Source organism: Bos indicus, chromosome 10, assembly GCF_029378745.1.
Source record: "Bos indicus isolate NIAB-ARS_2022 breed Sahiwal x Tharparkar chromosome 10, NIAB-ARS_B.indTharparkar_mat_pri_1.0, whole genome shotgun sequence".
Lineage (NCBI taxonomy): Eukaryota > Metazoa > Chordata > Mammalia > Artiodactyla > Bovidae > Bos > Bos indicus.
This window is the reverse complement of record NC_091769.1, coordinates 4,417,893-4,562,071: the sequence shown is the minus strand read 5'-3', so window position 1 is coordinate 4,562,071 and position 144,179 is coordinate 4,417,893. Positions and strand designations below refer to the sequence as shown.

The 144,179-nt window shown below is 41.0% G+C and overlaps 2 protein-coding genes and 2 pseudogenes across 6 annotated transcripts; 2 read left to right on the top strand and 2 right to left on the bottom strand.

The window, feature by feature from the left end:
* Window positions 1-31,038: 31,038 nt before the first annotated feature.
* Window positions 31,039-75,298, top strand: TICAM2 (TIR domain containing adaptor molecule 2). Of its 3 annotated transcripts, XM_070796833.1 has the most exons (4): window positions 31,039-31,589; window positions 36,410-36,655; window positions 39,942-40,073; window positions 72,755-75,298. In XM_070796833.1, exons 1-4 carry the CDS (start codon window positions 31,395-31,397, stop codon window positions 73,388-73,390), a joined length of 1,209 nt encoding a protein of 402 aa, XP_070652934.1. In that variant the 5' UTR covers window positions 31,039-31,394; the 3' UTR covers window positions 73,391-75,298. The 3 variants fall into 3 exon arrangements, with proteins under 3 accessions (XP_070652934.1, XP_070652933.1, XP_070652932.1); XM_070796832.1 differs by lacking the exons at window positions 31,039-31,589; window positions 36,410-36,655; window positions 39,942-40,073 and adding an exon at window positions 57,808-57,936 and having other exon boundaries at window positions 72,637-75,298; XM_070796831.1 differs by lacking the exons at window positions 31,039-31,589; window positions 36,410-36,655; window positions 39,942-40,073 and adding an exon at window positions 57,818-57,959 and having other exon boundaries at window positions 72,637-75,298.
* A 12,055-nt stretch (window positions 75,299-87,353) lies between these two features.
* On the bottom strand, window positions 87,354-90,280 carry LOC109564617 (exocyst complex component 6B pseudogene; annotated as a pseudogene).
* A 293-nt stretch (window positions 90,281-90,573) lies between these two features.
* On the bottom strand, window positions 90,574-92,430 carry LOC109564618 (sorting nexin-12-like; annotated as a pseudogene).
* Window positions 92,431-114,195: 21,765 nt separating this feature from the next.
* On the top strand, window positions 114,196-143,828 carry FEM1C (fem-1 homolog C). 3 transcript variants are annotated; one of them, XM_070796830.1, is made up of 4 exons: window positions 114,196-114,528; window positions 114,952-115,151; window positions 115,376-116,108; window positions 140,817-143,828. In XM_070796830.1, the coding sequence occupies exons 3-4, from the start codon at window positions 115,565-115,567 to the stop codon at window positions 142,124-142,126; spliced, it is 1,854 nt and encodes a 617-aa protein (XP_070652931.1). In that variant the 5' UTR covers window positions 114,196-114,528; window positions 114,952-115,151; window positions 115,376-115,564; the 3' UTR covers window positions 142,127-143,828. The 3 variants fall into 3 exon arrangements, with proteins under 3 accessions (XP_070652931.1, XP_070652930.1, XP_070652929.1); XM_070796829.1 differs by having other exon boundaries at window positions 114,952-115,196; XM_070796828.1 differs by lacking the exon at window positions 114,952-115,151.
* The last annotated feature ends 351 nt before the right edge of the window (window positions 143,829-144,179 follow it).

Sequence of the window (144,179 nt, the reverse complement as noted above, 5' to 3'; positions counted from 1 at the left end):
TCTCCTCTTTCACTTACATCGAGAAGCTCTTTAGTTCCTCTTCACTTTCTGCCATAAGGGTGGTGTCATCTGCATATCTGAGGTTATTGATGTTTCTCCCAACAATCTTGATTCCAGCTTGTGCTTCTTCCACCCCAGCGTTTCTCATGATGTACTCTGCATATAAGTTAAATAAGCAGGGTGATAAGATACAGCCTTGACATACTCCTTTTCCTATTTGGAACCAGTCTGTTGTTCCATGTCCAGTTCTAACTGTTGCTTCCTGACCTGCATACAGGTTTCTCAAGAGGCAGGTCAGGTGGTCTGGTATTCCCATCTCTTTCAGAATTGTCCACAGTTTATTGTGATCCACACAGTCAAAGGCTTTGGCATAGTCAATAAAGCAGAAATAGATGTTTTTCTGGAACTCTCTTGCTTTTTCATGATCCAGCGGATGTTGGCAATTTGATCTCTGGTTCCTCTGTCTTTTCTCAAATCAGCTTGAACATCCAGAAGTTCACGGTTCACGTATTGCTGAAGCCTGGCTTGGAGAATTTTGAGCATTACTTTACTAGCGTGTGAGATGAGTGCAATTGTGCGGTAGTTTGAGCATTCTTTGGGATTGCCTTTCTTTGGGATTGGAATGAAAACTGACCTTTTCCAGTCCTGTGGCCACTGCTGAGTTTTCCACATTTGCTGGCATATTGAGTGCAGCACTTTCACAGCATCATCTTTCAGGATTTGAAAGAGCTCAACTGGAATTCCATCACCTGCACTAGCTTTGTTTGTAGTGATGCTTTCTAAGGCCCACTTGACTTCACATTCCAGGATGTCTGGCTCTAGGTCAGTGATCACACCATCGTGATTATCTGGGCCATGAAGCTCTTTTTTGTACAGTTCTTCTGTGTATTCTTGCCATCTCTTCTTAATATCTTCTGCTTCTGTTAGGTCCATACCATTTCTGTCCTTTATTGAGCCCATCTTTGCATGAAGTGTTCCCTTGGTATCTCTAATTTTCTTGAAGAGATATCTAGTCTTTCCCATTCTGTTGTTTTCCTTTATTTCTTTGCATTGATTGCTGAGGAAGGCTTTCTTATCTCTCCTTGCTATTCTTTGGAACTCTGCATTCAGAGGGGAATATCTTTACTTTTCTCCTTTGCTTTTCGCTTCTCTTTTTTCACAGCTATTTGTAAGGCCTCCTCAGACAGCCATTCTGCTTTTTTGCATTTCTTTTCCTTGGGGATGGTCCTGATCCCTGTCTCCTGTACAATGTCACGAACCTCTGTCCGTAGTTCATCAGGCACTCTGTCTATCAGATCTAGTCCCAGTATAATCATAAGGTATTTGATTTAGGTCATACCTGAATGGTCTAGTGGTTTTCCCTACTTTCTTCAATTTAAGTCTGAATTTGGCAATAAGGAGTTCATGATCTGAGCCACAGTCAGCTCCTGGTCTTGTTTTTGCTGACTATAGAGCTTCTCCATCTTTGGCTGCAAATAATATAATCAATCTGATTTTGGTGTTGACCCTCTGGTGATGTCCATGTGTAGAGTCTTCTCTTGTGTTGTTGGAAGAGGGTGTTTGCTATGACCAGTGCATTCTCTTGGCAAAATTCTATTAGCCTTTGCCCTGCTTCACTCCATACTCCAAGGCCCAATTTGCCTATTACTCCAGGTGTTTCTTGACTTCCTACTTTTGCATTCCAGTCCCCTATAATGAAAAGGACATCTTTTTTTGGGTGTTAGTTCTAAAAGGTCTTGTAGGTCTTCATAGACCATTCAACTTCAGCTTCTTCAGTGTTATTGGTTGGAGCATAGGCTTGGATTACTGTGATATTGAATGGTTTGCCTTGGAAGCAAACACAGATCATTCTGTCATTTTTGAGACTGCATCCAAGTTCTGCATTTCAGACTCTTTTGTTGACCATGATGGCTACTCCATTTCTTCTAAGGGATTCCTGCCTGCAGTAAGTAGATATAATGGTCATCTGAGTTAAATTCACCCATTCCAGTCCATTTTAGTTCGCTGATTCCTAGAATGTAGACGTTCACTCTTGCCATCTCCTATATGACCACTTCCAATTTGCCTTGATTCATGGACCTGACATTCCAGGTTCCTATGCAATATTGCTCTTTACAGCATCAGACCTTGCTTCTATCACCAGTCACATCTACAACTGGGTATTGTTTTTGCTTTGGCTCCATCCCTTCATTCTTTCTGGAGTTATTTCTCCACTGATCTCCAGTAGCATATTGGGCACCTACTGACCTGGGGAGCTCCTCTTTCAGTATCCTATCATTTTGCCTTTTCATTCTGTTCATGAGGTTCTCAAGGCAAGACTACTGAAGTGGTTTGCCATTCCCTTCTCCAGTGGACCACATTCTGTCAGACCTCTCCACCATGACCCATCCGTCTTGGGTGGCCCCACACGGCATGGCTTAGTTTCACTGAGTTACACAAGGCTGTGGTCTGTGTGATCAGATTGGCTAGTTTACAATCACTTTAAATGTCCAAACTTTTGTCTGCATCAGTTAACAGTTGTTCTCAATGTCTGCCCCCCACCCAAGACAAGAAGCGTCAGCATGCTCTGATAACTTATTAGAAATACAAAGTCCGACCAGATAAAGTTCTGCAATCTTTTTTTTTTTTTAATATATGAAGATTTTATTTTGGAAAGTTATCCTTTAGCCTATTAGCTTAAGGCAATATTTTTGGAAAAAATAAAGTTTAATAAATTAAGCCAATTAAGAGATGTCCAGGCCTACCATACAGCAATGGGCATTTATTGTTTAACCAATTGAAAAATAATTAAATTTTTCAGTAATCATTTTAGCGTTAACCATATTTTCAGATTTTCATTGTCTTCTTTTATTTTTTTTTCCTTTATGGTTTATTACAGGATATTGAATGCAGATCCCCGTGTTATACAGTCAGACCTTGTTATTTACCCATCCTACATAACCTGGTTTGCATCTTCTCACCCCGAGCTCCCCATCTGTCCCTCCCCCGCCCGTCCTCCACTTGGCACCTCCAAGTCTGCTCTTCGTGTCTGTGAGCCCGCGTCTGCGTCCTGGGTGAGTTCACTTGTGTCATGTTTGGGGTGCTGTGTGTGTCTTACCAAGCCCACCGTTGATCCGGTTGCACACTTAACTTTGCACAGCACCGCTCCCGTGCACAGGGCAACTCCTCACCAGCTCAGCTGTCGCCTTACCAAGAAACTGCTGAATTGGTTCCCACACCTGTGTTACGCCAGTTGTATTCGTCACTCTATTTCCATATTTTAATTTATTATATTTACCAATGAATTATGTGGGCAAAAAGAGAGAGAGTTATTTCAATGAAAGTGAAATGGAATCTTTCTTTCGGAAAGATTCAATGAACACAATTCACTAAAAAATACTCTTGAAAGCGGGAGAAAAGAAGTAAATACCTAATGTTTTGTACTTAGTATGTTTCATTTCAGTAAGCTTGTTCGTTGCCTGACATTATTCCTGGAGGAAAAAGTGTTCAGTGCCAGGCATCTTTGTGAGCATATTAAAAACAAATGCTGGCAATTCTATGATAATGACACTGTTGTTTAAATCTAAACTTTAAGCAATTGCATATAGAGATAGTTTACCGATTAGTAACAAAGGCTCTGAAATAGAAAGACATGAAATCCCAGTAGTGGACAGGAATAGCCAGACTGTCATAAAAAAAATAATAATTTAAATGAAAGAAGAGGACAATTTGGACAACATATTAGAGAAGAGACATTCAGACCAAAGTAGAATAGAGACTATTTTTTGGTTGTTCTTAGCCAAAGGCATTTTAAAGCAATTCTTTATTGAAAAAGAAATTGGAAATTAATATTAGGAATAGTGTGTTGCTGCTGCTAAGTAACTTCAGTCGTGTCCAACTCTGTGCGACCCCATAGACAGCAGCCCACCAGACTCCCCCGTCCCTGGGATTCTCCAGGCAAGAACACTGGAGTGGGTTGCCATTTCCTTCTCCAATGCATGAAAGTGAAAAGTGAAAGTGAGGTCTCTCAGTCGTGTCTGACTCTTCGCAACTCCATGGACTGCAGCCTTCCAGGCTCCTCCATCCATGGGATTTTCCAGGCAAAAGTACTGGAGTAGGGTGCCACTGCCTTCTCCGAACCATTTGTTTTTTACATGTAATTGTGGTTAAACTAGTTCTTACCTCATAATGTAGATTCAGTCATTTCTCACAAATCCTGTTGGTACTTCAGTGAAACCTGGACTTGAATAACCCTCTAGCCCCCCACCTCACTCCTCTCTGGAGCACCATGGAATATAGACAGTCACAGGCCTCCTGCCTGAAATGATCAGAACTCGGTGCTCAGGATGGATAATATCTGATCAGCAGTCCCTCTTAACTGAATACTTTATTTATTCCAATTTTATCGTGATATAGTTGACATACAGCACTGTATACTGAATAATATTTTAACAGGCTTATTTCTGTGTAGGAGTGTAACACACTCTAGAAACCATCTAAATGTAGCAAAGGTTTCCTTCTGCACCCCTTTCCATGTGTTCCCTCCTAACCTCATTAAGAAAAGAAAGCAGGGGCTTTCCTGGTGCTGTAGTAGTTAAGAATCTGCCTGCCAATGCAGGGGTACAGGATTGATCCCTGGGCCAGGAAGATCCAACGTGCCTCTAAGCAACCAAGGCCATGTGCCACAATTATTGCGCCTGCTCTCTGAGCCCGCACACCACAATCCTGCAGCCTGCCTGCCATAGAGCCGCCACCACGATGAGAAGGCTGCGAAGAAGGGCACCTGCTTGCCACACCTAGAGAAAGCCCTTAATGCAGCAACGAAGACCCAGCACAGCTAAAAATAAACGTCTTTAAAAAAACAAAGAAAGAAAGAAAACAGATGAGAAGATATGCCTCCTAGAGCCTAAAGGAAGAGGGAACCATTTAGAGGGTAATGACACTGAGATTACTCTGGGCATTCCTGTCTATGTGCTCGAGAAGGGCTTTGTGACTGAGCCACAGAGGCTTCTGGAAAACATGACTAAGACACAGCTAAGTGGATCCGTGGCCTAGGGCTGCATGTGGGGACCTCTTCCTCTTACCCCTACAACCAAGGTCTCTGCTTGGGGAAAAGAGAAGTAAGGGTGGGATTCAGGTGAAATGAGTGGTAATAGCTAGGCTGAGGCAGAGTCTGATGGAAGGGCGATGGGGAGAGAGGGAAGGAAAAGAAGATAACTGATAAAAGGTCAGAGAGAGAGTATTCATTCAGCTGGATGAGAGGTGTGTGTGTGTGTGTGTGTGTGTGTGTGTGTAAGTCAGTAAGAGTCACATGTGCACTTGCTCCAAGGACAGACTTTAGAGTAATTTGTTTCAATGTAATCAGACCACGTCCCTTTTGCTTACTTTTGTTTACCTTCCTGTTTACTTTTTGCAAAAACATTTTTAAAAGATTTAAAGGATTAAGAGTTCAGAATCTGGTGTTGGACAGGCAAGGTTTCAATAAAATGGCTTTGCCACTAATTAGCTGTGTAAGCTTAGTTCAGTTCAGAAAGTTTGGTGGCTCAGACATGTCGGACTCTTTGCGACCCCATGAATCACAGCACACCAGGCCTCCCTGTCTATCACCAACTCATGTCCATTGAGTCGGTGATGCCATCCAGCCATCTCATCCTCTGTCATCCCCTTCTCCTCCTGCCCCCATTCCCTCCCAGCATCAGGGTCTTTTCCAGTGAGTCAACTCTTTGCATGAGGTGACCAAAGTATTGGAGTTTCAGCTTCAACATTAGTCCTTCCAATGAACACCCAGGACTGATCTCCCTTAGGAGGGACTGGTTGGATCTCCTTCCAGTCCAAGGGACTCTCAAGAGTCTTGTCCAACATCACAGTTCAAAAGCATCAATTCTTCAGTGCTCAGCTTTCTTCACAGTCCAACTCTCACATCCATACGTGACCACTGGAAAAACTATAGCTTTGACTAGACAGACCTTTGTTGGCAAAGTAATGTCTCTGCTTTTGAATATGCTATCTAGGTTGGTCATAACTTTCCTTCCAAGGAGTAAGCATCTTTTAATTTCATGGCTACAATCACCATCTGCAGTGATCTTGGAGCCCAAAAAATAAAGTCTGACATTGTTTCCACTGTTTCCCCGTAAGCTTAGTTAAACCTTTCTAAACCTCTCGTCATTTAAAGTCAGTCATGGTAACTCCCATGTAATAGGACTGTCCTAAGAAACAAGATACCACGTGTAAATTAATTAATAGGAGAAGGCAATGGCACCCCACTCCAGTACTCTTGCCTGGAAAATCCCATGGATGGAGGAGCCCGATGGGCTACAGTCCATAGGGTCGCTAAGAGTCGGATACAACTGAGCGACTTTCACTTTCACTTTTCACTTTCATGCATTGGAGAAGGAAATGGCAACCCACTCCAGTGTTCTTGCCTGGAGAATCCCAGGGACTGTGGAGCCTGGTGGGCTGCCATCTATGGGGTCGCACAGAATCGGACACAATTGAAGTGACTTAGCAGCATGCACAGTAAGTGCTCTAAATGGTAGCTCCACTGACTGATTTTATGTATGATATATTAAGAGCTGATTTGTGTCAGCTCCTTTTTAAAAAGGTTACTGTCTTGACTGCAATTAAAGCTGCCATTCGTTATGGTTTTCACGAGGTTTCATACTTTTCCCTCTGTTCTGTTTCCCTGTGATTCTTACCCATCTGCAGAGTGGACACGGATGCTAGGAACACATTCTGTATGACTCAATCTCATAAAACCTGTAGTTCAAATTGAAATGAGTTACATTTCTTGTTTTAAGAACAACTTGGTTATATTATGTAAATATAAATTTTTGAGTAGATGTGCAGTACACATAGGAGCATGCATATATAAATTGTAAATATAATTACTTTGAAATTAATTTATCGAAGATATACAAGAAAATAATCTTCATTATTCTGTTATCTCCTTTCTCTTTTCACTTCTTCCTCTAAAAAAATAGCGCTACCCAGTTAAATTCCCCACATTCCAGTGATATTTGGTCGTTTCTTAAAAAATCATCTTCTTTCTTATATCTAAAATCTTTCCATGCCAATAAATTCAAAAAAAAAAAAAATAGAGTGGTCACGAAGAAGGAGCCCCAGAGTCTTTTGCACTTTGAAGCATTCATTCTTTAGGCTACAGTTTTGAGGGTAGGAGGACGGCAGTGAGGTGTGGCACAGGAGTTTAGTCTGTCATTTCATGGCAGCCCCTCATCCATTGCCTTTGGTTTGCATCTCATACCCACACTTCATTTGCCATCCCACCTTCTCCAAAGATTCACAGTTCTCTGTTGCCGCTCCTTGTCACATTTTTGTCACAGGTCCTCACACTGTAACCACAATTATCCTGAAGTTTTGATTTCCACCCCCTGAGCTAGTCTACCTACCGTAGTGTTTATTCTTGCATTTAGTCCTTGGAGGCATCGTTTCTTTTATAAGTAAGTATAAAGTGGGCTTTATACTTATTCATAAAAGTATAAATTATACTTATTCATAAAAGTATATCTATAAAAACCATTATTATGTGTGGGCTTAGGGAAAACATAATACTATATAATAGCACGTACAGACAATATAAATCAGAGTGACATAAAAATAACATATTATCTTTTATTCTTGTGTAGTATGAAAACTCATATGAGATTATTATCTAGACCCTAACCTTTTCTCTTTCATCTTCACTTTTGTCTCACTATCTTATTCTTTTTTTTTCCCCTTGTCCTGTCTCTGAAGTGAATCTTCAAACCAAGTATATACATATGTATGCTGCTGCTGCTACTGCTAAGTCACTTCAGTCGTGTCCAACTCTGTGACCCCATAGACGGCAGCCCACCAGGCTCCCCTGTCCCTGGGATTCTCCAGGCAAGAACACTGGAGTGGGTTGCCATTTCCTTCTCCAATGCATGAAAGTGAAAAGTCAAAGTGAAGTTGCTCAGTTGTGTCCGACTCTTAGCGACCTCATGGACTGCAGCCTACAAGACTCCTCTGTCCATGGGATTTTCCAGGCAAAAGTACTGGAGTGGGGTGCAATTGCCTTCTCCATACATATATATACCACAGCCTAACTCAGAAACTGCATCCCTACGTGTTTTAAAAGACATTTAAAAACTTATTATGGGGAACCCTCCTACACTGTTGATGGGAATATAAATTGGTATGACCACTATGGAGAATAGTATGGATGATCCTTAAACTAAAAACAGAGCTACCATATGACCCTGCAATCCCACTCCTAGACATGTATTTAGAGAAAGAAATGCATGATCCAAAAGGATACAGGCACCCCAATGTTCATTGCATACTGTTTACAATAGCCAAGGTGTGGATGCAGCCTAAATGTCCACAGAGAGTGGGTAAAGAAGATGTGGTGTATATATATAATATATATTATATATATACACACACAATGGGATATTGTATGTGTGTGTATATATATACTATATATATTATATATAACATTTTATTCCTTCACAAAGGTCAGTGTACAGTTGTCTAATCATATTTATATTCTGAAGGTGGTTATCTGGCATACATTTTGTAATTCCTGGGTGCCTTTTCTTAATGGGAATCATACTGTATATGACACAAGTCATAGAAATTTAATAAACTATCAGTGGTGGTGGTGGTGGTGGTTGTTTAGTCACTAAGTAGTGTCCAACTCTTGCAACCCTTGGACTGTATATTGTGTGTATATATATATAGTATTTATGTATATATACAATATATTATATATGTATATACAATAGGATAGTACTCAGCCATTAAAAAGAATAAAATAATGCCTTTTGCAGCAACATAGAGGGACCCTGACAGAGATTATCATACTGAGTGAAGTAAGTGAGACAGAGAATGAGAAATATTGTATGACATCCCTTATATGTGGAATCTAAAAAGAAATGATACAAATGAACTCACTTACAAAACAGAGAGACTCACAGACTCAGAAAACGAACTTATGGTTACTGGGGGGAAGGGATAGTTAGGGACTTTGAGAAGATCATGTACACACTGTTATATTTAAAATGGATAACCAACAAGTACCTATTGTATACACGTGGAACTCTGCTCACTGCTCTGCACCAGCCTGGATGGGAGCAGCACATGCTGAAGAATGGATCCAGGTATATGCATGGCTGAGTCCCATCGCTGTTCACCTAAACTACCACAACACTGTTCATCAGCTATAACCCAATACTAAAAGTTTAAAAAGCCTGGAGAAAATTAAAACTAAAAAAAAACTTATTATGGTTTAACATTAGGAAAGCTCAGTGATTTCACCAACCCTCAAGATTAACTACTTCATCACATGTAACCAGTGAGTGAGGAACCAAGAATGGGTTAATTTTCAGCACAAATAAAATCACAAGTCTTAAAACTTTACCCTATTCACCATCTGATTTAAGTAAATACCTAAAATATGAAATATAAGCACTCAGTATTCTATCTAATGTGTGTCAAGTTACTGGTAGATATTTTTCCTTCTTCTTGCCTAACCGTTGTATGGTAGGAAATTTATATATTGGGCAGATAGCCAATGCCTGCCATCTGGGCAAGGCCAACAAACGTTTTCTTTTATTTCTTCATAAAGGTCAGTGTACAGTTGTCTAATCATGTTTATATTCTGAAGGTGGTTATCTGGCATACATTATGCAATTCCTGGGTGCCTTTTCTTAATGGGGATCATACTGTATATGACACAAGTCATAGAAATTTAATAAACTATCATTGGTGGTGGTGGTGGTTGTTTAGTCGCTAAGTAGTGTCCAACTCTTGTGACCCTTGGACTGTAACCTGCCAGGCTCCTCTGTCCATGGGATTTTCCAGGCAAAAATACTGGAGTGGATTGCCATTTCCTTCTCCAGGGGATCTTCCTGACCCAGGAATTGAACCTGGGTCTCCTGCATTGCAGGCAGATTCTTTACTGACTGAGCTATGAGGGAAGCCCCAAAGCTAAAAGTAACAAAATGAGCCACCAATTATCAGAGTTTTTTTTTTTTTGACTTATGTGTGTCATATTTTAAAGTGGATTGAAGATGGGTAATTATTAGATGAAATTCTCAGCACATGTTGTCACACTATCCGATGAGCTATATTCTCTGAAGGGATGGCCTAACATCATTTTGTCAGGACTTTACAGACAAGTCTAAGAACTTACATATAATCAGCATAAATATCATAATGCCCAGTAACATAGCATTTTGTTCAACTTTTTAAAAATCACAAGCCCCCCACCAACCCATGTGATTATTACAGTATACTTGCATGCATATTCCCTAAAAAATCAAACTGAGGCAGTAACAAAAGTTCAGATTCCAGGTTGGGAGGCCAACACCACAAGGTATCCAGTGGTGAGACAGGTAATCTCCGATCTGTGTTCACCTGGAGCAAATCTCTGGGGTATTAGGCAAGAGAATTGTTCTAACAGCACTCTCAAACCTTAAAAGTAAAAAGTGAAGTCATGTCTGAGTCTTTGCAAGCTCATGGACTGCAGCCTGCCAGGCTCCTCCATCCATGGGATTTTCCAGGCAAGAATATTTGAGTGGGTTGCCATGCCCTGCTCCAGGGAATCTTCCTGACCCAGGGATCGAACCCAGGTCTCCCACATCTCAGGCAGACTCTTCACCATCTAAGCCAAAAGTTTTCCTCAAAGCACAGTATGAAACCCCAGATGGATGGAGCCTGCGGTCACTGAAAACCAAGCCTAGAGGTAAGTTCTAGGGCGGCCTTATTTTATTATTAGTTAAATGCACGACCTCACTATGTTTAAGTAAAATGACTAGGACAAGAATCAGGAAAAACTAGGACCCAGACAATTAGAAGAATGATTATTAGGACACATAGAGGACTTGCAGAATCCATGCCCGTCCTGCCCTCAAATCTTCCAAGATACTCGCCTCGCCTTGCCTTTGCTAGGAAAGCTTACCTCCCTTGCAGAAGAAAGCTGACAGTCATGTCCTGAGTCTCCATATGGTTTGGCTGATGACCAGAATTCAAACTCAGGTAGAGTGAAACATAGAACCAGAGCACAGAGAATGAGGATTACAGGATAAGGAATTGCAGGAATTTACTAATTCACGTCAACCTTTTTTATCATGTTAATGAAAATGGATGTTGAAGGTGCTCGGTTGAAGAGGGAGTATTTTCAGATAGCTTATATTTTGATGCACGTGTTGCCATTCTCTGATCTGGCTCAGGAAACCACATGTGATTCTAAAAGTGTGTTGACTGGTTTAGCAAATAGAAGCCTACAGCGAATGACTGACTGTGTTAAATGATACCAAAAGGGGGCAAGTTCCTTTGCATGAGGAGGAGGGATGAATTCAAAGTCTTCAGAGGACATCCATGCTGGATTCAATGTTATAAGCATTCCTTCCATCCACCCTCTCACCACCACTGCAGCCCTGAAGACTCACCATCTTGCCATGAGCGTTAGATCGGTGAGGAAAGCATCACCATGAAAATGTGCTTTGAAAAGTGACAGTGTTAGTCATTCAGTCATGTCCGAATCTTTGCAACCCTGTGGACTATAGCCCAGCAGGTTCCTCTGTCCATGGCATTCTCCCCCCAAGAATACTGATTGGTTGGTTGTTAGTCACTCAGTCATGTCCAACTCTTTGTGATCCCATGAACTGTAGCCCACAGGGCTCCTCTGGCCACAGGATTCTGCAGGTAAGAACACTGGAGTGGGTTGCCATTCCCTTCTCCAGGGGATCTTCCTGACCCAAGGATTGAACCCAGGTCTCCCGCATTACAGGCAGATTCATTTTTTTAATACTTAAAAAAATTATTTATTTTAATTGGAGACTAATTACTTTACACTATTGTGGTGGTTTTTGCCATGGGTATACATGTGTATACATGAGTCAGCCATAGGTGTACATGTGTTCCCCATCCTGAACCCCCCTCCCACCTCCCTCCCTATCCTATCCCTCAGGGTCATCCCAGTGCACCAGCCCTGAGCATCCTGTCTCGTGCATCGAAGTGGTCTGTTTCATGTATGGTAATACACATGTTTCAATGCTCTCAAATCATCCCACTCTCACCTTCCCCCACAGAGTCCAAAAGTCTGTTCTTTACATCTGTGTCTCTTTTGCTGTCTCACATATAGGGTCATCATTACCATCTTTCTAAATTCTATATTTATGTGTTATACTGTATTGCTGTTTTTCTTTCTGGTTTACTTTGCTCTGTATAATAGGCTCCAGTTTCATCCACCTCATTAGAACTAATTCAAATGCATTCTTTTTAATGGCTGAGTAATACTCCATTGTGTACATGTACCACAGCTTTCTTATCCATTCGTCTGCTGATGGACATCTAGGTTGCTTCCGTGTCCTGGCTATTGTAAACAGTGCTGCGATGAACACTGGGCTACATGTGTCTCTTTTAATTCTGGTTTCCTCGGTGTGTATGCCCAGCAGCAGGCAGATTCTTTACCAGCTGAGCCTCAGTGGGTTGCTATTCCCTTCACCAGGGGATCTTCTCAACCCAGGGATTGAATCCAGGTCTCCCACATGGCAGGCAGATTCTTTACTGTCTGAGCCACCAGTGGAGCCCTAAAATGTGCTTTACTGTCTGTCTGTATAAGCTTGGAAGTCTGGTAGTAAAAGCTTAAAAAAAAAAAAGTGGGCTCTCTGAGCTCAGAGAGGTCAGCAAAGTGAAAGTTGCTCAGTCGTGTCTGACTCTCTGTGATCCCATGGACTATATAGTCCTTGGAATCCTCCAGGCCAGAATACTGGAGTGGTAGCCATTACCTTCTCCCTGTTGGGATCTTCCCAACAGAAGGATCCCTAAAAGATAGCATGTCATATAGAATATGGTTCTGCTCATTGTAACAGGCAGCAGAGTGGGTTTGTTAATTAGACCTGGAATAGAGTGTACTATGCAGAGATTTCTGGTTGTGGTTCATTCATGGGGTCCACAGGAGTAAAACGGGTAAGCAATCTACCAAGGTTTACACAGTCATGGACCACAAGTTTGGTGAAGGCTGGGAGAAACCTGACCTGAACTTCCACTCCACAGTCATGGTCTTCTACTTTCAGACCTAAGTCAGTACCCAGCCCTAGAATGTTTTGAATAAGAAGTTGACTATTTGGCTTCCCTCACAACCCCCTTTTAAGGCAATTTTAATGTTTCATAATTATACCTCAGTTAATGGCTGGAAAGTATGTAGTAAGACAGATTAAATTTTTTATCTTCAATTAAAAAAAATTTTTTTTTGGTCACGGGAGTAGACAGTGAATTTGAGTCTAACTTCATCTTAGCTATGGTGCTCACAAAACAAAGGGTATTAACTAGTTCTTTGTTTTTATTCAGAAAGAGTATCCCTTATATAGTTTGTGACTTTTGTGAGCAAAACTTTTAAGTATGTGTGAATATCCCTCTAGTAATTGCAATATGTTTGAATTAGGGATTCCCCATGTCTTCTTTCGGAGAAGGCAATGACACCCCACTCCAGTACTCTTGCCTGGAAAACCCCATGGCCAGAGGAGCCTGGTAGGCTGCAGTCCATGGGGTCGCGAAGAGTCGGACACGACTGAGCTACTTGACTTTGACTTTTCGCTTTCATGCATTGGAGAAGGAAATGGCAACCCACTCCAGTGTTCTTGCCTGGAGAATCCCAGGGACGGGGGAGTCTGGTGGGCTGCCATCTATGGGGTCATACAGAGTCGGACACGACTGAAGCGACTTAGCAGCAGCAGCAGCAGGGGGTCCAGTGGTTAAGAATCCTCTTTGCAATGCAGGAGACACCAATTTGATCCCTGGTCTGGGAGATTCCACGTGTCGTGGAGCAAGTAAGCTTGTGCTCCGCCAGGGCTGAGCCCACATGCAGACTGAAGGTCTCACACTAGAACTGTGCTCTGCCACCAGAGAAGCTCCCACGGTGAGAAGCCTGCTCACCACAGCCAGAGACTAGCCCCCGTCCTCCACAGCTAGAGAAAGACCGCCTGCAGCAACAAAGACCCAACACGGTCAAGTAAATAAACTAAAAAAAAGAGAGAGAGAGAAGTTGAATATCCTCGAGAAAAGCCCTCTCCACGATCATATGTCTTGCCTTCCTTTTAGGGACTTTGGTCATTTACCTTGGAAATCACGTACTTGGAGAAATAATTCAAATTTTGAGGATGAATGGATACTAACTAGCTGACACTAATTCCTGGGGACTCTAACCAGCGCAGTGATTCCTCAGTCAGAGAAGGGCTTTACAAGGGGCAAGTACTAGGTGGGGTTCCGATCCTCGTCTGCTTTACCCTAAGCCCAGCTGGGCCCAAGGCACATTCTGTAGTTATTTTTTCAGCTCCGAACTATAAGGCTGGTATGGCAACAACTGATAGCATTTCCAGGTCGGCTCCTGATCCACAGAGTAAGGAAAATCATGGCAAGATGCTGCATTTGGGAATTATTATAGTATCTTCTCGACAGAGGAGCCTGGCAGGCTGTAGTCCATGGGGTCAAAAAAGTCGGACACGACTTAGCAACTAAACCATCACCATCATTCCTTCTCACTATCAAAATATTAAATCAATTAATACTGAGGAAAACAGAGAATCAAAGATGATCCCCAGATTTCTAGATGAAAGGATGTGACAGTAGAATGAGACTATTGCTCAGAAACAGACTAGTATTCTTCTTTCTGTTTAATGTGTCTAAAATAGCAATATAACCCTGAAGAATTTGTTGTTTATAGTGTCATAGAGGATGGCCTTTTCAAAGGACATTCTAACTAGACTCTTCTTAAATATATGTCTCATTCACCAAGACCACCACTGAATTTTCCAAGTGTCAGTGTTAAGCTAAAAGACATTGTTTTATTATTAGTTCTTCTTACCCAATTATATAATATGATATGTAAGATGCTGTGTGTTGTAAGTCTTGCCAGTTAAGCTCAATGCAGATGAATTAAATCCTCTCCAATCGCTTCCTGCCCTGACCACCCATCTGGAACTCTTCCTCTGCATTTGTCAATGTTATCTTGTTTCCAACTGAGCCATCCCTGTAAATGAAAACGATGATCATTATCTGATTAAGGGTAATCTAGTCAATATAGTTGTTGGAAAATGTTACATATATAATCCTAATATTTTCAAATGGCTAAAATGAGATTGCTACATTAGAAAAGAAAGGGCTGGGTTCTGGTTAGTCCTTACATAGAAACAATGGTCGTTTGTATTTTCTATCTGTCCATCCATCTCTTCAACCAGTATTTATTTACCACCTATTATGTGCCAGATCACGAAGCAAAGAGAAGACAGTTCTCTGCCTTGCGATGTGATATTTGTAAGGAGGAAATTATAATAATAATAAGGTTTCTTGACTTCTTTGTATTTCAAACACCTACCACCAGAAAACACCAGAAAACCAGAAACACCAGAAAAGGCGCTCATTTATAGATTGCCACCTTTCAGTTTTCCCAGAAATGAGTGTTTTCTACTTTCTACTGCCAGGCTGCTCCAGTTTCTTTTGCATCACCAGAACGTCTCTGAATTGCCTTCAGTTAGGGAACTCTTTCCTCACACTCAAAGTCCATCAAGTCACTCAACCAAATCTCTCCTTTTTCTCCCACAGCATCTGCATTCTACTGCTCTTCTTGTCCAGCGTCTTCTCATCTCCTCCTGTCCTGCCTCACACTCTCTTCCATCCTGCACCATCCCAACAGGTGCCGGTCAGTCATCACCAGACACACTTTTATTTCTGGTCACCACCGTCTTTTATCTCAGTTACTATAATAGTCTTTCAATTGGTCTCCTTGTTGCAATATTTTCACCACCCTAACACAGTCTTTCTATGGCTGCCAGAACGCTCTTTTGACAATACAACTTTAATTAGCTTCTTTCAAGCTTAAGATTCTTCTGCACTGCCTGGGGAAAAGTCCAAATCTATTAACATGACTTTTCAAAAGTTTTGTAATACATTAACTAACTACTTTTCCCTCATCTTTCTTTCTTTTGTTGTTTTGTTCCCTTGAGCAAAGTTTTTGCTTAAGTATTTCAGTTGTGCTACTGTAAATCACAGATGAAAAAGAAAGGAAAGCTCGTGCTTGGGTATAAATATTAGAAGGGGAGCGGCGCCCCCTAGCGGTGAATATGGTGTTGATGTGGCCTGGAGGGTAAGAGGGGAATCTGAACACCTGAGTTTACTCGGAAGGCCACAGGCTCATTTACAAGCGGAGCTTCCTCCTGTATTGCTTCCGGCATCTTGGAGAATGCAGGTGTGTTGGTCCCAAGGAATGTGGTGTATTTGTTACTGTCTTCAACTTCAATTTTTTAATATACAAAGGTATTTTCAAATGCATATTTAAAATATTGCCCCATAACATGCTCATAACCTGAAATCCTAACTCTACAGTGTTGAGAGGTTACTTGGTGGAGGGAAAAACATGATCTGACTACAGCTTTCCGGTGAGCTACAATTCAGTGGAGTAGATTCCTGGCTTCCAAAGATTCCGTGTTTTCTATTCAGTGACTGGTGAGAGAGTAATGGCTTTGAATCTGTTCTTTTCTTGAGACATAAGTGTGATTTAAGTGATTGGCCAACATGATTGGCTTCCTTGTGGTTTTGTTCTTTAATCACTATCAAGTAGGCAGTCGTTCTCAGCAAGATTCTAAAGAAGCTACATCAGTTTTAAAGTTTCAAATGTATTGCCTCATGTGAAAAACGTACATGCCTTAATAGTGCTCACAGATGTGGGTATTCACAAGAGTCTGAATATGTACCCTTTCTGCTTATCTCTATGTCTGTCTCTTCAGGTGGATTAAGGAACTGTGAAGAATAATGAATTGCTGTGCCCATTTGACTTTCTCTTAAATATCAGAGATACCAGCTAAGTCTTTGAAAGTGAAAGTGTTAGTCACTTACTTGTGTCCAGCTCTTTGTGACCCCATGGACTGTAGCCCACCAAGATTCTCTGTCCATGGAATTTTCCAGGCAAGAATACTGGAGTGGGTTGCCATGCCCTCCTCCAGGGGATCTTTACGATCCAGGAACTGAACCCTAGGCAGGTCTCCTGCGTTGTGGGCAGATTCTTTACCTTCTGAGCCACCAGGGGAGCCCCAGCCAAGTCTTTACTAGCAAGCAATCTGTAGGGGTTGGGCAAAAATATAAGAGTCCCTCACTTTCTGAATTCTTGCCTGCTGAAGATTGCAAACAATTTTACTCCAAATTCACTCTAAATCAACACTCACTGTAGTAAATCTGCGTGCATTTGCCAGACATAATACAGTATGTATGTTATGTACACTTCTGGACGAGAGGACACAGAGGACGCTGCAGCCCTAGCTCAGATCATTTTCAGAGAAGTTGAATCCTTGATCTCCTTGCTGACATGGTTTGTACGTTGTTGATGTCATTCATTTTATTAAGGGCTATAACTCGAATGTTTGTGTCCCCTCCCCCTCCCAAAATTCTTATTTTAACATCCTAACCATGGAAAAGTGATGATTCTCGAAGGTGGGAAGTGATTAGGTCATGAGGGTGGAGCCCTCATGAATGGGATTAGTGCTCTACCCCTTTGGAGATCTACCACAGGAATCTGCACAGAGCTCCACAGCTCCTTCCCTCTTGTGAGGACATGGTGAGGAGACACGGGCTGTGAGCCAGGAAGAGCGCTCCTCTAGGTGGCCAGGCAGGCACCTTGATCTTGGACTTCCCAGCCTCCGGGACTGTAACGAATTTCTGATATTTACAAGCTGCCTGGTCTGTGGTATTATATTATAGAAGTCCCAGTGCACTGACGTTAAATAAAATTATCTATCAACCTTACCAATTAGTTGCTAACTATCAGCATTTTGCAGACATGATTAAATTAAAGCAAAAAGAAATCACAGACACTGCCAAATATATATATTGCTAAGTATTGATATATGGCTGTAGTTACATAGGGACAATGCTGAAGAACTTAAAGGAAACTTTTGCTCACTGTAAGGTTCAGAAGAAGAGGAAAAGGAGTACACAATGCTAGAGGTTTAATAGACATTTTAGGTCATGCACAGGAAACGATTGGTGATATAAATAACTGTGATGATAGCATGAGCAGAAGTCTTACATTCAGGATGCATTTCCTTGCATAGCAATCTTGTCATTGGGAGCCACGTAACTGCAATATTCAGTTCAGTTCAGTCGCTCACTCATGTCCGACTCTTTGGGACTCCATGGAGTATAGCACACCAGGCCTCCCTGTCCATCACCAGCTCTGGACCTCACACAAACTTATGTCCATCGCATCAGTGATGCCATCCAGCCAGCTCATCCCCTGTCGTCCCTTTCTCCTCCTGCCCCCAATCCCTCCCAGCATCAGAGTCATTTCCAATGAGTCAACTCTTCGCATGAGGTGGCCAAAGTACTGGAGTTTCAGCTTTAGCATCATTCCTTCCAAAGAAATCCCAGGGCTGATCTCCTTCAGAATGGACTGGTTGGATCTCCTTGCAGTCCAAGGGCCTCTCAAGAGTCTTCTCCAACACCACAGTTCAAAGCATCAATTCTTCGGTGCTCAGCCTTCTTCACAGTCCAACTCTCACATCCATACATGACCACAGGAAAAACCATGGCCTTGACTAGACGAACCTTTGTTGGCAAAGTAATGTCTCTGCTTTTGAATATGCTCTCTAGGTGGGTCATAACTTTCCTTCCAAGGAGTAAGCATCTTTTAATTTCATGGCTGCAGTCACCATCTGCAGTGATTTTGGAGCCCCCAAAAATAAAGTCTGACACTGTTTCCCCATCTATTTCCCATGAAGTGATGGGACCGGATGCCATGATCTTCGTTTTCTGAATGTTGAGCTTTAAGCCAAATTTTTCACTCTCCTCTTTCACTTTCATCAAGAGGCTTTTTAGTTACTCTTCACTTTCTGCCATAAGGGTGGTGTCATCTGCATATCTGAGGTTATTGATATTTCTCCCAGGAATCTTGATTCCAGCTTGTGTTTCTTCCAGTCCAGCGTTTCTCATGATGTACTCTGCATATAAGTTAAATAAACAGGGTGACAATATACAGCCTTGACAAACTCCTTTTCCTATTTGGAACCAGTCTGTTGTTCCATGTCCAGTTCTAACTGTTGCATACTGACCTGCATACAAGAGACCAGCAAACAGAAGCTAAAACAGAGGGAACCGCCTTGGAAGTGACAGGTGCAATAGATTAAAACCCTGTCATTAGTACCGACTACATAGGAAGCGGCCTATAGATCTTGAGAAATATAAGCCACACCAAGTAACTATCCAAAGATGAACTGACCCCACACTGCCCACAACAACACCAGAGAAAGTCCGAGATATATTTTTACTATCATTCTTTAATTTTATTTTAAGGTCCTCTATTACTCCTTTAATTTTCATTTTTATAACCTACTATTACTTTGCAAAAAAAAAAATAGAGAGAGACCCTATTTTTTAAAGCAAACTTCATATATATATATAATTTTTGTGACTTTTTTTTCTCTCTCTCTTTTTCTTTAATATTGTATTTTTGAAAATCCAACCTCTAGTCTAGATTTTTAATCTTTGCTTTTTGGTATTTGTTACCAATTTTGTACCTTTAAGAACCCAGTCTTCAGTACCCATTTTTACTTGGGAGTGAGATTACTGGCTTGACTGCTCTCTCCCCCTTTGGACTCTCCTTTTTCTCCACCAGGTCGCCTCTATCTCCTCCCTCCCCCTTCTCTTCTCTACCCAACTCTGTGAATCTCTGTGTGTCCCAGACAGTGGAGAACACTTAGGGAACTGATTACAAGCTGGATCTGTCTCTCTCCTTTTGATTCCCCACCTTTTATCCTCCTGGCCACCTCTGTCTCCTTCCTCCCTCTTCTCTTCTCTGTATAACTCTGTGAACATCTCTGAGCAGTCCAGACTGTGGAGCGCACATATGGAAGTGATTACTGACTAGCTTGCTCTCTCCTCTTTTGATTCCACCTCATCTCATCCTGGTCACTTCTAACTCCCTCCTCCCTCTTCTCTTCTCCATGTAACTCTGTGAACCTCTCTGGGTATCCCTCACTGTGGAGAAACTTTTCATCTTTAACCTAGATGTTTCATCAACAGTGCTGTATAGATGGAGAAGTCTTGAGGCTACAGTAAAAATAAGACTAAAAACCAGAAGCAGGAGGCTTAAGTCCAAATCCTGAGAACACCAGAGAACTCCTGACTCCAGGCAACATTAATTGACAAGAGCTCATCAAACACCTCCATACCTACACTGAAACCAAGCACCACCCAAGAGTCAACAAGTTCCAGAGCAAGACATACCACACAAATTATCTACAAAACAGGAACATAGCCCTGAGCTTCAATATACAGGCTGCCCAAAGTCACTCCAAATCCATTGACATCTCATAACACATTACTGGACACTTCATTGCACTCCAGAGAGAAGAAGTCCAGCCCCACCCACCAGAACACCAACACAAGCTTCCCTAACCAGGTAACATTGATAAGCCACCCATACAACCCCACCCACAGCGAGGAAACTCCACAATAAAGAGAACTCCACAAACTGCCAGAATACAGAAAGGCCACCCCAAACACAGCAATATAAACAAGAAGAGACAGAGGAGAACCCAGCAGGTAAAGGAACAGGATAAATACCCACCAAACCAAACAAAAGAGGAAGAGATAGGGAATCTACCTGATAAAGAATTCTGAATAATGATAGTGAAAATGATCCAAATCTTGAAAACAAAATGGAATCACAGATAAATAGCCTGGAGACAAGGATTGAGAAGATGAAAGAAAGGTTTAACAAGGACCTAGATGAAATAAAAAAGTCAATATATAATGAATAATGCAATAAATGATATCAAAAACACTCTGGAGAGAACAAATAGTAGAATAATGGAGGCAGAAAATAGGATTAGTGAGGTAGAAGACAGAATGGTAGAAATAAATGAATCAGAGGGGAAAAAAGAAAAATGAATTAAAAGAAATGAGGACAATCTCAGAGACCTCTGGGACAATGTTAAATGCCCCAACATTCGAATCATAGGAGTCCCAGAAGAAGAAGACAAAAAGAAAGACCATGAGAAAATACTTGAGGAGATAATAGTTGAAAACTTCCCTAAACTGGGGAAGGAAATAATCACCCAAGTTCAAGAAACCCAGAGAGTCTCAAACAGGATAAACCCAAGGCAAAACACCCCAAGAAACATATTAATAAAATTAACAAAGATAAAACACAAAGAATAAATATTAAAAGCAGCAAGGGAAAAACAACAAATAACACACAAGGGGATTCCCATAAGGATAACAGCTGATTTTTCAATAGAAACTCTTCAGGCCAGGAGGGAATGGCAGGACATACTCAAATACCCAGCAAGGATCTCATTCAAATATGAAGGAGAAATCAAAAGCATTACAGACAAGCAAAAGCTGAGAGAATTCAGCATCACCAAACCAGCTCTCCAACAAATGCTAAAGGATCTTCTCTAGACAGGAAACACAAAAAGGGTGTATAAACTCGAACCCAAAACAATAAAGTAAATGGCAACGGGATCATACTTATCAATAATTACCTTAAACGTAAATGGGTTGAACGCCCCAACCAAAAGACAAAGACTGGCTGAATGGATACAAAAACAAGACCCCTACATACGTTGTCTACAAGAGACCCACCTCAAAACAGGGGACACATACAGACTGAAAAGTGAAGGGCTGGAAAAAGATATTCCATGCAAATAGAGACCAAAAGAAAGCAGGAGTAGCAGTACTCATATCAGATAAAATAGACTTTAAAACAAAGGTTATGAAAAGAGACAAAGAAGGACACTACATAATGATCAAAGATCAATCCAGGAAGAAGATATAACAATTACAAAAATATATGCACCCAACATAGGAGCACTGCAATATGTAAGACAAATGCTAACAAGTATGAAAGGGGAAATTAACAATAACACAATAATAGTGGGAGACTTTAATACCCCACTCACACCTATGGATAGATCAACTAAACAGAGAATTAACAAGGAAACACAAACTTTAAATAATACAATAGACCAGTTAGACCTAATTGATATCTATAGGACATTTCACCCCAAAACAATGAATTTCACCTTTTTCTCAAGTGCACACAGAACCTTCTCCAGGATAGATCACATCCTGGGCCATAAATCTAGCCTTGGTAAATTCAAAAAAATTGAAATCATTGCAAGCATCTTTTCTGACCACAATGCAGTAAGATTAGATCTCAATTACAGGAGAAAAACTATTAAAAATTCCAATATATGGAGGCTGAACAACGCACTGCTGAATAACCAACAAATCACAGAAGAAATAAAAGAAGAAATCAAAATATGCATAGAAACGAATGAAAATGAAAACACAACAACCCAAAACCTGTGGGACACTGTAAAAGCAGTGCTAAGGGGAAAGTTCATAACAATACAGGCAATACCTCAAGAAACAAGAAAAAAGTCAAATAAATAACCTAACTCTACACCTAAAGCATGGAGTAGGCAATGCCACCCCACTCCGGTACTCTTGCCTGGAAAATCCCATGGACGGAGGAGCCTAGTGGGCTGCAGTTCATGGGGTGGCTAAGAGTTGGACACGACTGAGCGACTTCCCTTTCACTTTTCACTTTCATGCATTGGAGAAGGAAATGGCAGCCCACTCCATTGTTCTTGCCTGGAGAATCCCAGGGACGGGAGAGCCTGGTAGGCTGTTGTCTATGGGGTCGCACAGAATCAGACATGACTGAAGTGACTTAGCAGCAGCACACCTAAAGCAACTAGAAGAGGAAGAAATGAAGAACCCCAGGGTTAGTAGAAGGAAAGAACTCTTAAAAATTAGGGCAGAAATAAATGCAAAAGAAACAAAAGAGACCATAGCAAAAATCAACAAAGCCAAAAGCTGATTCTTTGAGAGGATAAATAAAATTGACAAACCATTAGCCAGACTCATCAAGAAACAAAGGGAGAAAAATCAAATCAATAAAATTAGAAATGAAAATGGAGAGATCACAACAGACAACACAGAAATACAAAGGATCATAAGAGACTACTATCGGCAATTATATGCCAATAAAATGGACAACGTGGAAGAAATGGACAACTTCTTATAAAGTACTACTTTCCAAAACTGAACCAGGAAGAAATAGAAAATCTTAACAGACCCATCACAAGCACGGAAATTGAAACTGTAATCAGAAATCTTCCAGCAAACAAAAGCCCAGGTCCAGACGGCTTCACAGCTGAATTATACCAAAAATTTAGAGAAGAGCTAACACCTATCCTGCTCAAACTCTTCCGGAAAATTGCAGAGGAAGGCAAACTTCCAAACTCATTCTATGAGGCCACCATCACCCTAATACCAAAACCTGACAAAGATGCCACAAAATAAGAAAACTACAGGCCAATATCACTGATGAACATAGATGCAAAAATCCTTAACAAAATTCTAGCAATCAGAATCCAACAACACATTAAAAAGATCATACACCATGACCAAGTGGGCTTTATCCCAGGGATGCAAGGATTCTTCAATATCTGCAAATCAATCAATGAAATATACCACATTAACAATTGAAAAATAAAAGCCATATGATTACCTCAATAGATGCAGAGAAAGCCTTTGACAAAATTCAACATCCATTTATGATAAAAACTCTCTAGAAAGCAGGAATAGAAGGAACATACCTCAACATAATAAAAGCTATATATGACAAACCCACAGCAAACATTATCCTCAATGGTGAAAAATTGAAAGCATTTCCCCTAAAGTCAGGAACAAGACAAGGGTGCCCACTTTCACCACTACTATTCAACATAGTTTTGGAAGTTTTGGGCACAGCAATCAGAGCAGAAAAAGAAATAAAAGGAATCCAAATTGGAAAAGAAGTAAAACTCTCACTGTTTGCAGATGACATGACTCTCTACATAGAAAACCCTAAAGACTCCACCAGAAAATTACTAGGGTTGAATATATATGAATATAGTAAATATATATGAATATATATATGAATATAGTAAAGTTGCAGGATATAAAATCAACACACAGAAATCCCTTGCATTCCTATACACTAATAATGAGAAAATAGAAAGAGAAATTAAAGAAACAATTCCATTCACCATTGCAATGAAAAGAATAAAATACTTAGGAATATATCTACCTAAAGAAACAAAAGATCTATGTATAGAAAACTATAAAACACTGGTGAAAGAAATCAGAGGACACTAATAGATGAAGAACTATACCATGTTCATGGATTGGAAGAATCAATATAGTAAAATGAGTCTACTACCCAAAGCAATCTATAGATTCAGTTTTTTCACAGAGCTAGAACAAATAATTTCACAGTTTGTATGGAAATACAAAAAACCTCGAATAGCCAAAGCAATCTTGAGAAAGAAGAATGGAACTGGAGGAATCAACCTGCCTGACTTCAGGCTCTTCTACAAAGCCACAGTCATCAAGACAGTATGGTACTGGCACAAAGACAGAAATTTAGATCAATGGAACAAAATAGAAAGCCCAGAGATAAATCCACGCACCTATGGACACCTTATCTTTGACAAAGGAGGCAAGAATATACAATGGAGAAAAGACAATCTCTTTAACTAGTGGTGCTGGGAAAACTGGTCAACCACTTGTAAAAGAATGAAACTAGAACACTTTCTAACACCATACACAAAAATAAACTCAAAATGGATTAAAGATCTAAACGTAAGACCAGAAATTATAAAACTCCTAGAGTAGAACATAGGCAAAACACTCTCTGACATACATCACAGCAGGATCCTCTATGACCCACCTCCCAGAATATTGGAAATAAAAGAAAAAATAAACAAATGGGACCTAATTAAACTTAAAAGCTTCTGCACAACAAAGGAAACTTTAAGCAAGGTGAAAAGATAGCCTTCAGAATGGGGGAAAATAATAGCAAATGAAGCAACTGACAAAGAATTAATCTCAAAACTATACAAGCAACTCCTGCAGCTCAATTCCAGAAAAATAAACAACCCAATCAAAAATTGGGCCAAAGAACTAAATAGACATTTCTCCAAAGAAGACATACACGTGGCTAACAAACACATGAAAAGATGCTTAACATCACTCATTATCAGAGAAATGCAAATCAAACCCACAATGAGGTACCATTTCACGCCAGTCAGAATGGCTGCGATCCAAAAGTCTACAAGCAATAAATGCTGGAAAGGGTGTGGAGAAAAGGGAACCCTCTTACACTGTTGGTGGGAATGCAAACTAGTTCAGCCACAATGGAGAACAGTGTGGAGATTCCTTAAAAAACTGGAAATAGAACTGCCTTATGACCCAGCAATCCCACTGCTGGGCATACACACCGAGGAAACCAGAATTGAAAGAGACACGTGTACCCCAATGTTCATCGCAGCACTGTTTATGATAGCCAGGACATGGAAGTAACCTAGATGTCCATCAGCAGATGAATGGATAAGAAAGCTGTGGTACATGTACACAATGGAGTACTGCTGCTGCTAAGTCGCTTCAGTCGTGTCCGACTCTGTGCAACCCCATAGACGGCTGCCCACCAGGCTCCCCGTACCTGGGATTCTCCAGGCAAGAACACTGGAGTGGGTTGCCATTTCCTTCTCCAATGCATGAAAGTGAAATGTGAAAGTGAAGTCGCTCAGTCGTGTCCGACTTTTAGCAGCCTATGGACTGCAGCCTACCAGGCTCCTCTGTCAATGGGATTTTCCAGGCAAGAGTACTGGAGTGGGGTGCCATCGCCTTCTCCCCAATGGAGCATTACTCAGCCATTAAAAAGAATACATTTGAATCAGTTCTAATGAGATGAAAGTGAAAGTGGAGAGTGAAAATGTTGGCTTAAAGCTCAACATTCAGAAAACGAAGATCATGGCATCTGGTCCCATCACTTCATGGGAAATAGATGGGGAAACAGTGGAAACAGTGTCAGACTTTATTTTTTGGGGCTTCAAAATCACTGCAGATGGTGACTGCAGCCATGAAATTAAAAGACGTTTACTCCTTGGAAGGAAAGTTATGACCAATCTAGACAGCATATTGAAAAGCAGAGACATTACTTTGCCAACAAAGGTCCATCTAGTCAGGGCTATGGTTTTTCCTGTGGTCATGTATGGATGTGAGAGTTGGACTGTGAAGAAAGCTGAGTGCTGAAGAATTGATGCTTTTGAACTGTGGTGTTGGAGAAGACTCTTGAGAGTCCCTTGGACTGCAAGGAGATCCAACCAGTCCATTCTGAAGGAGATCAGCCCTGGGATTTCTTTGGAAGGAATGATGCTAAAGCTGAAACTGCAGTACTTTGGCCACCTCATGCAAAGAGTTGACTCATTGGAAAAGACTCTGATGCTGGGAGGGATTGGGGGCAAGAGGAGAAGGGGACGACAGAGGATGAGATGGCTGGATGGCATCACTGACTCAATGGACGTGAGTCTGAGTGAACTCTGAGAGTTGGAGATGGACAGGGAGGCCTGGGGTGCTTGAATTCATGGGGTCTCAAAGAGTCAGACATGGCTGAGCGACTGAACTGAACTGAATGAGGTGGATGAAACTGGAGCCTATTATACAGAGTGAAGTAAGCCGGAAAGAAAAACACCTATACAGTGTATTAATGCATATAAATGGAGTTTAGAAAGATGGTAACGATAACCCTGTATGTGAGACAGCAAAAGAGACACAGATATATAGAACAGTCTTATGGACTCTGTGGGAGAGGGTGAGGGTGGGATGATTTGGGAGAATGGCATTGAAACATGTATAATATCATATGTGAAATGAAATGCCAGTCCATGTTCAGTGCATGATACAGGATGCTCAGGGCTGGTGCACTGGGATGACCCAGAGGGATGGTAAGAGGAGGGAGGTGGGAGGGGGGTTTCAGGATGGGGAACACATGTACACCCATGGAAGATTCATGTTGATGTATGGAAAAACCAATACAATATTGTAAAGTAATTAGCCTCCAATTAAAATAAATAAATTTATATTAAAAAAGAAAATAAACTAGAAATTGTCCCTTTACCAAAATAATAATAATAATAAAACAATATATGCACAATGGACTATTACTCAGCCATAATAAAGAAGGACTTTGTGCCACTTGCAGCAACATGGGTATTAGAAAGTGTAATGTAAATGAAATAGGTCAGAGAAAGACAAATACTATATGATCTTGATCTTGGGTGGCTCAGCCTGCAGAGGCTTGAAGTGGAGCTTCAGTTTCTGGTCAGAGATTGAGGTTGGGTCACAGTGATGAGAGCATCAAGTCCTAGACACTGGACCAGAGGTCAATGACATGGCTCTAGCTCTTTGGCTTTGCAAGAAAAGAAATCCCACACAGATGGAAAGTAGTGAAACAAGTAAAGTATTTATTAGGAAGAAAAAAGAAAAGTAGGTGGACACATGAATGGATTCAGAGTCTCAGAGTCATGTCCTCATGGTAGTTTGAATTACTTTTAAGGGGCATTTCTTCTGTTTCCTTTGGCCAGTCATTTTGATTCGTCTGGTTCAGAGTCTACATTTGGTATATTTCAGGATCCTTCCATGTGTGCACATACATCTCTCAGCCAAGGTGCATTCTACCGAAGGGGCCTTCGGGTAATTAGCATCACTCCCCTTTGGACCTCCAAGGAGCCTTCTGAGCATGCGCCTAGTTGGGGCGTTCTCCTGATTTGCAGAATGAGAAATACGTGGTCTCTTGTCTTCTATCTGGGCAGGGCCCAGCCTCCTTTCTCGATTGTCCTGCAATTCTCATCTTGGAGGATCTACCCTAGGAAGGGCTGTCTACCTCCTGCCTCAATTTCACTTGTATGTGGAATCTAAAAACAAAATAAATGAACAAACAAAACAGAGTGGTTGCCAGAAGGGAGTGGATGAAATAGGTAAAGGGGATTAAGAGATACAAACTTCCAGTTATAAATGAGTCGTGGGAATATAATGTACAACATAGGGAATACGGTCAGTGATACTGCAACAATTTTGTGTGGTGACAAATGGCCCCTGGAGCATGGTGCTCATCTGCGATGTATTTGACTGTCAGAGCGTGATGGTGCGCACCTGACACTGACATAATTTGTATGTCAGATGTGCTTCAACAGGCTTCCCCCGTGGCTCACGGTAGAGTCCGCCTGCAAGGCAGGAGCTGCAGGAGGCGCAGCTCCGATCCCTGGGTTGGGAAGATCCCTGGAGGAAAGCACAGCAAACCACTCCAGTATTCTTGCCTGGAGAACCTCATGGAGAGAGGAACCTGGTAGGCTACAGTCCATGGCGTCGCAAAGAGTCAGACACAACTGAAGCGACTTAGCACGCACACAAACTTCAATTAAAAATAAATAAATAACAATAATATGTGTCGTATTGATTTCCTGAGGCTGCCGTATCAAATCGGCACTAATGCGACGATTTAAAACAGAGAAAAGTATACTCTGACAAGTGCGGAGGCCAGAAGCCTGAAATTGAAGTGTTGCTGGCTTCCAGGTGATAAAGAATCTGCCTGCCAATGCAGGAGACGAAGGATACTTAGGTTCCATCCCTGGGGCTGGAAGATCCCCTGGAGTAGGAAATGGCAACCCATTCCAGTATTCTTGCCTAGAGAATAATACCGTGGACAGAGGGGTCTGGCAGGCTACAGTCCATGGCGTCGCAAAGAGCTGGATACGACTGAGCACTTGCACAGGGACGGTTCCTTCTGGAGGCTCTGAGGGAGAATTTGTTCCACGCCTGTCTCCTAGCTGCTGGTGGCTGTGGACAATCCTTGGCAGTCCTTGGCTAGTAGATGCATCACTGCAGCCTCTTTGTCTTCGTACGGCATTCTCCCTGTGTGTCTGAGCCCTCCCTCTTCTTTCTCTTGTAAGGACACCAGTCATTGGGTTTAGGGTCCACCCTACACCCAGGATGACTGCATCTTGAGATTCTTAATTACATCTCAGAAACCTTATTTCCTAGGGAGCTTGAATTCACAGGGCCTGGGAGTTAGGATTTGGACATGTTTTGGGGGATACAGTTTCACCTACTACATATGTTAACACAGGTAACACATTTTAAAATGAAAAATAGAAATATTGTCCAAACAAAAATGTAGTGATAAGGGTCATATTGCTTTACATTTGTGTGAATCTCTTTAATATCTAGATTCATACAAGAAGCTGGGTACTCATCTGCTTTTACATTCAATATGTTATATGTTGTTTTGGTTGAAATGTATGATGAAAATCCAACCTCTCTTAGATAATCTCAGACCCTCTGAAGGGGTTTCAAAGGCTCCCAAACATCTTTGGAGCACACTTGGAGAACCACTGCTCTGAAGTATATAAAGTATTTGCAAAGTGGAACTTCTAGGTCATCTATGTATCTTCCACTTTATTAGACGATGCCACATTGTTTTCCAAAGTGGTTGTGTCAACTTACATATCCACCAGGGATGTACAAGGGATCTTGTTGTTCTACTTACTCACCAACATCTGGTATTGTTGTATTTCTAAAAATTGGTCTATCTGCCTTTCTGGTGGTGTGTGCTGTATTCATTATGGTCTTAATCTTTATTCATTTTTTCTCTGTATTGCCACTTGATGCATAAAGAAATGGAGGTTTAGAAGAGCAATGTTACTTGCCAAAAGTCAAGAATAAGAAAATAGAATCCAAGTTTTCTACTTTGAAACTCAGTCTTCTTTCCACTCACAGATACAAATACTACTTCTTTTTCTGACCTAGTGTTACCAAAAGCAAAGTCCAGCTGCTTGGCACTAGAAAGGTGAAATTCAAGAGCAAGATTGGTTGGAAAGGAAAGTTTGCTTTGTTTTGGAGGCTGGCAACCAGCAGGGAGAGGCAGACTTGTGTCCAAAGGCCAAAGCCTTACTGACAATCAGTGGGCAAGACCTTTTAAACGGGGGTCTCAAGGGCGTGCTGCGATTCACGGGGTGGCAAAGAGTCGGAGACCACTGAGCAACTGAACTGAACTGAACAAGGGTGTATAGGTGGAGGGAGGGGGCTATACATGCAGAAACAGCACAGTCAACTTTGACAGTCTTTTTGAAATCAGTCACGCAGTGGTCTGCTCAGAGTCAGTAAGTCTTCATCTCCAGAGTCAATTTGTTCCTATTCCTTTGCTGCCAGTACTCAGAATTGTGGTAACTTATGTCATGGGTACAGTCTGGTCATCAGGTAGTTAATTTCTTCTACCTGGTGGGGGTTTCATTTTCTACAAGACAGCTCAAGGGCTATGGCTCAGAATCTTATCTATAGCCCTTGAGAAAGAACTAAAGGTCCTTGACATCGTTTAATAACTAAACTTTGTTATTTTGTCTTGTTTGTTTTCCTTTGTTTCTGCATTTTTTTCACTTCTCTGATTAGATTTATTTTTGACCAAAGTATTTCTACAGACTAAGGGCAGGCTGAGGACACTGGGAGTTGAGGGAAGGCCCCATAGGGTCCTGCCCCCTTTCACTGTTTCTCAGAAAAGTACAGTCTCCCCCAAATCTCATTTCCTAGGGGCTCTTTTTCCCCTGCAGAGGCTTTGGGCACCCAAGGCCATTAAAGATCCTACATCTCTCCATCCCCCTCTCCATAAGCCCCTCTTCCCTGCCTGGTTCCTACCCATGTGCTTATTATATGTTGCTTATTATATGACAAGACTCTTATACAGCATTTTTTAAATGGTAACCATCTGGGTTAAGTACTATTATTATCCTCATTTTACAGTTTCAAAGACTAAAAGAGAGCTTAAGCAGATAGTTTAAGGTCAAGCAGCTAATGAGTAGGGATTAGAACTCCTGCAGTCTTGTGGTCAGAGAATTCGCGCTCCCAGCAAAGCTGCTTCCCCTCAAATTTGTTATTATTTCCAGGAAAACTCTCCGGAAATAGCGGAGCGCTCTTCTTCCGGGGATAAGCCCGTGACGGCCCGGAGACCCCTTCCTCGCTCCCGCCCGGCTCCCCGGGCGCTCAGCGGCTGCAGAAGCACTCCCCCGCAGGTAACGCCTACCGCCGGCCACGCCCTCTCTCTGGGCCCGCCCCGCCACGCACGCCACGCCGGCCCCGCCTCTCAGCCCGGAGTTGGCCGGGGCAGAGCTGACGCCTCGCGAGCTTCCACGTACGCACTCCAACGCCTCTCCCCGCGGCCGAGGCGAGCACATCCGGGTCGCGGGAGCGGGCGCCCCAGGCCCCGCCTCATCTCCCCCAATCCCTAGTCCCCGCTTCCGGCCGTCTCAGGCCTTTTCCGCCTGTTCTTTGCCGGCCCCGTTTCCGCTCCTCGGATCGTTCTGGCCTCTGGGCCCGGGTACCTCAGTACTTTCCGCCGTACCCAGGGACTCACTCCTCATTTTGACTCTCTCCGGGGCTCGGAGCCACCGGCGGTGCGTCTTGGTGGCGCCGCCCGGGCCGAGGCCTGCCGCGCCGCGGCGAGTTCGTGCAGACCTGACCCCGCGTCTCCCCAGCTCCGTTGAGGCCGCCGCCTCGGCATGCCCCGGCTGGGGTCCGCGCCGCGCTGGGCGGCCGCCGCGGGCCGTTGGGGCTGCAGGCTGCTCGTGCTGCTGCTGTTCCTGGTGCCGGGCCCCGGCGGCGCCTCCGAGATCACCTTCGAGCTGCCCGACAATGCCAAGCAGTGTTTCTACGAGGACATCACGCAGGGCACCAAGTGCACCCTCGAGTTCCAGGTACTACGGGCTCAGGCAATTGCCGGTTCCAGCTCGCGGTTCCAGGGTCGAGGCCGTTTTCTCATTCTTTGTCTGATTTCAGGAATCACATCTAGGTAGCCGATGCAGGCCATTTGGCTTTCCTTTCTGAAACCTTGTGCATTAGATAGTTAAAAACAGATATTAAGATACATGAATTCTAGAAATGCTTCCTGTGTGTGTGACTTTTCCATCCATTCTCTAATGTCCTTCATTTTGAACTTTCTTCCTTTTAAGAGTTAAAAAAAAAAAAAAATTACCCCTGTTCTATAGTGCCCTACGTCACTTCGCCACTCTCTAAACCACACCTCCACTTTCATCATATTTCAAGTGCTGCCAGTATCTGCCTCCATTGCTTTTCAGTTTTTCCATGGATGTTAGGACTATTGGTTAATGTCCCTGTCGTTGGAAGAGCTCTATTCCAGACCAGGTGACCATCTGCCAGAGGTTTTGTAGAAGGAATTGCTGTGATCAGTGAAAGGCACTTTTTCATCTTGGGATTATATAAAAGTGCTTATTTAACAGATGTAATTTCTTAAGTTGGTTAGAACATTCTTTACTCTGTTTCTTTTTTTTTGATGGTAGACTTAACATGTTTGAACAGCTATTGAGTACTAAGTGCTGCTGCTGATAACAGAAGTGAAGAAAACAGATAAGATCGCTGCCATCATTCTTGATTCTCTACCCATCCTACTTTCTTTTCTTAATTAGTACGAGTTCATTCTATAAAATTGTGCTTTAAGAGCAGAGAATTAGGTGATAAACGTTCTGGTCTTTGGGATCTCTTGGCTTCTTTAGGAAGCGATTTGATACCGAACTGTAAAGGATAAGTTATAAATGCTTTGGTGAGGAGAAAGAGAGAATGGACTTTGCAGGGTCATTATGGAAACAATGACTGGGAATTTGAAGAACTGTGGTAATTACGACTAGAAATTTGAAGAAATACTACAGTTGGGAATAAGGAGCCAGAAGAAGGGAGGTCAGCAGGGGCCAGACTATGTAGTGCCCAGCTGGTTGAGTTAAGGATTTTAGTTTTTCCTGAGAGTATGAGAAGCTATCATAGGGTTGTAAGCAGTGCAATGATAAGTTCTAAGTTTTCTGGGTAGCTATAGGGATATTAACCTGAGCAGGTAGAGAAAGTATTGTGGAGAGCTGCCAAGTAGATGTATTAGTGAAAGACTGATTAGGAGGCTGTTGTAGCGATTCAGGCTGAGGCTAGTGTGGTAGCAGCAGGGAGAAGGAAAGTGAAAGGTTAAAGGATGGGAGATACTCTATGTAAAATCCACAGAAGTTGGTGATAATTTGGCTACAGTAAGTGAGGGAGGCCAAGGATGACTCTTTAGCTTGCTTAACTTCATGAGGACAGAAAAGGTGATGGCAAGAATTGTAATATAAAGTGTCAGCGAAAAGCTTATTTCTTTAAACTTAAATATTTCTTGACTTCTGTATGCAGATGCTGTACTTGGTGGTGAGAGTACTGTTACAGGCTAAAATATCAGCATCTGTTGTGTGGCAGACAGTATACCAAGCATTTCCGGTGTATTATTTAATTCCCTGGACAACCCGATATGAGATGGGTATAGTTTTTATTACTCATTTACTAGTGATACCCAAGGTCACAAACTGTAGCAGTAGCAGAATTAGTATGCAGTTCTAAGTTCTTAACCATTGTACTGCCTCTGAAAGATAAATGAGGCTGACCTTGCCCTCAGGGACCTGACACAGTCACACAGTCACGTAATGTTAAGTGCAGTAATGAAAGTACACCCCCAGTGTTGCGCTGGCTGAAGATGGAGAATCATCAGGGGAAACTTAGCGGAGGGTCTGCTGTGTGAGCTGAGTCTGGCGGGGGAAATAATAGTTGCTCTACAAGTGGCGGAGGGGAAAAGGACTTCGTCAGCAGATATGTTACGTTTGTGACACTTAATTCCAGCAAGCCTGAAAATTAGCCTGCGTCGGCACTGAAATATACTGAGTAGCAGTGTTGCTTTGTAATTGTGGATCTGAGGACTTTAGGGGCGATTTATACCAGTTTGTCTGCATTGTTCCTTGATAACAGTGAGACTGATGATTTGTACATGCTCAGTGTGAGTCCCCTGAGAGTCTGCTACTGAGAATAGTCACATGGCAGAAATATGCCTATGTGAACAGCAAAATGTAAAAAACCCAGTCAAGACTCCTGTTTTGGGCTCACTAGTTCCACGGTGTTTCCTGTACACCTGGGTGGTTCCTGATCCAAGAGGGTTTCCTCTGGCCTCATTCCTCACAGAGTGAGGACGGGAAGCCCGGACCTGACCTCTTGTGTGTCCTCTTGTGTCCTCTTGCCGTGAGACAGCTTTTGGCTATGATGTTTGATACTGTAATCTCTTCCTCTAATCAATTGTAGATTTGTAAGCATAATCATTTTGGGTCCTGTGATTCTTTAGCAAACAGACCCTGTGTTACCTGTCACTGTTAGTGCAGAGACTTGTTCAGAGAATTCTGGCATTCTGGTGTTTTTGGAACACAGTGAGAAAGGGTCTCAAAGGTGCTGAGACTTCCTTGAGGAAGTGCTAGGGAGTAGTGTGCTGTTGATGACAGGTTTGGGTTTTTCTGTAGGCCCCAGGAGTTATCAAAAGGCTTTAGGACATGCAGGGAGGGAGGTGTTACCATCATCTAGTGGAGATGCTGCTAAATGTGCTTCAGGGCACAGGGCAGTGCAGCCCCTGCAGCAAAGACTGCTCACCCCAGATAATCCAACCAAGGTTAAACCCTGGATTAGACAGGAGAGACTGGGTTCTGGGAAGACCTTTTAGGAAACTGTGGCAGTAATCCTGTCTGGACTGTGGATCGGGAACAGGAGAGATGGAGTGAATTTGAGACAAGCAATAATATCAAGATTCTGTGACTAACTGGGCAGGTAGGGACACATCATTCAAAATGATCTCCAGTTTCTTTCTTACGTGATCAGACAGATTGTTAGCCCCTGGTGGCTCAGTGGTAAAGAATCCGCCTGCCAGTGCAGGAGATGCAAGCGACGTGGGTTCAATCCCTGGGTCGGGAAGATCCCCTGGAGAAGGAAATGGCAACCCACTCCAGTGTTCTTACCTGGGAAATCTGCGGACAGAGGAGCCTGGCGGGCTACAGTCCGTGGGGTCGCAAAGAGTTGGAGATGACTTAGCTACTGAACAACAACAACAACAACCTTTATCTGAAGTAAGATTATTTGTTTTAAAGTTTGGTAGAAGAAAAGTGGCAGGATGATCAGTTTGGGTTCTGTTTTTTGTTTGGATGTATGTTTTGATTATTTAAAGTCCTATGGTGTTAAGTATGAGTAATTGGGTCTGTAAAATGCAGTCAGTATCTCACCTAGAAGAAAGGTTGTTCACTTTTGGTGAAAAGGGGAATACCCAATTGATAAGACATCATTTTTGTGTCAGATGTTATATCTATATGTTAATATTTGCCTGTTTTACAATTTCCTAAATGCCCAGTTATATTTCATTTAATTATCGAAATGATCTTATAACATAGTTCAGTTATTCATCTCTCTTTAGTGACAAAGGTCACGTAAGTAACCAGTGTTCTTTGAAGTCCAAAGTTTGATCTCTCTGTTCTACAAATCTAGAATGTCAATATTATGCTAGACCAGAAGGCAAGCTTGAAAATACCGGTACAATAATGGTGGTTGGAAATCCTCTACCCAGTGTCTCCTCATTGCGTCCTCCTCAGGTGGATCAGGCACGCTGTGATTCTTCTCCTGTCTCCTCTCCCTCTTCTCAGTTTTTGCTCCTCTTTACTCCTTTGCTTTTTTTCTCTCTTATACTTGTCCAGGTACCTCAGGAAAAACCTCTTCCTGTCTTCACTTGTGTAATTCAGATGGCTCAGATTGTGACGGCTCAGATATGCTTATGCTGAATAAGCATAACCCCTTGAAAATAGTTCCAGAGTCCTCTTCAGAAGCATTTCACCTGCCTCTGCTTTCCTTTCATGGGCTTTCCTGTTAAATACAGACTTTGCAGATGAACAAAAGGTTTATCTGCCTTTGCCTTGTTCTGTTTTGGTTTTCCTTTAATTACATGTGTTTAAGCAATGTAGTTTAATCTTTTATGCTTCTCTTGGAAACAAGTTGATAATAATGATATACTCTTAGAACAACCCACAAGTCAGTTCTCTTCAAAACGTAATTCAAAACAAAGTATGCATCAAATTCCATATAACTGACCTGTAAAAGAACTTAAGAAACACAGCCTGTTTGTAATTTGGCAGTAAAATGAATTTCAGTTCTATAAGTATAATAGCATGGGGTGTTGGGCTAAAGACTGGCTACTTTTCTGCTTCACTGAACGGTCTGTGAGTGCTTGGATCATGCTGGTGGGAGACTAGGAGAGGAGATTTGGGGAAGGAAAGTACTGCATGGCAGTTAGCTCAGGGTCAAGGGTATACATTTGGCATCAGCCTCTTATGAGCTGAATAATCTTGAGTAGATTACTTATGTTAACTCAGGTTCTTAGTTTGTAAACTGAGGGGGAAATGCCCCCTTGGAGGGTTGTGGGAGAATTAAGTGATGTAGGAGCCGTCTTCTGGTGTGTTGGTTCGCTCCCTCTCTCCTGTCGTGAGGAAGTGTGTTCAGTCTCTGTAAAGCTTTAGCCGAACTGAAATCTGCCTCCCAGGACCCATTCACTGGTAGAAATCAAGAAACATAAAATTGCCTGTGATTGTTTTAAAAACCTTACAGCCATTTTAACGGAAACCTGACTGATTTTTCAGCCTTGTTCCTTGCAGTGATCTCTTCATTTTTTGCTTGTTTTCCTCTCTTGTAGGTTATTACTGGTGGTCACTATGATGTAGATTGTCGACTAGAAGATCCTGATGGTAATGTGCTGTACAAGGAGATGAAGAAACAGTATGATAGTTACACCTTCACAGCCTCCAAAAACGGGACATACAAGTTTTGCTTTAGCAATGAATTTTCTACTTTCACACATAAAACTGTATATTTTGATTTTCAAGTTGGAGAAGACCCACCTTTGTTTCCTAGTGAGAACCGAGTCAGCGCTCTTACCCAGGTAATAAAAGTCGTATGTTTAAAGGGGGGAAAGGGCATAATTTAACAAGCATTAACTCATTGGTGAAACACCAAATCTTGTGACTTTAACACAATCTTTAAGACCTATCTTAACTCTTACAGTATATTAGGCATTTCACAGAGAACTTCAGACTTTTTTAGTGAAGACCAGTGTTAAAGTATTTTATGAAAAGAAAATAGACATTAAAATAGGAGGATCACTTTGGTAGAAACATCATTGACAAAGGAAGTTTAAAGGTCTAAACAGTGCTCCAGCATTCTGAAGCAGTTTCTGTAATTCATGGAGGAATGTTGCTACTGTAACTTAGCAGGGGAGGTTAAGTTACGTGATGCCATAATTAATTAATATATACATATGTATATATTTGCATATACACACTTTTATACAAGTATTTAGTGTTATGCAGACTGCTGCTACAATAACTTTTGCTGTAACTGAAGGTTAAATAGTAAAGATTACTAGTAAGTCATCTAACAAAAACCAAAAATAGTTAAGGTAGCTAAATTGGGTTTTATTTTGAAGAAGAGCTTAATGAGAGAAAGATAGCAAGAGAAATTTAGAGTCAGTGAACAAATACTGCTCAGGTGATGAGAAGGGTTATTTTATTTCTAGTTCAAATACAATATGAGCTACAGATCAGATCAGATCAGTCACTCAGTCGTGTCTGACTCTTTGCAACCCCATGAATCGCAGCACGCCAGGCCTCCCTGTCCATCACCAACTCCCGGAGTTCACTGAGACTCATGTCCATCGAGTCAGTGATGCCATCCAGCCATCTCATCCTCTGTCATCCCCTTCTCCTCTTGCCCCCAATCCTTCCCAGCATCAGAGTCTTTTCCAATGAGTCAACTCTTCGCATGAGGTGGCCAAAGTACTGGAGTTTCAGCTTTAGCATCATTCCTTCCAAAGAAATCCCAGGGCTGATCTCCTTCAGAATGGACTGGTTGGATCTCCTTGCAATCCAAGAGCCTCTCAAGAGTCTTCTCCAACACCACAGTTCAAAAGCATCAATTAGATAACACTAAATCATTCTCCAGAATGGTTTTATTAATTTACACTGTTTTTAGCCTTTTAAGAGGATAGAGGAACACCAGGGGAATAATCAACAAAATCCAGCAAGTGGGAAATGCTGATGGACAGAGGACCCAGTTGAATTTTCAACAAGTAGATGCTGCTGCTGCTAAGTCGCTTCAGTCGTGTCCAACTCTGTGTGACCCCATAGACGGAAGCCCACCAGGCTTCCCTGTCCCTGGGATTGTCCAGGCAAGAACACTGGAGTGGGTTGCCATTTCCTTCTTCAATGCATGAAAGTGAAAAGGGAAAGTGAAGTCGCTAAGTTGTGTTCGACTCTTCGCAACCCCATGGACTGCAGCCTTCAGGCTCCTCCATCCATGAGATTTTGCAGGCAAGAGTACTGGAGTGGGGTGCCTTTTCCGACAAGTAGATGGGAAGGGGGTAAAAAAACAGGAAGAGAACCTAAAGATTAAAGATGACTTGAAAGACATATCAGCTAAATGATTATATTGACCTTGTTTGCTTTCTGATTTGGAAATGACTTTGCTGAGGTGTTTGGGGAAATCTGAATACAGTCTGCCTGCCTTTTTCCTCTGGGCTATGCCATGTGACTTTCGGGATCTTAGTTTCCTCCCAGGGATCAAACCCCGGGCAAGGCACTGAAAGCGCCGAGTCCTAACACTAGGTGGCAAGGGCTTTCCACTGGCTTTATATCTGATCACTTTTAAGGAGTTATTGTTACTCTGTGTTACAGGGCTACTGGGATTAAGTTTTTTAAATTGTTACCTTTCAGAAATAAATATGAAATGTATAAGTATAGCTGAAATGGTAAAATATGTGAGATATACTTTAAAATAATTGGAATGGGATTGACATGGGGTTCATCATACTAGTCACTATACTTTTGGAGACATGAGAACATTTCCACTTTGAAGGTAAAATGAAAAAAAAAAAAAAAACACTACCTTAAAAATTGTATGAATCCACGTAAGTAGTTCTTTAATTTCTGTGATTTTCTCTAGTTCAGTAATTCTTAACCTGTGCCCCTTTGTCATGCTTCAAGAATCCCTTGAACGCTCTGAACTTGTGTCAAATCCTTGTTTTTATACATACTTTTCAGAGGAAGAATTCTTAGCCTGTTCATCATTTTGAGATACATGGAAAGCAAAGAAATGCTAGAAGCACCTGTCTACCTCTTACTAAAACTTATAAACCATTCATTTTAGTACATGGTGATCTTCCATTCCTAGGAACCAGAAAACAAGAAGCAAAAATGTTTGAGTATTCTAATCGGTAAATTCAATTTGTAGACCTAATTTCTCATACTTTTTAAAGAAACTTTCTCTGAAATATTTTTGTAACTATTCCTTTTCTACTTAATTTTGGTAGAACTTTAAGTGCTTAAATTATTTTCTAATGTCTATTATTAAAATCACAACAAACTCATTTTTTTTAAACTCCTAATATGTGGTTTGTGATATAAAATAAGTATAATATAATAAAACCTGTATCTTGCTACCAGGATTAAATTTTCAGCAGTAGAAAAATATTAAACTGGTTGTTTGTATACAACAACCAGAAAAATTAGACTCTTAACCCTTCTCAAGCAAATAGTGTAATGTAGAAAAAGGTAAGATGTCATCAGATGAAGGCCCACTGACTCACAGTGAAAATAAGAATTACGTCCCATTGAGAACGTATATATTGTTTTTGTTGACTGAAATGAGGGAGAAACTTACTTAGCAAAGTGGTCAATGTGGGGGAAAAAATTCCCACTTTGAAGTTTCAGCTGTTTCTAAGATACTTGAAATAACTTTGACAGTCTACTTTTATGCCATATTTTGCTCATTTTTGCTATATTTGGACTTTGACTCATATGCATATTATTGGTCAGATTTACTGACCTGTCATTCTCTTCCTCTTGGAGAACCTGGCCTTAAATTCTGTCGCCACCAGCCTTCACTGCTTAGTGTTTCTTCTACTGTTCGCTTCATGTTCCACCTGCCACCTTACAGATGCTGCAGCTGCGACGCTCCAGTTTGGGGCAAGCAGCTGCCAGTCATCCTAGTGGGAGCGAGTGAAAGGGTTGCTCTGCCAGGACCACTGACATGAATGAGTGAGTGAACGAGGGCCAGTTCAGTGGAATGTTAGTCACATGAGGACTTGCGATCACAGTGAAAGAAACGATGGATATGCTAGATGGATTGTACAGCAAGTATGAAACCTACTAACTGAAACTCTTTCTCTTTAGATGGAATCTGCCTGTGTTTCAATTCATGAAGCTCTGAAATCTGTCATTGACTATCAGACTCACTTCCGATTGAGAGAAGCTCAAGGCCGAAGCAGAGCTGAGGATCTAAATACAAGAGTGGCCTACTGGTCAGTAGGAGAAGCCCTCATTCTCCTGGTGGTTAGCATAGGGCAGGTATTTCTTTTGAAAAGCTTCTTCTCCGATAAAAGAACCACAACAACTCGTGTTGGATCGTAATTTGAGAATTGATGCACCATTGCCGCTGTAATATTGCTGTCCTCCAATTAATTTTAGGTACCGAAGAACTTAATATGGCAACATTTTTAGAACCTTACTCATACACTTGTTGGGGGTGGGTGTACAATGCATATCCCAAGCTGTGGAAAGGACACCTTTTTTTATTTGTAAAGGTAGAAAAACTTTGGGACTTATTTTGGGCTATTCATAAATATTCAACACAATGATTTACACTTTTCTGGGTTGTTTCTATCTACTCACACGCTAACCTTTGGTAATTTTGATTCCTCTTATCCTTTTAAAAGTACTTTTCTTGTAAGCAGTGGATATTTTAAACGAAGCCTTCAATTTAATGTTAATGTGGAGGAAGAAAATTACCTTTTAGTTGTTTATAGTAAATAAAGTTTTGTTTTTAAGAAAACCAAATGTGATTAACTGTAGCCCAAGCCCTATTCCTGCATTGTTTAATTTTATGAGGAAAAAAAATCTACCATAGAAATATTAGTTAATATTGATATAATTTTAAATTGACACATCATGGTTTAATTTATTTCTCAGTAGCTTGGAAAATGTCATTTTTGTTGTTTGGGTTTATTCTATGATCTACCACCAGATATGTTATTTTTTTTTTTTCATAAAGACAGGAACTAGTGTGTTTCAGTAACAGAGTTTACAGACACCTTAAAAATCAGACTGTTGTTAACAGGTAGAATAATCACAGAGTAATTTAAGACACTACAATGGGGAGCAAATGACATGAGAAAACTTTCAGTGAGTTATCAGCACACATTACATTTTCAGTGCTTTTACAAAGAAAAAAGGTGATCTGTTTCATTAAACATTGAATTGGCTAATTCTTGCTCTAATGTGGCTTTAATGTCGGGAGTCACTCCTAGCTTTAATTGACAGTTGTTAATATAAAAGTGAAAGTGTAACGGTGCCATATGTTTTATTCCAGTGGGTGTGATGCACTGAGAAGTGAGTTTCTTTGGGTTTTTTCTTTCTTTTTCTTCTTTGTTTTTTGGGGGTTTTTTTGTTTGTTTTTTGTCTTGCACATACAATTTGTACAATCCCTGATATAGCAGCCCTAAGATGATTTAAAAATTTAGAATGCTGTGTGTGTTTCTTATTTGATAATCTTCATTGATTGTACTGCATTTAATGAGTATTAAATAGTGCATTTTCTGTACACTATAGGATTTAGTCTGTGTTTGTATTTTATAATTTGCATAAATTGAGCTGACTGAAATAAGATTTTGTTCCAGGTATTCTAGGATACAATACAAGATGATGCAAAATTGTGTTTAAAGCTCTTACGCTGTTTAAAAAAAAAAATTACGACTGCTTTTTGCCATGTTTCTCTCCCCCACCTAAAAGTAATGAGTACTGAACATGACTGGCATATTTTTAGGGCTTTGGTATGTGGTACTACAGAATACTGATTGGACAGCAATTTTAGTCACTTAACCTCCACCAACTAAAAGTTAGCTCCTAATTCTAAGTTGTCTTAAAATGCACATACACTTGTGCATGTAAAAGCAAGATGAATTCAGGTTGTCCTGCTTGCTAATTTAAAATGCTAGAGTGTAGCAAAGGATGAACATACTTTAGACCCTTTAATTCTAAAATGTTTGAAGACCAAATAGCTACTCCTTCAACAATATTTATCAATGGATTAAGAACTGAAGTTTAAGATTGAACGGATTTCTCTTTTTTGGGATCCTGTCCTGCAGCTTTTTAAGTGTCCCTCTGTATTTAGATTTGCAGGTTTTAAACAGTACTGTTAAAGTGATAAACCTGAGAGTATGCTGAGTGTCCTTTTCAGGTTGCCTGCCTGCTCTTGTGTTCAGGTAATTACACCATAATTAAGCAGAGTTGGGTATCATCAAACTGCCAAATTTGGCATAGATAATAGTTATTTAATCTGTACCTATCTAAACTTCATGATATTTAAAGACTATTACCACAGATAACTTGTGATAAAACTATTGAGGTATATTAAAAAGTTTTAAATCACCACTGTTACCTGTTGCAGAAAATAGTACTGACTTAGTCTAGTCTGTAACTGGTTAAAGTTCGGTGGCTTGTCAATATTCAACTAGGTATGTATATAAAAATTAGAAAATACATATCTACCTGGATATGAATATTAAGTAGAACTTTTCCTTCTATATAATTTGTAGCTCATCTTTCATCTTTAATCCTTTCATAACTTGTTGCTGCAGTTTGAATTTCTCAGATGTTTATATTTGGACACACGGCTCAGAATACTTATTTAAACATCATTAGCTGTATATATTTTTAAAGCAGAATAAATACTGGAAAGGGACTTGATATGCAAGTTTATACTAAAATTCCAACTGTGTGAAGATAACATTTAAAGATATTACTTTGCTAATAATCTAAACATTCTTTTTATTAAAGAAGCAGATGGTCTGGGGTTCACAGCTTTCATCCTGGCTTGATGATAATCAACTTTGAAAACACAGTGGACTGGAAAGCAATTAAAATTGCTTTAAGTTCTTTTAAAGATTTCCTTTAAATCTCTACTATCCAGTTTTGCTTCAGTTTGTAAATGTGTAACATTTATGGTTAAATAGGACAAAGCAGACCCTATTGACTATTGTTTTCAAAAATTAAACAAATTGATATATAAATTATTTAGAGGGCATTTTCATTTACTTTTGGAAAGAAAAATTTGTCTAAATGACACATGCTGGTTCTGCAGGATTGTACCAATCAATTCTTGTAGAATAAAAAAAAAATCTTTCAACAAACTGACTTCACTTATTTCTGTCAAGATTTAAGTCTTTTTAAAGCTCCTTACCAACTTAGGCCTTGGGGTGCAGTTTTGTAGCAAGAGAGTGATAATTTATTTCATATTTTATTGGAACATCTTAGGGACTAAGTTAAAGAAGAGGAATACAACCTCTAATCACCTCACTTTTTAACCTTTTTGGTTTTCTTACTGAAAGTTGGGGGGAAAGGAAGTTTAGCCTTCAATTCCCTAAAAAGCTTCTTAGTTTTTAGGTAAGGTAACATTTGGTTGTATAATATTATTTTCTCAATGTTGTTCCCCCTTTATAATGTCATGGGGGACACTCTGGCTCCTAGGCACAAGTCTACAAAAGTAGCAGGTAAGTAACAGCAATACAGGTTAACCATCAGTATTTTACTTGTGTTGACCCATTGCATCTTTGCAATAATCCTCTGAAGTAAGGATATTATTCCCATTTTACAGATGAGGAAATGGAGGTTAAGAAACCTGCCTGTATATCAGTAATTAGCAAAATACATGAGCCATGGCACTGTGGTTCCAGACCCCTCTTTCTCAACCACAATGTGGTAGTACCTACAATTACCATTAAAGAGTGGATCTCTGAAGGCTTAGCAGTATACCTCAGAAGTGGTTCAGTGCTTTGGTTTTGGAGTTATAGCCAAGATCAGATCATGATTGGGTGATCTCATGCAAATGATCTTGTTAACTCCATATATTTCTGTTTCTTCATTTGTTATTAAGGTTATTTCTACTACAATGAGAACATAATGAGATTTATTATAAAGCACTTAGGCTCCACGCCTGTCATATACAAGTGTTTAATAAATAATAGCTGTGTTTTTGTCATTGGTCCAATTTAATCTCTTGATCCTTCTTTAGTTCTTAAAGTTCTTACTGTAACCAAGCTCATACGGCTCTTAAATAATATGTAACAAATACAGAAGTCCATCATGTACATAATAATCTGCTAAGAGTTTCAAAAATGAGTAAGATAATCTGACCTCCAGGAACATAACAGTTGGGGGAGATGAGATAGCTATATAAGGAACTAATGTTAACTAAGTCATGAAGCAGAAAGAACTTGGTTTCTAAGATACCTACAGGGTGCTAAAGGAGCAAGAAAATACACAGATCAAAAGACTTACTCCTCATGGCATTTTGCTTTGTCCTCTTCCAGAGTCGGGAGGGAACATGGTTTAGCTGGGCCAGCAGTTGAGTGAACCAATCTCTACATCAGGGATGTCTATTTATTGGTACAGATCAAAAAATATGTTGTTACTAGTAAAGGTGATCTCCTGAATAACCTCCATCTTGGTTGTTTCCAAATTCTGGAGGAAAATAAAGGGATGTTATCCTTAAACCACAATATGTGCTATTTTTCAGTCTACATTTCTCCATTTTATCCACAAGCTAGCATTATTAGGATGTTTGGTGAAATCTGGAAATAACACAGGGTCTGGCATGATCTGTTTTTAGTGCTGTAATTACTAGTGACTATTACTACCTTGTGGCTCAGCTGGTAAAGAATCCGCCTGCAATGTGGGAGACCTGGGTTCGATCCCTGGGTTGGGAAGATCCCCTGGAGAAGGGAAAGGCTACCCACTCCAGTATTCTGGCCAAGAAAATGCCATGGTCTGTAAAGTCCATGAGGTCGCAAAGAGTTGGACATGACTGAGCGACTTTCACTCACTCACTCATTCACTACTACCTTAAAAAGAGAAGGGAACACAGGAATTTCAGAAATTGTGGTTCACAGAGTAAAACTGACCAGTAATCTGCCATCCACTTTGATGCACTTCATTTGAGAAATTGTGGTTCAGAGAGTAAAATTGACCAGTAATCCACCATCCACTTTGATGTATTTCATTTGAGAAATGTATTTCAGTTTTTGTACAGATTAATGTATATATTTTTAAAGAATTGGTGTTGTCTGTAACAAAGTTTTAAAACTTTTAAAAATTGTAAACAGGGTATTAAACATGTACAGCTTAAAGAGAAATAAAATTATAAAGCACATTCTCAATAACCCATGCTCAGATTAAGAAATGTAGTATTGCCAACACCATAAAAGGTTCTGTGTACCCTTTCCTGACTATTTCTTCATTAGCGATAACCAGTGTTTCACTTGTAATGAAAATATTTTTTTTTCTTTTTACTAGTTAAGTATGCTTGTTCTTCTCAAACTTTTAAAAAAATTTCCAAGTAATCACAAACAGTTTTTTATTAGTAAATACAAAATCATGTGTTTGAATATTTTGTTAATATTAAATTGCTGTCAGCCTGCCTGAATGCTTGCTTTCTGTGCATGCTTACTCATGTGCTTCTCTCCTCAGCCAGTAACAGTTCAGTGTGGTCACTGGACCATACTTTGAATAGTACTTATGTCTACATTCCTGAAAAATGTCTAAAAAATCAGGCAAAAGTAAACATTAATAAATAAAGTTTAATGGAATATTAAATTCTATTTAATAAATTAGATGTTACATATATTCCTTTGTGACTTTGTTTAGCAAAGTCATCCGTGTTAATGCATATAGCTGTAGTTTCATTACTGTGTAGTAGTCCATCATATAAATATACTAAAGTTACGGTCTTTTCTTCTGTGATGGCATTTGAATTGTTCTTAGATTTTTGCTGTTCTAAAGCCACTATGAACATTTTTGTATATTATGTCCTGTTTGCACATACATATCATCCCTTGAGAATACCAGGGCTTCCCTCATAGCTCAGCTGGTAAAGAATCCACCTGCAATGCAGGAGACCCCAGTTCGATCCTTGGGTTGGGAAGATCCCCTGGAGAAGGGAAAGGCTACCCACTCCACTCTTCTGGCCTGGAGAATTCCATGGACTACACAGTCCATGGGGTCACAAAGAGTTGGACAGGACTAAGGGACTTTCTTGAGGATACATCTACGAGTGGAATGTTTGCTTAAATCTAACTTTTTAAAGCAATAGTATCAATTAGTGCTTTTACCAGTAACAGTGGAAAGTTCCACGTTTGTGCTGTTAGACTTTTAAAACTTTACAAAGTCTCCTGGGTTTGTAATGCTGTTAAAGCAACACTTAAGAATTTGAGAGGAGCTTCCCTGGCGGTCCAGTGGCTGAGACTCCATGCTCCAAACGCAGGGGGCCTGGCCTGGGTTCAGTCCCTGGTCAGGAAACTAGATCCCACATGCTGCAACTAGGACCCGGTGCAGCCAAAGAAAGAAAGAATTTGAGAAGTGACTCGAGGAATAAGACCCACCCAGAAGTCTGTTATCCATTTTCATGTTTTTCAGTTATTTTTCTAGATATATGTATATATTTTTAAAGAAACTGCTGTCAAACCTCATTGTTGCTTCATACTTCTATGAGGTTATTTTTTTCCTCACAGGTTTGTCTGCCACATGGATTTCCTCTTCGTGAAGTCCTTGTTCAGATATTTTGCCCATTTAAAAAAACTGAATGTCTTGATTAACGGGATTCCTTTATATATTCAGGAGATTAATCTTTTGGTTATAACTACTTCAAAAAACTTATCACAGTTTGTATTTATCTTTCTGCTTCTAATGAAATACACCAGTCTTTTCCCATCTTGTTGGTGTTTTAATGTGTTGTTAAATACCTCTCTATCCTGAGGTCATGAGTGTCTTCTGTACTATGTTCTAACGTATGATCGTTTTGTCTTCTGCTTGGATTGAATTTTGTGTTTGGGATAAGGTAGGTGTACAGGTTCGTTCCCACACCCCTTAAAAACTCATCTCTCTGTTGATTTGCCATGCTGAATCTTTGATCTGTTAAGTGCCCATATTTATCTGAGTCTATTTCTGGGCTCTGTTTTATTCCATTAACATTTGGTCATACACCAGTAACATCCTATCTTAATTACTAAAGCTTTAACAGTTCTTGATATTGGTAAAACAAATGTTTCTACCTTGTTCTTTAAGATATTGGCTGTAATCTGTTCTTTACACTTTGAAACAAAGTTCAGAGTTGCACAAATTTCAAAATAAAATTTTCAAAACAAAATCTGTTAGAATTTTGATTAAAAATTGTATTTAGTGTATGAACAGTTTCCTCTTTTTAACAGTGCATTTTCCATTGAATGAACCTCTTTGGATTATTATGGTCCTTAGAGCTTTTGATAAAGATTTGTAATCTTATTCATAGATGAGTTCCGTATACTTTTGTTAAGTTAATCTTGTTTTTTTATTTTTTCATGCTATTATAATCCTTAAATTGCTTATTTTTCATTTGTTGCTGATACGTGGAAACACAACTTTCAGATTGATTCTTCTATTCAGCACTTTGCTAAATTCTTTTCTCAATTCTCGTAATTTGTATATTTTGGACTTTTCTGTATATAGTTGTATCATCTGCAAGTGACGACAGATTTGTCTTCCTGTTTCTCACACCTTTCTTTTTGTTTTACTTGTCTAATTACATTTGCAGAGACCTCCACTACCATGTTGAATAGAAGCCGTTTCAGACATTCTTGTTTTGTTTCTGTTCTCTAGGCATGCTTTCAAGGTATCCATAGACAGTTTATGATATTTTTACTAAGTTGGGAGATTTCCCTTCTATTCTTAGTTTGCAAAGAATTTTTTATGATCTAAAGGCTGTTGAATTTTATCAAAAACTTTTTCTCTGAATTTATTGAGGAAGCTGATTGTTTGCCACCTTTATTCTCTTTATGTGGTCAGAGAATTGCTTTCCTATTATTAAACCAACCTTCTTCTGAAGTAAAACAAGTCTAGTTCGTGATGTGATACTAGTTTTTGACAACTGTATTTGGTTTGTTTATCAAGATTACATATCCATATACAGTAAGTTAGAGAGTGGATTTCTTTTCCTAGTTTCTGGAGGAGCTTCTATAAGATTTACATTACTCTTCCTTAAATGTTTTACTACAAATCTAAGGTGAAGTTTGCTTGGTTGGAGTCTGGTGTGGTTTTTGTGGGATGCTGACTTCATTTTTTTTTTTTAATTAGTAAGACTTTCTATTAATATGTAATACTGATAAATGGAATATTCCTGAAAGTCTGTCCATTTCATCTACATTTTCAGATTTATTAGCACAATATTATTCCTTCCTTTTTAAATTTTATGCCAGATCTGTACTAATGTCCTGCTTTTCATTCCTAATACTGCTATATGTAATATACAAATTTATACCACTGTGTAAGATATTTGTATCTTCTTTCTTTTTTACTTGACCAGTCTTACCAGAGGCTTATTGCTTTTATTTTATTTTTTATTAATCCAAAGAGCTGGTATTTTTTTTCCCTTTTTATTGGAATAGAATTGACATGCAGCACTGTATAAATTTAAGGTGTATAGCAGAATGATTTGACTTACATACATTGTGAAATGATTACCACAGTAATTTCAGTGAACATCATCTCGTGTAGATATATAATAACAATTTTTTTTTAATTTTTAAAAAATTTTTGTGATGAGAATTCTTATGAGTTCTTAACAATTCTGTTAGCAACTTTCATGTATAATATACAGCAATGTTAATTATGTTGATCATGTACTTTACAGTCTTAGTGCTTATTTATCTTAACTGGTAGTTTATGCCTTTTGCCCACCTTCATTCAGTCCCCCCTTGCCCCCGAGAACGACGTCTCTGCCTCTGGTGACCACAGATCTGACCTCTTTCTATGAGATGGTTTGGTTGCTCTCCTACAGCACTATGCCCAATCCTGGTGCACAGCATAGTGATCCAGTATTTCTGTACATTGCAAAACGGTCATTATGATGAGTCTAGCTGCCCACTCTCACCATACGAACATGTTCTGTTATTATTGACTGTATTCCCCACACTGTATACTTCATCCCAGAGACTCATTTATTTTGTATGGAAATTTGTGCCCCATAATTTCTCTCACCTGTTTCATTCATCCCTCCGCCCCTCTTCCCTCTGACAACCACCTGTTTATTACCTGTATCTATGCCTATTTGTTTCGTTTGTTCACTTGTTTTTTGGATTCCACATATAAGTGAAATACTGTATTTGCCTTTCTCTGTTTGACTCACTTCTTTATCCCATCTACCAGTTGCGCATGTGGCAAGATTGCATTCTTATGGCTGAGTAATATTCCATTGTATATATACAAGAGGCACTATTTCCATTGTTTTCCTTGGTATATATTTAATGTCTGTTTCATTGATTTCAGCTTTTTATGATTTTCTTGTTTGCTAGTTTGAGTTCAGGAAATATTAATAGTAAAGCCTCTCTTGCCATGGGGTGGCTACCAATCTAGAGAAATGAGTTGAGAAGCAGAGTTGTATTTTCATCAACAAGAGTTGGAAAGACAAAGGTTGGGTTTGGTATCCACCAAAAGAGGTGAGACATCTGTTGCTCTAGACTAGAGCCCAAGGGCGCTACCCTGGAGTGAGGGTACAAACTTCCTGAATTTGACAAGGTAAGTTCTGTCTTACGTCTTAAGGTATTTATTGTGTTTCCTCATGTTTCATCTTAAGTGGAAACACTGGTCCAAATGACCTGTTTTTTTATTTCCCACTTGTAGAAGTTCGAGGTTACAACTAAGTCATGAGTAAGATACACAGTCTCTGTGCTTTCATTCCCTATTGTACATCAGCCTTGGGTGACTCAAGGGGTTCCAGATGATAACATCCTTTGGCCAGTGACCCATTTATTCATTAAACAAATACTTATTTAGTGCCAAATATGCTCTGTCTATCCTTTTTTCTAGTAATAGGGATTCAATGATAAATAAGAACCTAGTGTTTTGTTTTAAGAAACAAAGTTTTTACATGAGAGTTTTTATAAGTCAGTTTTTATATGAGATTTTTTCTTTAACCTGAGGTAAACCCCTTAAAATTATTTGCAAGTTTTAACATATCTTTAGTCTTCTGAAGAGAGTTTATAGTGTTTATCACATTCTTGGGAGTTTATGATTCACAAAGTTTTATTAAAGAATCAGTGCTCTATAAGAGTAATTCTAGCTTTTTTATATTAGTGCAAAGGTTTAAATTCCAAGCCTAATTTGTAATTTATTCTGCATGGTGGGAATTGCAGAGCTAGATGTTGACTGATTTTAATAAAGCTTTCTGTTACTTAATAGACGTTTGACTCCCTACTGTGTGCTCCGCAGTGAGGATACTGAAGTAAATACTATAGTTTGTACCTACAAGGCACATGGACAAAGACTCCAAGCAGAAAACTATAAATCTTACCTAAAAACAATAGTTCTCAAATATTGGTGGTATAAGAATCACCTGGTCAACTTGTAAAAAACATCTTTCTCAGATTCTTTCCCATGACCATAAGACTTTGATTCAGTACACCTGGACTGAATCTTGGACACCTCCCCAGAAGGCTGATGCAAGTGTTTTTAAAACACATTTTGAGAAGTAGTAAACAAAGTGAAAGTGCTGCACTCAACATGTCAGCAAATTTGGAAAACTCAGCAGTGGCCACAGCACTGGAAAAGGTCAGTTTTCATCCCAATCCCAAAGAAAGGCAATGCCAAAGAATGCTCAAACTACCACACAATTGCACTCATCTCACATGCTAGTAAAGTAATGCTCAAAATTCTCCAAGCCAGGCTTTAAGAGTACATGAACCATGAACTTCCAGATGTTCAAACTGCATTTAGAAGAGGCAGAAGAACCAGAAATCAAATTCCCAACATCTGCTGGATCATCGAAAAAGCAAGAGAGTTCAAGAAAAACATCTACTTTATTGACTACACCAAAGCCTTTGACTGTGTGGATCACAGCAAACTGTAAAATTGTTTAAGAGGTGGGAATACCAGACCACCTGACCTGCCTCTTGAGAAATCTGTGTGCAGGTCACGAAGCAACAGTTAGAACTGGACATGGAACAACAGACTGGTTCCAGATAGGGAAAGGAGTACGTCAAGGCTGCATATTGTCACCCTGCTTATTTAACTTCTATGCAGAGTACATCATGAGAAACGCTGGGCTGGAAGAAGCACAAGCTGGAATCAAGAATGCCGGGAGAAATATCAGTAACCTCAAATATGCAGATGACACCACCCTTATGGCAGAAAGTGAAGAAGAACTAAAGAGCTTCTTGATGAAAGTGAAGGTGGAGAGTGAAAAAGTTGGCTTAAAGCTCAACATTCAGAAAGCGAAGATCATGGCATCTGGTCCCATCACTTCATGGCAAGTAGATGGGGAAACAGTAGAAACAGTGACAGACTTTATTTTCTCGGGCTCCAAAATCACTGCAGATGGTGACTGCAGCCATGAAATTAAAAGACGCTTGCTTCTTGGAAGAAAAGTTATGACAAACCTAGACAGCATGTTAAAAAGCAGAGACATTACTTTGCCAACAAAGGTCCATCTAGTCAAGGCTATGGTTTTTCCAGTGGTCATGTATGGATGTGAGAGTTGGACTATAAAGAAAGCTGAGCCCTGAAGAATTGATGCTTTTGAAGTGTGGTGTTGGAGAAGACTCTTGAGAGTCCCTTGGACTGCAAGGAGATCCAACCAGTCCATCCTAAAGGAAATCAGTCCTGAAAATTCACTGGAAGGACTGATGCTGAAACTCTAGTACTTTGGCCACCTGATGCGAAGAGCTGACTCATTGGAAAAGACCCTGATGCTGGGAAAGATTGAAGGCCAGAGAAGGGGACGACAGAGGATGAGACGGTTGGATGGCATCACCGACTCAGTGGACATGAGTTTGAGTCAACTCCAGGAGTTGGTGATGGACAGGGAGGCCTGGCGTGCTGCAGTCCATGGGGTGGCAAAAAGTCAGACACGACCAAGCGACTGAACTGAACAGTAAACACTTGAGTAATACTATGTGCCTGCTGCACTATGTTCTACATTCAATATAATTTATGTGTTCCTCTCAACACTGCTCTTTCCCAGTTCACAGATTAAGCAACTGACACACAGAATGATTAAACTGACTTGCCAAAGGTCAGACAGTTGGTGCTAGAACCAGGGTTCAAATGCAGATATCTGCAGGGGCAGGCATGTTTCTCCCTGTGTACATGTAACCTCCCAGTCTTGCAAGGTAAGTGATAAGCTGACCTTGACCCTCAGTGGGCTCTCTCATCTCCAGAATCTCCCTGTAGATTTTTGGCTAGTCCACTGGTCTGCTGTGCACCTCACATGGGCCATGACTTCAGGCTAACAGCTGTGAGCTTTCCCCATTTATGTCCTCCCAAGTTTGCAGTTTTTATGACAGCACACCAGGTGTGGACTTGACTGAGAGCAGAATTTGGGCTCCTGGCCTTGTTGGCCTCACCGTGGTGGCGCTGTTGCCCCAACCAAGCTGAGGCGCGTACAAGGGTCAGGAGATGAGAACAGTTAGTTCCTGCCAAGAATGCCACAGATTCCAACCCAGAATTCAGCAGGATTTTTCAAAGTGAATAAATGATTATCAACTTGTTTGAATTTGGTCAATTTCCAGAACCCCCAAGTGATAGTTTTTAATTGTTTGGTCCAGTTTACATTTGTTTTGAGGGGAGAGAATTTGATGGTATCTTCAGAATCACTGGAAGTCCTTCCTATCCATTTTGTCAGGTCTGGGATTTGATTTTACCCACATACAATGCCTGTTACTGTTTGATGGTTTCTGGCAGAAGACACAAAACTCCTGGATCAGAAAAAAGGTTTTATTGCTCGTGACACAGCAAGCAACACTACTTTCAGCGTATTTGCAGTGATTCCTCTTGCTCAGAAGTCCCCTGGGAGTGGCATGAGGCCCAAGTCGATGCTACACATGCAGTGGGTCTGGGTCACATCTGAGCTTAAGGAATTCACCACTCTTAACAGCAAGCAGTAAGCTTGCTTGTTCTCTGTGGAGGGTGACTGTGCCTCATATCTCATGGTTGCCCACTGTAAATGGTAGCCAGGATCTCGCACATACTCATTAAGACAGAGGAACATAAGAGATGCATGGACAACTGCCTCTCCCAGTTTATCTCACCTAGTTGATAGGGACAAAGCTGTTAATACCTTTCACATTTTAAATGTCTTAGGACCTCTGGTGATATTTCCTTTTTATTTCTAATACTGTTATCTGTATCTTGTTTTTTTCCTACTTAGTTTTACCCGTGGTTTATTCATTTTATTAATCTTTTTCAAAGAACTACATTTTGCTCTTCTTGGTCCTCTGTTACTTTTTCCTGTTTTTTAATTTCTGGCCTTATTTTGTTTTTTCTGTCTTTTTATTTGGATTTCATTCCCTGGGGTTTTTTTCTCTCTGATTTTTTTTTTTAACCACACTTTTATTGATTTACTTTTCAATAAGTTTAAATCCTTGAAGAGTACAGCATCACATGGATTCTGTGTCCAGTGGCCTTTGTAAGAAGGTTGCTTTGGAATTTGGCAGGAGCCATGCCACTGTTTGCATGAGCGTGTTATCTTTTCCCAGATTACTCTAGTTTTATTAGGTTTTCCTCCAGGCATCACTGTGTGTGTTCTTTGCTTTGTACACATAAGCACATCTCTTGCCTAGATAGAATTCAGTTCATTTTGAGCATATACACCTTCAATTTTCAAGAGAGTTGTGTGTTCCCTCTGGCTCCGTAGACCCTGCTAATAGCCAGCAAAGATGGCCTTGAACCACAGCCTGCCAGACGTATTTGTCGTTTTAAAAGTCCTGTTCCCAGCAGGCCCCCACGGGGCCTAAGGTGGCTGGAAGAGAACGGCTTGCTCCCCGATTGCCTGATGATGTGGTTCAGATAAGTGACTCCCTGCTTTGTTTTCTGACGTGTGTTTAGGAATAGAAATTCCTCTCCTGTTTTAGCTGTATCCAGCAAGTTTTGATATTTAGCATTTTTAGTAATATTCAAATCAAAATACTTGATGAGTCATGTTGTGATCTCATGATCCATGGTATATTTTGAAGTCTGCCTTTTAATTTCCAAGCATACAGGAGCTTTTCTTGTTTTTCTTTTTGCTTTTGTTTTCCAGATTAGTGGTTAGTGTATATATTCACTTTTTTTCAATCTTTTGATTTGATTTGATTTTGCTTTGTGGAGACTTTCTCAGTGGCCAAAAATATGATCTGATTTTGTTAATATTCTGTATGTATCTGAAAAGAATATTCTGAAATTGCATCGTGCCATAATCTATCTATGTCAATGAGGTTAAGTTCATTAATCATGTACAAATCATTTATGCCCTTACTGACTGAGGTGAGTCTGCTGGACATACGTAAGATATCCCGGGAAATGGTAGAGTAAGTGAAAGAGGACAGTGGATCAACATCCTGAAAACATCAGCAAGGAATGCCAAGGGTTTCAGGGGTGTGAAGCCACAGGAAAAACACCCTAAATGTCAGAGAAGCCATCTCTTTACTGACTTAATTAGCACTTTACTCTGCTTTCTTCCATTCATTCATTCATGCTTTTCAGTGAGTAGATCTGAAATTGTAAACAGCGCCCCTTGTCTGTCTCCTGCTCTAGACTGCAAAAGCTCTGTGAGGACTGGGCAATGTCTGTCTTGTTCACATTGTATCCGTAGTGCCTAGCACATCAGTTCAGTTCAGTCGCTCAGTCGTGTCCTACTCTTTGCAACCCCATGAATCGCAGCACGCCAGGCCTCCCTGTCCATCACTAGCTCCTGGAGTTCATTCAGACTCACGTCCATTGAGTCAGTGATGGCATCCAGCCATCTCATCCTCTGTCGTCCCCTTCTCCTCCTGCCCCCAATCCCTCCCAGCATCAGAGTCTTTTCCAATGAGTCAGTCTTCGCATGAGGTGGCCAAAGTACTGGAGTTTGAGCTTTAGAATCATTCCTTCCAAAGAACACCCAGGGCTGATCTCCTTCAGAATGGACTGCTTGGATCTCCTTGCAGTCCAAGGGACTCTCAAGAGTCTTCTCCAACACCACAGTTCAAAAGTATCAATTCTTTGGCGCTCAGCTTTCTTCACAGCCCCTCTCACATCCATACATGACCACTGGAAAAACAGCCTTGACTAGACAGACCTTTGTTCGCAGAGTAATGTCTCTGCTTTTCAATATGCTATCTAGGTTGGCCTAGCACATAGAAGACACTAAATAATTCATACTTGTGGCATAAGTGATAGGTGTGTTTTCTTGAAACCTGTACTGGATAATTTGAGAAGAAAACTTAAACTTGTAACCAATTTGAAATTTTAGTACAGCATGTGAATATTTATGAAGAACAATGCAGAATTTGGAGCAACTTAAAACCTAAAATGAGACAATTCAATTTGTCCTTGACATGAGTCACTTTAGGTTCATTTATGCATAGTTAATTTATGCGTGTAATGTGGGTGGTGAATGGGGAAGTAAATGTTTATCACCTTTGTCATTAATGGTATTTCAATGAAAAGGTTTGGAAAGCAGTGATTTAAAGGGCTGCCAGAGGAAGAGGAACAGGCAGGAAAAACCTGAAAGAGAATTTTAACAAGTTGGATGAGCATGAAGGCTCCTGGGTTGTTAACATCAAGGACATTGAGTATCTGGAGGAGACAATGGTCAAGTTTGTCAGTTGACAAAGGGAGATTGCCAGAGAAAAGGCAACAAAAGTACCAGGGTTAGGAACAGGGAGGCCACTATTTGAAACAGAGGATGGAGGAAAACCCAGCTGTCAGTGGATAATGAATTGTGTTGACATAGGCTTAATAGTGCATTTCACCAAGTAAACAGTCTGCTGGTGCCACCTTCGATGGCCCATTCTGATTGATGTTAGGTAGTGGGGAGAAGGAGAGAAAATAACCTAGCTCTACCTGTATGTAGTAAGCCTCTGAGATCCAGGTGCTCCTCTGTCCATGGGATTCTCCAAGCAAGAATACTGGGGTGGGTTCCCTCCTCCAGGGGATGGAACCTGGGTCTCGTGAATTGCAGGGGGGTTCTTTACCAGCTGAGCCACCAGGGAAGCCCTGGAGATCCAGGTATGGGCCTTCAATTCCAGTTTACTCTTCATTGTCTTCTCTGAGGTTTTGTAATGGAGTTCTCCTCCTTCATCAGTGAGTAGGGATTGCCTGAAATGGGCCTGCATACTGGGTGGGGGAAGTGGGGTGGTGGTCGTGTATGTGATTTCTGACTTGGGGTCTTTGGGTATGATTACGATTGGAAGCCTGAGAGAGAGAGGGTAGGATTATGTATCTGGCTTTTCATCGTCTTAGATTCAGTTCAGTAGCTCAATCGTGTCCGACTCTTTGCGACCCCATGAATTGCAGCACGCCAGGCCTCTCTGTCCATCACAAACTCCCAGAGTTCACTCAGACTCACGTCCATCGAGTCAGTGATGCCATCCAGCCATCTCATCCTCTGTCGTCCCCTTCTCCTCCTGCCCCCAATCCCTCCCAGTATCAGTCTTTTCCAGTGAGTTAGCTCTTCACATGAGGTGGCCAAAGTACTGGAGTTTCAGCTTTAGCATCATTCCTTCCAAAGAAATCCCAGGGCTGATATCCTTCAGAATGGACTGGTTGGATCTCCTTGCAATCCAAGGGACTCTCAAGAGTCTTCTCCAACACCACAGTTCAAAAGCATCAATTCTTCAGCGCTCAGCCTTCTTCACAGTCCAACTCTCACATCCATACATGACCACTGGAAAAACCATAGCCTTGACTAGATGGACCTTTTTGGCAAAGTAATGTCTCTGCTTTTGAATATGCTCTCTAGGTTGGTCATAACTTTCCTTCCAAGGAGTAAGCGTCTTTTAATTTCATGGCTGCAGTCACCATCTGCAGTGATTTTGGAGCCCCCCAAAATAAAGTCTGACACTGTTTCCACTGTTTCCCCATCTATTTCCCATGAAGTGATGGGACCGGATGCCATGATCTTCGTTTTCTGAGTATTGAGCTTTAAGCCAACGTTTTCACTCTCTTTCACTTTCATCAAGAGGCTTTTTAGTTCCTCTTCACTTTCTGCCATAAGGGTGGTGTCATCTGCATATCTGAGGTTATTGATATTTCTCCCGGCAATCTTGATTCCAGCTTGTGCTTCTTCCAGCCCAGCGTTTCTCATGATGTACTCTGCATATAAGTTAAATAAGCAGGGTGACAATATACCACTTTGACGTACTCCTTTTCCTATTTGGAACCAGTCTGTTCCATGTCCAGTTCTAACTGTTGCTTCCTGACCCGTATACAGATTTCTCAAGAGGCAAGTCAGGTGGTCTGGTATTCCCATCTCTTTCAGAATTGTCCAGTTTACTGTGATCCACACTGTCAAAGTCTTAGATTACTTGGTTGTTTTTTTGTTCTTCCTAAACATTCAGTGGCGTTTCGGCTGCGATACAGAATCTGAGAAAGGAATCTTTCTCAAGGTGGCTTTCGGCCTGGCATGTGTGCGTTTGGGGGAAGGGGGGTGGTTACTGATGCGCCACCGTCCCTAACCAGGGATGTGGCTGATTGCTGCAGCAGTCAGTGAGAGAACCCCAAAGAGATAGGGAAAGTCAAGGGACCAACTTGGAGGAACTGGAGAGTCGCTGTACCTCGAGAAGGGTCTTACAGAGTTTGGGTGAGACTGGCTGTTTCCTTCCTTTATAGCATCTAGAGGCTTCTGTTGGGAGCCCCGGGGCTTGCTGCAGGCTCAGTGTTCGGGCGCGCTGGGTAGGCGCAGAGGCCGCGGCTGCAGCTCCCACCCCAGAGCCCAGGTCTGCAGGGAAGACAGTGGAGTCCTTCTTCCGTCCTAACGTCCGAGTCGGCTCTCGTGGGCCTTTAAAAAACAATAACAACAAGGCAGCAGCGCGGGCTGAACTCCCCTGCGCGAGCTCCTCTCCTTCGCTGTCCCGGCCGGCTCCTTCCCACCGCCAGCCGAAGACTTCCAGCCTGATGCACCTCAGCCTCCCCGCGGGCGGGGTGGACCCGCAGACGGCTAAGTGGCGGCGCGCCCCCGAGGGGCGGGACGCGCCGGCCCCCAGACTTCCGCGCGCTGCGCTCGTGCCGCGGGCGTGGGGCGGATCCGCGCCGCCCGCCGGCCCTCTCGACCCCCGCCCACCGGAAGTCGCGGAGCGCTAGGCGGGCGAGGAAGACGTCGCCGCGGGGCTCGGAGCAGCGCGCCTACCCGGCAAGTAGCCGGCGTCCGCTCGGGTGGGCCGGGTTCCGGGAGGTCTGGGGCCGGGCGGGCGGCCACCTCGGGGAGCCGGGGGTCGGGGAGCCGGCCGTCCTTTCGGCTGAGTCGCCTTCCTCTGAGGGGAGGGTCCCTCTCGCAACTCTACCTTTCTTGAAGCTTCATTTTGACTATAAAACCTATTTTTTTTTTTTTTTTTTTTAAATCTCAGAACCCTAAGCAAAGAGCCCAGCGTCTCAGAAGGCTTTAAAAGTGCTCCTGGTGGGAGCCTCCGCCAGGCACGCTTGAGTCTGTGCTCAAAGTTTTGGTTTTGGTTTGCTTATCTGGGACCTTGTCCAAAAGCTAATTTGGATGAAAAGACTTAGGGCTGGCAGCGGCGAGCTCGTTTTCAGTATTGTTTGTTAGGACCTATCCAGTTTTTCATGGCAGTGAAATTTAAAAATCCTTTAAAATGTGGCCCATTTTAACATCGTAAGTAATGTGTTGGTTACAGATGGAGTTAAGCAACTCACTGAAATAAAAAAGTAGATGAGCAGATACAGACTTACCTCCTCCTCCTGAAGCAAAGTGACTATTCCTCAAATGTCCAGCTGTGTGTTGGATGTTTTGCACTTCATCTATAGAGTCATTTGCTCCCTGTGATATTTTTAAAATTTATTCATTTAACAAATGCCTCCTGATAAATCAGTTATCTGTGCGAGTTTTCACCTCCTATGAATCAGTTATCTGCTCCCTCCTCCTCGATATTTTTTCCTGCATGTGGCGCTCAGCTCACCGCCACTTTCTGAATGTCCTTCCGCCTCCCTGGCCACTCTTGCTATGTTTCCAGGCTTCTCTTCTTCTCAGCTACCACACGTTAGACTGCTACGGTGTTTGGTTCTGGGCCAGATTCCCTTTTGAACCATGCTTTCTCCCAAGGCAATTTCTTTCCCAAGGCGTATTTCATGACTGTAAATACCATCTATAAGACTTACAGATTTTTCTTTGTAGCTTCACTTCTCTCCTGAGCTCTAGATTCACATCTAGCATCTAGCTTAACATCTCCACTTGGAAGTCTGATGGGCATTTAAATTTAGTGTGTTCCAGAAGAATTACTGACAGGCACCCACTCAGTCCTCTCTTCCGTTCTCCTCTCATTTACCTTCCTAATCACAGGAAATGTTACTGCCATCCAGTGAGGCTGCAAGTCTAGGGATTGTCATTTGACTCCTTTTTTCAGCTCAGACCCCACATCCAAGCATCCAGCAAACTGTTGACTCTGCCTTGAAAAGAGAGCTCAAATCCGATCGTACGTTACGCCCTCTCGAACGCAAACCACAGTCCTGCTGTACTCGGAAGACTGTGACGACTGATCACGCCTTCCGGCCTCTAGCCTTGCTCTTGTCTTCAGCGTTTCTCCAAACAGCAGCTAGTTTTAGAAATATCTAGTCAGAGCTTTCCCCTCTCTTCAGAACCTTCTGGTGGCTTCTCATCAGAATCATAAAAACAAAACTCTGACTGTGGCTACAGACCCTGTGTCATCACACCCCTGACTGCTTTCATGGGGATCTCTCCAGCTTCCCTACCCTGCTCACTTGGCTGGAGTGGCTCTGATTTTGCTTCCATTCTCCTTGCCTGCAGGGGTCTCTGCTAGCCTGTCGCAGGCTGTACACCTTTACTTTACCCATTCCCCTGTTCCGGCTTTCTCAAGGATTACTGCCTTAGTCCTGGTAACATCTTCTCGACCCTGACTGTCTGGGTCAGTGGCTGTTAGATACTGAACAGTACTCTCTAATATCCCATGAAGCTGATGGCACTTTTAAATCATTGGTTGCTAAAGCTCGCTAATATTAAAAGAGCACAAGCATTTTTCTCCCAAGTCTCATTTTGATAAAATGTACAGTTTGCGTTTTTGTAAAATGTTTCTGTTTTGGAGAAGATTTGCACTTTAAGGCCAGTTCTCCTTTTGAAATATAGAAAATGAAAGGAAAATCCTCCATTTACTGGAAAGAATATGCAAGTTTTTTTCTTTTCCAATTTCTTCTCTTCAGTGGGAAGCAGTAATCTCTGACTTGGAGCCTTGTTGAATGGTTCCAGAAGCAGGTCATCATAACAGGAAGAAGATAAATGAAGGTGCTTGTTCAGAGGTTATTATATGCATTTTTAAGTTGTGTAGTGACTAAGCCAGTACCACAGAATATCAAGCTTGCATAACAAAATTCAGTTCTCTTTTTAAAATATGTGGGAATGGAAATAAAAAGCAATATTTTCATCTTCTCAAAAAGCTGTTGGGGAATAAAAGATCATTTAATTTATAATATTTATTTTCTATTTTAATCCCAAGCAGCTAGTTCTGTGATATTATCAGTAGTGTATATCCTACCTTCCTCTCTTTTAAAAGAATAGAAAAAACTTTCTCATGTCAGAATTGGGATTTCAGATGTTTGAATAAATATTTACGGTAGAAGATTAAATAAAAATTCAAAGTAAAGGGATTTGGAACATGGAATGAGTAGGAGGGATAAAGGGAAGCCTTGAGGGAAGTTGGGATCAGAACTCCTGCCCTAGGCTTCTCTGTTGATCAGACAGCACTCATTAGCATGGAGCATCTTAGCAGCTGAGAAAAGAGGCAGGCTCTGCAGGGGAAGATCAGCTTGTGCTTTTTTGTTTTTCTACCTGACAGAAGCAGTTTTTTTTTAATTGTTTCATTTATTTATTTTTGGCTGTGTGGGATCTTCGTGGCTGCCTGGGCTTTCTCTAGTTGCGGTGAGCCGGGGCTGCTCTCTGGTTGTGGCCTCTGGGCTTCTCCTGGTGTTTCTCTTGCTGCAGAACACAGGCTCTAGAGCACGAAGGCTTCAGTAGTTTCAGCTCCTGGGCTCTAGAGCACAGGCTTAATAGTTGTGGCATACGGGCTTAGTTTTTCCAAGGAGTGCGGCATCCTGGTCTTCCCCTGACCAGGGATTGAACCCATGCCTCCTGCATTGGCAGGTGGATTCTTTATACCACTGAGTCACCAGGAAACCCTTGATAGAAGCAGTTTTTTAAAGTAATTTAACATTTACTTGCTCAAGGATCTGTTTTAGGTACTGTGGAAATGAATGCTCTGTCCTCTGCTGTGTGTGTTGTTCAGTGGAATATTGGAGGACCACTATTCGGTTTAGAGTTAGAAAACCCCAACTATTAGAAATTTGTATATAGGTTTAAAAAAAAAGGGGGAGGTCAAGCAGAGTTAAACCTGGATGTGGGTTAAACCCATCCAAAATGTGCACGTGTGGCACCTAAGGAGTATACTCTCTGGGGCACCAGGTTAACATGACCTCTGTTTAGAAATACAAAACCTAGAGAACAACGTATTTCCTAAAAAAAAAAAAAAATTTTTTTCCCAGATTACATCCATACATCTACCATACACAGATAAACAATGTTACCTTTTTGATGTACTTCTTTCCGACCTGTATTCTCTGTAGTTTGTTTTTACAAAGCTAAGATCATAGTACAGGATCATTAAAATTTCTTGTATGTTATTAAAGTTTTCTCATGTCGTTAAAATAATTCATAACATTTGTAAACATTGTAATGATTTCACAGAGTTCGTCATGTGAATAGTATGGCATAGTTTATGTTGCCATTCCCTACTATTTGAAATTTTTGATTATTTACCTCCAGTAGAATGTTGGCTAGCCTACAATACTGTATTCAAGTTCTCTAATAAGAAATATATTGTCATATAACTCATACTTCAAAATTTCAATAAAATAGTTCCCTAGATCCTGTGATAGGAGAAAGCTGAGCAAGTTTGAGAAATAAAACAATAAAACCCACGTGTAGGGAACTGGGGGAGCAGAGGAGAAAGAAGCATGAGATGAGCTTGGGGTTGAAGGAGTCAGATCATGAAGGGCATCCTTTGCCATATTAAGAAATTCTGATTCTAAGAGCAGTGGGAAGCCATTGGAGGGTTGTTCGGTTCAGTTGCTCAGTCGTGTCAGACTCTTTGGGACCCCATAGACTAGCACGCCAGGCTTCCCTGTCCATCACCAACTCCTGGAGCTTGATCAAACTCATGTCCATCGAGTCGGTGATGCCATCCAACCATCTCATCCTCTTTTATCCCCTTCTCCTCCTGTCTTTCCCAGTTTCAGGGTCTTTTTCCAATGAGTCAGTTCTTTGCATCAGGTGGCCAAAGTATTGGAGTTTCAGCTTCAGCATCAGTTCTTCCAGTGAACACCCAGGACTGATATCCTTTAGGATGGACTGGTTGGACCTCCTTGCAGTCCAAGGGACTCTCAAGAGTCTTCTCCAACACCACAGTTCAAAAGCATCATTTCTTCAGCACTCAGTTTTCTTTATAGTCCAACTCTCACATCCATACATGACTACTGGAAAAACCATAGCTTAAAATTGTGTGGCTGCTGAGTGGAGAATGAATTAGACTGACCAAGAGTGGCCATAGAAGACCAGTTAGGAAGGAGCAGTGTAGTGGACTAGGGGAAAGATATTGATGTAGAATGAAAATACAATAAAGGAGGAAGTGGAACATTTTGAGATGTCTTTTGCAGGTTGACTTGGTGACAGCTTAGAAGTGAAAATGTAGGAGTGGAAGGGACAATATCAGTGATTCCTGAGGTGTCTGGCTGAGGTGACTGGGCAGATCGATGGTGCCATTTTCCATGGTGGAGAAGTCTGGGGAAATAAGGTGGAAGTTACCTTCCAGACCAGCAAGGAAGGCAAGTTAAAAGTACAGTGCAGTGCGTATTATAAGAGATATGAGCAGGGTATTATTGGCAGGTGGAGGAGACATGCTTTACTCAATCTGGAGATAAAATTTGTTGTACAGTCGCTCAGTCATGTCCAACTCTTTGCGACCCCATAGACTGCAGCATGTCTGTATTCTGATTGGGTCAATAATTTGTATAATAAGGATGTTAAAGAGTTGTGTTTGGGTGTCCCTCAACCTGAAAAACTGTTAATCTTATATGTGGAATTTTATGATTCATTCGTTCATTCAAAAGATATTGTTGAATGCTGACTGTTACAAGGCTCTGGAGATACAGGGACAAGAAAGATTTGGTGTTACCCCAGTAGAGTTTACAGGCTAATGGGAAAGATGAGAACCTAAGCAGATACTCACACCATAGTAATTAACTGTCATGAGTGCTGTGCAGGGAAGACGCAGGGTGCCAGACCCCTGAAGATGCCTAACCTTTCTAATGCCAGAGCTGGAACCTAAAGTGGAAAATATAGGCCCTGGTTTACTTTGACTCTAGTAAGTATCAATGGGTAATAGTTGATACAATTAATCCTTTCATTTAGACTGGGCCTTCTCCATCATTATGGATTCTATGGAACTCCCCCAAAGAATAAATCAATGACAACTCACCTTTCATGCAAAGATGGGCACCATAAAGGACAGAAATGGTATGGACCTAAGAAGTAGAAGATATTAAGAAGAGCTGGCAAGAATACACAGAAGAACTGTACAAAAAGGATCTTCATGATCCAGATAATGAAGATGGTGTGATCACCAACCTAGAGCCAAACATCCTGGCATGCAAAGTCAAGTGGAGGAAGCATCACTGTGAACAAAGTTAGTGGAGGTGATGGAATTCCAGTTGAGATATTTCAAATCCTCAAAGGTGATGCTGTGAAAGTGCTGCACTCAATATGCCAGCAAATTTGGAAAACTCAGCAGTGGCCACAGGACTGGAAAAGGTCAGTTTTCATTCCAATCCCAAAGAAAGTCAGTGCCAAAGAATGCTCTAACTACTACACAATTGCACTCATCTCACATTCTCGTAAAGTAATGCTCAAAATTCTCCAAGCCAGGCTTCAAGAGTATGTGAACCGTAAACTTCCAGATGTTCAAACTGGATTTAAAAAAGGCAGAGGAACCAGAAATCAAATTGCCAACATCTGCTGAATCATCGAAAAAGCAAGAGAATTCCAGAAAAACATCTACCTCTGCTTTATTGACTATGCCAAAGCCTTTGATTGTGTGGACCACAACAAACTCTGGGAAATTCTTAAAGAGATGGGAATACCAGACCACCTGACCTGCCTCTTAAGAAATCTGTATACAGGTCAGGAAGCAACAGTTAGAACTGGACATGGAACAACAGACTGGTTCCAGATAGGGAAAGGAGTACGTCAAGGCTGTATATTTTCACCCTGCTTGTTTAACTTGTATACAGAGTACATCATGAGAAACGCTAGGCTGGAAGAAGCACAAGCTGGAATCAAGACTTCTGGGAGAAATATCAATAACCTCAAATATGCAGATACACCGCCCTTATGGCAGAAAGTGAAGAACTAAAGAGCCTCTTGATGAAAGTAAAAGAGGAGAGTGAAAAAGTTGGCTTAAAACTCAATATTCAGAAAACTACGATCATGGCATCTGGTCCCATCACTGTGGCATAATAGATGGAGAAACAGTGAAAACAGTGACAGACTTTATTTTCTTGGGCCCCAGAATCACTGCAGATGGTGACTGAAGCCATGAAATTAAAAGACACACACTCCTGGGAAGAAAAATTATGACCAACCTAGACAGCATGTTAAAAAGCAGAGACATTACTTTGCCCACAAAGGTCCATCTAGTCAAAGCTATGGTTTTTCCAGTAGTCATGTATGGGTGTGAGAGTTGGAATATAAGGAAAGCTGAGCACCGAAGAATTGGTGCTTTTGAATTGTGGTGTTGGAGAAGACTCTTGAGAGTCCCTTGGACTGCAAGGAGATCCAACCAGTCCATCCTAAAGGAAATCAGTCCTGAATATTTATTGGAAGGACTGATGCTGAAGCTGAAACTCCAATACTTTGGCCACCTGATGTGAAGAGCTGACTCATTGGAAAAGACCCTGATGCTAGGAAAGATTGAAGGCAGGAGGAGAAGGGCATGACAGAAGATGAGATGGTTGGATGGCATCAGCAACTCAATGGACATGAGTTTGAGTAAGCTTTGGGAGTTGGTGATGGATGGGGAAGTCTAGCGTGCTGCAGTTCATGGGGTCACAAAGAGTCGGACACGACTGATAACTGAACTAAACTGACCTTCAGTAAATGTTATAAATGTAAGATCAGGTGGATTCAAATTCTACCCATTCTATTCCTGAACATATTGATCACCATAGTGGGGATTTTAAAATATTTTCAGGGTGTGGGTCTGACGTAAAAGTCTGCATGTTCCTCATCTTAACCAGCACAGGTCTGTTCTGTCATGTCCTGGCAATAAATATCCTGGGCCATCTGGGCCATCCGGCTCCCACTAGAATTGCTCACCTCTGCCTCTTTAGCGTGAAATTTGCCATAGACAATACAGGAATGAATGGTGTGGCTGTCTTCCAGTGAAACATACAAAAACAGATGGCAGTGCTGTGTTTTGCTGCTGACTTGCTGTAGTTCCCTGGCCTGGATTTGGATGCTGTATCAATTACAGTTTAGTTGCAGAAAACAGAATCTACTCAAGCTAGTTTAAGCAGAAAGGTATATAGTGGCGGATATTACAAAATGTACACTATCATTGGGCGAGGCGAAGAGCTAGGCTCCAGGTTGAGTTTCTGGAAACACCTCGGAACATCACCTGCAGAACTGGTCTAGTGGAGCAGGGACTTTTGCCAAAACCGTGAACCCTCCTGCAGCTCAGCATGCTGCCAGCTCCTGAATCACAGCAGCTCTGCAAAACATTGCTTCATGCTCTGCCTCCCTTCATATTTAACTCAGACATGTTGGCAGAACATAAGTTACACCCAGTACCCTAGCTTTAAGGAAGTCTGGGAAATACAGCTTTTAGTACTTGTAGTACGGGAAGGTTCACTAAAAGGAAGTTGGCATAAATTTGGTTGAGCCTGTCTGCTGTACCTGCTACAGAATGCCCGTTTGGCTACTTAACATCCATACCTTGCCTTCTTTCCATTCTTAAACCTCCAGACCAGGACCGCAGGAGCAGGGCGCTCTCTTCCGATACAATGCAGCCATGCCTCCTAAAAACCAACTGTGCTCACTTTCTCCCAAGATGCCAAATCCCAGAGTCCCACAGGCCACCACACCATCTGCAGTGTTCATCACAGACATTACCCTGAGACCTAACGCCCTGAAGAATTTGGTGGCTGTCCTCCTCCTCACAGGGCAAAGGGGAGTAGGAGAGAGACAGGGCTGCCCAGTGACCAAGAGGAAAACAGCTCAGCCCTGAGAAGTCCCCACACACTTCTTCATCCTCTTTCTCTCTACCAGCCAGTTCCCTCTATTTCCAGGCATTCCGAGTTTCCCTCCTCTTAATGACATCGTCTTCATTTGTAGCTGTTGACTTCTCCTGTCCTTCTTAGCTAAGCTTTCCTCTCTCCTGCACATTTTTGCCTTCGCTGTCACTTGGTTGAGGGCTCTGCTTTCTCACCTAGGTTATTGCAGCAGCCTCTCATCTGATTACTCTTCCTGTCCACAGCCTCACGGCCCTCAGGCTTCATCTCCTTACTCCAACTATCTTAACCTGTCTAAAACAAGTCAGATCATCTCACTCCCCTACTTAACACCTGCCAGCAGCTCTCTGTCTGCCCACAGGATCAAGTTCAAAGTCCTGAGCCGAATATTCTAGGTTCCTTACTCTCTCCAATCCTGCTGTCTGTCTGCCCTGATGTCTAACACTATCCTGTCCCCCTCCCATCCCTGCATATGGACTTGAGGCTTCTAAACACCAGGTGCAAAGCCATCCTAACACGCTGTGCCCTCTGGTGCCTCAAGTGTCTTTGCAAATGCTGCTCCCACTGCCTGAAACCGTCCCTTCTCGGCCTTCCTGATGCGAGTGCTCCCTGCTGCAGTGTCCATCCTGAGTGCTCCGGAACACCTGTTACCTGACGGGAGCACCGGTGCAGTGAGTCCTGTCTCCGTATCCTGGCTCCACTTCCCTAAAACACAGCAGGGCTTGGTGCAGAGTAGGTTTTCAGCTGCTGCTGCTGCTAAGTCGCTTCAGTCGTGTCTGACTCTGTGCGACGCCATAGATGGAAGCTCCCCCGTCCCTGGGATTCTCCAGGCAAGAACACTGGAATGGGTTGCCATTTCCTTCTCAGCAACATTTACATTTATTAATAATGATAAAGCCTGTTAATTAAGCAAAGAAACTAATTTTGTACGTATTTGCCACAAGATGGTGCTATTCAGATAGGAAAAACAACTGAAAGTTTCTCCAGGGCTGAAGGAGCCAAGTATACTAGATGCCTAAATGTTCATTAAATGTATTAAATTTCAGAGGCAGTGATTTAAACACATAAGCATTTTCAGTGGTAAACACAAGGACAGGTTGAAAATTGTGGATGAATATGTATTTTATTATCAAATTATTACTGGTCATTGTTTCACTTCCTGTTGTTTGGGAGTCTCTCTTCCAAAGTTGTCAAAATGTTTTTAAAATAGCAAACAGTAACTCTTAATTCTGAGGGCAACAAACTTTTATGGAGGGTTACAGTTGGGTTTTTCAGCAAAACAGGACCAGTAGGTTTCATAGGGGGAGAGGCAGGAAGGGTGGGAGGTTCACTGTAAGAAACTGGCTCTTGTGACTGGCAGGGCTGGACACTCAGATCGGAGTTGACTTTGCAGTTTTGCATATGAAGGCTGGGAGTTCAGGTGGAATTTCTCTGTTGCCTTCCCAAGGCAGAATTCCTTGGGGAAACCTCAGTATTGCTCTTAAGGCCTTCATTTTTTGGCTAAGTCTCACCCACACTGTGGAGAGTAATCTGCTTTACTCAGAGTCTACTGCGTTATTCATTTACATTTTAAATTTAAGATACAGTTGATTTACAACCTTATATTAGATTCAGCCAGACAGCACAGTGACTCAATGTTTTTACAGTTAAAGTTTACTGCTTTAAATGTCAGTCTCATCTAAAAATACCTGTAGGATGACATCTGGACTGACGTTTGACCAAACAACTAGGCACTGTAGCCTTGCCCAGCTGACACATACAATTAACTGTCGCAAAGGTCTAGGTGAGGAAAGTAAACTTTGTGTGAACAAGAAATTCACACTGATGTTTCAGTTTTGAGTTATGGCCAGGGCAGAGAGGGCTGGCTGTAACCACCCCAAGGAACCTCCTGGGAAGTTTCTGCAGGAAGAGAGGCTGTGGTTGGGATAGGACCCCCTGGGTGCTGCCCTGACCCTCCTGCAACCACAGAAGGCTTCTGCTGGGGGCACCTGGGGACTAGTCAACACGCCAGTTCAGTCCCTGGGTCCAAAAGATCCCCTGGAGGACGGAATGGCAATCCACTCCAGTATTCTTGCCTGGAGAATCCCATGGACACAGGAGCCTGGCGGGCGCAAAGAGTCAGACACAACTAAAGTGATTTAGCACGCACAAGCATAAAGAAGAAGAATAACCTTGGGGACACCGTAGTCTCACCCCAACAGGTTCCATCCTCTATCATTTAAGTTTTGTTTATGCTACAGACTGAGGTTTGGGGCAGTCCTAAGGAAGGAGTTTTGCTTCCTCTTTTCCTGAGAATAATGAAATAGTCAGAGGGAAGTTCTGGCATCCTCTGCCGCAGCCACTCACCCCTCTGGATGCACACGGCTTAGTTCTGCATTCTGCTACTAAAGTAAAACTGTAAAGTGTTCTTCAGCTTCTTTGTTATGTATTTAATAACAAAATTAACAGCTAAATGTATGGAGCACTCTTCTAAGCCATTTGATCTTGCTGAAAACCTTAAAGGTAGGATTATAATTATCACCATTTAATGCACAATGAGATCAAAGCACAGAGATACACGTACGGTAACTTGTACAAAGTCTTGCAATTGTTTTTTTATAGTAGGGCTGGGATTTATGTTCATGCAGTCTGATTCCAGAGCACGTAATCTTCATGAGAATGGAAATTTGTATTTGACTGTTGCCTACTATGATTCTTCTCTGTGTTCTTTCTTACTTCCTGTAATATTTTTGCACACTTGCCAAGTATGCATAGATGCCATTCAGTTCTTTTCGTCTTACTCCTGTTAAATGTGGGGGGTTCCATTGGCACCTGCTTTTGCCTGAGTCTCCTGATCCTCACCCTGTTGCTCTTCCCTACAGAACTTCAGTATAAGGGCTCCATTCTGTTACGTTGTATCTTTCCACGTTTCTGTTGCCCTGGTGATTAGCTCCATTGGGCTGTGGTCAATAGTAATTGGTCGTTTTGGTCTTAGATCTTTACTGGGGCATGGGATGGAGGTGGGTGTGTCACTCTGTCAAGTTAAAAGCAAAACAAAACAAAAAAATGTTCAGTCTTACAGAGAGCTGCTGCTGCTAAGTCACTTAAGTCGTGTCTGACTCTGTGCGACCCCATAGACGGCAGCCCACCAGGCTCCCAGTCCCTGGGATTCTCCAGGCAAAAACACTGGAGTGGGTTGCCATTTCCTTCTCCAGTGCATGAAAGTGAAAAGTGAAAGTGAAATCACTCAGTTGTGTCCAACTCTTAGCAACCCCATGGACTGCAGCCCACCAGGCTCCTCCGTCCATGGGATTTTCCAGGGAAGAGTACTGGAGTGGGGTGCCATTGCCTTTTCCATTTACAGAGAGCAGTTTGGCCAAATCTGTCACTGTGACAAACACATTTGTCCTTTGATATAGACATCCCATTTGGGCTCATTATTCTCCAGATGACCTTGCATGTGAATGAAGTGGCACTTGTACAAAGTTATTCATTGCAGCATTTTCATAATAGTTATAGACTGGAAACAAATCACATAGTCAAGGACAGGGGACAGTTAGGGTACATTCACATGTTGGGAGATTATGTGGAGTTTCTCTGTATGCTGATATAGAAGGCTCTGAAGTTATTAAGGGAAAAAGCAGTCGCCTGTCTATCTATTACTCTGGCAGTGTCTATGTATATATGCAACGATCCTTTCTTAAATAAGGAAAGAAATATATAGATATATGTATAATGGGGGTAACAGGATGAATGGGGAAGATAAGGATGGTAGTGAGACTTTTCAATACAAATATTTTCAAAACGTGCCTTTCCAAAGAAGTAAATTAAAGATGTATAAACACACAAAAATGTGTACACACACATTTTTATTCCTGTAAGCAATCCTGTGTGCCTTTCCCCAGCGGCACCTTCACTGTCCTCCCACTGAATTGAGGGGAAGGAGCAGAAACCTGAATGTCTGAACCCTGGTGCTGGCTGGCTGTGATGGGGGAGGAAGACGCTGACAAGGCTTTGCAGGATTCTCTCCGCCAGCCTTCTTTCCTTCCCTGTTCTTTCCACATTCCCTGCCTGCCTTCTGTTCTTTTTGTTGATGGAGTTAATTAGCTCAGGGTGAGCACGGTCAGGCTCTGCCCCCCACCTTGCAGCCTGGAGAACCCCTGTGATGAATCTGGACCACTTCTCCATCTCTGGATCACGTGGCGATGGGAAAGACAGATCTCCAGCACAGAAAAACTTCCTGCCTCTTTGCCTCTTGGCTGCCTCCTTACTTTAAGTGAAGTCGCTCAGCTGTGTCCGACTCTTTGCAGCCCCATTGACTGTAGCCTACCAGGCTCCTCTGTCCATGGAATTTTCCAGGCAAGAGTACTGGAGTGGGTTGCCATTTCCTTCTCCCTCCCCAAATTAGAAGAAGTTTTCAGACATTGTCACTGACTTGCTTCTTGCTGGTCTGCTTCAGGTGAAGGTGGGCAGCAGTGCTTGGAAGGTGGAACAGCACATCATAGATTTCTGGAGTGTTTTGCTCTTTTCTGCCAACCAGCATTTAAGAAAAATGAGACATGAAATTGTAATTCTTATCCATAGTGTAATTTTTTCCTTTTGTTTTTTGCGTGTGTGCTAAGTCACTTTAGTCATGTCCGTCTCTGTGATCCCATGGAGGAGCCCACGAGGCTCCTCTGTCCATGGGATTTTTTATGCAAGAATACTGGAGTGGGTTGCCATTCCCTTCTCCAGAGGATCTTCCCGTCCCAGGGATTGAACTCATGTCTCTCATGTCTCCAGCATTGGCAGGCAAGTTCTTTACCATTAGCACCACCTGTTTATTTTTTATTTCAAAAATTTCACAATCTAACTTGACACACCATTTTCCCTAGAGGTTTTTGACACTTCTTAGGAAAATCTGCCATCTTATTTCACATGCCCTCATCTGCAGCAACTAGTGTATAAGATAATGAAGTTAAGTTGGTTTAAAAACCTATCTTAATGAGTAAGTGAAGATTATTTTAACTGACACTTTAATAGATTGAATAGTTTAACTTATTTTTAATGCAGGGGAAGCTTCTTTCTGCAATTTTGCATAGTAAAATTTTCTCATGATACAATAACAAAGTCAGCAATAAATCCTAACCAAAGAAGAGAGTCTGAATTCATTCAGGTTTATTATTTGGGATGTATGTATGTAGCATTGGAGGGCTGTCATGCCTTGGACCGCCACTTGGTGGCTGGCATGGTATACTGTGGATCCAAACCTGGCGTTCAGACAGAATGGATGACAGGTGGCAGCCAGCAGTTCCTTCACTATTCAGAGACAGTAGCAAACCTTTCCCTCCTTAAGTACATTAGGAAGAAAATTCTCTTATTTTTTCTTCCCTTAACATTTTTCACCAGTTTTGCTACATGGTTTCTTCTGAACCTGAATTATTTTGGCATATGTAAACTACATGTTACTTAGGACATTATGAATCAAATTCTCATTTCTTCTTGAACTCTGAACTCTGGTTTTTGCCCATGAACAATAAATAAAAATGCTTGGAATATAGCTTATGGGCCCATATTTTGAAAACATGGAATTTATATTTATTCTAAATTTTCTGTCTTTTTATAAAAGAATCCCCCTTGAAACTGCCTATTTTGAGAATTACATTAGCAACACTGTGAACATTATCTGAATATTTATTTAAATTAGGCTCACATGGAGTCCCTTTCACAGCTGATCTAATTCTTCCATCTGAATTTAGAATTTTTTAAATAAAAGAACAAGTATAGACTATAATGATTATTTGTTAATTTCACTGATGAAAACTACAAGGCTTTGTTTCCAGATTTCACTTCCACACCAAGATGTTAATTTCTCCATAGGTGAATAAATATGTTTTCTTAAGTGTTCTCAGGATTAACTGGAAAAAGATATTCCTTACTTTTCACAATCCTTACTATAGTTCTCTACCAGCCCCATAATAATGTAGCCTGACTGTAGACAAAAAAAAAGACTCTAACCCAGTGAATCCTGGTGTGTCGTTTGACATTTCAGATCTTCTCTTTATTCTGAGTCAGTAGAGCTACCTGCTAGCCATCTTTAGGATATTTGTATTGTTTTGTATTTGTGTTTGATATAAAAATAAATTTTGAATATTGAAATATTCTGTTTCTTTAGGTTTTGCTCTTTCTAGTCTACACAATAATTTGTTAGAATAAAGAAGTTGGATTTATACTCCATATGGTTAGAGTTGATAGGGTATCTTTTCACTAAATACCAAAGTAATTTATTATAATATGGAAGTTTATAGCATGAATATAGTACCATTTGAAATTTCCAAATGTCTCCTGTTGTATTAAACTGGGCCCTCTTTAACTTAGCCTTGACTACCTGTCGTAGCCCTTGTGAAGCTCAAAAAAGACAAGTGATTTAATTTCCCAGTGATCTCTTTGGCACTTCTTTCTTCAAGAATGTTATATTAGAATCCTGAGGTTTTTCAGGTTGAATGAAATTTTCCACTTTTAATGTTTTGATTGAGTTTACATTATACTTCTGCTTTGTTATTTCTCCTTTTAGAACGAAATGAAATGCTGAGAAATAAAGCTTTCCTCTTCTGACTCGGATCTTTATAATGGGTATCGGAAAGTCTAAAATGGATCCCTGTCATCTTTCTGTGCCTTGGGGTAAAAGCCAGAGTGTGGATACTAGTCAAAGCCATCACATGTCAGATTCCAAGCAATCTGAAGAAATCTCCCTGCATGGTGATGCTGTGTGCAGCAGTACCGCAGAGATGCCAGCAGAGGAGCAGGAGGGAGTGGAGGAGAGGCCAGAAGAGGACACAGAAGAAGAGGTGTTCCTCAAATTTGTGATACTGCACGCTGAAGAAGACACAGGTGAAGCCCTCCGAGTCCAGAGCCTGCTGGAAAACGATTTTGGCATCAAGCCTGGAATCATCTTTGCTGAGATGCCATGTGGCAGACAGCATTTACAGAACTTGGATGATGCTGTCAACGGGTCTGCCTGGACTATCTTACTGTTGACTGAAAACTTCTTAAGGGACACCTGGTGTAAGTTCCAGTTCTATTCGTCCCTCATGAACTCTGTTAACAGGCAGCACAAATACAACTCCGTCATCCCCATGCGGCCCCTGAACAATCCCCTGCCCCGAGAGAGAACTCCCTTTGCTCTACGAACCATCAACGCCCTGGAGGAAGAAAGTCGTGGCTTCCCTACCCAAGTGGAAAGGATTTTTCAGGAGTCTGTGTACAGGATACAGCAAGCTATATGGAAAGAGACCAGAAATACGGTACAAAGGCAATCTGTTGCCTGAGACAGCACACACAACACACGACAGACTCTTGTTTTGTAAAACAAAGGATTTACCTTCACTTGCGAAAACAAGTTCCTAGGAAAAGTTTCAATGAAAGAGAACCTGCCTCTTACAGAAACCTGTGGAGCCCAAGAAAGATAAATTTCTGCAGGACAGTCCGTAGAGTTGTGGTATTTGCTGATGTTTCCATAAACTGGGACTCTTTAGAGTTTCAAGAGCTCTGTTTCCTCTCAGTTTTCCTGGTTCATGATTACTACAAAGGATATTTTAAATTCATCTTCTTATATTGAACTTGACGAAAACTTACAGACATTTTAAAAATGCAATTAATTACCCTTTGATTTTGTTCTCAAAGGACACACAGAAAAAAACGACCTGGAGACATCTGATCAGCCTGCCTTTCGAGGTACCTCTCACAAATGTCGTAATGAAGCACTCCGGGTGTTGTCACCCAGACACGAGGACAGCCAGGCTAGAACGTTGAGAATGTTGAGTGCTGATAAGTGTGAAACCCAGAATAGATGCGGCAGTGGTGGGGCTCCTTAAAAGAATCCAGTCAAATGTCCTTCCCCTTCTGCTGTAGTGTACATATTTGCAGGCAGTTCCCACCACATTTGTTGGTACTGTGGGTAGGGAGTCTGTGCCTGGTGTGGACATGACCCCTGGAGCCAGAAGCTCTCTATGTTGGTCATCGGCTATGACCAGAACTTTGTTTGAAGAGCTTCTGAAAGGTGTGTGTATCCTTGGCCAGATGTTCTCCTTTAAAATCAATAACCTCTCCTTTGCAAGCAGTTAAAAATTCCTGTCTCGCACAGTACTTTATCAAGGAAATATTTCTCAGTAGCCTGAGAGAGAGAGTGTGTGTGTGTGTGTGTGTGTGTGTGTGTGTGTGTATGTATGTTGTAGATTACTTTCAGACTTGAAGTGGAAAATGCATTTTATGGTTTCTTGTCCCACAGTGATAGCGAATCAGAGCCTCCAAACAGACCAGTTCCTTTCTTTCACAGCCCTTCTGCCCCAGCTGAAATTGACAGAGAACTATATCAAGTGCAGACCAGGAATGGGAGAGAGTGAGTCCCGTCCTGCTGTAATGAGACAAGCACCCGATAGGGTGTCAGAGCACCTGGTTCTTTCCAGTCTTTTTCACTGAGGAGGAATGTGACCATGGGCAAGCTACTACCCTCCTTCATCTGTGAAAAGAAAGGATTGGATTGATAAATCTGCACAGGGCATTGTTTCTCTCTCGGAATGTGAACAACTAGGAACCAGGAAAGGGAACAAGCAAACAAATGATAGAATTTTATGATGCAATATATAATTTAATAGATGCAGGAGGCTTCGTATATATGCTCACAATGAAAGGATGTTGTATATGTTTACAGCGTAATTGATTTCTAATGCTACCCATTATGCTCTTACAGTCACAGAAAAATATTACAATGCATGCTTAGATTTTTTTTAATTAAAAAAATTTTTTTTCTAGAGACCTTTGCTGCAGAAACATTCTGCCCTATTTTTCTTTCTCTTTATCCCCACTTCTCCATATCCCCTTGCTAACACTGGGGTTTGCTCACAGCTTTCTGCAGTCCGCCTCTTCACAGTCATGAACCAACATGTTTCATAATCTTGCAAGTAAGTCAGACCTCCCCCGATACTAGTACTTATTAAAGATAAGATTCTTCTCATTGCGTGGTGACTTAAAAGTTCCCTTCTGTCATAGTAGCTGACTACTCACTTTTCTTTTTCAGTTCTAATGATAAGCATTTTTTTGTTGTTGCCATACTGCTTCCTGCATCTCCAGTTTCATATACAAATAAAACATTAACCACTCACCCTTGCCTGCCTGCCTGCCAAAGTTGGAGCAATTGATGCTGGATGGTGTTTTTTAATAAATGTTTTTATTCTTTACCTTGACTAAACTTGATTATTTCCTGTGTCAGTGAAGATTGTAGAAAAGTATTTTAAAAAAAAGGCGTCAATCTGTACTTCTCCACAGATCACCAGGCACAATGTCGTCACTTGATTTGGAGTCAAATACATTTTTTATGATGAAGAAAAATGTTAAGTACTGAGTACCTGGTTATGTTGAAATTAACAATTGTAATAAGGGGTTATCAAAATAACAGGATAAAAAGAGGTAAAGCTGTGGCCTTTTTCATGTGAGTGTGTATACGCATGTACATTCAGACTTACACACAGGGAAATTGGGTAAAATTTTGCCACATGCTGGAGAATATCCATTTTGAGTGTCTATGGGCCTTGTTGCTCACCCTGGAGCCACAGGGGAACCTGAGTTGTGTCTGTGTGTGTCAGGATTCTTTCAGCTGTAAGAGAAAAGAAAAGCCAATGCTGTATGACCTGCACTGTAAGGTAGACTTACTGTCTGACTTAGCAAGAGGTCCCCTTATGTGCCTCAAAGATGTCATTAAAAACCCAGTTCTTAGATACAGTGGAGTATTATGCCACCTTAAAAAGAAATAAAATTCTGATACATGCTATAACATGGAAACTTGAAAGCATAGAGCTACAGGAAGAAAGACACAAAGGGACGAGTATGGTTCCACTTATATGAGGTGCCTAGAGCAGCAAAGTCATAGAGAAAAATAGAGGTGACTAGGGGCCATGGAAAGGGAAAAAACAGGAATCGGGTTTTATGGGTATAAAGTTTTATGTTTGGGATGATGAAGTTCTGGAAATGGACAGTGGTGATGGTTGCCAAACATTGTGAGTGTATTTAATGCCACTGAATTGTATGCTTTAAATGGTAAGTTATATATGCATTTTACTGCAATAATATTTTAAAAACCAGGGTCTTTCCATCATTTTGCTCTGCCATCCTCAGCGTCCCAGCTGAGTTTTCCTTAAGAGTTGTACCATTGCTGCCTATCAGGCACAGACATTGGAGCATCCAGCTGAATCAGACGGTGGGAGTGGTTTCACCCAAGTGAGGAAAAATATTTCATTGCATTGTTGAAAATATAGTTTATACATGGTGATAATAAAAAGTCATCTGACTTCTAATTGGTTTCATTATTATTTAAAAATTTTCTCCACCTGCATCCGGTGGACCCTGCCTGTCACCTCCTCCTGCCACCACACTGCTGTGGAGTCAGACTGCCTGGGGTTTTGTTTGTTTACTGTGTATCTTTTAAGTTAATTTCTTTATTTTGGCTGTGCTGGGTCTTCATTGTCCTACACAGGCTTTCTATAGTTGCAGAGAGCAGGGGCTACTGCCTTAGTCACTGTGTGGGCTTCTCAGTGCAGGGCTTCTCTTGCAGAGCACGGGCAGTGGACACACGGGCTTCAGCGACTGCTCTGTGAGGGCTGAGCACTTGCTGCATGTGGGCTCCAGAGGACAGGCTCGGCAGTTGTACATGGGCTCAGCTGCCCTGCAGCATGCAGGATCTTCCTGGACTAGGGATTGAACCGGTGTCCCCTGCATTGCAAAGTGGATTCTTAGCCACTGAACCACCAATGTTTACTGTGTATCTTTATTCTCAGTTCTATGGTATTTGAGTATTTACATTGTCATCTTTACAGATACCTTTTACAAATACTGAGTATAATTCCCTGTGCTATATATAACAGGTCCTTGTGGATTATCTGATTTATGTAGAGTGTGTATTTGTTTATCCCAACCTCCTAGTTCTCTCCCCCATTCCACTTTCCTATTTCAAAACAGACCATGTTTGTTTTCTGTGTCTAGTGAGGTTTTTTTGGAAATGAGTTCACTTGCATTTATTTTTCCAGGCCAGAATACTGGAGTGGGTAGCCCTTGCCTTCTCCAGGGGAGTCTTTGCAACCCAGGGATCACACCCAGGTCTCCTGCATTGCAGGTAGATTCTTTACCAACTGAGCCACCAGGGAAGCCCTTAGATTCCACAGATAAGCAATATTATATGATATTTATCTTTGTCTGGCTTACTTCATTTAGTATGGTAATATCTAGGCCCATTCGTGTTCTTACAAATGGTATTTTGTCGTTCTTTTTAATGGCTAATATTCCATTGTATAAATGTACCACAACTTCTTTATCTGTTCATCTGTCAATGGACATCTAGGTTGCTTCCACGTCTTGGCTATTGTAAATAGTGCTGCAGTGAACTCTGGGGTTGAATCAGACCTATGTCCTCTACAAATTGTGACCTTCCTGGGTCTTGCTGTTCTCATCCAAAAATGAAGACGGTAATGCCTCCCTGGTAGGGTTATTTTGGGGGTTAAATTAAATAATACATGTGAGGTTCTCAAGTAGTGAGCAATGTATGACTTACCATACCACTTCTGTCCTACTGGAACTATTGTGGCCTATACACATTTACTTTGTAACATGGGAAGGGGCAGAGGGCAAATATAATCACCCACAACCTTGTTCTTAGAACCCTTGCAACTTGTAAGGAATAGGTTTTAAACAAAGAGGAAGCAAGATGCTGAGCCTTATTTCCATGTGCAGTTCTGTTCCCTTCCAGGCTCTGATCCTTGAGAAGCCTGTCCTAATCAGCCGATGCGTAGATTACGGGTGTGGGTGTGGAGGAGGCTGGGGGCAGGGCCCATGACTAACAACGAGGTTGGACCATAGACTGGGAAAGTGGGAATGTGGAGTCTTGACGTGCCAGCTCTGAAGCCAGTTCAGGGGAATGGCCCTGAAGGGGAGGCCTTCAGTTGTGTGTTGTTGCTCCTCAGGCTCAGAAGAGGTAGGTAAATGTTGCATATATTTGCATTGGAGCAGGGTAACCCCTTTAACTCAGCCGTCTTCTAGAGCTCAGGATTGGCTGAATCATTTTGCCTAGCCTGGGAATACAGGCTGCTTGAAGCTGCTTAGACTGTTTCCCCTGAGAGGAGTGCTCATCTGCTATTCAGCTTCCCTGACTGGATTTTTGCCCTGAGTTCAGGGTTGCTTGCTGAACTTAATCTTCCAGTGCAGGTCAGGGCTGTTTTCCGCTTCAGTCCCAGGTCCTTCACTTCTGCAGATCCCAAATTTAAAGCCTCAGTGGAGCCTTGGTGTGGGCCCAAACCTCCTGCCAGGGCCTCAGGCCTCCTGGTGTAAGGATGGAGAGAGATAGTTACAGAGACAACTTCCCTGGGTCCTCTCATCCCGTGCACTCATTTCTAAACCCCTGGCCTGTGTGGCTAGTGAGGTGAGCGTTAGCGTGTCTGCCCGAGGTGTCAGCCCTGAGTCTGGGCCTTTCCCCCTCATCACAGTCTTAGGTTCCTGGTCTCCTGTCATCTGATGGGCTGTCACTGAACACGACTGTGCCCTCTGTACTCGGGGGAAGGTCTGAAGGGGAGGAGGAAAGTTCAGCGAGCTGCCAAGCACCTGAAAAAGCAAAGCCGTAAAAATGAATATCGACATCTTTAAAGCAGTGACCAAAAGGAGTGAATACAGGAGAACCAGTGATTTTGTCCATGGAACTGATGTTTCTCAGGAGATTCCAAGGATGAAAACAATATTCTTATGTAAATTTGTATTCCAAGTCATATTTGGCAACCGGCATTGTCAATTAACACATTAAGTATGAGTTGGAGTAAACAATACTTGGAAGTGCCATTAATTAATACCTTAAGAGTGTAAAAATGACTCAATGAAAAGCTAAGTTAACCTGTGGAGAAAAATAAAAGACTCTGGTTCCCCCTCCTCTTTGCCAGTGTCCCAGCTTCCACATGGTTTACTCCATCTTCTGCCCTGGTTCACACCTCCCTCCCTTTCTGGCAGGAGTGAGAATAGTCCTGGGGGAAAAGAGCTCCTTTATTTGGTAGATCATTGCCTCCCGTCTCTCCAAATAGTCAGTTCTGAGTCATTTTACTCTGAGGTGAATAAATAGGAATGCTTTTTTTTTTTTTTTAAACAACAAAAACCTGCCTTTAAGCAGTTTCGTAATCTAATTGAAAATATTCCTTCCAGCCTTCCAGTTACCTCCTCCAAAAAACAGGTTTCAAACAAGGAAGTCCCTACAAACGAGCTTCTCCCAGGGGATTTCCGCGGTTACATTGAGACACATTACCAACTTTACAGTTGTTTTAAGTATATTTATAAATAAAAACACTGTCACACAAATCTAGAGTTATGTTGGGGTGATAGTTGTACAATTTTGCAACTATACTAAAAACTTGAATTGTACACCTTAAATGGGTAAATGTTATGATATATAAAATATAGCTCAATAAAGAATGAGCAAATGAAACCCCATAAGCGGCAATAACAAAATTCTATGATGACTTGGAATACTATTTGGCAGTCGATAATGTTGTAAGTGCGCATATCTTGCAAACTGAGCAATCCCTCTTCTATATTTGTACCCTAGAGAAGTTCCCACGAGTACCCAAAGATGCACATATGAGAAAGATGTCTCTTGTAATATTCTTTGAATAGTAAAAAATATATACATATTGGAAATAATCTAAATGTCCCTCAGTAGAACACAGAAATATGTGATGGGAGGTTCATACAGTTGAATACTATCAGATCAGATCAGATCAGATCAAATCAGTTGCTCAGTCATGTCCGACTCTGCGACCCCATGAATCACAGCACGCCAGGCCTCCCTGTCCATCACCAAATCCCGGAGTTCACCCAGACTCATGTCCATCGAGTCAGTGATGCCATCCAGCCATCTCATCCTCTGTCGTCCCCTTCTCCTCCTGCCCCCAATCCCTCCCAGCGTCAGAGTCTTTTCCAATGAGTCAACTCTTCACATGAGGCAGCCAAAGTACTGGAGTTTCAGCTTTAGCATCATTCCTTGCAAAGAAATCCCAGGGCTGATCTTCAGAATGGACTGGTTGGATCTCCTTGCAGTCCAAGGGACTCTGAAGAGTCTTCTCCAACACCACAGTTCAAAAGCATCAATTCTTCGGTGCTCAGCCTTCTTCACAGTCCAACTCTCACATCCATACATGACCACAGGAGAAACCATAGCCTTGACTAGACAGACCTTTGTTGGCAAAGCACATTTAAAATAGAGCTACAAATATCAACATAGATACCTCCCAAAAACCTAATGTTGAGGAGGGTACAGTAAACTGTAGAATAATATGGATAGTCTGATACAGTATGAGATGACACTAAATTTAATGGGGTTACACATGGATGATGGTTATTTTATTTTCCATGGCCTTGTGTGTGTTTGAATTAGTTGATAATCATTTTTTAAGTTAGCATATACTTACAGTCATGTTAAATGCTAGAGAATTTCCTTCCACATGCAAAGATTTGAGGAATGAAGAAAGGGGAAGACTATACAGGGAAATCAGTGAAATCAATCATATGGCGGTACTAGTAGGTTTCATTTTTTATCACCTACTGTGTCAGACCCTTCATTATCTCCAGTGGTCCCCTGTTTCTAAATGGTTGGTCTGATTGTGTCCAGTACAAGTTCTGGGAAACTGAAGCTGAAGACGTAAGTCATTAGCCAAGATCAGGGGCTGGTAGTTAACGGAGTCTTGGGACTATCACACTGTCTGGCTCCAAGTCTTGGTCATTTTTAGGCTCCATAATGTGACTTCTTAATGGTTCTGTCTGTTTTCTCAAGGTGGAGAATCTTAGGAGAGGTAGTTAGTACAAAGAGAAAATCATGACAGTTTCTAAGTAAAAACAAGAAATGACATGGTGAACCGGCCCTATTTTTAGTCTTCTTTGCCTGGTATGAGTAACTCCTGACTGGGAGTCAGGGAATCCGTGTCCCAACTCCACTGTGCTGCTGTCTAGCTCATGTTTCCAGTCTTCAGTCTTTAGGATGGAAATTTTGTCCTGAGGTTTGTTTTAGACTTTGGTTTTGCTTTGATTTGTTTGCGTTCTTTGCTTGTGCTAGATGTTATATCGGAGAAAGCAATGGCACCCCACTCCAGCACTCTTGCCTGGAAAATCCCATGGACAGAGGAGCCTGGTAGGCTGCAGTCCATGGGGTTGCTAGGAGTCGGACACGACTGAGTGACTTCACTTTCACTTTTCACTTTCATGCATTGGAGAAGGAAATGGCAACCCACTCCAGTGTTCTTGCCTGGAGAATCCCAGGGATGGGGAGCCTGGTGGGCTGCTGTCTATGGGGTTGCACAGAGTCGGACACGACTGAAGCGACTCAGCAGCAGCAGCAGCAGCAGCAGCAGATGTTATATATGTTAAATGAAATGCTGCTTTGATTTAGAGGGAAGAAAGAAAATGAGAGGGACTTCCCAGGCACTCCAGTGGTTAGGACTCTGTACTTCCACTGCAAGGGGCACAGGTTTGATTTCTGGTCAGTGAAGTAAGATCCTGCAAACCTTGCTATGTGGCCAATAAAAAATAAATAAATTTCCAAAAAGAAAAAAGAGAGGGACCCTATAAGTGGGAATCACATTTGTTTAAGGAAAATTAGTGTCGCAAAGCTCTTGGACACATGTAGTTATGTTTTTGTGTGTGTGTCTTTAGAACAAAAAGGTGGTTCAGCAATGTATGAAACACTGACTAAAGGAGACAAATAGAGGACATTCACATACGCGTTTCATAAAGGTCTAGTTCTAACAAATTATTTTTGCAATGCTTAGACCATACTATAAAAGTGAAAATCGTGAAGTCATGTCAGACTCTTTTCAACCCCATGGACTAATTCCCCCTGCCAGAATACTGGAATGGGTAGCTGTTCCCTTCTCCAGGAGATCTTCCCAATCCAGGGATCAAACCCAGGTCTCCCATATCGCAGGCAGATTCTTCACCATCTGAGCCACCAGGAAAATCCAAGAATCCTGGAGTGGGTAGCCTATCCCTTCTCCAGCAGATCCTCCAGACCTAGAAAAATTATTAATACCATGAAACAGAATGCCACACTTTTGATGAGATAGTGGCCTATAGAGACAAATTGGTGGTGTTCAGTTACTAAGTTGTGTCTGACTGTCTGCACCGTGAACTATAGCAGGCTCCACTCTGCTTAACTATCTCCCAGAGTTTGCTCAAATTCATGTCCATTGAGTCTAACCATCTCATCCTCTGTCGTCCCCTTCTCCTTCTGCCCTCAATCTTTCCCAGCATCAGGGTCTTTTCCAGTGGGTCAGCTCTTCTCATCAGGTAGCCAAAGTATTGGAGTTTCAGCTTCAACATCAGACCTTCCAATGAACATCCAGGACTGATCTCCTTTGGGATGGACTGCTTGGATCTCCTTGCAGTCCAAGAGTCTTCTCCAACACCACAGTTCAAAAGCATCAATTCTGTGGCACTCAGCTTTCTTTATAGTCTAACTCTCCCATCCATACATGACTACTGGAAAAACCATAGCCTTGACCAGACAGACCTTTGTCAGCAAAGTAATGTCTCTACTTTTTAATATGCTGTCTAGGTTGGTCATAACTTTCCTTCCAAGGAGTAAGCATCTTAATTTCATGGCTGCAATCACCATCTGCAGTGATTTTGGACACTGACAGAAGCAGAAGATATTAAGAAGAGGTGGCAAGAATACACAGAACTGTACAAAAAAGATCTTCATGATCCAGATAATCACGATGGTGTGATCACTCACCTAGAGCCAGACATCCTGGAATGTGAAGTCAAGTGGGCCTTAGGAAGCATCACTACAAACAAAGCTAGTGGAGGTGATGGAATTCCAGTTGAGCTATTTCAAATCCTCAAAGATGATGCTGTGAAAGTGCTGTACTCTATATGTCAGCAAATTTGGAAAACTCAGCAGTGGCCACAGGACTGGAAAAGGTCAGTTTTCATTCCAATCCCAAAGAAAGGCAATCCCAAAGAATGTTCAAACTACCGCACAATTGCACTCATCTCACACAGTAGCAAAGTAATGCTCAAAATTCTCCAAGCCAGGCTTCAACAGTATGTGAACTATGAACTTCCTGATGTTCAAGCTGGATTTAGAAAAGGCAGAGGAACCAGAGATCAAATTGCCAACATCTGCTGGATCATGGAAAAAGCAAGAGAATTTCAGAAAAACATCTATTTCTGCTTTATTGACTATGCCAAAGCCTTTGACTGTGTGGATCACAATAAACTGTGGAAAATTCTGAAAGAGATGGGAATACCAGACCACCAGAGCTGCCTCTTGAAAAGCCTGTATGCAGGTCAGGAAGCAATAGTTAGAACTGGACATGGAACAACAGACTGGTTCCAAATAGGAAAAGGAGTACATCAAGGCTGTATATTGTCACCCTGCTTATTTAACTTATATGCAGAGTACATCATGAGAAACGCTGGGCTGGAAGAAGCATAAGCTGGAATCAAGATTGCCGGGAGAAATATCAATAACCTCAGATATGCAGATGACACCACCCTTATGGCAGAAAATGGCAACCCACTCCAGTACTCTTGCCTAGAAAATCCCATGGACAGAGGAGCATGATGTCCATGGGGTCACAAAGAGTCGGACACAACTGAGTGACTTCACTTTTACTTTTTCACTTTATGGCAGAAAGTAAAGAACTAAAGAGCCTCTTGATGAAAGTGAAAGAGGAGAGTGAAAACGTTGGCTTAAAGTTCAACAGTGAGAAAAGTAAGATCTATTCCTATCACTTCATGGCAAACAGATGGGGAAACAGTGACAGACTTTATTTTTTGGGGCTCCAAAATCACTGCAGATGATGACTGCAGCCATATAATTAAAAGACTACATCTTAGATTTGTTGTAATGAATGGGTTAAATACAGGTAAAGTGCTTCAGAGAGGAGGATAACACTTTCATCCTGACTTAGCCCACTATTCATGGCTGATGGATAAGCTATTCAGTAAGCGCATAGATCCAGATCTTGACTGTTGTGTTTTTTCCCTTCCAGACCATATGGGTTCACTTTCCTTTGTAAGGAACAATCCATCTGCCACTTAAACAAGAACAGATGTATTGCTTTCAACTTAAAAAAAGACATCTGTAAAGAGGAACTCCATCTTTATGGGCCTCATCTCCTTGCCTCCTCCAGCCCTGCCTTGATGGTTGTCAGACATCCAGTCACTAGAGTGGAGCCAAGGGAGAGAACTCAGAGGCAGTGCTCTAAAGGGGATGTGACATAAGAACCAGTAGTTAATGACCTTGGGAACTCCATTACTTTCTTTCACTGTGTCTTACGTAGCTAGAGAACAGGAAGCTTCCCAGCCATTCATTCATTGGTCAGTCTCGGTGTGCATTGCAGTAGCTTTTTCATTTCTCTCTTCAAGCAAGGAGATGAAAGTGAGGGCAGTTTGAGGCCTGATTGTGGCAATTTGAGCCATTGGGGAAGTTCTGGGATTGGTTAGTGTTCTGCGACATGGTTAGTGTGACAGTCGCTCAGTCATGTCTGACTCTTTGAGACCCCATGACTGTAGCCCACCAGGCTCCTCTGCCCATGGGATTCTTTAGGAAAGAATACTGGAGTGGGTTGCCTTGCCCTTCTCCAGGAGATCTTCCCAATCCAGGGGTCAACTCAGGTCTCCTGCATTGCAGGTGGATTCTTTACTGTCTGAGCTATCAGGGAAGCCCTAATGTATAATATAAACATAATTAACACTGCTTTATATTATATGTGAAGCCCTATGGTTGGTATGGGGACTAGATAATTCAGACTGCCTGACAGTTGAGGGCTTTGGGGAAAAATAGGTCGTGATTACTGACCTTTTGCTAAAATATTTCCTTTATTTTTCTTGGGACTAACTCATTAGGACCCAAGCTGTTTTCTGTGATTATAACAACCTACTCAACTTTAGAAATTTAATGTAGTTCTATTTAATTTTTAGGATAGTATGTTCAAATGCTTAACAATTCAGAAGTTTCTATGAAGCAGTCCAGTTTCCATTTTCAAAGTCAATTAATATTACCAGCTCATTTGTGTTCTCTTCCAGAGATACTTGATACATATGCAATCAATAACACATGTGCATATGTAAATGATTTTATGTCTATCTATCCATACCCAGTAATCAATCTATCTCAGCAGTCATCCCATCTCAATACATGGGGAGCTTTCTCCTTTTGTTCTTCTTTTTGACTGTCTTAATATTTCATTGCTTCAGTGTATCATTTATTTTAACCAGGCCCTGTTGATGGACTTTTAGGTTGTTTTCAATCTTTGCATTACAATGCTCCTATAATGAACAAACTTCTATGTATATGAAATTTTGTACAAGTGTGAATGACTATATCAGTAAGGTAAAAGAGTAGTAGACTTGCTGGGTTAATAAACATACGCATATGGACTTTGGTAGATTTTGTACTGTTAAAGTGCTCTTCACAAAGGTAGCATCAATTTATACTACCACTGTTTTCCCAGACTCTGCTAAGAAAATGTCACTAAATGCATTCATCTTTGCCAATCTAATAAGTAAAAAATAACATCTCAAAAAAAATAATATCCAGGTATAAATTGCCATTTTTCAAAAAGTGAGGATGAACATCTTTTCATAGGTCTAAGACAGAGGATGAGATGGTTGGATTGCATCACCAACTCAAATGACATGAATTTGGGTAAACTTTGGGAGTTGGTGATGGATAGCGAGGCCTGGCGTGCTGCAGTCCTTGGGGTCACAAAGAGTAGGACATGACCGAGTGACTGAACTGAACTGAATTGAAGAGCCGGGGGTATTCCCTTTTCTGTGGACTATCTGTGTACACCTTTTGCTCAAATTTCTATTGAGTTATTGGTCTTTTCACATGGATTTAATAGGAGATCTTCATGTGTGGGATAAATTAGCCATTGTCTGTGACTTAAGCTGCAAATATTTTTCTGAATGTTGGTTTTATTTTGCTTTTTTCCATGGATATATTTTTTATTTGAAAATAATAGAATTTATCATTATCTTTTATCTGGTCTTTTTTTTCTTTTTTTATGCTTAGGACGGATTCCTAAGATGTAAAGATTATTAAAGATTATACTCTGGTTTCTTCTAATACTTCTGTGGTTTTGTTGTTTACATTATAATCTTTGACCACTACAGAATTTATTTTGGTGTAAAGTATAAGATGTTGGTGTAATTACCTTTTTTTCTAGCTGCTCTAGCACCATTTTGTGATAATCTGTCTTTCCCCAATAGTTTTAAATTCACCTTTATCATATATTAAGTGTTCATGTGTGTATTTTGGGTCTGCTCCTGGACTTCATATTATTTCCTATTAAGCTGTGACTCTGTTCATGCATACTTATAATACTTTTTTATGGTAATATTTTGTGTTTTATTTTACATATATGACGTTGTATACAACATTCTGTAACTTACTTTTTTCATTCAATATTTTGTTTTCACAGATAGCTAGTGGGAACCTGCTGTATAGCACAGGGAGCTCAGCTTAGAGTTCTGTGGTGACCTAGATGGGGGTGATGGCAGGAGGGAAGTCCAAGAGGGAGGGAATATATGCATGCATATAGCTGATTCACTTTGTTGTACAGCAGAAATTAACACACAATTGTAAAGCAACTATACCCCAACGAGGAAAAATACATGGTTTCAAGATCTATTCACGTTGACCCATGTAAACCTAGTTCATTGATTTTTGACTGGTGAACAGTATTCTTCACTGTATAAGCATACTTAAATGTACAATACTGTATGTATCAAATGCATTAGTTGATGCAAATTTGCACAGTTGAGTTTCTGGCTGATAGGGAATCTTTGTAGTGCTTGCCTATACTCAGGGAACAGACAGCATTTCTAGGTGAGTATAATGAGAAAAAATTGTCAGTTTGTCCTTCCCACCATCCATATCTGACATGATAGCAAAGTGTCCAGTCACTTAATGGGTCAAGTTAAATACCTCCTGAATCTGACATCACAGTAAGTGGCACAGAGGAAACTTGGTCTAGGCTAAGACTCCTAAAGAGGTAACCGAAAGGATTGCCATCTCTCTTTGAGAAAGAACACACAGAGGAATAAAGAAAGAAGCACGCCCACTCTGACTAGAATGAAGATTTAACACAAAATAATTCTTCTCTGAACAGTAATGTCAGGAAATTGCATTCTCATTTCTGAGCTTCTAGAAATGGATCAGGAAGTTTCTACAGTATTTTAAAAGATTTTGAAATTGACCTGGGATGGAAGAAGATAGCAAAGTCTGCTTCTGTAGCCATTATCCTCTGCCTCCTTGAACTTGAAGCACCTAAATGCTCATTAGCTAGTGTCTTAACTTGGTGGGAAGGAGAAATCAGAAAGAGAAGAAAGAAGCCTCCTTGTGGGAGAACTGGGTGTCATTATCCAAGATCTTGTCTCAAGTCGATGAAGGCCAGCTGCAGTGTGTCCTCCTGGGACCCAGACACTGGGCCGGATCTGGCCAACTGTCCACATTCTCTGACATCCAAGTTGAACTGCTGTAATGTTTCCAAGGTGAGCTGCCGTTCTTCAGCTTCCAGCAAAAGTTGCATCAAAGAAGTGGCTAAATGCTTGCAAGCTGACATACATGCAGTCTGGACCACCTTTCCGGGAAGGTGTGTGAATACAGCAAAGGTGCTATGTAGAAAGGCAGTGAGGTCTACTAGGTAATCACTTGCTTTGCTGCCCAAATCTCCTGTCATCCAGTCATAGCAACCAGCTGTAGAAACTGGTCAATTTCCTGGTTTAAGTTGGTATAAATCTCTTCTTCAGCTGCATGTCTGGCAACCTTACAAGTCACGGTGCCATACAGCTTGGTAGCATGAACTATCCCTGGAAGCACATTAGTGATATTGGTTATAAATTCTTCCAAGTACTTACAGGATTTCTCCAGGTGTGTTGTATTGATAATAATCTGGACAAGCTCAGTAAGTCCAATATTCTGCCTTTTAATGACATTCTGCAGAGAGTTGCTTAGAGTCCTAGTCAGCAACAGGTCTATAGATTTGCGAATCACGTCATCAACTTCAGCTGAGCTCAGATGAAGTTCTGAAAACTTCAGACAGGTGTAGATAAATTCTTTAATTTGGCTGTACGCTTTTGGCACAAATTCAAAAAATGGAAACTTTTGGAAATGGTTGCTTTTCCAGCTCTGTATCTTGGAATGGGAATTGTCCTACCATCTTTTTATACATCTCAGGACTGTAGTTGTCAGAATCAAGTATGTTTCTGAAAATACTCGACCACTTCTTCAGCAAAGTTTAACTAGTCTCTGATTTCTGGCAGCATGTCAAAAAACTGATTTACAGGAAAACCATACACCTGAAGTGTCAACAAAAAGCATAGTGAGGTTCTTAAAATCTAACATGAGGTTTGGATCAGAGCAGTAAGACGAGTGAGTATGGAGTGCTGCAATGGTTTTTGAAAGTGCCATTTCCCACAGTTCACCAATGTGGGCTCTATTTACTAAGTCTTGCATTGTATGTAAAATGTGATCTTCACAAAAGAAAAAAAAAGCCGACAATTTGATTAAAATATTTCCTGTAGCCATCTAAAGTTTTATGCATGTTAGACAGAGGCTGGAGCACCAAACAAGCCTGTTTTCGCCTCTGTTTTCCGTAGTAGTTCTCAAATGTTTCCCAAGCCCAGGACACAATATGTGTAGACATTGAGAAACAGGAGAGAAATCAACCATATCTTGGGTCCCTTCATCATCTTCCTCATCTTCAACATCCAGAATTCCTGAATCCTGTTCAGACTTGGGGCTAGTGCTTTCTATCTCTGTATCCAAAAATTGTATATGCTTCTTTCTTAGATTTTTCTGTTCTGGGTTGTTTCAAGATATTATCCAGGTTTCTTTTTTGTTGAGCTTGCTTCATGGCAGTCTCTCCAATTTTGTCTGAATGTTGTGAATACTCTCCAGAAAGTCTTTGAGATCAAACATAGACACATTCTTAAGTTTCTTCTTGAAGCTTGGGGATATTGTCTACCCTCACCTTGCAGAATCGATAGTGGCTTACTTGAGGCAGACAGGTATGTTCTACCTATATTCCAGAGTTTTCAGTTCAGGATAACGCCTTTTAGTTTTCATCTGGTCCCTCAGTTTGCTATACATCTCCAGGACTAGAAGACACAAAATTAATTTATCAACAGTGGCAGAAATATTTCTGTGTTGTAGTTGAAACTGCTTCAGCTCTTCCATTGCTATTACCAGTTCCTTTCCCTCATGTTGTAGTTTTCTATTCATATCTGTCACTTGATGTTTGAGTTCCTGGGCTTCTCCTCTCACTTTCAGCAGTTCTACTATAGAGTCCACAAAGCCCTAATAAATGAAAGTTGCACAATTTCTCGGTCATGATTGCAGATGTGAGTTTCAAGCTTCTCCATGAATGGTCCATGTTCTTTACCATCATCAACAGACCTGAGTGTGGGCTGGATGTGGGCCATGCGGGTGCTCTGGATCTCTCTCTCTCTCTCTTTTTTTTTTTTTTTGGCTTCACAGTGGTTTAACATGAACAGAGTTGAATATGACATTGTCTGACAGAAGAATGAACATTTTGCTGAATAAAAGCCCCGAGTCAGGATATATACACAGCAAAAATGGGGCCTCAAGGCTCTCAGCACTTGTACACAATGAAAGAAGGAATCTTTAAAAACAAATAGTCAATAACAGATACAGATGAAAAAGGCAGCAACACCACCAACAATGGAAAGGTGGGAAAGGGAGCAGAGCTTCTCTCTAGGGGCTGCTTAGGCCCTGAAGCCAGAGAGCTGGTATGTCTCAGGGAACGTCAACATTTAGATGGACATAAACCCCATATTAAAATTCAATCCTTAATCTCTCTGTTCAGGGTCTTGTCAGAATCAGTAATCCTTTTCCCCAAGACTATATAAAGAAGTCCAATCCTTCCATGATAGGAAGTCTAATAAGCAAAGAGCCCCCACTTTTGACCTGACACCAGAGTTAACCTGCTCCCATCCCACAACTTGGGATAGACTTCGGGCCCCAGCAATCCAATGACCACCTCCCAGAGAGAAGCCCAGGAAAGCTGCCAGCCTCAAGAAGCTGCTTCAGACTCTAAGATTTAGCAAATCTATACCCAGCTGCTAACCCTAGCTCAGCATCTGGGGAGAACGCTGGGCTTCCATGGGAAACAAGTACTGCTGCTAAGTCGCTTCAGTTGTGTCCGACTCTGTGCGACCCCATAGATGGCAGCCCACCAGGCTCCACCGTCCCTGGGATTCTCCAGGCAAGAACACTGGAGTGGGTTGCCATTTCCTTCTCCAATGCATGAAAGTGAAAAGTGAAAGTGAAGTCACTCAGTCGTGCCCGACTCCCAGCCATCCCATGGACTGCAGCCCACCAGGCTCCTCCGTCCATGGGATTTTCCAGGCAAGAGTGCTGGAGTGGGGTGCCATTGCCTTCTCCCGGAAAGAAGTACAGGCAGTCCAATAACCCTGTGACCAAGCTGGGGAGGGCAGTGACACATCTTGCCCCTAAGCCTCATTCAACAGCTCAAAGTGCTTAGGAGAAGTCAGACTGTGGTTTGTTCATGTGTTTCTACCTTGTGGCAGCACTAAATAGTATGGGGGAGGGGAGGGAGAATGGAAGGAAGAGAGTAGTGATGTTCTTCCCTACCACTGGGAGGTACCTAGAAAATGATCCACTCCCACACTTCAAGGAGTTAATCTGGCAGTAGTGAGTTTCCCCCTCAAGGTGGCCCTCAAGCCACCAAACCTGCAGAGCTAACCCGTAAAAGTAGCAAGGGCTTGGGGAGTGAGAGCTGCTGGCGCAGCCCATACTGACTCATCTGCTGGTGAGCAAGAAAGAGGCAGCCAGAGTGGAGAGCCACAAAGGAGGGGCTAGGCAACAGGATCTCCCTGACTTTCCTGTGGCTTTCTTCTGATTCTGAAGCTGCCATGATGATGGGCTCAAAACACCCACACACCTTGCTCCATACAACAGACTGCTTGCTGCTGCTGTGTCGCTTCAGTCTTGTCCAACTCTGTGTGACCCCATGGACTGCAGCCTATCAGGCTTCTCCATCCATGGGATTCTCCAGGCAAGAACACTGGAGTGGGTTGCCATTTCCTTCTCCAATGCATGAAAGTGGAAAGTGAAAGTGAAGTCACTCAGTCGTGTCCGACTCTTCGTGACCCCATGGACTGAAGCCTACCAGGCTCCTCCATCCATGGGATTTTCCAGGCAACAGTACTGGAGTGGGGTGCCATTGCCTTCTCCCAACAGACTGCTTAGACTCTAGAATTACTGCCATGAAAAGCAACAAGGGAGAAAGTATAGCAAAAGAATTGGCCTAGAGAAAATGAGAGCTTCAGAGGTATCTTCCACCTTTCCCAAAACAAAAAGGTCATGCAGGTAGGAAAGGCAGGGTCTTTCCCTGCTCAGCATTCCTGGTTAAACCTGAGTAAGAAAAGACTCCTGGACTTGCAGTATCAATATGTATCCAAGTGCCCACCAGCACAAGACCCCCCACCCCCAGGTTAGCCTTCTGGTATGGGTAAATGCCCAAGAAATTGCCTTCCAGTCCAGTAACCCCATCCACTCCCCAACCCCAAGCAGAGGGCATCTGCCTGTGGTTTCCCACGTCCCCTCAGAGAAGAGGATCCTAGTAGAGTGCCCACGGTATAGTCAGGTACCAAGGGACACAACACCAGACAGTCTATTAGACCAGGGGATGGGCAGACGACTTCGGATCAGAGAGAGAGAGAGGCTTCGTGCAAAAACCAATGTCAGTTCAGCAGGAAAGCAGAGGGCAAGTGGTGAGAGGGGCTCCTACTGGCGCACCTTCCCGGGGATGTAGTTCCTGTCAGTTGCCTCCTCCTGCAGGAACATGTGTAGGCAGCATTCTGAGCCAGTGGGTGCCCAGCAGTTTTGTTAATAAACTATTGCAGGCCCTGCCTCCTTTCTTCAATAAAGGTCTCCTCAAAGATCCCTTCGTCTCCTCGGATAGGGTGCTGCCGCTTCAAGGCTTTCCCAGGGAGTGGTGGTACTACAATCTTGCTATCTCGCTGCAGCTCATTTTTTAGCCACTCAAAGTCACTGTAGCGTCGTCGTACAAGGGACTGCTTCAGTTTGAAGGAATGCTTCAGTTCGTCCGCATGCGAACCTCACAGGCGGTGAGGCGCGCGGCCCAGGCCCACCGTCTGTGGACTAAACATGGAGGTCTCCAGGAAGTTACTCGGAGGCCCGTAAGCGTCAGGCAGGTCCTCCTGCGGCTTCGAGTAAAGGCCCGGAGCGTTAGCTGCTGCCGTGTCTGACATCTTTCCGAAGGAGAGAACGGGAAAGGGGAAGGGGGCGGGGGACAGAGGCCGAAGGCAGGAGCCTGCTCTGGAACTCCTGAAGAACCCGTTTGAGCTCCGCCACCTTACCCCGCTCCACAGACTGGGGGAGCCCCACACCGCGTCCCCTCCTGCTGCGCTCGGCTTTCACTCCCTCAGTCTCCTCTCTCCCTCCAGGCTCCAGAGGCTCCTCAGCCTCCGGCCACCTGCAGGACGACTTTCATGCGGTTTTAATTATTGTCACCTTATAATATGCTTTAATATCTAAACAGGCTAGTCATCCTTTTCACTCTTTAAGAATTTTCTTTTCCTATACTATCAAATTTCATATGAATATGAAATACTAATTAACATATTGTTATTAAAATATGTACATATTACTTCAAAAATCCTTTTGTTACTTTTATTAGGACTGCCTTACAGTATGGCTTAGTTTACAAAGATTTGATATCTTTCTTTGCACTATTGCTGGTTTACAATGGTTGCCGGTGCTGCTGCTGCTAAGTCGCTTCAGTCGTGTCCGACTCTGTGCGACCCCATAGACGGCAGCCCACCAGGCTCAGGCTCCTCCGTCCATGGGATTTTCCAGGCAAGAGTACTGGAGTGGGGTGCCACTTAGTTTCTTACATATATATAGACAATATATATGTATTCAGATACATATATATATATTCCTTTTCAGATTCTTTTCCATTGAGAGTTTCCGGTTAATAGGTACACACTACTACTATATATAAGATGGATAAGCAACAAGGACTACTGTATAGCAGGGGATATTATATTTAATATCTTAATAATAACTTACTATCTTAATAATAACCTATGAGATAGTATATTTAATATCTTAATATATTATATAATTGTAATTATATGATAAACATAATTACTATAATACTAATTAATTATAGTATAATTATAATATAGTACATATAGTATAAATAGTATATATAGTATATATACATATATACTGTATATAATATGTAAGAATTACATAATTACTATATAATAATTATAATTAAAATATATTATTAAATTATATAATGACATAAATGAATTATAGCAAATATAAATGAAAATAATTATATTTACTATAATTCATTTATATGTCATATAATTTAATAATACATTTTTAATTATAATTATATAGTAGTTATGTAATTCTTACATAATTATATATGGTATATATACTTATATACTACTATTTATACTATATATACTATATTATAGCATAATTATACTATAAGCAACAGTTAGAACTGGACATGGAACAACAGACTGGTTCCAAATAGGAAAAGGAGTACGTCAAGGCTGTATACTGTCACCCTGCTTATTTAATTTATATGCAGAGTACATCATGAGAAATGCTGGGCTGGAAGAAGCACAAGCTGGAATCAAGATTGCTGGGAGAAATATCAATAACCTCAGATATGCAGATGACACCACCCTTATAAAGTGGAAAGTCAAAAAGTTGGCTTAAAGCTCAACATTCAGAAAACAAAGATCATGGCATCCGGTCCCATCACTTCATGGGAAATAGATGGGGAAACAGTGGAAACAGTGTCAGACTTTATTTTTGGGGGCTCCAAAATCACTGCAGATGGTGACTGCAGCCATGAAGTTAAAAGACGTTTACTCCTGGGAAGGAAAGTTATGACCAACCTAGATAGCATATTCAAAAGCAGAGACATTACTTTGCCAACAAAGGTCCGTCTAGTCAAGGCTATGGTTTTTCCAGTGGTCATGTATGGATGTGAGAGTTGGACTGTGAAGAAAAGCTGAGCGCCGAAGAATTGATGCTTTTGAACTGTGATGTTGGAGAAGACTCTTGAGAGTCCCTTGGATTGCAAGGAGATCCAACCAGTCCATTCTGAAGGAGATCAGCCCTGGGTGTTCTTTGGAAGGACCGATGCTAAAGCTGAAGCTCCAGTACTTTGGCCACCTCATGTGAAGAGTTGACTCATTGGAAAAGACTCTGATGCTGGGAGGGATTGGGGGCAGGAGGAGAAGGGGACGACAGAGGATGAGATGGCTGGATGGCTTCACCAACTCGATGGACATGAGTTTGAGTGAACCCGGGGAGTTGGTGATGGACAGGGAGTCCTGTCGTACTGTGATTCATGGGGTCGCAAAGAGTCGGACATGACTGAGTGACTGAATTGAACTGAGCTGATATATAATTAATAATTTTTAATAATTGCATGTAATTATATATAACAATTATCTAGTGCTTATATAATATATTGAGATATTAAGTATATTATCTTATAGGTTATTACAAGATATTAAATATAATTTCCCATGCTATACAGTAGTCCTTGTGGCGTATCTATTTTATATATAGCAGTGTATACCTATTAACCCCAAACCCTCAATTTGTGCCTCCATTCCCCCTCCTTTGGCAACCATAAGTTTGTTTTCTTTGTGCATCTGTTTCTATTTTTTAAATAAGTTTATTTGTATCATTTTTTTAGATTCCACATACAAGTGATATCACATGATACCTGTCTTTCTCTAATTTATTTCACTTAGTATGATAAAAAGATATGGTATCTTGATGATAAAGGTCTCTGATGTGTGTCTTCCTGTCTAGCACTATCTTATGCCAAAGAGTAACATGGGTACCATTCTGGGAGCTTTTAACAAAAAATGTCAAGCTTTTGAATGCATTATGTGCCAAGGATTTAAAGTGGGCCTTGTATAAGTGCACCAAAAATTTCTATTTTAGGACTTGGACAGACATCTTGATACTTTACGCTATGGTTATGTCTGTAAAATTAATAGTAAGGATTTTAAATTTAAATACATATAAAGAACCTTAAAAATTCATATTCTAGTAATGTTTGAAAACAAGAATATAATTAGAGATATGAAGATATGTATAAGAATGCTTAGTATAATATTTTTCATAACAACAAAAATTGGAAATAATATAAATGCATACCAGTGGAGGCTTGATTAAATAATGGTAATCTTTATCTTAAAATACCTTTCAGTGAGTCAAAATTTACTTTTCATAAATATTTATTACCATAAATATTTTAGTTACAATTTTAAATGTAAAAGCAAAAGTTTAATTAGTATGTTTCTAATTTGTTTTTAAAAGTTGAATGTGTATATATTATGTAGTTTTTGAAAAAATACAAGAAGTCAGTAAACCAAAATGTTAGCATTAGCCATTTACAGAGTTGGATCGTGCTTAATTTTATTTTTGCTTTGTGTTTTGTTGTATTTCCCCCTTTTCTATAAGAAGCAGGATTATTTTATAATAATTAATTCTTAATGAAATCCTTAACAATGAGCTTTCATAACAAGGTTGTGGTGAACAGCAGGCATAGGAGGTGTATCAGTAGTTGAAAAATATTTTCTGAAGTCAGAACAGCGTAAATGCTGAGTGATCCTCCACTTTATTTATGTCATATTTGCCTTTCTGAAGGGCACTGCAAGTTTGCAAAGTCCTGGAATCATGGTTCCATTATTGAATAGCTGATATATAAAAACATAGCTTCAAAAATGGTGACTCGTAGGAAAAAACATGAAACACAATAGTAAGATTGGATGTGCAAAATTAGAAAAAAAATGAATTACTGGATAATTTTATTGTTTGCCAGTGGCTTGACTGCAAACATTTTGTAAAACATAACAACAGTGATAGAGAAATCAACCATTGTTATAGTTTTACTGTCCAAAAGAAAAGGTCTTAACCATCTATAAATTAGCAAAAAGAAAGAGGCTAATTACATGATTGTGATATGGATCAAGAGCAGATGAGGGTGCCAGTGTGTCTGCTCTGTTTTTACGGCTGCGCAAACACCTGCTTCCCATTGCGTGTTTATATGCTCTCAGGATGAATGTTGTCAACTATCTGTTGCTGCTCCTGGGCTGTGTTTACTGTGTCGTTCCCTCAGACACAAGGGAACGACTGAAAACTTACTTGAACTCAATCTTAAGAAGTGACGATTTCTCTTTTGTTAGGTTCTGTTTGAAATATTTATGGAACTGCATTTTCCTTTTATCCCCAAATTCTTTTATGGCTGAGTTTTAAAATGTTTTTTTTTGAGTTTTATAAGAAATTAAATTTATAAGACACATGGATTTTTTCTGGAGACTTCAATAACTACTGTGGGCTGAAATTTTGTTGACACATGAGTGTAACTTTCAGTCAATGAAAGAGCATCAGGGTTTAAAATGAAAGAAGATTTACAATGGCAACCCTTTGTGTGCAGGGGTGGGGGGACAGATGGGGAGAGTAAAATTTTTCCTTAAAAATGTGTGGTTTTTTATCCACTGCTGACCCTTGACCTTCCAACATGAGATATTTATAATCAAATGTTTTTCTAGGAAATGGTGATTTTTTTCAGGTTGAGAAATAGGACTCAGAGTTCTCAGACTGTTGCAGTATAGAATTAGTTCTACCCTCACCTACAGCTTCATTCAAAATCTGTTATTGAACATATACTATATGCAAGAGCCTGAAGATGTAAAGATAAATAAGACATGGTTGATGCTCCCAAGAAGGGTTAAGATGAGTAAAAGGCACAAACCAGGTAAGAATATAGTCGTAGTATAAACTCCACTTACCTGGTATTGTGAAAGATGAAAGAAGAGCACTTGGACTCTGACCCTATATAGAAATTTAATCCAGTGGGTGGTATCCTCAGTGGAATGGAGTAATAATGCTAATAATGACTGACGGCGAAGACAACAGTGATAACAGGGCCAGACATCGTGCTCAATACTTTATACATATTAATACATTACCTGTTTAGGCTTTGCCATAGTTCAGTGAAGTGGGTGGTACAGTAATTTCTTTTTACAAATGATGAAACGAGAGGCACAGCTAAGATGCAAACCTGGGTCCATTTTATTCCGAGTCCAAACCCTTAAAAAGTTTGTGCTTTGAGGTTCCACACACTAAATCTTCTTGCTGAATACCTACTGGTAAGTTACTTCACCTCTTTAAGCTTTGATTTCCTGCTTTGTAAAATGGTGATAATTAATAACACCCGAGAACACTGTCTGCCTCCTACCTGATGGCTACCTCTCCTTCCTTCTTCCATGCCAGTAGAGCTCACCTCCAATTACTAAAGCTGAACATTCCAGATGCTCATGTTCTCAGCTGCCCTTATAGCCAGGGCCTGGATGCATGACCAAATCCTGGCTCAGGGAACCTGAGAGGGAAATCAAGGGGAGGAACAGTTCATCTCTAATAAGAATTAATGCTAGGAATCTACTTTCACTTCCTGCGGTGAAGCCCGATACTACTGTAGCCAACCTGCAATCCTAAAGAGCCGCCATGGACACGCTGAGGAGAGCTCCCAGAAGGCGGTGAGCAGAGGAGTCCGTGTTAACATCATGGAGCAATATGGACAGTACATTTTCTTCCTTATTTAAACCACTTTTAATTGGATATTCTGTGACTCAAAGGTATTCCAAATTTATTGAGTTTTAGATGAGCTAAAGAGTGTACAAAGCACTTAGTATAATACTTGCATACAGTAAGTGCTCAAGAATAGAGGGTCTTATCATCTGCTTGGTCAAAGCTATCTAAGTATGGTTTGTGTTTTGTAGCTTTTGATCGTTAGTAAGATACAGAGTTTTCTTTTCTCTTTTTAAATAACCATTTCTAAATTGACCAAGTCTAGACTTATAAATAATATGTAAACCAAATCACTGATACTCTTTGACTCCTCAAGGGATTAAGCATAGTGCAAAGTAACGGCTGGGGGCTTCGGAGGTGGTGCAGTGGTAAAGAATCCGCCTGCCAATACAGGAGACTCAGGAGACTTGTGTTCCATCCCTGGGTTGGGAAGTCACTCTGGAGTAGGAAATGGCAACCCCTTCTAGTGTTCTTGCCTGAAAATCCCATGGACAGAGTAACCTGCTGGGCTATAGTCCGTGGGGTCACAAAGAATCGGACACAACTGAGCACACAGGCAGAAATTAACAACTGAGTTGGCCCAGACCATTGAGCTCTCAGATATGCTGCCGAATCAATCATTAAATCCAGATCCATTCCAGAACGTGTATGGAAGGATTATAGGCATCCTCATGCATGCATGCTAAGTCACTTCAGTCACGTCTGACTGTGTGTGACGCTATGCACTGTAGCCTGCCAGGCTCCCCTATCCATGGGGATTCTCCAGACAAGAATACTGGAGTGGGCTGCCATGACCTCCTCCAGGGGATCTTCCCAACCCAGGGATCGAACCTGAGTCTTTAATGTCTCCTGCATTGGCAAGTGTGTTCTTTACCACTAGTGCCACCTGGGAAGCCCAGGCTACTCATAAAGAGGCTTTTCTGTTTTTAAGTTAAAATCATACACCTGACCATCAAGAACGCACCTGGAACTCCGCTTTCCACCAGGTGAGCACTGTAGAAGTCAGCAGTCTGCAACCTGGAAGAGGGCCCTCACCTGAACTCGACCATGTTGGCACCGAGGTCTCAGACTTCCGGCCTCCAAAATGGTGAGAAATACATTCCTGTCTGTGCTTTGTGAACAAAAATAAGGATGCACCTATAGTTAGGCAAGGTGGGATTATTACTCGGTGCAGAGAGGGGAACACACATCATGGGGAATGATGGAGCACCTCAGTGAATGGATGTTAGGATAGTACTACAGGACTGGGACTTGGGTTGGGTAATTTGGAGACTCTAAGGAGATGGGGGTTTGTTCCAGATCACATGATGTAAGAAAGAAAGACCAATTCTATGACTGGGCATCAACCAATCTTATCTATAGAAAGGGGAGATTAGACTGAGGATAGAGTTGTCACTGACTAATAAGTAGCAATCAGTCATCTTAGCCAAGCAAGGAGATGTTTGGCATTTTCAGGTAATACAGTGCCTTTACTTCTGCTTGTGCTTAGACAAAATTATGTAGGGACCTTATTTGGTCTCATTTTATTATGATCTTGGCATAACCTTGCCTAAGGTTGATGTTCTGTGAGAGAGATTGACATCTAATAGTATGACATGGCCTCACTGTGAGTGTAATGCAAACTTTTGGATGTCAGGGACTGTCATTTTTGTTTTTATTTCGATGCAAAATGCAGTGATATTAGATGCACGTGTGCTTCTCTCTATGTAATGCTGTATTTTGAAATCCAGAATTAAAATCAGTATGGGGATGGTGTGTGTGTGTGCTCAATTGTGTCCGACTCTTTGCAGCCCCATGGACTGTAGCCCGCCAGGCTCCTCTGCCTATGAAATTTTCCAGGCAAGAATACTGGAGTGGGTTACCATTTCCTTCTCCAGGGGATCTTCCTGACCCAGGGATCAAACCCACGTCTCTTGCGTCTCCTGCACTGGAGAATTCTTTACCACTGAGCCACCTGGGAAGCTTCTACCTGGGATGGTACTTTACTGTAAAGGGAACAAGAGCAAAATCCTGTTGTTTCTATTAATGGTCCATGTTGGAAAGATTCTATAATTCTTTTTGGCTGATGTAAGGAAGTTAGGGTAGGAGTACCCCAACAATAGCAGGAAATTACTTCCCCAGAAAGGGTGTAGTCTCCAGCTAGCCACATCTTCCTTCATCGCTGGACAAAAGATAAAGGAGGAATATTCTACTTTATGTTTTATTCATTCACAATTATTTTTTGACAATCAAATCCAAGCTATCATTCTAAGTTGTTGGGTTTTTTTCAATCTGGTGTTTATTTTTAAAAAGATCTTCAACTGTCCTTGGTGTCTCCCTTTCTGTTCTTGTTCATATATTTAACAAGTGATTACAAAAGACCATGATAATGAGAATAACTTAAGCATTGTTCGGGAAATGGTATTATAAGTTAAGATGAGCTACAGTTGATGTGTTTCAGTTCTAGAAAAATTTTCATAACATGTGGCCAGTTGCAAACTGAAAATAAACCATGAAGACTTAGGGGTAGAAATAATGACAAAAGCTTCTGGATTACAAGTTGGAAAATGCATTTTCACAGGGAAGCGTCAAGGAGACACTTAATGAAAGCATGTTAGTAACTGTCATTTCTTAAAGAAATAAAAATAAATAGTGCTTGGATGATAAAGGGAATAGATGTTCAGTTACTGCCCCGAAATAAGCACAAAACTCTGTCTCACTCCCTCTCACTCCTAATATATGATTTTTAACTCAAGATTTTCTTACTTCATCTATGTTTCAAAAACAATTTTCTTCATTCAGAAGAACTATTGAAACACTTATATTTTATTTTATTTTTTATTTTTTTTGAAACACTTATATTTTGAAATCTTTTTCATGTGAGATATCCCATCCTCAAGGGTGAGGATTACCCAAAGTCGTTCTCATTCCTTTTTTTCCGTTTTTTGTGCCTGGCTATATTAAGTTACTGATCGTTTTTCCATTCTCTTCTGTTACATATTTAACTTAGATTTATTCCCGCAATAATAATTTATAATCTATTACAAACTTGTCTTGAATTAATAGGTATATATGCAGCTCAACAATAATCTGCTTTATGATATATCCAAGTTGCAAAGCAAAATGAACAGCATTTGACTGTTGCTGCCTTTCCACATGTCCTGACAGAGAGGATCTAGTGTGAGAATAGAGGAAGCTGGTTCGTGAGGAAAGAGGAAGCTAGGCTATGGGCTTGGTTCTGTGCTTGTTAGTGGAAGGTAAGGGTGAGGGCACTACTGCTGGTTCTCACACTTTATTGTGCATCGAAATGACCAGAGGCTGTGTTAAAACATCAGATGCTGAGCCTTACCTCCAAGAGTTTCTGCTTCCTTAGGTCTCAGGGTTGGAGAATTTGTAATTGCGATGAATTCTCAGGTGATGCTGTTACTACTAATTCAGGGACCACATTTTATATTTAAAATTTATTTTATCAACGTATAGTTGATTTGCAATATTGTATTAGTTTCTCTTGCACAGCAAAGAAATTCAGATATACATATATTCATTCCTTTTCAAATTCTTGTCCCACAGAAGTCATTACAGAATACTGAATATAGTTCCCTATGCTATATAGTAGGACCTTATTGTTTAATCCATCCTATATATAATAGTTTGTATCTGCTAATCCCAAACAAATTCCCTTATCCTTTGGCAACCCCAAATTTATTCAATATGTCTGTGAGTCTTTTTCTGTTTCATAGATAAGTTAATTTGTGTCATACTTTGAATTCCACATGTAAGTGATATCATATAGTACTTGTCCTTGTCTTTCTGACTTCACTTAGTACAGTTATCTCTAGGTCCATCCATGTTGCTGCAAATGGCATTATTTCATTCTTTTTTTATGACTGAGTAGTATTCCATTGTATATATACGTGTGTGTGTGTGTGTGTGTGTGTGTGTATACCACATCTTCTTTATTCATCTGTTGATAGTTGTTTGTTTCCATGGCTTGGTTATTGTAAATAGTGCTTCTATGAACACGGGGTGCATGTATGTTTTTAAATTGCAGTTTTGTCTCGATATATGCCCAGGAGTGGGACTGCTGGATCATATGGCAATTCTATTTTTAGTTTTTTGAGGAGCCTCCATACTGTTTTCCATGGTGGCTGCACCAATTTACTTTCCCACCAACAGTGCAGGAGGGAAGAACCACATTTTAAAAACCTTTACCCTTGTTGATAAATGTCTGTTGATCCCCCAGCTATGTGGGTTACAGGTTCCTCCTTTCCCGTATAACTTCTTACCATGCTGAGATAAGTTGGGGTGGCCTAATCTCATGTCTTCTCTGCTAGCTTGTTATCTGGACCTCTGGTCTAGAGCCTGAAGCTTAGTGTCTTCTTAGGCTGGGTCCTAGTTTTTCAGGCTCTTTGCTCATGTCCCTGAGCCTTCATTTCTCTCATAGCTTAGACTGGACATTGAATCACCGAAACATCTTCTCTTGGCCTTAACTTCTAGCCTGTCTCCCATACCCATGTGACTTACAGTGCCTGTCAACCCTTCTGTCTGCATCAATCATTCTTGGCCTGCCATGTAAATGGCAACCCAGTCCAGTATTCTTGCCTGGAAAATTCCATGGACAGGGAAGCTTGGCTGGCTACAGTCCATGGGTGGCAAAGAGTCAGACACAGCTGAGCATGTGCGCACATGTTCTGTTATCATCTAAGTCTCTTGTGAAACTTACCACCTACAGAATTCTGATTTCATTCAGTTCCATTACTATGATAAATATAATAAATTAGAGTTCTTGGGAACTCAAAGGACACAGAAACATGTGATCTGATTGAGTTTGAAAGAAGCAATATGTGGTTGTTAGTTATCATCAGAGCTAATAAGACAATGAGAAATTCAGTTCAGTTCAGTTCAGTCACTCAGTCGTAGCCTACTCTTTGCGACCCCATGAACCACAGCACACCAGGCCTCCCTGTCCATCACTAACTCCCGGAGTTCACCCAAACCCATGTCCATTGAGTCAATGATGCCATCCAACCGTCTCATCCTCTGTTGTCCCCTTCTCCTCCTGCCTTCAGTCTTTCCCAGCATCAGGGTCTTTTCTAATGAGTCAGCTCTTCACATCAGGTGGCCAAAGTATTGGAGCTTCAGCTTCAGCATCAGTCCTTCCAATGAATATTCAGGACTGATTTCCTTTAGGATGGACTGGTTGGATCTCCTTGCAGTCCAAGGGACTCTCAAGAGTCTTCTCCAACTGCTCTGTGATAAATGACCATAAACTTGGTATCTTCAAGTAACACCCATTTATTAGCTCACAGTTTTGTCTGTCAGAAGTCTAGAAAGCAGAGCTGGTCCACTCCTGGGATCCACACAGAGGTGAAATCAAAATGTCGACCGGCGGCATGCTCTTATGGAGGCCTGAACAAGGAAGAACTTGCTTCCAAGCTCATTTGTGTTATTAGCAGAAGGCAGTTCCTTCTGGTTATAGGACAGAGGTCGGACAGAGGTCTTCCTTTTCTTGCTGTCAGCCAGGTACCACTCTCTGCTTGTACACAGCTCATGTAATTCGTTGATTAGGCCCAGCTGAACAATCTCCGTTTTGACATTTAACATAATCATAGGGATGTAATCACATTCTTAGTTTCCACCAGCACTTAAAGGGGCAGATGATTTGATTATACAAGATTGAAAGACACTGGGGTAGAATTCTGACTACTGCAGTCCACCCTCTCCCCCACAACAATCCACATCTGTTTCACACACAAAATACCTGTACCTGCTCCAACCTATCCCTTTTCAATATCAACTCAAAAGTCCAAAAAAAAAAAAAATCTTCTAAATCAGGTTCTGATGAGGCTCCGAGGGCACACTCCCTCTCTAACTGTGGTCCTGTGGAACTACAGAGACAAGTAGTTTGCCCCCACACTCTCAAGATACAATGGTGGGCAGGCACGAGATCACAGTTCAGGCATTCCAGCTCAAATAGGGTGAAAACGGAAAACATAGAGGACTTATCAGTCCAAAGCAGTTTTGACATCCAGCTCGGCTAACTCATTAGGCCTGAAAGCCAGAGAATAATTCTCCTTGACTTTTTGTTTTACTCTCTTGGCTCTTGGTTCTGCCCTCTGAGTAAGGGCTACTAGGGGTCATTCTTAGACTAATGTTACTGTAGTCATGATTTGATTTTTGGTGTAGACTGCATTTCAGGTATCTTGAGGAATTCATGGCAGATACATGGGAATGCATGACATTTATATTAGTAAGTATAATTCAAACATTTATAAAGCTAACAAAATGGCACCCCAGTTTTTAAGCACAATGATATTAACCACCTATGTCAGTCATTCCCCAAGCCATGAGCTCATAAGATGATGACTTCTAGGAGTAAAGAGCACCCATTAGGAATGGTCACCTGATAGATGACTATCTCAGTGAAGAAACAGGAGGAAATCAAAGAACTGAGAAAACAAGTTTACAGTAAGGCTTTAAATAAAGCCTACTAGTATGTCCTTAAGCCGCCTTTTCTCTAACATAGTCGAATATCGTCAGGAAGAAAAAACCAACCAAAGGTCATGTATTTGGGTACTTGTTAACATCAAAAAAGAGACACCTAAGACCTAATTAAGGACCAGTGTCCAGTACATGGATGACTCTTTGAAGTTATTTTGGCAGTGGCCTCTAAAGCATACAACCTCCGAGACTTCTACACGAGGCTGCCCTGAATGTGACCCTTAGACAAAGCCACAAGAAGGCTGCTACAGACAAAGACAAAGAGAGAGAAGACCTTTAGTCTAATGATTTGCAGCAGACAGGGGGAAGTTGAGGGAAAAGTTACAGTGATAATGTAGACACTTCACACTTCACATATTAAACAGTGGCCCAGGCCCACTGTGAGCACAAAATGTTCTTTGAGATGTTTTTCAAGTTGCAATTGTGGATTTGTGCTAATATAGTCATCATTTCTTGTCCAGTCTCTCCTGTGAACAAGGGCAAGTATTACAGTGGGTTATTGTTAGAATTACTGCAGTGATTGGGTCGTGTGAAAATTCAGTTTGTAGTGGGAGAGTGAGACCCACTCAGCCAAGCACAGATAGAACAGGAACTCTGGGTTCTGGCCTTGTTCGATAGCCTAATGGCCACCATTTATGGTGTGCCCTCTGTGTGTAAGACACTGTTATGTGTTTTACAAATGTTATCACATTTAGTTCTCAGAGCAATCCTTAGGCAGCAGGAACTTTGATTCGGTTTCATATTTGTAGACACTGGGGCTCTGAGAGAGGTTGCCATTTGCCCAAGGACATGCAGTTGGTAGGCGATGGCTGCCTCTGGAGCACTCTGCGTAGTTTCCTCATACTTGCCCATCATGTTGAAATTACCTGTTCGAGTGTTGCCCACGCGACTATAAGGTCACAACAAGAGGGATTCTATCTTATTTGGAACCTAGTGCAGGCAACATATGTGTGTTGAACTGAACTGTCAGCCCCTAAAGCCCATGCTCTTATCATCTGTCAGGATGTGCTAACTTCCTAACATGATAAAAATGTGGCAGAGAGATAACCAGGGCTTGGAGACAAGGAGGGTGCAGAGTTCTGGGGTTAGAAGACCTTCTAGAAATGACCTACATCTGTCTTTTCAGAAGAATTCATTCTTGGAAGTCTTCATTCATGCAAATTCTTGCTGATGAAAAACTATTTCCATGGACGATACATAGAGAACTGTTGTAGAAATTCTCTCTTCCTCTAATTTCTTCCCCCACCCAGAGCACACGGAAAGCAATAGAAATTGGACAAGCTATTTTTTACATTTTCCCTATGTTCCTGTCAAGGCTGCTCAAGAGAGCTTTGGTAAACGGGTAACAAGGCACAGAATAGGTCACGTATCTCTACCACGTGTCTGCCACCTGGACCCTGGGGCTATAGCCACCCCTAGGCCTTTTTACCTTGAGAGTGAAGTGACCTGGGCACAAAAACGTTCTGGATATACACTGACCACTGTCTGAGGCTTGACGTCCAGGCCATAAGCTAGTATGGACGCCCGTGGAAGCTTATAACAGCGGGTATGTTTTAGAGAGTGGAATTTCCTGGGTGTCGTATTTACTCAAAGAAGCCAGAAACAGCAAAATGAAAGGGGTCAGTGCAAACCAAAATTCATATGAGCCATCCACTTGCGTTCCAGGGAGACACGGTCACATGTCAGGTCTAAAGGTAAATCTATCTGCACGTGGACAGTAAATCCAGTTCTGGGGCCAGGCCTGAAAAGGCAAGTGGGAAGCAATTAAGGGATACAAACCATGAGCAGGACCCAGGGGGAGGTCTGTTCTCATGGGTGTTTCTGCGGTGGTAGAGGGACAGGCCTGCTAGCTCAAGGCTATGGGGCAGGCCCAGAGAGGCAGAGTCCTTGAAGGAACCAACTCTGTGTAGAAACTCAGCCCCAGGACCTAGAGACCCAGGGGGCTGGGCAAGTGGCAACTTGTAAAGGAGACATGCATTACTGAGAAAGTACCTAGGGGAGGCATGTATTGAGCTGGCCAAAAAGTTCACTGGAGTTTTCCCATAAGATTGATTTTTTTTAAGTCTTTATTGAATTTGTTACAACATTGCTTCTGTTTTCTTTTAATTGGGGGATACTTGCTTTACAATGCTGTGTTGGTTTCTGCCATACAACATGAATCAGCCATAGGTCTACATACGTCCCCTCCCTCTGGAACCTCCCTGCCACTCTCCTTCCCATCGCGCCCCTCTCAGTGGTCACAGAGCGTGGGGTGAGCTCCCTGTTATATAGCAGCTCCCACTAGCTGGTTTGCTCACGGTAACGTTTGCGTTTCAGTGCTACTCTCTGCATTCTTCTGCAGCTTCTCCTCCCCTGGTTGTGTCCTCTTTGTCTGCGTCTCTGTTCTTACCCTGCAAATAGGTTCATCAGTACCATTTTTCTGGATTCTCTGTATATGTGTTAATGTCCGATATTAATGTATGATATGTTTTTCTCTTTCTGACTTACTTAACTCTGTATAACAGGCTCTAGTTTCATCCACCTCACTGGAAGTGACTGTTTTCTATTTTTTACGTTTTGGTTTTTTTGGCCCCGAGACATGTGGGATCTTATTTCCTTGACCAGGGATGGAACACACACTCCTTGCATTGGAAGGCAAAGTCTTAACCACTGGACCACCAAGGAAGTTCTGGGTGTTTCCATAGTATCTTAACAAACAAACATTTTGGCTAACCCAGTAGCATTATGATTCAGAACTTGAGTTCTGGATTCAGATTATCTGGATACCAAATCCACCTGCCACAACTGATCATGTGATTTTTCTTTAGTTATTCAATCTCTCAATCCCTCTGTTTCTCCACTTATGTAATAGTACTCACAGCATTCATTATTAAAAAAATAAAGCAGCAATCCTAAAGCTTTTTTGCACAACCCCTTGCACACTGAAGTACTAAATACATGCTTAGTGTATTGTCTACACTACATGTATAGCTATCAGGGACGTTTTTATAGTGTATTGTCAGTAGCAGCAAATTTCAGTACTAATTAGCAACAAAAAATATCCCATGGACAGAGGATCTTAGTGGACTACAGCCCATAGGGTTGCAGAGTTGGACACGAATGAGCAACTGAGCACACAGCACACACACACACACACACACACACGCACAATTAGCAACAAAGGAAACTTACGAACAAATTAGAAGAAACTTAGGAACAAATTAGAAACCCATGGTCAGCCCTGGAGCCCTCAGTGCTCTCTCAATGGCCACGCTTTGCATTCAGTGCTCTGGGTGCCTTCCCCAGGTCAGAGGCTCCTGAGTCGTGCTGGTGGGCTTGAGAGAAGGCAGCTTTGAAGTAATAGTCTGGAACTGATGCAGGATGTGAAAACACCAAAGAAGTGAAGGCTGTGAAAGTAAAATTCATCTCCTGGGCCCTGTGAGATCATATGGGTGTTCAGGGTGTGGCAGACAGGAACCTAGGAGTGGATCTGGGGCTCTGTCCCCAGGGCTGGGACAGAGGCCAGGAGCCCCCAGCCCAGGTTGTGGGGTGGTAGGGGACCTAGATGGACTGCTGCTTAGAAGCCATCCGATTCCTCCCTCTTCAATAAAGTGTGGCTCCTAAGACTTGGGTAGGGTGCCATATGCTTGTACCTGATAAGAACCTGTCCTGTCTGATATCAGTATAGGTGGTGACAGAGAATCAACACCAGGGTTCTTCACTTAGGGTGGGACTCATCAGGCTAATTCTTCAGTAAGCCATTCTTGAGACATTGCTGGGATAATCCATCAGCCATAAAGATGTGTGCTTGGGCCTGAGCTAAAGAATTCTATAGTGGTTTTCTATAGTGGTTTTAGGTTTTCTGCCCAGTGAGTCCTACTGAGAAGACACTGATGTGATTAGAGGAAGCATGGCTGGGACCCACATGTGTGATGTCATCTCTTTAGAAAGCTGGAAGACAAAGACTTATATGACCGTAGTTCTCAAGCTTTGTGAGCATAAGAATGGTTTCTAAGATGGGTTTACAATGCAGACTCTTGTGCTTCACTTTAACTCTTAGTGAATCTGAATTTCTGAGAGTGTGGCCCAGGAAGCCTCATTTTAAACAACTTTCCTTGGTGATTCTTATTCCTGAGGTTTATGGGTCTAAGAAACAATGATGTAGAGGCTCATTCTGCTACAGCAAGTGGAGATGGATTTTCCATTTTATGAAGGCTGGATGAAATCCGGCCCGATTCTGTTCATCTATAATGGCTTAGATGTGGTTGTAAGGAGTTTGGAGGAGGTGTGGTCATCGGACTCTGCCATAACTGATAAAGATGAGAAAAAATGGATAGATGTTGATGGTAAAATTTCTAGATTCATCAGGCCAACTGGGGATGAGGCCAAGGATTACTGGCGAGGTGGAGCTACTTCTGGTTAAATGAATAGACATCCACACAGGCATGGGCAGCTAGTCAGGGGAATGGACTCAGGAAGGACTCAGACTGAAGCTGCAGCCAAGGCCATCAAACATGGGCTCTTTCCCAGCTGCCCTTAATGTGCTGACAGGAGTGTGCAGCTGACATGGGCCTCGTATCTGGGATGACTCTGGCTTCCTTCATCTGTCCGACACCTGGGAGTCTCTTTTAAGCTATTAAAAAAAAAACAAAACCCAAATGCTCAGAACAGTTTCCCAGCTCTGAGTTATCAACTACATCCTCATCTCTTCAAGAAACTTGAGCTTCTATGCCAGAACTGCTAAACAATACTCAGGTGGGATGGGTTGGGATGTGAGTGGGGAGGCTACCAGGGGCTGGAAGCTGAATCTTAAGAATGGTTGGAATCTTTCTCATCCATTGCTCCTGGAAAGCTAGAGCCCTGACAACTTCAGGAAGCGAAATGACAAAGAAACAGACACTTTTACAACAACGCAAGATTTCTAGCTTGTGATAATGCGACCCAGAGAAAACTGTCAGACTATGGTGACCTAGTTGCTGCCTCCTCTTCTCACATTGTTCAAGGAAGTAAAGAGAGGCTCGACTGAAACACACTATGGGGGGTCTGGAAATTTCTCAGCTAAAAGAATTCTGCCCTGCACACTTCTACAATTTTAAGATTCATTTGAGCTTACAAATTTCCTTTTTAAAATGCTAGTACCCCAAGGATGTCTTCTTGCTTGAAGCAGGTTACTTTCACCAGGCTGCACATCTCCTAAAACCTCTAGGAGGACAACTGCACTGAGAGAAAGTAAATTCTAGTTGAGCTGCAGAAACAGGAAATTGTGGATTATAATGCACTTCAAGGTGGGGAGTGGAGACTTTGTACATTCAGAAGGTCGCCTAGTTTTCCACTCTACCTGGACAGGAAGTGGGAAGAAAGAAAGGGCCATCTCTGGTGTTTTTTCAGCTCCTTGTTTCTCAGTGGGGTTTCTAGTCTTTCCTATTGCCTTTTGACTGGGCTTCCTCCCACTAATCCTTGAAGATCCTGTTTAACCATCACCTCCTTTCATATTTGCCCAAGGAGAATTAGAGGTTCTGTCCTTTGAGCTCTCACAGTTGTATACATATCTTTCACTCTGGTCTGTTTATTGCCACATTTCTCCCACCATGAATTCCTTGAAAACAGGGATCATACTCATTAGCATCTAACACACTATACAATAAGGCACCCCACTCCAGTACTCTTGCCTGGAGAATCCCATGGATGGAGGAGCCTGGTGGGCTGCAGTCCATGGGGTCGCTAAGAGTTGGACACGACTGAGCGACTTCACTTTCACTTCTCACTTTCATGCATTGGAGAAGGAAATGGCAACCCACTCCAGTGTTCTTGCCTGGAGAATCCCAGGGACGGGGGAGCCTGGTGGGCTACCGTCTATGGGGTTGCACAGAGTCGGACACGACTGAAGTAACTTAGCAGCAGCAGCAACAAGTGACATGAGGAATGAACTTACCACAAAATACTCTGGTAAAACAAATTATCAGTGTTAATAGATTTCTTTTATAAGACAGGCATTTCTAAATAGTTTGGGGAGCATATACCTTACTATACTATTCTTGTATAACTTTTATATTCACTTAAGTAGGTTCCTTTCATACTTTTCTGAATTAAACTGATGTTCAGTTAGTTACTAAAAATAAGAAGTATTTTGTCATTCATTCTATCTTTTCCCTAAATTAGACCAAGTTAACCAAGTTTACCAAAACTGTGCAAGCTGACTCTTTCATTGAGGCTTCTGGTTTAAGCAGAGAGCAGCAAGAATTAAATATTTGAAAAATCTTCAAAGGAAAACTTTGTAAGGAATACTTCACTAATTATAGGAGATTACATGGACCCCCTCCTGCAAAATCACAAGGTGTCCAGGCAAATTTGGGAAATTTTAATGTACTATTTTACACATACCAAGCTAGCAAGAACTTTAAGAATTTAGCACACTCTCCTGCCACTAACATAGCAGATTGGCCTGACTCTTTGGGAAAATGATACAATATGTATGAGAAGCCAGAAAGATGTTCCATAATCCAACTCCTGGAAACTTATCCCAAAGCAATATGTGAAAAGAAGAACACAGCTTAGACATCTTGAGCATGTCTGTCGTTCTAGTAGTAAGAACACCCCTTCTCTTTTAGTCCAGTTCCTTTCCATCACCCTTTCAGGATGGGGTGATGTCCCCTCCGGGCTTACAGTGTCTTGGGGGCTTTGCAAGGAGGTGCCTTCAGAGGCACCTGTAATGTCTTGGGTCTCAGGCAAGACCAGTGAGTCAGAGCTGTGGATGCAAGGACACACGGCTTCGCCTCAGAGACAAACTGGGTGCTGGACTCTGCTTCTCCAAGTGCTTCCTCTTTTGACTGTCATCTCCTGGGCGCTTACCAGAATGGGTTTCCTCAGAGGCTGCATCTGGTCCTTTCCCTCCTTCTACCTCTCTAGTTCTCACCTGTACCACCTGCAGGCTCCTTGACCATGAGTCCATGGTTCTCCTTGTTAAATCCCTAAAAGCATTCTGCAGTTTTCAGGAAGACAGTAATTGCTGATTAAACCAGAGTCCAAAACCTTAGCGACCAAAGCAGTCCAAATCAAACCAAGCAAACCAAACAAAGCCGTTTTTCTTTCCAGTCATAGAAGGTGACCTAGGAGATAGGTGCTTAGGACACAACGTAAGATCTTTCCACAAAAAAGAAAAAGGAATTTTAGTTATCTCTATTTAAGAAAACAAAAAACTAAAAACAAAGTTTGGAAGAACAAATACAGACAAAATCTTTAGAAAGGGAGACAATCTCCAACAGGAGGTTGATGAGTAAATCAGATGTTTTTGTTCACATATATGAAATATTATTTACCCTCTTGCATATTTCTAGGCTAACATTTAAATTTTTTCATCTTATGTTTAAGCAGTTCCAAAGGATGAAATTTCCTGCGTATTGTAAAAATGACATTTTAAAGTCACTCTTTTGTACTTTAAAATGTCATTTTTCCAATACGGAGGAAATGGCGGGCTTCCCTGGTGGCTCACTGGTAAAGAATCCGCCCACCGATGCCGGCCTCATGGTTCGATCCCTGTGTCAGGAAGATCCCCTGGATTTTGGCAACCTACTCCTATATTCTTGCCTGGAAAAATCCCATGGACAGAGGACCCTGCCAGGCAAACAGGTAGACACAACTTAGTGACTAAACAACACAGCAAGTAACTCTTTCAAATGAATCCAGTGAAATCCACTATCATAGCAATTATGCCTGTTATCAGCCATTTACAAAATGTATGAACAAACTCTTCTTTACCTTCAGTACATTTTATGTAATTTATTTTTCTTTTCATACTTATAACTCCATTCTACATCCCCATCCCTCAAGAGTTTATCCTAATTTAATGTATATTTTTGTTTGTATTTTATTGATCATCCTATTATATTTCTCTGCATTGAAAATATATTTAATTTTAAATTTCCATTTTCTTCTAGATTGAGAATTATTATATTTACTAGTAATGATGAGGTATTCCAATAATACAAAGTATATTATAAATGTTTATGATTACTAAACATGTAACTTTTTACAATTAGTACACACAACTGCATCTTACAAGAATGAGATAGAATTTAGCATCAAATGTTTTTCTCAATTTTTAATTTTTACAAATCCAAAAAAATGTTTTTACATTAATAAATATATACAGTTGTGAGAAGTGTTGATATGTTGTCATATTAATGTCACTTAATTCTTTGAACTACTTCTAATTTATAAACTCACTTAGTGATCTTAAGGTCATACTTTGCTGTAAGCAATTACTTGCTGTGCAAATCAATCACCTGGCTTGCAGAAGAATTTGTTATCCAGTTAGTGAAGTATACTCTTAGTACAGTCCAATATTTTAAATTGATTAAGAACTGACAGAGGTTGCCTGAGGTTTTTACATTTTGGAACAATGCACTATTTTAAGATTCTAAGTGAGTGAAAGTTATGTCCTTTCTTTTTGACATTTGGGAAATATAGGGCTATTGTGAAAGAGTTGGGAAATGAAACAGGGAGACACCTTACTATATTCCTTTACCAGCATATCCGTTTTAGGAAGTCCTATAGATGCAAGTTGAAGATTTCAGAATCTGGTGTCCTTAAAACTAAGTGTACACCTATCCCTTGAACATCTCCTGGGGGATGCACATGTGAGATTGAAGACCACTGATGTCAATTTTTACATCCCCTTATTGAATTTGATAAGAGAGATAGGTCAGCTCAGGTTAGGCCTTGACTGAGAATCTGTACTCTGGTGTTTACTCTTTGGGAGTATAGAACTGTGGCCTGTAACACTAGAGATAAAACAGTCAATCCCTCTTGGTTGTTTCAATTTTTTATTGATAGCTGCTCTCATCCTTTCTACTCTGTCCTTCTGTACTTTTTTCTCAGTGGTAATAACTTTTAACTTCAATTGTGGGGTAGTGATGTTGAGTTTACATACTGACTGCCTGAGGCAAATGTAATGCCCCACTTAAAAATGATTATTAAGATCATAAAAACTATAAATCTTTAGAGTGTATTAAAAGGGAAAAAGCAAAGTTTGTAGTTGTATGAAATTTCAGTTCTACAAAGCTACATAAACTTCTGAATAATAAGTCAATGTGCAAAAATGAAGTTGTGATTTTTTTAAATAAAATGTCTTTAATGTTGCATTACTTTTAAAGTGATAATGCTGATAACATTTATGAAACTAAGGGGTCAGATAATTTAATTCTCTCTTTTTCTCAGTGGTACCAAGCAACTGTGAGTTTAAGTTCCCCAGGGGACTGAAAACTATTGTGTTTTTTTTTCAAAACTATTTTCTCATCATGATTCATTATGGATGTTATTCTCCAAACATATTTAAACTTCTCAACCGAGTTTAATACATCCCACGTGTTAACGTCACGAATTCCACAAGTTTACTTCCTGATGTACGAAGTAGTAATTCTTTTCTTTCACATTAACTTTTTAGCCTCATTTCCTGGTCTGATTGCTTAAAGTCAAGAACTCGACCATGTTGACTTACACTGGTCTCAAGTTTTATCACTCTTTGAATCTTTACAGTTTTTAAGAGTTTGTATTTTTAAAAAATAAGTTTGACACCAGCTAAAAGGAATCTCTTCCTCAAGTTTGTATCCTGCGTTGTTCTTATTTGGCTTTTTCGAACCCTCCCAACGAGCTCGGTATATTCCAGGGCCCACCAAAGGAATAAGCCGTAGAAGAGGCTAGTTTGAGACAGTTTATGTCTGTGAAAAAAGAGTATAACGGCTACCACCCCTCCGGAGGTTGTGGCCTTGGGACTCGAAGGCCCCCCGAAACTGGCACCCAGAAAGGCGGAGCGCGGAGAAGCCCGCGAGATCTCAGTGGCTGGTCCGCCAACCCCCGGCCGCCGCCGCCTACTTGGCCACGCCCCCTTCCGGACCGCCCCGCCCCGCCCCGCCCCTAGGCAGTTGCTCGCGGCGGCCGCCGCCTTCCCCCGGCCCAATGGCTAGGCTGCCGCGTCAGTGATGTGAAGCCGTGCTCTGGCTTGTTCGGCCCCCGGCCCTCAGCCCCATTACACCATCCGCCGCGGCAGCCGCTGCAACCGCTGCCACCCGTGCAGCCTAGGAGGGCGGGAGGCGGCTCGGCGTGGCGGGGCGGGGCGAGCGGCGCGGCCGGATTCATTCCTGTGGGGCGCGGGGCATGGCGGAGCGGGGCGGCCGCAGGCGGAGCGGGGCGGCCCGGACGGCGGCGCGGACAACGGTTTCACTTTGAAGGGACGGCCGGCAGCGGCGGAGAGGACTAGCCCCCGGGCAGGTAGTGGCGGCGGCGGCGGCCCGGCGGAGCCCAGGCTGCGGCCTGAGGGGCCTGAGGGGAGGCCTGGGCGGGAAGGGGAAGGAGGGCGCCCCCAGCCGCGGAATGCGGGAGGCGGGCTGGAGGCCACGGGCTGGGCGGGCGCCGGGAGCGGGTCGCGGCCGGTCGAGGAGCTTGGGGGTGTGGGGAGACTGTATCTGGATATGGTACAGGTGAAGGTTATGTAGGGGCGATCGTGGTTTGGGGAACTTACGGATCCCTTGGCGGGGAGGATCAAAACGGGGCGGATGAAGTTAGCTAAAAGGCAGCCGGATTTCCTGAGTCTCGAGTAGTTTTAAAGGGAAGAGAACCTTTCGGGTGAGGGTTTTGGCGTTAGCTGGCCGCAGTTTGTTGAGTCCGACCTTTTTTTTTGTTCCTTCTGGAAAGCCATCCAGGCGACAACAGGGCCTTCCAGCCTCGCGCCCTTGGCCCGCTCTCCTCTGCAGATGTGAGAAAGGGAAACATTTCTGCACCCGCGCCTCCTGCCTCTGTCGGTTGTACTCTCCCTGGGCGTGTGCAGAGCAGAAACTAGAACAAAGCTTGGCTGCTTAGGAGGCGAGAAAACCGGTTGCGTGTTTAAATTTACGGTATATAGAGAAGAGACTGCCTCCCACGAAAACATTGGGGTCTCTGTGTGTATCTTTTTGTATTCTCCTTTCCGACCTTTTTCGGGGCCGGGGGCGGGGGGTTGCGGAGTACTCCCTAAAGTATGGCTCCCTTCCCCAGAAGTAGAAATTAAGAAAACCTAGTGTTTCCGCCTTTACCTGTGGAAAATTCAAAACTGCTACTTTTTTTTTCCTTCTTTTTCTAGTTTGGTGCTCTGGTTGTCAGATGTTGGAAGGCAGTAGACAGAACATACTCGCCGTGGTTTTATATCCGTTCTGGGGTGCAGTGGTTAACACTGAACTTTGGTTCCTCTAACTCTTGCCTGGGTCGATAGAGTTAAGCTGGAGCGTTGCTTCGAAGGATAAATAAAGCACAGCCTCTCAACTGGACATAAATGGATCTAAAGACAGCAGTATTTAACGCAGCTCGAGATGGCAAACTCCGGCTTCTCACCAAATTGTTGGCAAGCAAATCCAAAGAGGAGGTTTCCTCCTTGATCTCTGAAAAAACAAATGGGGCCACGCCACTCTTGATGGCCGCCAGGTATGGGCATCTTGACATGGTGGAATTCCTCCTAGAGCAGTGCAGTGCCTCCATAGAAGTAGGGGGCTCTGTCAATTTTGATGGGGAAACCATTGAGGGGGCTCCGCCTTTGTGGGCCGCTTCTGCAGCAGGACATCTGAAGGTGGTTCAGTCTTTGTTAAATCACGGAGCGTCTGTCAACAACACGACTTTAACCAATTCCACGCCCCTTCGAGCTGCCTGTTTCGATGGCCATTTGGAAATAGTCAAGTACCTGGTAGAACACAAAGCTGATTTGGAAGTGTCAAACCGCCATGGGCATACGTGCTTGATGATCTCATGTTACAAAGGACACAAAGAGATTGCTCAGTATTTACTTGAAAAGGGCGCAGATGTCAATAGGAAGAGTGTTAAAGGTGAGTTCATCTTCTTCTTTTTAATTTTTTTAAGTGTTTGCCACTTATTTTCAGGAAGTGTGACACATAATTTTAAGCAGTGGTGTTGAGTAAGCCAACATTGACAGGCCTGTTTTAATTAGGTGTCCCTTCCTAAAAAAGACCTCTATCACTGTTAAGCAGCATTTTCTCTCTTTATTTGGAGTGACTTCCAATTCTTGGAGAGTGGGTTCCCCAAGTTTAGAGCATGTTAGTGGCAGTTGATCTGAGCTATTAGACTTGTGTTTACTTAAGAATATACTTTGATGTGATGCATTATTCTAGGTTTTATTTTTTTAGAGCACCCTTGGAGTAGAAACTACTATATTTAGTGAGTCATCCTTTTGTTTATCTTAGGTAGGCATTTCATTTGTTATTACATCAGGGAAGACCAGGCCATACTGACTTGGAAGGATTAGTATCATTGAAAAGAAGAAAATCTGTTTCCTTATTCCCTACTTATTTTGTGGCCAGTAGAAAATCCTTTCATTAAATATAGCAAGAGGGAAGGCAGGTTTTTTAAAACTGCTACAGTGCTGAGAGCAAAACAAGGACTAGGTTAAGCAGATGTGGATTTGTTGACTAGCAACAGTGTAAATATCTTTGTCCAGAAGAGGAGCTCAGGTTTATGGTTGTATATCCTTTTTTAGGATATTTTTTAACTGTTAAAAACAACTGCTATGATAGTATAATACTGATGCTTAATGTTATTTTCCTTACACGTTTGTTTATGCAAAGGAAAGTAATTCACTGTCTAATGTTGAAAAACTATAAAATTTAAAGGAGCATACATACATGATAAAAAAGAATCATACAATACAAATTGATTTGTAGTGTTTGCTATGAAAAATAAGTCTTACTACCTTTCATTTCTAGACCTCCAACCACTATTTAGAGTGCTTTGTGTGTCCTCAAGATAGTCTATGCAAATGAAAGTATATTTATATATCTCTCCCTCCTCCTTCTTTGTTACTTGATATATACTGTTCTTTCTTTTCTTTTTTTAATTTATGTTGGATATCATTCAACTCCAACACACACAATTATCTCATTCTGTTTCATGGCTACACAGTATTTCATTGTATGAGAGTGCATAATTTATCTAGTCCCGGTTGATGGGCAGTTAGGTCACATCCAGAATAAACAGTGCTGCTATGAATATTCTTGAACAGATGTGTGTCTTTGCACACTTCTGTGAAAACAGCTCTATTGTAAATAAGTGGATTTGCTGAATTAAAGTGAATGCTTATTTGTCACTGTGTTAGTGACTGCCTCTCAGAGCAGCTAAACCTCAAAATTACAGGTCTCTACAAAGTTACTGGACATATTTACTGAAGTTAGTATAATCTTTTAAAAAAAGATTTGTCATAAAAATGATACAATCTCATTGTGATTTTAATAATTTTTTTCCCAACCAAGTATAAAAATCTCACAAAATTCTAGCACTTAGAGATAATCCTCCCAAAGATACTGAATTTTGCGTTTAGATATATGTATGCAATTTTATTTTATATGCTCTTGTGTACCTATTTTTTAGCTTAATAAATGTTATCCTTAATGGCATTAATTATAGCTCTTTAATTTCAATAGCTGCTTACTCTTCTGCTAATGGAGTTTTACATTGCTTTGCTTCTGGCTTCTCACTATAAGAAATGTTTCTGTAAACATTCTTGTAGATTCATTGTTCCTGATTATCTTTGAGGTAGGTATTGAGTCAAAGGACAGCATGACTTATTTTCTGCAACAGTCACTATTCTTTTAAAGAATGATTGTTTTGAAAGAACAAATTACTGCTTAATTGGCCATGTTAGTACTGGGAATGCTTTGAAATCATACCTAGAAGAGAAAGGGTTAAAAGATATGGCTGCATGATAGGCTTGTTGAATTTTTAGTTTGTTTCGGCTTTTTATTCATCATCCTAATGATGTACAGATTGTTGGTAAACTCATGTATTTAAATCAATTTGGAGCATGTTTTAAACTCATGTCAGTGGAGGGATGAGTACTGGTACTATCTCCCTTCTGTTTTTTGAAATTTTTTATGCTTCTAAAGATATACTATTTGGGAGAACTGTACTGTAAATAGCCCATATTTTAGTGAGCATTTTTCCTTAGTAAACTGAACAATATTTAACTCGATTACCTTTGGTATTTAAGAAGACTATTCCTTTAAATACAGTCATCATACAGTTTTGTACTTTAGGATGTATATGCTCTCTGCTCTCTCTTGGCTAATTCTAGAGTTGTTTTTTTTTTTTTTTAATATACTTTTTTTTAAGGTACATGTAATTTTTTAATACCAAAAATTGTTTTATATAGCTTCAGTTTTATATACATATATATACAAACAAACACATATGTATTATTATATGTATATATAATATATCACTTTGTGTGCAGTATTTGAATTTTTGTATGGTGCCTTTAAATTTGGCAGTGAGTCTTAATTAATGAATGTTGGGAGCAGATTAAAGTACATTTGTACCTCCCCCACTCTGATCCTGAAGCTTCCATTCTTTGATAATTACTCTCTCATCTACTATTCAGATTTTTTTCATTTTTTAGTTTTATGGGTTTGGGGTAATAGAAAAACAGGAACCAGTTGAAACTGAGGCAGGAGCACTGTAGAAGGATCTGGTAGAGCATCAAGAAAGGATTTTTTCCCCCCACATTTTTTATCCTCATCCAAAAAATGGGAAAAACTGATAAGACTAGGGGTAAAATGGAATAATTTCTTAGGAAATTTTATTTTATATGTCAGCTGTTGGAAATGGTTCTGAAGAAAGAAAATGCCAGTAGATTATGCTTGGTCTGCTAAAATGTAAAATTCATGTGACTTCTACCTTCCGTTACTTTTTAACAGGCAGTTGGCATTTGAATATATTAGTTAACCTCTTTCCATTACTTTTTAACAGGCTGTTGGCATTTTGAACATGTTTTAACCTAAGGTGGAATTCATTCATTAATTGAGAGTATTTATTGAGTTCCTTGAGTGTGCCAGGCTGTTAGGAAGAAAATGGCAACACACTCCAGTATTCTTACCTGGAAAATCCCATGGACAGAGGAGCCTGGTGGGCTACAGTCCGTGGGGTCACAAGAGTTGGACCTGACTTAGTGAAACCACCAGCTTACAAAGATGAGTAAGACAAGATTCAGTCCTTGATTCCCTGCTCTTGAGGAGCTCATGGCTGGATTGGAGAGACAGGTTCATAAGCAGATACTTAAACCACAATATGGTAAGTGCAGCAGTAGTGTTTTCTTGTCTTAGATTTTTGGAAATACTTTATCCCCAACTAACCCGTTATCTGAAGGGGCAATGGGTTCCCATGGCATTTAGAAAGAGGAGAAAAACTGAGATATTTTATGTGCTTCTCCAGTTTAACACAGCAGTTGATTTTTGAGACAGGAAAGTTGGTTGCTATTTAAACAGAGTCCCTAAATGAGAAGTGATTAGACAAGCCCATCTTAGAGCCATCCACATTTATCTCAGTACTTCATAGTTATAGTCATTTTTGACTTTTTGACTTTAATTGGTCCTTTTTTATTTGAGTTTTTTGTTTTTGTTTTTTTGTTCTGTTTTTATTTGAGGGTTTTTTTTGTTTGTTTGTTTTCAAATGCCAAAAACAAACAAAAGGCTCTGAGTAGGACTTTGCAGATCTATGAAAAACTTAAGTCCTTAATTCAGCTGGAAATTGAGCAGCTGAAAGTGATTGAGTGCTAGAGACCTATAAAATGGCTCTGAGTTGGAGCTGGGGAGACTGGCCCCAGAGGACACACTATCCTTAGGCATGGGTCGATCACTTTTAATTATCCAGGATAATTAAATAAATTGGTAATCAGATAATTCCTGTGCATTTTCTGTCGGCAAGGTATTGTGTCAAGACATTGTGGAGGCTTTGAAAAGATAGAGCACATCACATGTGTTCGCTGTTAAAGGAATAGTATAAATTCATTCTATAGAATTTTGGAAGAGTAAGTGGAAAGGCTTCGTGGACAAGTTAACTGGGCTTTAAAAGGATTGCTGGAGTTCAGATCTGCAGAAGGAATCTGATACAGTTTTTAAGACTTAAGGAATGACGTAAGGAAAGGCACATTGAGAAATATGCTTGGAGGGTACAGAAATTGGAAAGTAGGCGTATTTGGACCAGTGGGCACTCAGGGCTAAACTTTACAAGACATTGATTTCCAGGTAAAGGACTTTGATTTTATTCTTTATGCAGTGGTAAGCCGGTAAATGTTTTTAGTAAGGAATGACTGAGGTTTTTTTTTTTTTTTTTAAAGAGAACCCTATCTTACAACATTCTAATTCTGTTACATTGTGAGCTCTTTGAGGTTAGAGACCTGGTGTTTGTATCCATGTGTTAGAAAGAGAAATCCCGACCACAATGGACATTTGGTCAATAAGCTTGTTGAATGAATGTGTTGCATTTAAGAGAGGAAAGAGTATGAGCTCTTTGATGGCAAGGACTAGTGTTTTCTAGTCATTTTAGTACAGAAACACATACATGAAGACATTGGGACAGTGAGTGAAAAATAAGTGGTACAGGTGGAGCTCTAGAGCCGTTCAGAAAACAGAAACTCATGTAGGCTCATAAGTATAGACAGTAGGTTGGTGAAAAAGTAACTTTGGCTTCAGACCATGAATTTTAAATCATTATAACTAGGCTCAAACACATCCTTGTTAATCAAAATAGGAACCATTACAGTCAACACATTTTTGCCAACGAGTTTGTTTATTCCTATAACATAAAAATTTGTGCTTCAGGACTCAGTGAACTCTTGGAAAGCACTTTCTGCCTCCTCCTTGTTGTGGAAGCATTTTTTCTGCAAAAAGTTGTGGAGATGCTTGAAGACATGGTAGTCAGTTGGTGAGAGGTCAGGTGAATTTGACAGATGAGGCGAAACTTCGTAGCCCAGTTTGTTCAACTTTTGAAGCATGGTTGTGTGACGTGCTGTTGGGCGTTGTTGTGGAGAAGAATTGGGCCCATTCTGTTGACCAGTGTCAGCTGCAGGCATCACAGTTCTGTGCATCTCCTCCATTTGTTGAGCATACCTCTCAGATGTAACGGTGTCGCCAGGATTCAGAAAGCTGTACGGATCAGACGGGCAGCAAGCCAGCAAACAGTGACCACGACTTTTTTTGGGTGCAGGTTTGGATTTGGGAAGTGCTTTGGAGCTTCTTGGTCCAGCCACGAGTCTGGCCGTCACCAGTCCACTTTTCACTGCATGTCACAGTCTAATCGAGAAATGGTTCATTGTTGCATAGATTAAGAGAAGACAACACTTGAAAATACAGCATTTGTGATTTTTGGTCAGCTCATAACGTATCTACTTATTGAGCTTTTTCACCTTTCCAATTTGCTTCTAATGCCGAATAGACCATAGAGGTGCCAACGTTGAGTTCTTCAGTAACTTCTCTGTAGTTTTAAGAGGATCGGCTTTGATGATCCTCTCAGTTGGTCATTGTCAGCTTCTAGTGGCCAGTCACTACGCTCCTCATCCTCAAGGCTCTCGTCGCCTTTGCAAAATTTCTTGAACCACCACTGCAGTGTACGTTCAATAGCAGTTCCTGGGCCAAATACATTGTTGGATGTTGCGAGTTGTCTCCACGGCTTTATGACCCATATTGAACTCAAATAAGAAGATTGCTTGAAATTGCTTTTTCTCTAACATCACTTCCCTAACTCTAAAATACTTCCCTGGTGGCTCAGACGGTAAAAGCGTCTGCCTACAAAGCGAAAGACCCAGGTTCGATCCATGGGTTGGGAAGATCCTCTGGAGAAGGAAATGGCAACCCACTCCAGTATTCTTGCCTGGAAAATCTCATGGATGGAGGAGCCTGGCGGGCTGCAGTCCGTGGGGTTGCAAAGAGTTGGACACGACTGAGCAACTTCACAATAAGTCATTAGCAAAAAACATAAAGTGAGAAATGCATATTAAAATGATGTATAACATAACCACATTTATTTAAGAATGTATTCCAGTATCAAATGGCAGAGTTCAACTGCAGTTATTTTTGCACCAACCTTAATACTTAATAGCTTTAAAAGGATTTGAGAGAGAGTTAGTTCAGGCAGTTTATTTGCCTGTTTATTATGGACATTTTCTGACTTAGGTGCAAGTGGAGAAAGTAGAGAGAAGAATACTTTAAACTGCTATGTACTTACCATCATGCTTCAACAATTATCCACATTTGCCAGTGTTAAAAAATACATTTCCTTCATCCACTTATTTTGTTATCTACAGTAGTTTAAAGCACACCCCAGGCATTATTTCTCTCCCACGGTATAGGCAGTTTTAGGTATAGATGTATTTCAATCAAGATGATTTTTTTTTTTTAAAGATCCTTTTTTTTTTGTTACCCACTGTAAATCCAAAAAGAATACATAAAAGAAAATCTCCACTGTAAATTAAGAATGTTTGGAAATAAGGTAATGGACAAAGATAATGACTTGCCATGTAAATAGGTTATTTGCATACTTTAGGACTTAAGCCCTGATAGATCAGTTGGTAAAGAATCTGCCTGCAGTGCCGGAGACCCCAGTTCGATTCCTGGGTTGGGAAGATCCCCTGGAGAAGGGATAGGCTACCCAGGCCACTATTCGGGCCTGGAGAATTCCATGGACTGGATAGTCCATGGGGTCCCAAGGAGTTGGACATGACTAAGTGACTTTCACTCTACTCCACTCAGGACTTAAGAGTGTTGGAAGCTGAAATTCTCTTTCTCTTTGAGAACTCTAGCTTAGCTCTTGGTTACCTCAGGATACACCTACTAGCAGAGAAGAGTAAAACAGAAGGATTTAAAATTTTCTACTTGTAACATTCTGTGTTTATTTTGATTTAATAATAATATTTACTAGTTGAATTTGTTAATTTTTTTTTTGGCCACACCACACGGCATGTGAGATCTTAGTTCCCTGACCAAGGATTGCACCCAAGTAGTCTTAACCACCAGACTACCAGGGAAGTCCCAAATTCATTAACGTTTTAATCACAGATCAGGTTACTCCCACAAGCCGTTTCTTGTTCATTCCTTTCCTTCCTGAATCCCCTGGCACACTTTCTCTGTGTCCTCAGGGAGACATGGCATCCTGGTTGGGGAAGCTGAGCTGTAGATGGCGTGTCAGTTGACTGGGGCTATAGGAAACTATCCATTGCATTCCTCTGTCCCTGGAGATTAGGCTGGGCGCTCTGCTCCTTTAATATCCTAAAGGGTTCCTCTCTACCCTCCCCACCTGCTCCCTTAACACATGGTGCTGTTGTTGATTAGTTGCTAAGTCATATCTGACTCTTTTGTGACCCCATGAAATGTAGCCCGCCAGGCTCTTCTGTCCATGGAATTTCCCAGGCAAGAATACTGAAGTGGGTTGCCATTTTCCTCTCCAGGGGATCTTCCCAAACCAGGGATCAAATTCATGTCTCCTTACCAATTAGCTGTTGGCATAAATAGCTAATACCAGGAATAAATACAGGAATAAAATGCTTGAAATCAGTATTTTTATGCAGTTGAACTACACACCCCTCTCCTAGTCTTCATAGGTAGACCTCTCTTAAAGACTCAGCTTAGCCCCAGCTGCAGGGTTGAAAAATGGATGCCAAGCACAGTAGGCTAAAGAGGAGGAATGAGAACTGTTTTTGTGCATTTCCAGATGAATCTATTACAGTGAAAGACCTTTTAATTGCTGCTTTTATCAGTCAAAATTTATACTTTACTAAAAACACACTGTGGTTTTAAAACAGCTTTGACACATAACTCACATACTGTTCACCCATTTAAAGGGCGCACTGATTTTTAGTATGGTCGTAGATTTGTGCAGCCATCACCAAAATTAGTCTCTCATCCCCCCCTCCCCCCAAGACCCCTTTCCCATTAATAATCACTCCCATTCTCCTCTTCACTCCATCTTCAACCCCAGGTGCACTCATCTTAGGCGACCACTCATATTTCTGTCTTTGTAAATTTGCCTGCTCTGCACATTTCTGATGAGTGGAATCATACTATGTAGTCTTTTGCAACTTTCACTTAGCATAGTGTTTTCAAGACATCCATTTTGCAGCATCAGTGCTTTTTATTGCTGAATAATCCAGTCTATACATACACTGCATTTATCCTTTCATCACTTAATGGGCATTGGGGTTGTTTCTGCTTGTTGGCTATTATCAATAATGCTGCTATGAATATTTGTGCACGAATTCTTATGTGGATATATATTTTTCATTTCCCTCAGGCATATATGTTGGAATAGGATTTTGGGGTCATACGGTAACTATTTTTTTAAGGAACTGCCAAACTGGGTCTTTCAAAGTTGCTGCATTCCTATCAACATTGAAGAAGGGTTCTAGTTTTTCCACACCTTTACAAACATGCTATTACTCTTTTTTAAAAACTAAGTTTCTATTTATTTTTGGTTGCGCTGGGCCTTTGTTGTCGCTCATGAGCTTGCTTAGTCTTGGCAAGTAGGAGCTGCCCTGCAGTTGCAGCTCGAGGCCTTTTCATTGCAGCAGCTTCTCTCACTGCGGAGCTCGGGCTCTAGGGTGCACGGGCTTCAGCAGTTGCAGTTCATGAGATTAGTTGCTCTGCTGCATGTGGAGTCTTCCTGAAGCAGGGATTGAACCCCTGTCCCCTGCGTTGGCAGGCAGATTATTAACCACTGGACCACCAGGGAAGTCCCCTTTCTTTTTTAACATAGTTTTTTTAGTGGCTCTGAAATGGTGTCTCATTGCGGTTTTGATTTCTTTTTCTCCAGTGGTTAATGATGTTGGGCATCTTCTCATGTGCTTATTGGTCATTTGTATATCTTCTTTAGAGAAATGTCTTCTTATCCTTTGCATGTTTTAAAATTGGGTAATTTATCTTTTTATTACTGAGTTGTAAGAGTAACTTACAACTTTTGTTGGAGTTGTAACATCACCGACTAGATGGACGTGAATTGGCATCATTAACTGGAGTTGGCATCACCAACTTGATGGACATGAGTTTGAGTAAGCTCGGGGAGTTGGTGATGGACAGGGAAGCCTGGCACGCTGCAGTCCATGGGGTTGCAAAGAGTCGAACACGACTGAGCAACTGAAGAGCAATTTATATATTCTGAGTACAAGTCTTTACCAGATATATGATTTACAAATACCTTCTCCTGTCCTGTGGATTTTCACTCTTTTGATGGTATTGTCTAGAGCAATTTGGATTTTCTTTTACAAATTAATTTTTTTTAAAATCTGACTTTGGATCACTTCAATTTGACTTATTGTTAAAAATAGTCTGCAGGGTTTACTGATACCTTTTACTACATGGATAAAAGCTTTCTGTGGATCAAACTATAATCTAGTTCAGTTCAGTTCAGTTGCTCAGTCGTGCCTGACTCTTTGCGACCCCATGAGTCACAGCATGCCAGGTCTCCCTGTCCCTCACCAACTCCCGCAGTTCACCCAGACTCACGTCCATTGAGTCAGTGATGCCATCCAGCCATCTCATCCTCTGTCGTCCCCTTCTCCTCCTGCCCCCAATCCCTCCCAGCATCAGAGTCTTTTTCCAATGAGTCAGCTCTTCGCATGAGATGGCCAAAGTACTGGAGTTTCAGCTTTAGCATCATTCCTTCCAAAGAAATCCCAGGGCTGATCTCCTTCAGAATGGACTGGTTGGATCTCCTTGCAGTCCAGGCGACTCTCAAGAGTCTTCTCCAACACCACAGTTCAAAAGCATCGATTCTTTGGCGCTCAGCCTTCTTCACAGTCCAACTCTCACATCCATACATGACCACAGGAAAAACCATAGCCTTGACTAGACGGACCTTTGTTGGCAAAGTAATGTCTCTGCTTTTGAATATGCTCTCTAGGTTGGTCATAACTTTCCTTCCAAGGAGTAAGCGTCTTTTAATTTCATGGCTGCAGTCACCATCTGCAGTGATTTTGGAGCCCCCAAAAATAAAGTCTGACACTGTTTCCACTGTTTCCCCATCTATTTCCCATGAAGTGATGGGACCGGATGCCATGATCTTTGTTTTCTGAATATTAAGCTTTAAGCTAACCTTTTCACTCTCCACTTTCACTTTCATCAGGAGGCTTTTTAGTTCCTCTTCACTTTCTGCCATAAGGGTGGTGGTGTCATCTGCATATCTGAGGTTATTGATATTTCTCCTGGCAATCTTAATTGCAGCTTGTGTTTCTTCCAGTCCAGCGTTTCTCATGATGTACTCTGCATATAAGTTAAATAAGCAGGGTGACAATATACAGCCTTGACATACTCTTTTCCCTATTTGGAACCAGTCTGTTGTTCCATGTCCAGTTCTAACTGTTGCTTCCTGACCTGCATAACAAATTTCTCAAGAGGCAGATCAGGTGGTCTGGTATTCCCATCTCTTTCAGAATTTTCCACAGTTTATTGTGATCCACACAGTCAAAGGCTTTGACATAGTCAATAAAGCAGAAATAGGTGTTTTTCTGGAACTCTCTTGCTTTTTCCATGATCCAGCAGATGTTGGCAATTTGATCTCTGGTTCGTCTGCCTTTTCTAAAACCAGCTTGAACATCAGGAAGTTCACGATTCACATATTGCTGAAGCCTGGCTTGGAGAATTTTGGGCATTGCTTTACTAGCGTGTGAGATGAGTGTAATTGTGCGGTGGTTTGAGCATTCTTTGGCATTGCCTTTCTTTGGGATTGGAATGAAAACTGACCTTTTCCAGTCCTGTGGCCACTGCTGAGTTTTCCACATTTGCTGGCATATTGAGTGCAGCACTTTCACAGCATCATCTTTCAGGATTTGAAATAGCTCAACTGGAATTCCATCACCTCCACTAGCCTTGTTCATAGTGATGCTTTCTAAGGCCCACTTGATTTCACATTCCAGGATGTCTGGCTCTAGGTGAGTGATCACACCATCGTGATTATCTGGGTCGTGAAGAACTTTTTTGTACAGTTCTTCTGTGTATTCTTGCCATCTCTTCTTAACATCTTCTGCTTCTGTTAGGTCCATAATCTAGCAGACCCACCCTATTCCTGCTATGGCATATAATGTTTAAATTTAGAATAAAGAGGAATGGAGAATTTTCATTTCTGTAAGATATAAAACAGGTCTGTTTTAAACTTCTATTCTTAACACTTGATATAGTTACTGGACATGTTAGCTATATGGCAAATATCTATGTAGCAAACAAGAAAATAAAGATTCTTTTTCTATTTCTTTTCTGCTCGAAGTAGCGAAGACCAGGAGTATAGTCATCACTTGGACCCATGTTGGCTCACCTGAATCAGAATCTTTATTTTGGTGTGATCTCTGGTGTTTTTTACTTTAAAGTTTGAGAAACACAACATTATTTGACTTATACAAAAAACATACACAAAGTTTGAACTCTGTGAAGACTTTTAAGAAAAGCAGAATCTGTTGAATTGATATTGTTAGAAAAAGCAGTTTAAATTATAATGGACATTTTGCATTTGTTAAATATTTTACAGCTTTTATGAAGACTTTTCAATTCATTAAAAAGATAAATTCTGTTTGCTACTTGGGAGTACTTTGAAAACTGGCAGTTCTGATCCTAGTGAATCTTAAGTAGTTTTACCCAAATTGAGATATTTATAATGCTGTATTGAAGTTCTTGTATAATTTAATTATGGTTGATGGTTGGTGACACCACTTATTTATTGTTTAGTCATTCCCTGAACATCTGGTTTGGAGCAAGGGAACTCTTCGGGCACAGACTAATCCTTACTCAGAATACTAATATGTTTTTGGATTATTAACTTTAGAAAAATCTTGACTCCACCGTTAGGTACCTTTCACAATTGAGCATAAATTCCTATCTCTTTTGAGCCTGCTATCAAAAATTTACAAGTCTCTTTAAAGTTACCAGCATTTAGGATTGGCACTTCACACAAGTCTTTTTGAGGAATACCATCATACTTTAATGTGTGAGCACTTCCCACAATCTCCTTCCCATAGTAGCCATCTCCAAAGTAGCCCAATGAACATGGCTGTGTTTTCTTCCTTCATGGTTTTAAAGCACTGTCTCTGTGTTACTATATAGTTGAAAGCTAGTGTATTTGGATGGTTACTATTTTAACTTTCTTTGGAAATAATTTTTAACACTTAATGTATCATCAGTTTGATTTTATAGAAATGTCCATATAATAGACACATCTTTTGAGAAATCATAAAAAATTTGCCATTATAAATTCAGTACCAGAAATTTTATTTTTTTCTCCAGAAATTTATTTTTTATTAATCAGGCATTGAGAATTGTATAATAAGGTACTGGTGACCCTTGAACAACATGGGTTTGAACTGCAGGGGCCCATCCATATATTAATTGTTTTCAATAATTATAATACACACTGAGGATGAGGAACCATGGATACCAAGGGCTGACTGTAAGTTGTCTACACTTGAATTTTCCACTGCATGGAGTGTCGGTGTCCCTAATCCCCGAGTTATTCAAGGGTCAGCTGCTCTTAATCTTTTTTCTTTAGCTGAAGGTAAATTCATTAAATTTTAATGCTAAATACCCTTTATTTCACTTTTTAGAGAAGATAGGTATTTTTAACTAGTTAACTTCTGACTGTGCTGGGTCTCATTGCTGCCCACGAACTTTCTCTGGCTGTGGCAGGTGGAGGCTCCTCCCAAGTTGTGGCGCACAGGCTCGGTAGTCGTGGCTCATGGGCTTAGTTGCCCTGCAGCGTGTCATGAGGGATCTTAGTTTGCAGACCAGGGATCCAACCCATGTCCCCTGCATTGATAGGTGGATTCTAAGAGGCACATAACCCAGGGAAAATGCCTGAGTTGAATCTTCAGTAGTACCTTCTGTAATCTTCAGTAATGCAATAATATTATGCATTAAAAGTTTAAATCAGTGAAGTTACCTAGCAAGAGTTAGATGTGATCTTACTGATCTTTGGCATATATAGTTTAACACAAACTACTCACAAGGCCATGGTAACTTGATTTTTAAATCAGCTTGTTATATTTTTTCACAGGACCTTGCATTTATAGTGTATCTAATTCTTGAATGAAAGAACAAAGGAAAATATATGCAGTAAATATAACAGACTATTATATACATATATCATTTTATAAAGTACTTACATGTTGAAAATCAGACTTACCCCAGAAATGGGAACATAAATATACATGTCCTGAAAGAAAATAAAGTTTGTGAACAGACATGGGAAAATGTTCTGGATACCCAGGTATCAGTTCAGTTCAGTCACTCAGTGTCCGACTCTTTGCAACCCCATGAATCTCAGCATGCCAGGCCTCCCTGTCCATCACCAACTCCCAGAGTTTACTAAGACTCATGTCCATCGAGTCAGTCATGCCATCCAGCCATCTCATCCTCTGTCATCCCCTTCTTCTGCCCCAGCATCAGGGTCTTTTCCAATGAGTCAGCTCTTTGCATGAGGTGGCCAAAGTACTGGAGTTTCAGCTTCAGCATCAGTCCTTCCAATGAACACCCAGGACTGATCTCCTTTAGGATGGACTGGATCTCCTTGCAGTCCAAGGGACTCTCAAGAGTCTTTTCCAACACTACAGTTCAAAAGCATCAATTCTTCTACGCTCAGCTTTCTTTATAGTTCAACTCTCACATCCATATGTGACCACTGGAAAAACCATAGCCTTGACTAGACAGACCTTTGTTGACAAAGTAATGTCTCTGCTTTTTAATGTGCTGTCTAGGTTGGTCATAACTTTCCTTCCCAGGAGTAAGCATCTTTTAATTTCATGGCTTCAGTCACCATCTGCAGTGATTTTGGAGCCCCCAAAAATAAAGTCTGACACTGTTTCCACTGTTTCCCCATCTATTTCCCATGAAGTGATGGGACCAGATGCCATGATACCCAGGTATAGAGGTAATATAATTACAGTTAATTTCCAGTGCTAGAAGGAATACCGTAGAAGCATTCTTTTAAAGGAATTTATAATTCTTTTGAATTATAAAGATTCAAAAGAATCTTTTGAAAGATTTTATGACTCCTTTGGAAGTGAATTAAAGATGTCTCTTAAGCTGTCACACATTTCTGGTTCTAAGGTAGGGATTAATTTTTATGTCATTTGTTTATTGAAGTACACTTCATGTACAATAAAATCCATCCTATTTAGTATATAGTTCTCTAAGTTTTGATGAACATAAGCAGTAATTTAATATAGATGGAATGAAATATAGATGGAATGAAAAACTCCTGTATTGCCCCTTTGCATTCTCTCAGCGCCCACCCTCTGGCAATCACTGGTCCCTTATCTGTCCTTACATTTTTTTAGGCATTAGTCTTATAGTGAAAATTCTGAAGCAGTGCAAATGTCCATCAGCAAAGTGTTTATGTAAATTGATAGTATCTGTGTAGTTCATGTAGACTATGTACATGGAACATGACAGAATGACTCACATGTAGGTGAAAAGCAGGAAACAGTTGTATATTTTCTGATTACAACTTTAGAAAAATATACTATGTAAAAAGACTTGGAGACATGACATAGTTGCTTTAAAATTATGCTTTTCGGACTTCCCTGGTGGCACGTTGGATAAGAATCTGCCTGCCAGTGCAGGGGACATGGGTTCAGTCCCTGGTCCAGGAAGGTTTCACAGGCAGAGCAGTTAACTCTGTGGACCCCAACTTCTGAATCTGCTCCAGAGCCCGCGCGCGGCAGCTGCCCTGCCTGCGTGCCACAGCTCCCGAAAGCCGGTCCTCTGCAATGGGAGAAGCAGTGGCGGGCAGAAGCCCGCATGCTGCAGCAAAGAGCGGCCCCTGTTTGTGGCAACTAGAGAAAGGCCGTGCAAAGCAACGAAGACCCAGTGAAGCCAGAAATGAATAAATAAAACTAGGCTTTTGTTTTGGATTTTGGTGGGATTTTTTTTTTTACCTATTGTCTAAACTTGTAAGTAAAGAACTAGGCTATACTTTGAAGATTTTTTTAGGGCTCCTAGGGCAGGGGCATGAAAGTATGGTGGTTATATACTTGTTAGAATAAAGACTATATCCTCCTGCTAAGATTTTACTTTTTAAAGTTATTTTGTCCTTATTTGAAATAATGTTTTGTGATATCTGGTGTTAAAAATTTAAGAATCTACCTTAGCTTTGATATTGTGCTAACTGCTATCTGGGATGCAAAGGAAATACAGGCTCTGTGTACTTTAGGAATAGGCCGTTTAGGTCAGAAAACCTATTTGTGAGGCCAGAACATATGTTACTTCCCTTGTGGCCCAGAAAATAAACAATCTGCTTTCAATATGGGAGACTTGGGTTCCATCCCCGGGTCAGGAATATCCCCTGGAGAAGGGAATGCCTACCCATTCCAGTATTCTTGCCTGGAGAATTCGATGGACAGAGGAGCCCGACAGGCTACAAACTTATATTGTTGCAAAGTCGAACACAACTGAACAACTACTACAACAACAACAACATATTATGTGGGCTTCTCCAGTGGCTCAGTGGCAAAGAATCCACCTGCCAACGCAGGAGATGTGAGCTTGATCCTTGGATTGGGAAGGTCCTCTGGAGAAGGAAGTGTCATCCCAGACCAGTATTCTTGGCCTGGGAAATCCCAGGGACAGAGGAGCCTGGGGGGCTACAGTCCATGGGGTCACAAAGAGTTGAACACGACTTAGTGCCTAAACAACAGCAGCAGCATACTATGTAATGTATTACACAAGGTATTATATGAGTACTTATCAGGATGAGTGAAACATTCATTCACCAGACAGTCTCAAAATGATAAATTAGTATAACCAAGAAAACCTCTTTGAGCAGCTAAAATCTGTTGAAACATGGCAGAAAAGTTAAAAAAGTAAAGAAGGAGGAGTATATTATAGGAAAATTAAGAGGCACGGAGGTGGAGATAAGCAGGGCTGTTTGTGGGGCTGGAAGAGGTAACGCAGGATAGAGGGATTGGAAGGCTAAGCAGCTTCTCTGTCTTGGGTATAGCAGGTATTGATAATGTCTTTTGGGTCAGAGTGGGTGTTGGTAAACTGTGTCCCAGAGGTCAAATTCTGCCCACCCCCCCAAAAAAAAAAAAAAACAAATTCTGCCCACCCCCTGCTTTTGTATTGCTTGAAAGCTAAGATAGGGTTTTTGTATTTTTTAGTGGTTGAAAAAAATGAATAATATTTCAGGACACAAAACCTGTATTTTAGCTTCCATAAATAAAGTTTTGTTGGATAACAGCCATTCTGTTAATTTAACCAATTGCCTGTGGATACTTTTTGTTATATGGTAGAGTTGAGTGATTACAACAAAGACCGTATGGCCTGCAAAACCTTGAGTTGGACCATCTAGTCCTTTACAGATCAAGTCTGTGGCTCCTGGGCTAGATACACAGAGCAGCGTTCATATTGGAGGTAACGAGAAGTGAAGCTGGAGAAGTTGGGTAGGGAAATATTTCTCTTTTCAAAAATCTATTTCCTGTAGTGTTTCTTCTTATGTGTGTTTCCACTACCAAGATTAAACTTAACTTCACATAACATGCCTTCTGAAACTGTAGATGTCTGCTTTGTTGCTTTCTCACCCTCTCACAGATAATGATTTGAGAATCAGTGCTGTAGAATTTTGAAATCTTAAAGATTTTCAGCTGTTTCCTCAGAGGAAGCATAAAAGCTTTTGAATTGGAAAGTAATGTGATTGGTAGACGTTTTGTTACGAGGTTTGATTTTATTAGAAATAACTTATTCACAGGAGTATAGTATGACTATCATTTAAAATACCACCTTAGATATGTGCAGTACATTGAAATGGCAAATGGGAGGCATGGATTTTGATTTTCATACTAATTCCTCTGGTTTCTATTTGTAGAACAAGTTTATCTTCTCTACTTTGCATAGTTACTAATATAAGATTACAAGAGGGCTGCTGCTGCTGCTAAGTCGCTTCAGTCGTGTCCGACTCTGTGCGACCCCATAGATGGCAGCCCACCAGGCAAGAACACTGGAGGGGTTGCCGTTTCCTTCTCCAATGCATGAAAGTGAAAAGTGAAAGTGAAGTCGCTCAGTCGTGTCCGACTCTTCGAGACCCCATGGACTGCAGCCTACCAGGCTCCTCCGTCCATGGGATTTTCCAGGCGAGAGAACTGGAGTGGGGTGCCATCGCCTTCTCCGTACAAGAGGGCAGTGGTTAATACAGTGGTTAATACTGGTACCTTTTTTCTTCATTTATATCTGCTTTTTATTATTCACTTCTAGTTTCTCTAGGCTTACTTTACCTTTTTCTGTATAACTTCATGAGATGGAAACTTAGCTGTTTTTCAAACATCCTTTCTTTTCTAATGTACATTTAAGCATACTTTTAGACATATCCCATAAGATTTTTTATTTAATGTTTTTATGTCATCCAGTTAAAAATATTTTCTGCTATCCTTTGGGATTCCTCCTTTGACCCATGTGCTATTTAGAAGTATATTTTTAAATTTCAAGGATGTGGAGATTTTTCTAGGGTGTTTTTTTTTTCCAGCTGTGCTGGGTCTTTGTTGCTGTACACAGGCTTTCTCTAGTTGAGGCACTCTAGGGCAGGGGCTTCTCACTGCATCAGCTTCTTCTGTTGCAGCTCCCAGGCTCTAAAGTGAAGGCTCAGTAGCTGCGGTGCACAGACTTAGTTGCCTCGTGGCATGTGGGATCTTCCTGGACCAGGGGTTGAACCTGTGTCCCCCTGCATTGGCAGGTGGATTCTTAACCACTGGACCACCAGGGAACTCCCATTTGTTTTTAATCTAACTTGTATTGTGAACTTAGAATATATTCAGTGGTTTCAGTCCCTAGACGTTTATGTGAGTCTCATTTTATGGCCTAGAATGCGGTCAATATTTATATATGCTCCAAGTATCCTTTGCAAAAAAAATGAAACTCTATAGTGTTCATTATGCAAAGTCAAATGTGCCTTAGGAAGTATTACTACAAACAAAGCTAGTGGAGGTGATGGAATTCCAATTGAGCTGTTTCAGATCCTAAAAGATGATGCTGTGAAAGTGCTGCCCTCAATATGCCAGCGAATGTGGAAAACTCAGCAGTGGCCACAGGACTGGAAAAGGTCAGGTTTTGTTCCAATCGCAAAGAAAGGCAATGCCAAAGAATGCTCAAACTACTGCACAATTGCACTCATCTCACACACTAGTAAAGTAATGCTCAAAATTCTCCAAGCCAGGCTTCAACAGTATGTGAACTATGAACTTCCAGATGTTCAAGCTGGATTTAGAAAAGGCAGAGGAACCAGAAATCAAATTGCCAACATCTGCTGAATCATCGAAAAAGCAAGAGAGTTCCAGAAAAACATCTACTTCTGCTTTATTGACTATGCCAAAGCCTTTGACTGTATGGATCACAACAAATTATGGAAAATTCTTAAAGAGATGGGAATACCAGGCCACCTTTCCTGTCTCCTGAGAAATCTGTATGCAGGTCAGGAAGCAACAGTTAGAATTGGAAATGGAACAACAGACTGGTTTCAAATCAGGAAAGGAGTATATAACAGTAGTATATTGTCACCCTGCTTATTTAACTTACAAGCAGAGTACATCATGAGAAATACCGGACTGGATGAAGCACAAGCTGGCATCAAGATTGCTGGGAGAAATATCAATAACCTCACATATGCAGATGACACCACCCTTATGGCAGAAAGTGAAGAGGAACTAAAGAGCCTCTTGATGAAAGTGAAAGAGGAGAGTGAAAAAGTTGGCGTAAAGCTCAACATTCAGAAAACTTAAGATCATGGCATCCAGTCCCATCACTTCATGGGAAATAGATGGGGAAACAGTGTCAGACTTTATTTTTTTGGGCTCCGAAATCACTGCAGATGGTGACTGCAGCCATGAAATTAAAAGATGCTTGCTCCTTGGAAGAAAAGTTATGACCAACCTAGACAGTATATTAAAAAGCAGAGACATTACTTGGCCAACAAAGGCCCGCCTAGGCAAAGCTATGGTTTTTCCTGTGGTCATGTATGGATGTGAGAGTTGGACTATAAAGAAAGCTGAATGCCGAAGAATTGATGCTTTTGAACTGTGGTGTTGGAGAAGAGTCCTGAGAGTCCCTTGGACTGTAAGGAGATCCAACCAGTCCATCCTAAAGGAAATCGGTTCTGAATATTCATTGGAAGGACTGATGCTGAAGCTGAAACTCCAGTACTCTGGCCACCTGACACAAACAACTGACTCATTGGAAAAGACCCTGATGCTGGGAAAGATTGAAGGCGGGAGGAGAAGGGGATGACAGATGGCATCACCAACTCAATGGACATGAGTCTGAGTGAACTCTGGGAATTGGTGATGGACAGGGAGGCCTGGCGTACTGCAGTTCATGGGGTCTTAAAGAGTTGGACACGACTGAGCGACTGAACTGAACTGATCGTGTTCATTTAATTTTCTGTATCATTACTTATTTTGGTCTTCTATATTGAGAAAGATGTGTTGAAATGTATTGTGAGTGGATTTATCTGATTTTCTTTGTAGTTCTGTTGATTTTTGCTTTATTTTGTTGTGTTTTTATTTGAAAACAAACTTAAAATTATATCTTTATGTTGTTTTGAATTTTATTATAAAATGTTTCTTTATCTCTAAACATGCATTTTGTTTTACAGTCTACTTAATCTGATATTTTACTATCAGATAGCTTTCTTATGGTTAGTTTTTGCATAAGAGTATATATATATTTTTTCATCATTTTACATCAGTCTTTTTCTGTTCTTACATTTAAGGTATTTCTCATGGAAGCAGCATGTAGTTGAGTTTTATGTGTTTGTATTTTAATCTGATAGTTTTTGTATTTTAATGGCACATTTAATTTGTTGTATTTAATATAACTACTTAACGTATTTGGGTTTTAATCTCCTAGCTACTTACTAATTTTTATTTTTCCAGCTATTTTGTAGTCTTTGTTTCTGTCATTTGGATTAGTTTTCATTTTTTTTTTTTTTTTCTGTATTGTAGGATATGTAGTAATTATCTGCATGTATACCCTCTATTATTTTAGTGGTTCTTCTAGATAGTACTACTTTGACTTTTTAAAGGCTAACATAAATTACTAATTTTACCTTTTTCTAAGCAATGCAGAAATCTTAGAATACTTTAACTCGTTACCATCATTCAGTTCAGTTCAGTTCAGTCGCTCAGTTGTGCCCAACTCTTTGCGACCCCATGAATCGCAGCATGCCAGGCCTCCCTATCCATCACCAACTCCCGGAGTTTTACTCAGACTCATGTCCATCGAGTCAGTGATGCCATCCAGCCATCTCATCCTCTGTCGTCCCCTTCTCCTCCTGCCCCCAATCCCTCCCAGCATCAGAGTCCTTTCCAGTGAGTCAGCTCTTCGCATGAGGTGGCCAAAGTACTGGAGTTTCAGCTTTAGTATCATTCCTACCAAAGAAATCCCAGGGCTGATCTTCAGAATGTACTGGTTGGATCTCCTTGCAGTCCAGGGGACTCTCAAGAGTCTTCTCCAACACCACACTTCAAAAGCATCAATTCTTTGGCGCTCAGTTTTCTTCACAGTCCAACTCTCACATCCATACATGACCATGGGAAAAACCATAGCCTTGACTAGATGGACCTTTGTTGGCAAAGTAATGTCTCTGCTTTTGAATATGCTCTCTAGGTTGGTCATACCTTTGCTTCCAAGGAGTAAGCGTCTTTTAATTTCATGGCTACAGTCACCATCTGCAGTGATTTCAGAGCCCCCAAAAATAAAGTCTGACACTGTTTCCACTGTTTCCCCATCTATTTCCCATGAAGTGCCGGGACTGGATGCCATGATCTTTTTGTTTTCTGAATGTTGAGCTTTAAGCCAACTTTTTCACTCTCCACTTTCACTTTCATCAAGAGGCTTTTTAGTTCCTCTTCACTTTCTGCCATAAGGATGGTTTCATCTGCGTATCTGAGGTTATTGATATTTCTCCCGGCAGTCTTGGTTCCAGCTTGTGCTTCTTCCAGTCCAGCGTTTCTCATGATGTATTCTGCATGTAAGTTAAATAAGCAGGGTGACAATATACAGCCTTGACATACTCCTTTCCCTATTTGGAACCAGTCTGTTGTTCCATGTCCAGTTCTAACTGTTGCTTCCTGACCTGCATACAGATTTCATAAGAGGCAGGTCAGGTGGTCTGGTATTCCCATCTCTTTCAGAATTGTCCACAGTTTATTGTGATCCACACAGTCAAAGGCTTTGACATAGTCAATAAAGCAGAAATAGATGTTTTTCTGGAACTCTTGCTTTTTCCATGATCCAGCGGATGTTGGCAATTTGATCTCTGGTTCATCTGCCTTTTCTAAAACCAGCTTGAACAACAGGAAGTTCATGGTTCACGTATTGCTGAAGCCTGGCTTGGAGAATTTTGAGCATTGCTTTATATGAGATGAATGCAATTGTGCGGTGGTTTGAGCATTCTTTGGCATTGCCTTTATTACTTGTATGCTATTACTATCAAGCATTTTTCTTTATACACGTCTCAAACCCTGCTATAATGTTTAAAGTCAATATTTATTTAGATATCTCACAAATAAGTTGGCATTTATTTTCTTTACTGCTTTAAGGCTTCTTTTGTTTCTGATTAGATCTTTGCCGGTCATTTCTACCTATTCTTTTAAGATTTTTCTCTTTGACTTTAGTGTTCAGTTTTGCTGTAGTGTGCCTCGGTGTAAGTTTCTTTTTTATCTAGCCTTCTTGTTTGTAAAACTTTTTAAATTTGTGGCTTAATCGTTGATCAGCTTCAGGAAATTCTCAGACTTTATCTCTGTAAATCTTGCCTTGCCTTGGGCCCGTTTTCTCCCTCTGGAATTCTGGTTTTAAGTATACTAATCCTTCTGACATCCTTTCCTCTGTCTGCTATAGTCTCCTGCTTTCTCATCCTTTTACTTTCTTGCATCTTTCTGTGGATTTTCATCTGACTTATTCTCTAGTTCACTGATTCTCTATTCAACTGTGTGTGGTCTGCTTTTAAAGCCACCCATTGAGTTTTTCAGTTTTAGAATGTTCATTTGGTTCTTTTTTTTAGTTTCCAGTTTTCTAATTCTGAAAACTTTAAATCCTTCTGAATATTCTAAGCATAATTATTACATCAAAGTCTTGTGTTTGATAACTGTATTATCTAGGTCCTCTGTTAGGCTTTTCTCTTAGCTCTTATTTCTCTTGGTTTTTGTGTTGTGGCTCCTGATTTTCTCTTTTGTCCATTATGTTTTATTAGATACCGAACATTATAGATGAAGAATATGTATATAAATAAGTTGAACCCTAGTGTGATAATTGCTTCATCTAAATAGTATTTGTATTTGCTTCTGGCTTTTGATTACATATGCCAGCAATCCCGGATTACTTTAATTCCATATCAAGATGATTTTAATTTCCATTTCAGTTCCTGTGATGACGGGTTTCTTTGCACTTCATCTTAACTCCTAGAGAGCAGCCCCACAGAGCTGTACCCTGAAGTGTAGAGGGATTTCTTAATGGGCTCTGGACTTTAGCATTCTCCTCTAACCCTCCAAGATCAAAAGCTCTCCTCAGTTTTTCAGCTGCCTCTTCCACAATCAGTAGAGGTCATTGGGGGAAATTTCCCCAAATTTTGGACTTAACTATTTTTTTTTATTCTCCTGGATGTTGTCTCCATGTGAGCTCTTACCTACTGTCATACTGTCATTTTTTAAAACACACTTCTCAGCTTTTCTAGTTCTTAGCAGGAGGGGATCCTATTACCGCTGCCGTTACTAGATGTGAGTCTCTTAGTCCTTTAAAAAAATAAAACAAAAACCATTTTTTTCAGCATATGGTGTATTCAAAATATATGTATATTCTGCATTTTTCCAAAACAGCAATTCAGTTAATTAAAAGACTAGCTTTTGCTGCATTTTTATTTTTGATTTTATTACTATGAATGGAGAAGAATGCCATCTAAGCCTTCTCTTTATTACACTCTTTCTTAGAGAAAAAGGAAGTATTGTGGATCCTTAATTCAAGAGCGTTTTAAAAATATACTTAGTAGTAGTCATGTTTAATTGAAACTATTTTGAGCAAATAAACAGTAGTCAGAAGTTCTGGGCTCTTGAGTGCTTGGTTACTGTACACATTGCTGAAACCTTCTATCAGACGCTGTGAAATGCTGAGTCAGAATAAATATACAGATGTTGTCAATGTAATCCCTGTAGATACAGAAGACAAATAAGCAGGATGCATTTGTGAAGAGATTAAAGTTCTATTATAACTTGTGCTTTTTTGAATTTTAGTTGTAGATTTGTAATGTGAAGGATTCAGATTTAAACCTCTTTCTAGAACACATCCTGCACCTGGGGTTCCCATGGCCACCCCCACGTTTGGAGTTAACATACAGTCGTACTCATTGCTGAGATTTCTTCCAGTGATGTAGTAAGGACATAAATCTGGATCATGAGAGGAAAGGTACAGGTGGGTCCAGGGGACTCTTGGCAGGCTTGTTTATGCTCTGTCCTTCTTGTGAGAGGTCACTCAGAGCACAGTCTTCTAGCAACGTAAATGTATGCGTGTGATGTTCCTGCCCAGGGAATCCCATTGGGTTGATTAGAAGCTCCATGCCTGAGTTTTGATTGGGTGCTGGTTACGTAGGCATCCTCTGCTGAGCACATATTCAGAATTCCAGCCTCCTGGAAGGAAAGCAGATAGTCCTCATGAATTTACCCTTATCATTTAGGGAAACTTAGATCTTGGAACTGTTTACCAAGCAGCATTCCAGATGCCAGCCAAGGACCATCCTTGCAAGCAGGTCTTTCTAAGAATAGCTGTCTCAGCCAGCTAGGTTAGCTCTTTTCCACACAAATGCCTAAAGTGACTCACTATTGAAATTTTCTGTAAACACTATGTGAATACCAAAGGTCTCCATGATAATTTCTGTTTTGATCATAAGTAGAATGTTTATCATTAAATTTAGGTAGCTAAAGTAACTTCAGTGGTTATTATGTCTTAGTATGTTCCATCCATACAGGGCTTTTTATTAATGTGCCAGTGCCTGTTGTCAGTTTTAATCCATGTGTGGGAAGAAGCGTACAGTATTAGAACATTTCGTACATCTAAAAAGAATGTTTAAGAAACTTAAATTACAGTGGGAAGTAATGCATTATGAAAGGATACTTCAGATGTCTCCTTTTAAAGTTCATATTCAACCACCCATATGTTTTTTAGATTTCAGTGGATTTGTTTTTCTTATGGGAGTTTTTTGAAGAAAGTTCTTTGTTACCAGTATTTTTTACTAAAGCTGAAGTTCACTTGGCAACCTGGAAATACTGAAAAAATAACTTCTCACTCTTAGACTCAAATTGAAGAATCTTAGATACTTATAGAGTAGATTTCTTGTTTATAAATGGGGAATCTGACTCAAAGTTACGTGACTGTCAGCAAAACTGCACAGCTGGTTAATTTCATCAGTTTTTAGTTGTAGAATATACACTTGAAAACATCAAAAAATACCGAAAGGGCCATGGACTAATTTTGAATTCATTTACTAACTTTGAATATCTTTTCATGCCTAATTTGGTCATTTCATTTATTCAGAGAACTTAACCAATATTGTTTTTCCCTTGCTGTGTGTCAGACATTAATTTTAGGTGCTGGGGATCTTTTTTTCTTATTTGGAATCAAATTAAAGAATGTCTCATTGAGGGTGGCTTGGAGCTGCCTACTTTTCTTTAGATTTTAAAGTACACTTATGTATTACATTGTATCCCGGTTCCTCAAAATATGTTATTTCTTTTTTCCTTCTCTAAGGTAATACTGCATTGCATGATTGTGCGGAGTCTGGAAGTTTGGACATTATGAAGATGCTTCTTATGTATTGTGCCAAGATGGAAAAGGATGGTTATGGAATGACTCCCCTTCTCTCTGCAAGTGTGACTGGTCACACAAATATTGTGGATTTTCTGACTCACCATGCACAGACCAGCAAGACAGAACGGATCAATGCACTAGAGCTCCTGGGAGCTACATTTGTAGACAAAAAAAGAGACCTCCTTGGGGCTTTGAAATACTGGAAAAAGGCAATGAACATGAGGTACAGTGATAGGACTAATATCATTAGCAAACCAGTACCGCAGACACTAATAATGGCTTATGATTACGCCAAAGAGGTGAACAGTGCAGAAGAGCTAGAAGGTCTTATTGCTGATCCTGATGAGATGAGAATGCAGGCACTGTTAATTAGAGAACGCATTCTCGGTCCTTCTCATCCTGACACCTCTTACTATATTAGATATAGAGGTGCTGTCTATGCAGACTCTGGAAATTTCAAACGATGCATCAACCTATGGAAGTATGCTTTGGATATGCAGCAGAACAATTTGGACCCTCTCAGCCCAATGACCGCCAGCAGCCTGTTATCTTTTGCAGAACTGTTCTCTTTCATGCTGCAGGATAGGGCTAAAGGCCTGCTGGGCACCACTGTTACCTTTGATGATCTTATGGGCATACTGTGCAAAAGTGTCCTTGAAATAGAGCGAGCTATCAAACAAACTCAGTGTCCAGCTGACCCATTACAGTTAAATAAGGCTCTTTCCATCATTTTGCACTTGATTTGCTTATTAGAAAAAGTTCCTTGTACTCTAGAACAGGACCATTTCAAAAAGCAGACTATATACAGGTTTCTTAAGCTGCATCCAAGGGGAAAGAATAACTTCAGCCCTCTTCATCTGGCTGTGGACAAGAATACTACCTGTGTAGGGCGGTACCCTGTTTGTAAATTTCCATCTCTGCAAGTTACTGCAATACTGATAGAATGTGGTGCTGATGTGAACGTCAGAGACTCCGATGACAACAGTCCCCTCCATATCGCTGCTCTGAACAACCATCCAGACATCATGAATCTCCTTATTAAATCAGGTGCACATTTTGATGCCACAAACTTGCACAAACAAACTGCTAGTGATTTGCTGGATGAGAAGGAAATAGCTAAGAATTTGATCCAGCCTATAAACCATACCACGTTGCAGTGTCTTGCTGCCCGTGTCATAGTGAATCATAGAATATACTATAAAGGGCACATCCCAGAAAAGCTAGAGACCTTTGTTTCTCTTCACAGATGATATTTTGACTGTTAAAGCACGAATTGGTAACAGTTGTTTCATAAATGAGCACTGTTGTGATAACACCAGCATTCATTTAGCTTGATTCCATCGTGCTCTCATTGGCTAAAGCATTGTAAGCATCAAATTTACAGGATTGGTTTCCCAGTATTTAATATAAATATACCATATAATATATTGTTTGTGAATTACTGAGAAATGAAATGTCATATTCAGTTTCTAAAATTGTCTGCCAAAGGCTTATCCATTCTGGTTTTGTTTGTGTTTGGTGTTTGGGACAGAACCATTTTTCAGTGGTGTCTTTATACTTTTTTGATTTGTGAATTTTATACAATTGAAGGTCTTTTTTTCTGCTTCTTCCCTCTTTTCTCCAAACTTCTCTCCTGTTTCCACTTTATTTTTAACTTAACCATTTCTCCTTAGCAGTTTTTCTCCCCTCAAGGGCACATGTTAAGTTGTACAACTTTATGGACTTGTTAGCATTTGCAGTTTACCATAAGTGCTTTATCTTCTCTATGCACGGGCTTCAACTTGACTGTTGTATGTGAGCATATTTCTATGCAGCAGTTGGTCAGCTTCAACTCTGAAACACTGTTAAGTGCGTTACAAAGTTCATTTTATGAAAGCACTCTTGTAGCATGAAAATTTGTAGAGCTACAGGTTAGCTACCAGAGCTTGAGCTTTTTTGTTGTTTTTTTCTTTACATCTGAGATTTCTTTTTCTAATCCACTGAAATTATTGTGTACTAAATTTGGGAAGCAAATCTATTCTAACTCATTAACCCAGTTGAGATTTAGGTCTGTCATCTTAATATATCATGCAGTAAAAGGAAGACTCTTCACAAAGAAACACACCTTTCATGCTATGCCAGCATTGTCCTGCTTGTGCCGATGATGTGATTAAATGTAGAGAATTTGCTTAAATTTAACCTCAGAGTTTATCACACAGCTTAATGGGTCTCATTGAAATATTCAATAATTGAACTGCAAATCACTTTTAGTTACTAAAAGAGCTGAAGCATGTCAGTGGCATGATGCTTGCCAAGCCAGACCTAGGCATCTAGGATAATTAAGGTATTTTAGTCTGCAATTTACTGCCATAGTATCAAAGGTCAGTAACGGCATTCTTTCTTTCTTCAAGCTTAAGTATACCTTTGAAGATCACTTGCATGGATTTCTTTGGTCTCAATTATTTGTCACCAGAATTAAACACAAAAGGTTGCAGTGCTTCCTGTTCCTTTAATGAAAATTAACTTTTTTCTCTTTCTTTTTTTTTTTTTTTCCTTCCTTCCCCTTGCTTCCTCCCTTCTTTCTTTTTTTTTTTTTAACAGCTTTGCTAATGCCACAGAAAGGGCTCTTTTAAGAAAAAATAAGTGAAAAGTACTAAAAAAAGTTCAGGTAATTATCATTCAGCACTTTATTGTTACTCAGAATAAAATTTATGATGGCATATTTGCCTTGCCAGTGTCTTAATAAAGTTGTTCTGAATAAAAAGCTCCTTATTGGTTTGAGAAAAACTCAGTTTACCTGTGAGTTTAATGAGCTGGATCACTTGGATTTTTGTGTTGGCATTTTATTCTGAGGGTGGATGTAGTGGTATTAAGAGTTGTCATTGCAAACAGTCATGTTAGGTTTATTTCATCTTTACTCAGTAAAAAACTTGTAATGAAGAATTGTAAATAAATAAAAAAGCTTTAGACTCACTTTCTGGTTAAAAAATTGAAGTTTAATTTTTTAAAAGATACCCTTACTCATTTTACTAGGTTGTACATTTAATTTCACCATTGAAAAAAGTGGTTTGGATATAAATGGTTACTCTCCAAACTTTTGATGAAGAGATTTGCATATCTTGTTTACTGTGGGCAAATTTGATGAAATATTTGAACTGCCACCATTTGTGATTTAGAGAAATATTCTGGAAATATCAGACATCAATTTTTGAAGTCATTTGCCTCTAACTCTGTGGTATAAGAATTATATATGCATAAACTACTTTTTAAAAAAAAAAATGAAAACTTTTAAGTATAGTAAATTTGCATTAGTTAATCTCAATA

Excerpts from the sequence above, each read along its gene's own strand:
- FEM1C (XM_070796828.1), top strand. The coding sequence starts at position 115,565 with ATGGATCTAAAGACAGCAGTATTTAACGCAGCTCGAGATGGCAAACTC. Across the intron at positions 116,109-140,816 it reads CAATAGGAAGAGTGTTAAAG|GTAATACTGCATTGCATGAT; the intron begins GTGAGTTCATCT and ends TCCTTCTCTAAG.
- TICAM2 (XM_070796833.1), top strand. The coding sequence starts at position 31,395 with ATGCCCCGGCTGGGGTCCGCGCCGCGCTGGGCGGCCGCCGCGGGCCGT. Across the intron at positions 31,590-36,409 it reads AGTGCACCCTCGAGTTCCAG|GTTATTACTGGTGGTCACTA; the intron begins GTACTACGGGCT and ends CCTCTCTTGTAG. Across the intron at positions 40,074-72,754 it reads CAAGAGTGGCCTACTGGTCA|AGTGTGGATACTAGTCAAAG; the intron begins GTAGGAGAAGCC and ends GGTAAAAGCCAG.